At 44.9% G+C, this 133,217-nt stretch overlaps 10 protein-coding genes, 1 long non-coding RNA gene, 1 other non-coding gene and 2 pseudogenes across 15 annotated transcripts; 5 read left to right on the forward strand and 9 right to left on the reverse strand.

Annotated features, from left to right (window-relative positions):
- The first annotated feature begins 9,499 nt into the window (after window positions 1-9,499).
- On the forward strand, window positions 9,500-26,994 carry LOC100191812 (uncharacterized). The gene is made up of 13 exons (NM_001137236.1): window positions 9,500-9,858; window positions 11,350-11,400; window positions 17,100-17,133; window positions 17,836-17,922; window positions 18,051-18,102; window positions 19,668-19,842; window positions 20,031-20,126; window positions 23,955-24,015; window positions 24,356-24,420; window positions 25,138-25,212; window positions 25,287-25,362; window positions 26,393-26,556; window positions 26,694-26,994. Exons 1-13 carry the CDS (start codon window positions 9,730-9,732, stop codon window positions 26,715-26,717), a joined length of 1,089 nt encoding a protein of 362 aa, NP_001130708.1. The 5' UTR covers window positions 9,500-9,729; the 3' UTR covers window positions 26,718-26,994.
- Window positions 26,995-28,309: 1,315 nt separating this feature from the next.
- Window positions 28,310-30,405, reverse strand: LOC118476739 (uncharacterized). The gene is made up of 2 exons (XR_004857348.1): window positions 30,139-30,405; window positions 28,310-29,069 (listed from the first exon to the last, which is right to left on the reverse strand). It is a non-coding gene; the product is annotated as an uncharacterized lncRNA (long non-coding RNA).
- A 549-nt stretch (window positions 30,406-30,954) lies between these two features.
- On the reverse strand, window positions 30,955-36,048 carry LOC100384301 (homeobox-DDT domain protein RLT2 - long chain acyl-CoA synthetase pseudogene; annotated as a pseudogene). Of its 2 annotated transcripts, NR_159416.1 has the most exons (5): window positions 35,120-36,048; window positions 34,381-34,451; window positions 33,053-34,135; window positions 31,970-32,933; window positions 31,221-31,542 (listed from the first exon to the last, which is right to left on the reverse strand). The product of NR_159416.1 is annotated as a homeobox-DDT domain protein RLT2 - long chain acyl-CoA synthetase pseudogene, transcript variant 2 (transcript). The 2 variants fall into 2 exon arrangements; NR_159415.1 differs by lacking the exon at window positions 34,381-34,451 and having other exon boundaries at window positions 30,955-31,542; window positions 31,970-34,135; window positions 35,120-36,012.
- Window positions 36,049-53,808: 17,760 nt separating this feature from the next.
- Window positions 53,809-54,430, reverse strand: LOC100277974 (uncharacterized; annotated as a pseudogene). The gene has a single exon (NR_157115.1). The product of NR_157115.1 is annotated as an uncharacterized protein (transcript).
- Window positions 54,431-58,251: 3,821 nt separating this feature from the next.
- LOC100285171 (uncharacterized) lies at window positions 58,252-60,640 on the reverse strand. Its single transcript, NM_001291583.1, has 4 exons — window positions 60,112-60,640; window positions 59,602-59,860; window positions 58,770-59,526; window positions 58,252-58,469 (listed from the first exon to the last, which is right to left on the reverse strand). Exons 1-3 carry the CDS (start codon window positions 60,336-60,338, stop codon window positions 58,771-58,773), a joined length of 1,242 nt encoding a protein of 413 aa, NP_001278512.1. The 5' UTR covers window positions 60,339-60,640; the 3' UTR covers window positions 58,252-58,469; window position 58,770.
- Window positions 60,641-61,576: 936 nt separating this feature from the next.
- LOC103651213 (uncharacterized) lies at window positions 61,577-62,349 on the forward strand. Its single transcript, XM_008676833.3, has one exon. It carries the CDS (start codon window positions 61,749-61,751, stop codon window positions 62,142-62,144), a length of 396 nt encoding a protein of 131 aa, XP_008675055.1. The 5' UTR covers window positions 61,577-61,748; the 3' UTR covers window positions 62,145-62,349.
- A 163-nt stretch (window positions 62,350-62,512) lies between these two features.
- On the reverse strand, window positions 62,513-63,336 carry LOC111591197 (uncharacterized). The gene is made up of 2 exons (XM_023302138.1): window positions 63,008-63,336; window positions 62,513-62,755 (listed from the first exon to the last, which is right to left on the reverse strand). Exons 1-2 carry the CDS (start codon window positions 63,234-63,236, stop codon window positions 62,535-62,537), a joined length of 450 nt encoding a protein of 149 aa, XP_023157906.1. The 5' UTR covers window positions 63,237-63,336; the 3' UTR covers window positions 62,513-62,534.
- A 5,870-nt stretch (window positions 63,337-69,206) lies between these two features.
- Window positions 69,207-69,279, forward strand: TRNAR-ACG (transfer RNA arginine (anticodon ACG)). Its single transcript has one exon. It is a non-coding gene; the product is annotated as a tRNA-Arg (tRNA).
- Window positions 69,280-70,031: 752 nt separating this feature from the next.
- Window positions 70,032-72,972, reverse strand: LOC100276892 (uncharacterized). Its single transcript, NM_001150593.1, is given in 2 exon segments — window positions 70,032-71,186; window positions 72,508-72,972. Coding segments are annotated over 2 exon segments (1,248 nt in total). The 5' UTR covers window positions 72,753-72,972; the 3' UTR covers window positions 70,032-70,183.
- A 649-nt stretch (window positions 72,973-73,621) lies between these two features.
- LOC103652489 (uncharacterized) lies at window positions 73,622-75,111 on the forward strand. Its single transcript, XM_008678063.2, has 3 exons — window positions 73,622-74,192; window positions 74,412-74,820; window positions 75,021-75,111. Exons 1-3 carry the CDS (start codon window positions 73,622-73,624, stop codon window positions 75,109-75,111), a joined length of 1,071 nt encoding a protein of 356 aa, XP_008676285.2.
- Window positions 75,112-75,416: 305 nt separating this feature from the next.
- Window positions 75,417-77,864, reverse strand: LOC109945324 (uncharacterized). Its single transcript, XM_020551177.2, has 3 exons — window positions 77,050-77,864; window positions 76,381-76,807; window positions 75,417-76,295 (listed from the first exon to the last, which is right to left on the reverse strand). Exons 1-3 carry the CDS (start codon window positions 77,718-77,720, stop codon window positions 75,774-75,776), a joined length of 1,620 nt encoding a protein of 539 aa, XP_020406766.2. The 5' UTR covers window positions 77,721-77,864; the 3' UTR covers window positions 75,417-75,773.
- A 2,728-nt stretch (window positions 77,865-80,592) lies between these two features.
- Window positions 80,593-85,250, reverse strand: LOC100283920 (3-hydroxyisobutyryl-CoA hydrolase/ catalytic). Its single transcript, NM_001156818.1, has 15 exons — window positions 85,016-85,250; window positions 84,807-84,890; window positions 84,654-84,722; window positions 84,131-84,191; window positions 83,909-83,982; window positions 83,747-83,830; window positions 83,384-83,468; window positions 83,099-83,184; window positions 82,806-82,927; window positions 82,636-82,696; window positions 82,129-82,227; window positions 81,282-81,383; window positions 81,152-81,193; window positions 80,934-81,040; window positions 80,593-80,837 (listed from the first exon to the last, which is right to left on the reverse strand). Exons 1-15 carry the CDS (start codon window positions 85,043-85,045, stop codon window positions 80,789-80,791), a joined length of 1,155 nt encoding a protein of 384 aa, NP_001150290.1. The 5' UTR covers window positions 85,046-85,250; the 3' UTR covers window positions 80,593-80,788.
- A 1,911-nt stretch (window positions 85,251-87,161) lies between these two features.
- Window positions 87,162-88,310, forward strand: LOC100281172 (uncharacterized). Its single transcript, NM_001154091.2, has one exon. The coding sequence runs from the start codon at window positions 87,355-87,357 to the stop codon at window positions 88,042-88,044; it is 690 nt and encodes a 229-aa protein (NP_001147563.2). The 5' UTR covers window positions 87,162-87,354; the 3' UTR covers window positions 88,045-88,310.
- A 660-nt stretch (window positions 88,311-88,970) lies between these two features.
- LOC100272521 (putative lipid-A-disaccharide synthase mitochondrial) lies at window positions 88,971-97,569 on the reverse strand. The gene is made up of 8 exons (NM_001146990.1): window positions 97,301-97,569; window positions 95,985-96,084; window positions 95,793-95,898; window positions 95,494-95,714; window positions 94,905-94,983; window positions 93,555-93,793; window positions 91,693-91,919; window positions 88,971-89,492 (listed from the first exon to the last, which is right to left on the reverse strand). The coding sequence occupies exons 1-8, from the start codon at window positions 97,525-97,527 to the stop codon at window positions 89,162-89,164; spliced, it is 1,530 nt and encodes a 509-aa protein (NP_001140462.1). The 5' UTR covers window positions 97,528-97,569; the 3' UTR covers window positions 88,971-89,161.
- Between the last annotated feature and the right edge of the window lie 35,648 nt (window positions 97,570-133,217).

The raw sequence follows: 133,217 nt of genomic DNA on the forward strand, positions 1-133,217 counted from the left end.
ACCTCAGGAAGAAGTCATCGATCAAGGGGAGATGAAGTTGATCAAGAAAAGGAGGATGAACAAGAGATTCAAGATCAAAGACCACATCACCCAAGAGTCCACCAAGCAATTCAACGAAATCACCCTGTCAATTCCATATTTGGTGACATTCAAAAGGGGATAATCACTCAATCTTGAGTTGCTCATTTTTTGTGAACATTATTCTTTTGTGTCTTCTATTGAGCCATACACGATAGAGGATGCACTTAGAGATCCAGACCAGGTGGTGGCAATGCAAGAGGAGCTCAACAACTTCACATGGAATGAGATATGACATTTAGTTCCACGTCCTAACCAAAATGTTGTATGTAGCAAGTGGGTATTCCGCAACAAACAAGATGAGCATGGTGTGGTGACTAGGAACAAAGGTCGATTTGTTGCGAAAGGGTATTCACAAGTCGAAGGTTTGGATTTCGATGAAACGTACGCACCCGTAGCTAGGCTTGAGTCAATTCGAATATTACTTGCCATGGCTTTAAGTTATATCAAATGGATGTTCCTCAATGGCCCTATCAAGGAAGATGTGTATGTTGAGCAACCTTCTGGCTTTGAAGATAGTGAGTATCCTTCACATGTTTATAAGCTCTCAAATGTGCTTTATGGGCTCAAACAAGCCCAAGAGCATGGTATGACTGCCTAATAGACTTTCTTATCACTAATGGTTTAAATCGGAAAAGCTGACCCTACTCTCTTCACTAAAACAATTGACAAAGACTTTTTTATATGCCAAATTTATGTTGATGATATTATCTTTGAGTCAACTAACAAGTCATCTTGTGAAGAGTTTAGTAGAATTATGATACAGAAATTTGAGATGTCCACGATGGGGGAGTTGAAGCATTTTCTTAGATTCCAAATCAAGCAACTCTAAGAGGGCACCTTCATTTGCCAGACAAAGTACATTCAAGATATTCTCAAGAAGTTTGGAATGAAGAATGCCAAACCCATCAAGACTCCCATGGGAACAAATGGACATCTCGACCTCGACACAGGAAGTAAGTCTGTAGATCAAAAGGCATACCGATCGATGATAGGGCATCTACTCTATTTATGTGCTTCACGACCGGATATTATGCTTTCAGTATGCATGTGTGCAATGTTCTAGGCTGGCCCTAAGAAAATCCACCTAAGGGCCGTGAAAAGAATCATGAGATGTTTAGTTTACACTCCTAAATTTGGGCTATGGTACCCCAAGGGATCTACCTTTGATCTAATCGGATATTCTGATGTTGATTATGTCGGATGTAAGATTGATAAAAAGAGTACATCAGGGACTTGTCAGTTTCTGGGGAGATCCCTGGTGTCTTGGGCTTCAAAGAAACAAAATTCAGTAGCTCTATGCACCGCCGAAGCCGAGTATGTTGCTGCAGGACGCTGTTGTGCACAATTACTCTGGATGAGGCAAACTCTTAGGGACTATGGCGACAAATTGAGCAAAGTCCCTCTCCTATGTGACAATGAGAGTGATATCCGCATGGCGGACAATCCTGTTGAAGACAGCCGCACAAAGCACATAGACATCCGGTATCACTTCCTGAGAGATCACCAACAACGGGGAGATATCGAAATTGCTTATATTAGCACCCACAACCAGTTAGCCGATATCTTCACCAAGCCCCTAGATGAAAAGACTTTTAACAAGCTTAGGAATGAACTAAATGTCTTAGATTCTCGGAACTTTGATTGAAATCTTGCACATATTGCTCATTTTATACCTTTGATCATGGCATGCCTCTTTCATTTGGTACAAATGCATATTTCTTATCCTTCTTGTTCCAAAACTAAGACTAATGTGCTTCCAAGAGTATTTCTATACTTAGTCTTGAATTGAAAGGGAAATTGAGTTGTAGGCAAAGGCAAGGCTTTCGTTCCATATTCGTCAGTATCCTTTGCCCTACTCATGTATTTACTTTCATATCTTTCTTGATAAAGACCTATCAATTTCTCTATTTTGGCGCTTAATGCCAAAGGGTGAGAAATCAATAGGCCAAAGCAAAAGGACCGCACCACCACCCTGTTTTCTGAAAACTTTTTCCCAAAATTGCATTTGCAAAAACCCTCTTGACAGTTAAGGGGATAACTTTTTTAGGGGGAGCTTTTATTTAGCCAAAAGAAAATCATTTGAAAAAGGGGTAGAGTCTTTAAGAAATTAGAAATTATATTCTTATACCACTGGCTAATTGCAAAAAAAAATCAAAAGACTTTTCCAAAAGATTTGCAAAAAAATCTAAGTGGTGCAAATGTGGTCCAAAATGTTAACTATATCAAAACAGTCATATATACTTAGAACTGCTTTCATTTCAAAGTAACTTATGCACATCTGCAAAAATGCAAACTAGCTACGTTTCTATACTTTGTTTTTGCTTTGGTTTGTGTTGGCATCAATCACAAAAAAGGGGAGATTGAAAGGAAAATGGCCTCAACCATCTTCTATAATCGATTTTGGTGTTTGACGACCATCACAAAACTTATGGACTAACTAGTTTGCCTAGTTGATCTTTTCTCAGGTGCATAAAGTTCATATACATCTGTAAGTAAAATGGACCCCAAGGCATTTGGCTAAAGGGATTTTGGTGTTTGATGATCAACACGACCTGCAGACTAATGAGTGTGCTAGTGTTTATGTTTGTAGTTCACTGGATGCAAAGAGGATTAGACTAAGGCCATGAGGATGCAATAAAAAGAAGCATAGAAGTCCAAGACTCAAGAAGAATAGAAGCCCAAAAGAATCAGCGAATAAATCAAAGAAAAAGGGCAGTCAGCCAGCGCCTGGTGGCGCACCGGACTGTCTGGTGGGGCAACCGGACAGTCTACGCAAAGGGCCCCACAGATAGGCGCCCTCGGGCTGTAGCATCGGATTATCCAGTGTGCATCGGACAGTCTGGGTAATGGTTGACTGCCACAGACCCCAACGGTCGGCTGACGTGGCAGACACCGGACATTGAATAGTGCCTTGTCCGGTGCACCCATCGACAGAAAGTTGTTGCTTTCTGTCCAATGGCTAAAAATGGGGTTGGGGCTATAAATACAACCCCAACCACCTCCATTCAGTACATCCAAGCCTTCCACTCTCACACATTCAATATAAGAGCAAAGAATCAATTCCAAGACACATTCAAAGCTTCCAATCTCCTCAAGTGCCACAATTAAGACAAATGATCATTAGTGATTAGCGACTTGAGAGAGTGTGATTCGTGTTTCATTTGTTGCTATTGTTGCTTGGTTTTTTAATCGTGCTTTCTTCATCTCCTTCTAAACTCTTTAAGTGACTTGTAAAGCTAGCAAGAGACACCTAAGTGTGTGGTGATCCTTGCAGAGGTCTTAGTGATCCTTGAGATTAAGAAGAAGCATTAAACTGGTTTAAGTGATCGATTGAGAGAGAGAAATGGTTAAAAAAGACCCAGCCTCCGTGGCCTCCTCAACGGGGAGTAGGTTCATTGGAACCGAACCTCAGGAAACAAATTGTTGTGTTCATTTGTGTTGATCATCACCGCTCAATTTGATTCTTCCCCTACCCTTTCTCTAAGTTCTCTGGCTCACAATCTTTTGATTTAGCTCCCAAAGTCATCTGCATTGATTGAGCAACTCATAGCAAGAAGAACTCTCTTCCGCACTCCACAATCATTATAATTTGTTTCTAATCCTAACCTCGGGTAAAGTATGTGTTCAAATTTATAATTTACAGGTTTCGCCTATTCACCCCCCCTCTAGGCGAATTTCACTACCTACCGAGGCTCCTCAGTACCCATGTTACCATGTACGTGCCCTCCCTTAGCTATAAAACGTAGGGCACACACACTACTTAGGGATGGGCCCAGGGGACACAACACACACACTCCCCTGGGAGGACCAGAGTTGAGTCCATCTAGGGACTCAGGGATGGATAGACTCTTTTGAATCTCCTCGGAGGCATCTCCAACCGATCATAGGCTTTCTCAAGCTATCCGCAATACAACTAATAAGTGGAGTAGGGTATTACGCTACGGCGGCCCGAACCACTCTAAACCCTTGTGTGTTCTTGTGTTCATCCGTCTCAGCAGGCAAACCCTAAGCTCCTCCCTGTTCTTAGGATTAGGCAGGTGCATTCCACCACCTGGCTGGAGTTTACTCCTCGACAACTATGAATCTGGTGCTCTCTACCTAGCTAAGCCTTGGGCGTTGTGGCGCTGTGCTCCTCGGCTTTGACCTCCATGTGTTTGTCTCGTGTGTTCCTCTTCTTCGTCTCGACCGACCCTCCCCCATTTTATAGGCCAAGGATGGGGTCAGTTACCGATGGATTCTTGTGGAAGGAGTTACTGCACCGTGGTAAAATGAGGAGTTCTACCTTGATAAAATCGTGCTTGTCGATATATGCCTCGGTCGTCTGAGCTTCTCTAGACATGCTCTTTAAGACTGGCAGTGTGTGGGCGGCAAGGAGCTTTGCCGACATCATTACTCTCTCTGCGCCACACAGACCTCTGCCTTTCGTAGCCTGGGTCTCAGCGCAGCTTGTCCTGTTGTGGGTCCTGTAGATGGCCAGTGCACTTAGGCCTAAGTTTGATAGGTCATGAGTGGGTCGCAGGCCTAACGGCCCGTAGGTCATGAGTGGAAGGAGGATCGACTCCCCTGATGTGGCTCCGCACCAAGCGCAGTTAATGTGACCAATCATTTATGGTGGGTCAGTCCTAGGCCGGGTGCGAAATCCACTCGAGTGTCTTCCTTCGTTCGCCTGACCCCCCTTCTAGCTCCGCTTTGCTCAATCCCGGGCTCGGTGCCTCGATACTATTTGAGGGCGGACTCTTCCCTTGTCCTCCTGTTGACTTGTGGTCCCAGGAGTAGGGCTGGAAAATCAGCTCGTGGCTCGTGAGCCAGCTCGAGCTCGCAACGGCTCGGCTCGGCTCGCAATGGCTCGCGAGCTCAAAACGAGCCGAGCCGAGCCTGTTCTCCAGGCTCGCTTCTCTACCGAGCCGAGCCGAGCTAGCTCGCGAGCGGCTCACGAGCTGGGCAAAAACTCAGCTAACCCAATCTGGCGTCCGACTGCACTACAACCCAAGTGCTCTAGCGGCCAAGCCCAACTCGCGTCCTCTGGTGTCTGGTCCAAGTTTGAAGTCTCCTGTCTGGTCCAACTCGTCCAAGAGTCCAAGACTCCAAGTCCAACTCCAAGACGTCATTGTCTTACTGACACTAACACAGGAACACGAGGGCAGAGGCTTCGAGTCTCAACGAATCGACAACACCGGCCGCCGCCGGCGACTGCCAAACGCCACTGGAACTCTGGTGCCTTAGTCCCTTCGCCGGCGCCGACCTAGATCTGGACGCGGGCGACCGGGCGTGACGACCACCGGCTGTCTTCGCACCACGCGCGGTTGATCGGCCAGCTCCCAGCTTCTCCAATCTCTAGGCTCTGACGACAAGCACACCAGGTTAGTGCTTACTGCTCTCCTTCTTTCCTTGCCTTGACTGCTTGTCTCCTTTCCCTTCTGTTATTCTGTCTTTCATTGAATCAGTATGAAATCGAGCATCTGACCCAAAAATCATAACCCTAACTTAAGCAGTTAAGCTATTTAGTTATAGCTTCTGTCCTTCAATGAATATATCATTCATCCTTCAATGTTTAATGAACCAGATCTGATATAATTAAAAGTATTTGACACTAGGCAAACTGAAAAATAGTAGTGCACCCCTGTAGGCTGTACATTTCACTAAAATTCACTTGCACACATTCTATTATTCACAGGTACAATAAATTACAGTGTCTTGGTAATTTGGTATTGTTTGCAGATTGCTAAGTGATGGAACCTTTATCGGTTCATTCAGTTGTGGCAGCGAAACGGAGGAGCGAAATAGACGAGACTGATTCAGAGAGCAACTCCTTCGACAAGAATGATGACATGTCTAAGGATGAGATGACAGTGCTAGGTGGGAGAGGTGAGGATGTTGTTAGAGTTGATGAATGCAATGATGGCGGAGATGTGACTAAAGTCAAGAAAAGGCGTAGAGGAGTGACTAAACCAGTTAAGGTTGAGGGTGGCAGCAAAAGCAAATCCAAGGTTTGGGAGGTTTTTGATAAGGTGAATGTGCCAAATCCATCTGATAAGGAGAATCCATTATTAAAGGCAAAGTGCAAATATTGTAAAAAGCTTTATAGTTATGCACAAGGATCAACAACAACGACATTGTCAAGGCATATGAAGAACTGTGGAAAGTATCAAAAGTATATCGAAGAGAAGCTTGATCAGACTCTCTTGAACTTTGCTCCTTCAGCGACAGGTGAATCTGGTTCTGGTCTCCCTACTATCTCATCACCTAAAGATTATAATCATGAGCAAGTCAAAAAATTAGTTGCCAAAATGATTATAGTTCATGAGTATCCATTTCGAATGGTTGAGCACACATGGTTTAATATTCTCATGAAGTATATGAATTCGTTGTATGAATTTAATGGTAGGAAGACCATAAGAGTTGAATGTTTGAAGGTTTATGAGTTTGAAAAGGAATCATTAGCAAAGTTACTTAAGGGTGTGGATTTCATTTCCTTAACCACTGATCTATGGACATCTAATCAAACATTGTCCTATATGTGTTTGGTTGCGCACTACATTGATAAAGCTTGGGAAATGCAATATCGTGTGCTGATTTTTTTTAGTTAGACCCTCCACATAAAGGATATGTGATAGGACAAGCTGCTTATGAATGTGTTACTGCATGGAAAATAGAAGATAAGATTGTATCCTTCACTCTAGATAATGCTGCAAACAATGATAGTGTTATCCGTGGTTTGAGGGCTAGATTTGCAGCTAGACAAGGGAATGCTTTCATTGCAAAATACTTTCATGTCCGTTGTTGTGCACATATCATCAATTTGGTTGTCAATGATGGAACAACAACATTAGCTTCTTTGATAGAAAATCTAAGGTTAACAGTCAAGTACCTCAAGAAGTCTCCATCTCGCATGCATAAGTTTGTAGAGATATGTAGATCTCTTGCATTGCAAGTTGGAGAAGGGATGAGACTTGATGTGTCAACGAGGTGGGGTTCAACATACAAGATGTTGCGCACTGCTATAGCTTACAAAGAAGCTATTAAGACATATGCTGATTCAGATTTGAACTATAAATGGGAACCTACAACTGAAGAATGGGATTTGTTTGTTGCAATTGAGCCTATTTTAGCCTCTTTAGCTAAAGTAACCACTGCATTGTCAGCTTCTTCTTACCCCACTGCAAAACTATTTTATCCTCACATTGTGGATGTCAAAATTGCATTGAAAGCAGCAATGAGTTCTACTGATTTGAATATGAGAAAAATGGGTACTGCGACGACGGAGAAGTTCAATAAGTATTGGGAAGAAAAGAACAATGTTATGGTCATTGCTACTATCCTAGATCCAAGGTATAAGATGAGATATATTGCGTGGTGCTTTGGTAAGATTTTTGATGCATGCCAAGTTGACTTAGAGATAGAAGAAGTTAGAGGTGAATTGGAAAAGTTGTTTGAAGACTATGAGATGCAACATAGAGAGAGAAAAGCTGCTCAAAGTAAGACTAGTGCATCATCTTCCTTGACGGCTGATAGATCTTGTAGTTTGCCTTCTGCTTCATGTGAGTTTCAGTCATACTTATCATCCACTGAATCGAACCCATCAAAGAGTGAGTTGCTCATATATTTGGATGAAACAAATGTGAGTTTAGCTGACAAGGAGTTTGATTTGCTTAACTGGTGGAAGGTTAACTCACATAGATTTCCAGTGGTGTCGAGGATGGCAAAGAAGTTCTTAACTGTGCCCACTACCTCCGTGTCTTCAGAGTCTACTTTTAGCACTGAGGGTCGAACTCTAGATGATTACCGTAACTCTCTAAGCCCTTCTATGGTGGAGGCATTGGTATGCTCCTCTAGTTGGATTCGAGGTGCACATGATGGGAGTTTTACATATGTGGTATGTATTGTATTGTACTGTATTCTTGTTCTCTTTTATATTCTAGTATGTTCCTTTTTATCAATCTAATTACTCTATTTATTTTTAGGAACAAGATGAAGAGGATGATGTTGAAAACATTTCATTTCCAAAAAGTTTGGTGGAGAGCAACTAGATTATCCTTTGTAAGCTGCTGGTTGGTGGCACTTGGCAGAAGGCTGGACCGCTGGAGCCTGGAGACTTGTAGTCTGTACTTTTGCATGGTTTTCTGCTGTTCTGCACTTGACGTTGACGCCTTGCTTGCTGTAATGCTGTTGTTGGATGACTGCCATACTTATATATATTTAGCCTACTTCTGTTGGATGACTGCCAATCTGCCATACTTATATATTTATTTGGATGAACAAATGCAAGTATCAAGTTGAACTGAACTTGTTTCATGTTTATACTATGTTGATGAATCATCAATTGTTCTATAATGGATTATATTAGCTTTTTTCCCCTGCATCCTGAACTTCTGGGCATAAAACAGTTCCGGCTCGCGAGCCGGTTCGAGCCAGCTCGCGAGCCACAGTCGAGCCGAGCCTGAATTTCTAGCTCGCTGAACGAGCGAGCCGAGCCGAGCTCGACTCGTGTACTTAACGAGCCACACCGAGCCGAGCCGAGCTCGTCTCGGCTCGTTTCCAGCCCTACCCAGGAGCCTAGAGATCTTTTCTCCGATACTAGGCTTTATATCTAAAGTTTGGAAAGTGGTGGAATATGAAATTCCACCCTCATCCTATAAATTTGGGATAGACTTATATCTAATTTTTGGAAGGTGGTGAAATGTGAAATTACAAACCAAATAAACTACCCATTCGTCCCAAAATATAGTTTTTTCTAGACATTTTTTCCGTCCACATTCATTCAAATTATAATGAATATAGACATACATGGAAACTACAATCATACGTTACTTAATGAATATGTGATTAGTCTAAAATGAATTATATTTTGGAACAGAGGGAAAACTGTATTAAGAACATGTTTGTTTCTTAGGAGCTAAAGCAAAAATGACTAATAGAGACTAGGTTCACTCCACTCCCACTATGGAAAAGTTCAGTTTGTTACCGTTTGACTTTACGAGAGTGATTCTCGCTAGAAGCGGAGCTGTGGAAGCTCTGCTAAACGTCCCTTAAAGTTTAGTCACACTTAGGAGCTAAAGATTCAAACATAAATAACTAAAAGTGATTAAATTGGTATTTTTCATTATTTTAGTCATTTTAGCTCTTCCGATCTTTATCTATTTTAAGTGATTAAACTTTAGTCATTTTGTTTTAGCTAGTAGATTCAAACCGGTAAGATAAGTTTATCTTTTAGAAAACAATTGTATTTGGATCGATGACTCCTCTATCTATATTTGTAAAGTAATGGTAACAATATAATCCTGTTTGGTAATGTAGGGGATGTTTGGTTTCTAAGCACTAATTTTTAATCCTCCATTTTTTTTTCTGGCGTGACGGGATTGTGAGCGCCCGTGTACAGTACCCACTATACATCGATTCGTGATCTCGGTCTTTCCAAACCAACAGGTGTTGCCTGCCCAAGTGCCCAGCCTCGCTTCTCCAGTCAATTCTCAGCCTCGTCCTCCGCCTCCGCTCCCGCTCTCTCCTCTCCTTGGCCTCCGCTTCCGCTCCTGCCTGGAGGCTGCATCAAACCCTACCGCTCCGGACCTCCCGGCTGGCCGCGAGATGCGACGCCTGTCCGGCCCCTAATCCTTCTCCTCGATACTGCCCCTCGCCCGCCCGCCCGCCGGCATGGGCCGCTACGGGCCCTTCCCTGCCGCCGCCGGTGATGGCGGGGGCTGCCTGCCCCTGCCGATTGTAGCGGCTGAAGGCGCGCTGGCTGTCCTGGACGGCGCCATTGCGACCGCGGCCTTCGTGCAGGTGGGTTGGTTCGATCTGATGTCACGTGTTTTCGTTCCCCTTAATATTAATGACGGAGCTACGAAGTAGAGGAATGATGTGGATGTGGATGTGTTAGATGGCGAATTGGGATAAGGACTGATTAAGCATGTGGTATCTATGCCTGTTTCCTGATAATTTTGCTTGTTTCAGTACGACATGCTGGCTACGTTAGTTGCTGTTTCTCTCTTCATATAGATATTCTGAGATGATACTTGCCCACCAGAGTTTTGGTTTGGTGTTAGACTGGGATGCTGGGTCCAATGCACGCCGGTACTAACTGGTGACGTGGCGGCGCGGTTGGTCGGTAGAGACCGTGTCGGCCCTTAGACTGTCTCCAGCAACGTCCTCTATATACATCCTCTATATCTGTCCTTTACAGTCTTCTCTAAAAGATTCCATCTCCTATATCTACTTTCTCTCCAACAACGTCCTCTAAATCACGTCCTCTATATATAAATACCTATATTAAAGACATTTTTAATTTTTTAATTTTTGTACATACGTATTTGTCATACTCTCAAATGTATTGTACATATTTTAGTTTTATTAAACCGGTTGTTTAAAGTATTCAAATAGATAGAGAACCGTTTAGAGAAACTCTACATATAGAGGATTCAGCAGCGTTCTCTAAATTTAGAGGACCGTTTAGAGGACGTTGCTGGAGGGAGTAGAGGACGTCATCGTTCTCTAAATTTAGGGTACAGGACCCTTTAGAGCTCCTTGTTGGAGCTAGTATTATGCCGGTTGGTACCGCCCGGCCCCTATGCCGGTTGGTACCGACCCGGCCCCTATGCCGGTTGGTTCGACGGGCAGGTCGGTGGACCGACCTGCCAATTGGTCGCTTCGGTTGGTACCGACCCACGTGCTAGACGGTCTGGTCGGTACCGACTCGAACGGGTTGGTAACGACCATGTGTTCTGATTGGTCTACGCGTACATCACATCAGCTAGCTGTTTTGAACTATTTAAAGTCAACAAAATTTAAAAATTCAAAAAAATAAAATAAAAATCCTATATTACGGCTCATGAATTAGATTTATTTATGAATTTCATATTTTTATTTTTATGTTTAAGCTATCCAATTTTATTTATGAATTATGATTTAGTTTTATTTAAAGTATTTATATTTTAATTGTTTTTATGAATTATGTAAATTTTATTTGCTTAATTATGCAATCAGATTTTTTTATATTTTAATAAAACAACTTGTTTCATTCCAAATAAAAGTCTGTAAAAGGAAAGCAGACGTGAGACTGAGATGGCTTAGACTGACAGTAAAGACTGTGCACTGGAGCGTTGCGCCAGATAAGAGTTGACGATGGTCAATTGTGCGGTCAGTAGTTCGGTTGATAGCTGACATGGCGGTTGATTGCTATTTCTGCCCTGTTGCCTTGCACATGAACTTAAATTTTTTATTTAATATCTCCCTCTCAAACAAGTTGCTGATGATTACTGTGTTTGTAACATTCAGTTAGCAAGGATTCATAGGCACAACCAGCTACAAGGATGGACTCGGCAAAAGGTACCTAAAGTTTCTAAGTGCTAGGTGTGTCTCAGTGTTTGCATCTCAGGCAATGTGTAGCCTAGCCTGGTCTAGCCAAAACATGCATTTGGTATTGGTTGAATACTAGCTAGCCTACATCGGCAAGAAACGACTTGCTCTGCCAGGCAAGCCGAATTGGTTCTCCATCATCTACATGCGTGTGGTTATATGAAAGATCGTGTGCTTTGGTGCTGCAGCTCTGAGCAGCCAAAAAAGAATTATTGCTTTTGGAGGCTTTTCCAGTATGAGCTACTTTGACCTGGCCTAGCTAGGCAAGACGCGCCAATGCAGCGGCGGAGCTTTGACAACATTGTGGGGGGACATCCATGAATTAGGGGGCACTAATGATGCGTGAACCAAATTATCCATACATTATTGTATGTTCAAATAAGAAAATTTAAGAACCTAGGGGTGGCCATGGCCCAAGTTTTTTTAGAACGTCGTAGAAGGTCTGTGGGTCATTTCATTAAGAAGAGAGATAAAACAGAACGGGATGAGGGTGTTAAGGCCTTTCCTCAGCTCCTTTGAAACTGCTTTAACGGCTCTACTCCACCAGTATAGGAACTTGTCACTAGATTGGGGCGACAAAGTAGGAAGCCTCAGTTTGGTGAATAACAGAAACCAAACTTCTCTAGCAAAGACATAGGAGACCAAACAGTGTTGGATAGTCTCCTCAGCCTGGTCACACAAAGGACAAGCAGCAGGGTGAGGCAGATCAGCCCTCGTTTAGCGAGCCGGTCCGCCGTCCAACAACGATTTTTGACAGCCAACCAGACAAAGAATTTGCATTTTAATAGTCTTATCTATCCTCTGTCCCTGCGCCAATGATCCAAACATAACCACCATTCCCCTATAAGTCCACCTTTCTGGTATGTTGTTTTAGGCTGCAGTTGTACTGAATAATGTCTCTATCAACAATAGATTCTTATTTGTCCCCGTAACTTTGAATGTGGCTTAAGCGAATCATTTGATGTCATGAACTTTGAAATCAAATTCCCATTAGCCTCTTTTATCCCATAGCAAGAGGTTTAGTTTTGTTTTAAGTCAAAGTTTTATCTTTGTTATGGAGACAATAAATTTTGGAAATGTTAACCAAAAAGTATTTTTAGGGATGGTAACGGATAGGATTGGAGTCCCTACCAGGGAGGCGGCGTAGGTTATAGGGATGAGACGCTGTAGGGCGTGGCTGGGTATGGTTTGAAGATGCCGTGGCTGCCGGCGAGAGATAGAGCAAGAGATGGCGCTACAGTGCCGTGCTACAGTACCGCAGGAACTGTTCACGGGGTTAGGCTGCCAGCGAGAGGAGGAAGCGGTGGCGGCTAGGACTCCCAGCTCTCTAAGGGAAGCCGGCAACAAATATGTTTTTTTTTCGAAAACGCAGGAGAGCTGCATATCATTATATTAAGAGGAAAAAGGTGAGAATAGAAAACCTCATACAAAGCCAAACAAACCCACACACCCACACACACTCTAGGATAGCTAGAAGTACAATGATATTATGACCAACTGCACTCATGACCATGAAAAACCCACAACAGAAGGTCGCCGATTAGTGCGCTGGAGCGGAAAGGATGCGGCAACAAATATGTTGCTTCTGTTTAGTTTCCCTAGGTACAAACTAGGCCATTTATATACTAGATCAGGCGGCGCCCCTTCGGGCGCCCTATCCAACAAAGAGTAAAACAGGAGCGAGCAATTGTACATGTCATATTCAAATTCAGCAGAGGATTAGATAAATTATTTAGCACAATCCAGTAATCCACAACTGATTAGTGCGAGACAGGCAGAGCAATAAAGCAATGAGCAGACCAAACACATAGAGAGACTGAACATAATAATGCATATCAAATTGGAACTACAGAAAAAACCTTCATTTGCTATAGCAATTAGACCGCAAACAAAATGAAGTGCAATAAAAACATAACTCGGGGCACATATATACATGCACACTATAATAGAAGTGTAGCGCTTGTTTTACATAGCAACCCTTTATTAATCTGTGCATCCATATTGTACACATCCAAAAGCAGGATAGGACATATTGATCCAGGTTCCAGATGCTACCACCAAAGGCTCAGCTTATATGAGGCATCAATAGGATATTTTGGTTTCATAAGACAAGCATAATTATAGAGACTAAGCTACAGACAGATCAACATACATCCCTCGCATTGTCGCGATGAACACAAAAACACGGTGTTTCCTTATCCAGGACAAAACCTAGGAGGAGATAAACACATATGCACTACATAGTTCTTGCGAACACAAAAGCACAACATCCCCGGATTCGTGACAAAACGTCAGCTTCACCGGACCTGTTAGGGGAAAGAGTTTTTTTTATGTAAGATATAAAAACTAAATAAACAATAGTAATGGCTGATTTATGAAACTCCAGTACATAACAGTTCTTTGCAAACATGCTGCAGTGTTTTTTGGGTGAAAGTAATAATAGTTTTCTGTGCATATAGTCTAGATTCCTTGTTACTTAAGGTATCAATACAGTCTCTGATGCACCCCTTTTACCAAATTTCCAAAGAGACACAATGCTTCAGTAACCTGTAGAGAAAATGAGTTGCGTACATGATTTCTAAAAAACGATTTTGAAGATGTCAGGTTTTATCAAGAAACTTCTGGCATTAATTTATTGCAATGCTCTCCTTTTTCATTCAGCTAGAACAGTGTTTTAATCCGATTCCATTAATTAGAATAAACTATGAACTTTAAAAATGGGCTTGGACACTGCCATAAGCGCTGAAAATATAAGGAAAAACAATGTTACTCTAGAAAGTAACTACACCAACAATATTTGGAATGAAAAGCGGGGAGACAGTTTATAGGATAGTTTGGAAACTCTCCAACGTCTGCTGTTATTGATAGGTATTTCCTTAATTTATTTGGGTTGAGGGTATTTTCAGTCTGATCCTTGGTGAAGAAGATGGTAATGTTTGTCATCTTTACATGTCGCTGCAAAACTTGTCAGTAGTGTTTATTGACTATTTTATATTGCCTGGGAATTTGATTATCTTTGCCTGGATGAGCAGCAACTGATGATGCACAGAATATGATGGTAAGATGTTTTATATTCTTTATGCAATTCTTGGTGCTTGTTCCTAATTGATATATGATGCATGGTACACCACGCAACACTTCAGCTGAATTCAGTGGTTCCTATGCAACTCCACCACTGCTTACCGCAGGACGCTAGGACCGTGCGATCAGGTCTCTAGCAAGGAGTCGTATATGGGCGTATTGTTCAGTTTATTTCCTGAGCCATTTAATTGGGAATTAGCCTATCATAAATAAGACAACATGTAACTAAGAAAGGTCAGGTCGATAGCATAAACAAGCAGATGTAGTCGTAATCAAACTGAACAAAGGAAAAATAAACATCAATTTCACATTATGTGATTGAAGCTGTTGTAGAGGAGTCATCAAATATTTCTACACTGCTGTTGAAACTGAATTTATATGTTAGAAGATATTCCTTACGTTCAAATCGCTACTGCCTCAAATTATGATCAATACAAACTAAGCACTGGAAGGCCAAGACCAGAGGACAGAGTATTCTGGCTATATTTTTCTAACAATAATAGTTTTCTGACTGACCAAGTAATGTATGGTTTTCTGTACAAGTTGCACTGGCTGTAGGACTGACAAATACATGCTCAAGTTATTTCAGAATAATGTACATATAGTTTTTTTGAAGTCTCAAACTTAGATTACAGGACAGAGACCCTGGTGGTAAAAAGTGAGCATTACAATATGATAAGAAAACAGATAGTACAAACAAAAACTACTAACCTATTTTACTCAATGCAATGTATGTGCACTGATGGAAAAATGGGTAACACATGTTAATTTATTCTACAACATTTGAAAAAATGTGGAACTTTCTTCAATCAGTGGGATTTGGTGATTCCATCGACCAAAAACATTCCAATTCCCCCTAACCAGACCTAGAGAGCATGTGTCCACCAAATCGAAATCACCAGTTCGATTGCACCAGGATCTTCAGTATGAGAAGGATTATGGCGCCTCTCGATGAAATATGTAACCCTAAACCTATATACAGACCCAGAGTGCACCTGGCAAACTTTAATAACAACATTTGCACTTGTGTGCACCAGGCTGGAAGCATGTCAAAGACGTATACCTGCATGGACGGAGGTGGTCCCGCCAGATCGAGCTGTGAGAGAAACAAGATCGAGTCCGTCGCCGTTTAAGCTTTAGATCCGAGGCTATGGGTCGTAACGCGTGTACGAGGATGCTAGCAGCCCGTGCTCGGCTTGGAGCGTCGTGGAGTGGGTCCAACGACGATGTAGAGCGCGAGCCGGTCAACTCCTCCAGGAAGACGCTTGCGCTGAGTGACGCCGGTGGATCCGCCGCCTCCTGTCCTTCGTGGTGGACCGCAACCTCCCTCGGTGCTCCCCTCAACCCCGACGCTGTTTCACCACAGCCCACCGCAAGCCGGGAGGCAAGGTCAGAGAGGGGGAGAAGGTGGACCCTGGAGGCGAAGGGGTTGGAGGTGGGGTCGTAGACGACGGCAACGAGGAAGAAGGGAGCCAGCGGATGGCGCGGCGTTTCCCGCCTGGGAGGCGAAGGCCGAAGGCGCAACGTTTCCTGCCAGGGAGGGCGACAGTGCTGTGGTTCTTGTTGCCAGGGAGGGCGATGACGCGACGAGGAGAGAAAAACGGAGAGCGGGGAGGTGGAGGCAGAAACACGGACGCAAGTTGTTTCGTTCTGTCTAATCCAACAAAAATTGTCGGGTCCGAGAGCTGCTATCCACGCGTCGGCCCAACGGCAGCCCAAGTACGCGCGGAGTGCGGAGAGGGCCTCCAAAACCTTGCGTCTTTCAAGACTTTAGATGGCAACGACTAATATGCAATCAGGTACTAGGTGCAAGCGTGTAAGCAGACTTTTTAGCCCGTTAGATCTGTATCCAACGGTAAATAGAATTGTGGTTTGTTAGGTTTTTTTTATAAAGCTATACCAGGTGGTGGTGGAAGGGTTCAAGTGCTAAATATGACATACCGTTGGATCTTTATCTAACGGATCAAAATGTCTGCTTGCCTGCTTGCACCTAGTACCTGCTTGCATATTAGTCGTGCCCTTTATATATAGATGCCTTTCTTCTGCTAAGACCGGTTCATAACCGGATCTCCAATTTTTACTCCAATACTTATCCAATCTATCTCTAACTAGATCTCCTATTTCTTCTCCCTGATCTGCCTTATCTAATCCTATTTTTACTCCAACACTTATCCAATCTATCTCTAACTAGATCTCCTATTTCTTCTCCCTAATCTGATCTGCCTTATCTAATACTAAACTGATTCCTTATTGGGATCGGTTGGCTGGGCCCTGGCCTTTCCGATCATAACAGTAACATTGACCTATAAACATGTCACTGTTGAAGTATAATGATATGAATATTGCATTATCGCTTTATGCTATCATCTGGCAGTAACATTGTATCGTTCAAGTCTGCTTTGAAAGCCACAACCAAAAGTTTTCTTTCAATATGGCATGTTTACATCAATACTTGGGTTGTTGGGTTTTGGATTGGAGTTAAATTATTATGATATAAATCATGCTAATCAGTTCTTGGCATTTGTTTCCTTTTGACCTATGAGCTTAACTGGCATATCCTTAAATGATATATTCCTAATCTCTTGCAGATATTCCATTTTATGATTGGTCTATCAAACATAGGTGAGACACACATTAGTCCAACGAACTCTTTTGTTTCTCTCTTCTTTTGTACCTAAGGTTACTGTTTTCCTTGGTTGTACATTGGGAATCTGCATACTCATATTTAGTGATTGTCTTTGTTTGGTTAATTACTATTCAAGTTCTGGTTAATGCCGTTTAGTTACTAGGCTAGGTTATTAAGTTACAATAGAAGTACCCTTTTTAAATGGAATGTAACACTATTACAACATTCAGGAAATATGTGCATAAGAACATAACTTTGTATAACCTAGTTTTGGAACGTTTATGAAATGTACGCGAATTCCCACTTTTTTTGTCTTCCTCATGTATCTTGCAGCTTTTTTACACCTTTCTTTAGTTAGGTGTGGTACATGCAAAATAATCCGATTGTTGATGACTCTCAATCGACGTTGAATTGTATTTGAACTGACTTTTAACTTTTTAAACAAGCACAGTTTATTTTAGACATCCTATTAGTTTCAGTCTATCAGAGTATCCTTGAATATAGTTGTCGCAGTTTCTAGTTCCCACAGAGGGTTTTCAGTAACAAATTTTCAATATGAAGTACTCATAGTAGATCTAGAAATGAAGCAGAACAAATGCAAACTACTCCCCCCCTATTTAATGTCAGTCTTTCTAGCATATTTTCATGTGTTCCATCATTACTACTAACTTGAGTAATTTTCTGTTTTCCTGTGATAGTATTCCTAGTATATTTCGTGTCTACCATCATTGCTACTTGTCAGAGATGGATTTGCTGGGTACATGGATGTGGATTTGTTCTCATGGGTATGTTTTCCAGAGAGTATGGATTTACATTAACTATAGTTCTTTCATTGTTCTCTTCTGTCAATAGTCCTTTTCTCATCCATTATTTCCTGACCATATCTAAGAAATCATTTCTCATTATTGTGCAGCTAGTCCACAGATATTGCTTCTTGCTTCTTTCCTCTTGCTACTGTCATTCTGGTAATTTACTGAACAATTATTTTGGTGTCTAGTAGTCATGATTAATTGATATGCATGTAGCTTTGTTAAGACTTAAAATGCACATCATAAAGATGACTTTTGGGGTCCCAGTGCATGTGTAGTTGTGCTTTATGCTTGATGTTAGCGGAGAGTCATTGATGCCCCACGGCGACGCCTGTCGCCAGTCGTTTATGCGAAGCGTGGACAGAGGAACATGATCTCTATATTTGGGCCGATATACCTAGAACGTAGCTCTGGAACGAGGATCATGATCCTGAGATATTTGAGTTCATAGGCAAACCTTTTTATAGATATTAGATACAACAAAATAATTCATAAATCAATCACAGGTATAAGATGTGATAGTAATATGGTTGCTGTCTATATTGATAATCAGAATGGGGAATACATGCGCATATATATAGAGGAGCAGTCGCTGGATCTATTCTCGCTGCACCGTCTATATTCATAGGCAAACCTTTGCTATGTAACTTTAGATTGTATAGATATGATAAAAAGAACCTGGATCTATTCTCGCTGCACCGTCTGGGCTGCAGGCCCCTGGTCCATTTGACCAACGCACTAGGTCTCCAACAGTCCAACTCTCATCCTATGGACATACATCAGAGGCACAGTCGCACGCGCCACTGCCAGCCTCCAGCGCTCAGCTCTAGCGTCACGCACACCTCTGGTGCCTGGCCAGCCAGCCCAGCGCCGCACAGTGTCTCCAACACTTACAGGCACCATCTGAGCCTCCGAGGATGCAGTTGACGGTGGAAGATCACAGGATATCTCCCACATCCACAAAGCTAGATGCGGCAGTTTGACGATGGCAATGATGAAGCTCTTATGCTTCTCAATGATCCGGCAGTTTGACGATGGCAATGATGAAGCTCTTATGCTTCTCAATGATCCAACGGCCTTCGGGACGATGTCCCAAGCATCGACCCAGCTTGCGATCGGCTTCGTACCTAACCCTGATCTGGAACCGGGACAGGGAGCCACACTGCATACCACATTTCCTGCGACTGTGGTTGAAGTGTTAATACACCGAGCACTCTCTTGTAGATGTAGTTCTTTCATATGGCTGGCATGTAGCCAGACTCCCCCCCCCCCCAAAAGAAACTCGAACTAGATCCTTACTAGCATCAGTGGATAACTGATAATTGGATAACTCTGTCGTGCATTGGCACATGCCAATATAACTGTAACTATTATATTTTAGTGCCTCCAGAGATCACGCTGCTAGGTTTTGAAAGCAACAAGGTGAGCTGGGTACACCTTATCATCTAGGTGACACTTAGGCGAGGCTTAATTAGATATCCAAGGTGTGCCACATTCGCTTGGACACCTAGGTGACACCTTTAAAACAGAGGCTCTATGCTTGTAATATTGCTCAGAGCCTCAGACCCTTTTAGGTTTTCCTTGTTTTCTCTCAATGGTCAAACTTTGCTGTGATGGATTGGTGGTACATACCTGTCATTTTTTGGGGGTTCTCTTGAGTTGTGAATGCCTTTTTTATTTAGCTAATTAGCTTTATATTTCTCAAAATTATGATGTTACAGGGTTGACCTGTGTCATCAGACAAATGATGAAGACGAAGAAGATGGAAGGAGTCAGAGTCACCATGAAGCTTTACTAGACAGAACAAAAGCGAAACCTGGCATTCATCCTGTTAATATCCGTCAGAGGTGTTGCCCAGGAATACAGCTTGGAAGCCGGCAAAAATTTGTGATTTTGGCAAGTTTCCCCCATCATTATGAGTTACTGATTGCATAATCATGGTCTTTGCAGATATACCTTTTACTTGGATCTCTACTTATTTATGCATTACGCCTTAGTTCATGGAGCTTTTTTTGTCATCTTTAATCATTTGACGCTTCTAGATTTACCACAGCTAATACTTAGCTACACATTTTAACCTGCAGGTGCTTCTACTGTCATTTGTTGTTATGCTTGCCTTTGCCATCCTCATATGGGTTGGTAGAGGAGACAATCCTATCGATTCTTCTCTACTGAAAAGGGTACACAGAATTTAACCACATCACCGTGCTGGGTTTCTCTGTTGCATTATACCAGATATCTTTAGTCAATGTTCATATTGTTGTACTGAAAAAGGGAGAAAAACTACATATCTAAAAAGGCCAAAATATCTTGTACTCCATCCCAAAAAATAAGGCGTATATTTTTTCACGAATATTAATGCAGCTCTTCATAGTACTTATCTTTCCTCCGGTGCCCCTGGGTTTTTGCTTAACGGATCAGCAAGTGGTACTGCGCATGCTGCATGGAATGGAAGGCAATTATTTTTGGCCTTAATTGTGTTTCAGACATTACGCTCTATTGGGTGCATGCAAGGAGAAAAATCTTGTTTCCCCGTCTACTCGGCTGGGACAAATAATCACGCGTCACCTTGTCTCCAGCCATATAAAGAAACATGCATGCACTGGGTAGGAAAATGGAGAAGGGCACATGCGTCCACAGTAGGATTGTAGTAGTAGTATGCCTTGTTTTTTGGGACAAAATCTAAAACTTTATACACCCTATTTTTTTGGGATGGAGTAATTTGGAATGGGAGTATTTCTTGCCTATCTGCTCATGCTCATGCATTCACACACCTCTGTCCATGCCGTGTCTTGATTTTTTTGCTTTTTAGTCAACTCAAGAATTGTTAGAGTATGCATATTAGAAGAATTCTTAAACTTTTCTGTATAATTACAGCATGGGCAAATACCTATCGTAGAGCCTAAACTGCACCTATTTTTATGCTGTTTGTGTTGGAATGAAAACCCTAAAATGACCTTCTTGTGCACATCGCTGATAGACATGCTTAGGGTCTGTGTAGCGGGTAGGGGTTGAGGCTGGCGAGGGCACTGGGGAGGCGACCGACGGGGAGGGCAGGGTCGAAGGAGCCGAGGTCGAAGTCGGTGCCATCGGGGCTGCCGGGGAGGCACACTGGTCGACCGAGGGCAGCATGACAGCCCGGGGGTTTCAGGTGCATAGGGGCCATAGGGGGGGCACCGATGTTGCATACTTGCATGCAGGAGCAATATAGGTGAACCTGTAGGTGGAAAAAACAAAGGTGGCTGATCAGAGGGAGCCATGGGGTCAATCTCAAGAAGAAGAAAGTCCAAATAGGCGGTGGAATTGATGGTGGAGCTCGAGGGGGACAAGGAGAAGGGGAAGTATGTCTCGGCAAAAACAACGTGACGAGAGATTAAGAGAAGATGAGTGGTGAGGTTGAGGCACTGGTGCCCCTTGTGATCAAGGAAGTAACCAAGGAAGACATAGCGGGAGGAGTGGGAGGCAAGTTTACGGGGAGCGGTGGCAGAAAGGTTAGGATAACATGCACACCCAAATACACGAAGATGGTCGTAGGATGGAGGGGTGCCAAAGAGAGCAAAGCGGGGTGTGGGAGTGCTAATCACCTTGGTAGGAAGGCGATTAAGGAGGTAGGAGGTGGTGTGGAGGCTTTCAGCCCAGTAGCGAGCAGGAACGGAGGTGTGGAAGAGCATGGAGCCATGGAGCACATGATGTTGTTAGTAGTACGAATTAGATGCTCAGCCTTGCCATTATAGGAAGAAGTGTTAGGGAAGGACATCCGGAGTTGTACACTATGGGAGGAGAAAAACGACCAAGAATGGTCGAACTCTCGATCGTTGTCACACTGGATGGCCTTAGGGTCTGTTTGGTTTAGCTGTAGATTCCTGAAAATCTGACTCTAGCTATGAGATTGCGAGAAAGCTGCTGTGAGCTGACAAACATGAAAAAAATAAAATTTGTTTGGTTAAAACAACTGTCAACTATAGATTCTATAAAAGCATGACAACTTGTAACATGGATAACAAGAATATGGAAAATCTAGGGTAAGAGGTGATTCTAAATTGAACTAGAGGAATCTATTCTGCTGTTGTACCCGTTTGGTTGAGATTCCAGATTTTTGGCAGCGAATCTGGTTGAGGACGCTGAACCAAACACACCCTTAATGGTGCGACTAAATTGAGTGAAAACCCAAGCGAAGAAGTGTATCAGAATCGAAAACATATCAGACTTCAAACGGAAGTGAAAAGTCCACAAATATTGAGAGCAATCGTCAAGAACCACCAGATAATACTTATAACTTGAAACATTGAGAACAGAACAGGTACACAAATCACATTGTATGAGGAGTTGGGGAAAGAAAGTTGAACAAGATGACTTAGCTAACAGTCATGACATCAATGCTTAGAACTGCCCCTAGTACAAGAATAACTGAACTACTGCACAACTTAGACAACACATGAGGGCCAAAAAGACCAATCAACGATGCAAGTGCTAGATGTAGTGGTAGTAATTAGGGCGTGCGGTTGTGCCGAGGACGAGGTCGGTGGTGTAGCGGAAGTAGTGGGTGGAGTGGACATAGGCAGCCATAGGGCACTGGTGGAGCCAGCTCGGAATCAAAGCCCGTGCATCGTTATAAGCTTCTAAAGTTCAGTTAAAGACTTAAATCGAAGCCCAGAAACATGAACTAGGTATTGTTTTGTACTATTTTAGAATGGGATCAAGAATAAAAAATAAATTGCACACAAACATAGAGTGGAGAAGGGAGACTGCATCAACTCATCGAGCGTCAAGCGGCTAGGCCCTGACCGGTTGCGTGCGACTCAAGCGACCCGCGACCGCCGAATGACGGGGCGCAAAGGTCGGATGGCGGACAACACCCGATATTGGCCAGCTAGATGGCGATGTGCGCGTCTGGCGGTGAGGCTTGGCCGCGTGGATGTCGAGGCGAGGCGTGCGTCGTGCGTACTGCGGAGGTAGAGGCAAGCTGTGCGCCATGTGTACTACGGAGATAGAGGAGAGAACCGAGCAGATGGAGGCAGAGGCTAGGACTAGGATACGAAGCAACGGAGGCAACACGGCTATGGCCAGAGCCCTAGGGTTCGATCGTGGGCTGTCACAGTTACCTAGGCTAGTGGGCTGGCCCGCCGAAGCCCGGGCACATGCCCAGGCATGCCGGGCCTTGGCTCTGCCACTGCCACAGGGTGTATAGGGTGCAGAGCTATCACATCGGGGGAGGAGGCTTCGGGTGGCGAGAGTTATCTGTGGTAAATTGGCGAACAAATAAAGGATTCTGAATGATATGGGGGCAACAAGAACGTTGCAAAGATGAAAGGGCCCTGGAAGGACCGAATCGCCTATAGAGGTGACCGGGAGAATGTTTCCATTGGCCACAATGATAGAAGAAGGATGAGATGGTAGAAGTGGGTGGAAGAAAGAGAGTATATCAGTATACTAGCATCCAAAGTGGTGTGGTAGGTGTTGGAATCAGCAACCCAGTTGGTGATAACAGAAGGGGTTAGGGTTTTTTGTGCTAAACGAGCTAGCAAGAGACTAATGATCCCACCCACCAGGCCGCTAAACCAGCCGATTGTGGTGTCAGGGGAGGCCACCATGCCCTTCATCTAGCGGTAGTACTTGGTGACGGAGAGGTCCGCTGACGAAGGTCCTGAAGGCTGTAGTACATTTTATTTAATTAGACGGCAAAATTTCATTTTCCTTTTCAAACTAATGCATTGCTAAACCTATGCGATTCTAGGGAATGGGAGATTCTTCAGAATAAAACTGAGAAAACCAAAATGTTCTTTGTAATATCTATCATGCGTTCATGCTATGATTATGGGATCTCCATTCAAGGCTGTCAATCTTTTCTGGGAAATGAATGTTGACTAGTGTATCTTATCTTTGTCAAGTATACACAGTTTCGCTATGCGCTTGTTTATGACTTTACAATTCCAGCAATGAATTTTCATTAACTTATTCATTTGCAAATTTATTGCTTTACAGATGTTATCCAACATTTTATTTTGCAGGTTTATTTGGATGTATTTTCAGTAGTAGTTATTGTACTTGGTGGTGCTCTGGCATGTTACGGTAAGCATCAATATTATTAATGTGTATGGTGTGCCATTATTATGTCCTATATGCTAGTCAGGAATTTTAAATATTATACACCTGTTTGTATGCACTGCCTTGTTGTGAACCGAAGATTGCCTTCCACTTATTCATCTGTGTTAGCCTAGTAGATTTGAGTTTTACTCTAGTTGCAAATCCTTTTTTCCCATCTTATTCCTTGGCAAAATTGGGAAATCGTCTGTCCACCACTAGCTGTAGTTGCATTGCACTCATGGATATCATTAATTTGAGAGTGACGCTTCAGCATTATAACTTTTATTTTGCTCTGATTTTTCTTTTTGGTCCTACGGTCATGTAGGTGCAGTGTTATTCTCGAAGATGAGCAAAGTTCGTTCTGAAACTGTATCAACTGAGAAGTGGAAGGTATATCGTCCCAGAACCATTCTTATTGTGTCTTGCATTTTGTACTTCTGAATTTTGATAAAAATGCAGCATTTTGTTCCTTTGGGTCTCATTTTTGACATATGAGTATTGTTTAAAAATGTTTAAACTTAGAAGTTTCTTGTGAATGGTTGGATCTAGATTTTAGTTACTCTTTTGTGAATAATTATAACTTTAAAAGCATGCATTGCTGAAGGACTTCTATTCTGTATGATCTCTGCAGCAGGGAAAGCATTATGTTGATTGATTCTCTTGAAGAATAAACATATATGTGTGAAGCACCTTTGCTATTTATTGGCAGGATCTAATGAAAAACGTATAGATATAAAAAAAACTCGGCCGGGAGGGAAAGACCATCCTCCTGGTATTATATTAAGAAGAGACCAAAACATGGTTTTGGTCGAGAAAATTCTCGAACCCTGGTCCCATCACTAGCGGGCTGTCACCGCCCACTCTACAACGGCCCAACCAAAGGGTGGCGTATAGGACGTAACCCAAGAATGGGCAGCGCACACGAGGAGATTTTTTTAACCAAGCCCGAAATTCGCCCCCGAGGGGGATCGAACCCGGGAGCCGAGACCTGCTACTCGGAAGCCTTAACCTTTACGCTAGAGGTCCTTTCATAAAAAACGTATAGATATAATATTATGAAAATATGCATACTCATGCTCTATTCAAATTGACAATTCTTTCCTGCAGGTTGCCAGTTTAGCTGCTGTCTCGCTGATCTGTTTCTCGTCTTCTGCTATACTTGCACTTGTGACTAATGTTCCAGTAAGTTCATTGTTTAAATCCATTTGTTTTTAGTCCATTTTTAGGTGACTTACATTTTCCATTTTTTGTTGCAGGTGCTTTTGTATTGGTACTCAACAGATGTGGACATCATCAACAATGCTGTTATTTTGTTTATATATTACTTCATAGGTATCTTTATTTTTCTTTATGCCTAGCAACAACACACCTGTTGTTATGGTCGCTAGATCGGTGAGGGATTGGAGAGGGAATTCGATGGTCGGAGCTGCTGGTGGGGAGGTGGTTCGGTACTGTTCACAGGGCGCCGGCCGGGGGGCCTCTGCCCACGGCCGAGCAAGAGGGGAGTTTCCCTTCTAATTCTTGCTTATTTTATTTCTCATCCATTGATTACATAAATAGGCCGGCTGGCCGCTCCTATCTAGCTAGAGATCCTTATCTCCTTAAAACTCTCAACAAACTACTAACTGATAACTTTCCTAGATAATCTCAACTAATATCCTAAATAATCTCAACTAATCTTCTAATTTTATCTCTAACTATCCTTATCTAATCCCCCTTGGAGGGCCCATGGTTGCTGCTGCCGCAGCCCCTCCGTAGGCCTCCATTGGCCCTGACAACTGTTGTCTCATCTACAGTCCTCTTCACTAATGTAGTTTGTGTTTCCAATGCCGTTTATACTCAAAAGCGGATGTTCTTGTTATTAAGCACTGTTTTCTATGCATTTTGTTGTCATCACTCATCAGGTATATGTACTTACGCTTCTAGGCCAGATCCTTTTTTCCTTGCATCCATATCCCCAGTCCCACCTGCAAGCATTCATGTGATTTGGTGTTGGACTTGGCACTATTTTTCTGTAAGGGCATTACAATTCACTTTCCTTTGTGTGTTTGGGTTTATTTGAATCTCTATCCATGTCTTTGCAGCTTATTGCCAAGCTGTATTTTACGAAGCAAATGACATGCTGCTTGGTTTGTAGATGCAAATTATTGTTGTGAATATATCTTGAAAATTTGTACTTGGTGCACTTGCGCTGTGCATGTCGAAGTGCAATGTAGAATTATTTTAAATGAAAGGATGAAGGTAGAAACCATGGTGTATGTTAGCTTGTTTACACATTAAAAATCTAGACTAGACTACCTCTTGAGTTTTCTCTTTTCCAACTGTGCTTATTTACTGGATCATTGGTGTATATTTCTTGTAGGCTCGTCAGTGCCATCAGGATTTGTTCTATGGATCATGAGAGAGATGCCTCATCGGCAGGTAGTTGAAAGATCCGTAGAATCGAGGGTGGTTACTTTGTTCAGGGAAAGACCATCAACTACGCAGGATCCACAGTGGAGGACAGCTGTCACATCCTCAAACAAGGTACTCCAGATATTTCATCCTTAAAATGAAATTATTCAATTCTAGTGCTGAACATGATTCTAGTGCTGAACATGCTTCTCAAACACTGATGGCACTGCATTAGGATCTGCTAAATATATAAAAACCTCTCTATGTAGGCCCTCAAGTCAAGCCCAATTTAACCTGAAGACAAACCATCGACAGTGATACCTCACGTTCTGCTTAATGTGCTGGGACTAATACCAACACGTCAGGGTCACAACTGGCGTCTGCTGGCATTGCGCTAACTGATGCATTTAGAACTGAAGGTTGGGGCCATATTTGAAGAATTAACAAAATGTAAATAGCTTTGGCAGTTACTTTACCCTTTTAGATGTAACAAACTCATCCCGTTGGTTACATGTACCTTGTTTTATTTAGCGCTTCATCTAATTTACCGTAGAAGGCATGTGTTCAACCGATCTTTGGGCTGTTTGGTTCTTTTAGTCACTTCTAAATTTTAGGTACTAAACTTTAGTTCCTAGAAATTCTATTTAAAAACTCTATTTTAGTCATTTCGATTGGTATTTTACGGACTAAAAGTGACTAAACTTTATTCACTAAAGTTACTAAAGTTTAAGAGGTAACCAAAAGTCACCTTAATTACCCGCGGGTACTATGAATCATCGAGAAATTCTAACATACTTTTACTAGTTGTGAAATGTTTTAATGCTTGTCAAGATACTAGTTCATACCCTTTTATACTATTGTTAAAGAAAAAAAACAAAGTCCTAAATTATTTTAGGGGTCTTTCTACTCGAAACGATATTTAGAACTAGTTTATCTTTAACCTTGTTTTTCTCCTTTCAAAACCAAAATAAAATTCGAAATTAGGGGCATGAAAACTATAATTTGCCCAAACAATCTTTGTTATCGTGATCTAAATTTAATTTGTATTACTCATGATATTCTTGTATTGTCATTAATCATCAAAACAATTAAGGACCTAGATGCTTTCAATCTTTCTTTTTGGTAATTGATGTAAACACTTTAAAGGGAAACGAGTCTTAATATATTTCTATATGTGTTTTGGTGTTTGATGTCCATCAAAACCATATGGACTAACAAGTTTACTAAGTTTATGATTCGCTGGTTCATAAGATCAACATCTAAGACTCCAAACCCAAACCGCTCAAATCTAGCTAAATATGGGCAAACCTTGGAAAAGAGGAACTTGCAGTAGTTCTATACTTTGGATAAGTTCTAAACATGTCACTCGAATTTAAGGATAAATCCAGACACAAATCAAATGTGTGGTAGAATCAAGTCTCACACATATGAGACTCATGGTACATAAAGTAATGTCACATCTTAATTATATAGTAGAGGTTTTGTACAAAATAGCTAAATAAATATATCATATGACGACAACAATCCTCTACAACCATAGTTGATCGGGAGACAACGACCTAGACCTCTCACAAACTCATCGCTACATCCTTCATTCTCCTTAGCTTATGTTACATGTTCTTGATCTGGGGGTGAGTACAACAAGGGTGAGCTCACGTACGTTCATCGCTCAATAAGTTGTGGGGAATAATGTGTATGAGCTCACTTATGGTGGAGGCTCATGTAAAGTGTAAGGCTTACCAAAGAGAATGGTTAAGGCTCAACGTTGCTTTTAACAAGTTGGTCAAAATTTTATTAGCAGTTATTAAGTATAAGTAGATATCATCCCAATTAAATAAGAGATCACAATTAATAACAAATCCCATAGTACAATGCAAATGATAGATTAAGTTTAATGCATAAGTTAATCACGTGAGAGTCATGAGTCGCTCTTGACTATGAGCACGACTGATATACCAGTTTTACACTCTATAGAGGTTGCACATATTTACCCACAAGCCGTGATACCCACCTTCCACGGGGTCATGAATCCCATACACCTCTATAGAGGAGGCGATGTAGGGTAGCACTACGAGGCATTTCCAAAGTTCCACTAGTTCGAGAAAACCCGCTACGGTGTTAGAAAGAAGGAAGCATATGAATCCCTCGTCCAAAAAGCTGTACAGACAGTTCGACCCGAGGACCTCCGTATACTCTGCAGCGACGCACTCCCCGCTTGACCCTTTTGGGTAAGGTAATCTCTCCCTAGCTTTCCTAATTACTTGGTCAAGGGTGTCCCATTCCCCCCTTGTAGTAGCACTGCTATCTCAAGTTAAGCTCCATGTTCCAATTAATACCATAATCTTATCATGAACAATAAATAATCCAGTAACAATGATAAAAGCATGATCATATGTCATATATCATTACTTCCCAAAAACTAGGTAGATCATATCTAAACTACCCAATAGTTCATTTGTTTGCAACGTGTGGGGTAAACAAAACTAGGGTAACCTATTAGGTCCCATCCAATTAACCTGAGAATCTCACAGTGAATAACATGAACATTATTAGGTAAAAATAGTGACAAGGACACAACTTGCCTTAGACTTGTGATATCCAAGTGATTTACCAAGTTGGTCTTCTGATTTCTCGTCATCTCGCTTCTATGCGTAACAATACATACAATCAAACAAATAACGGGTATGGTAATATTACACCAAAGCATATAAACAAACAGCATAAGAATATTTTACGCGCCGCTACGAGATCATAGATTCAAGAACCACTAAAATCAGAGTTACGGTTAAAAATATATGATTTTCGAAAGATCTATGTTATTTTGGTTAATATAAATCTTGTGATAAAAGATATTACAAATAAATAACAAATCTAGGTTATAAGTAGGTTAGAGGTCATCTTTTAATTAAATTATAATTATAGTCAGATTATCCCTAATTAGAGAAGTTAATTTAATAGTTATAGGTTACACAATATCTAATTATACAGATGTGTGATATAGCACAAATGATGTTGCTATTGCATAGGAAATTTTATTACGAAACTAACGCAATTTGAACGGACTAAAATAGGGTTAAAGTAGAGAAGTTATTGATTTTCTAACTTTTGGATTTTATTTTATACTAAAAATCATTTTCAGATTTAATTTATAATTTCTTGGGCTTTATTGGAATGCAGGCACTATTTACATAAAAGCAAGGGTGTAATCATAAATTCTTGGACCTCTTTTTAATAACTTTTATCGTACAGGGGACAACAGGTTTATTTTTAAAATATATGAGGTCTCTTTTGCAAAAATGCTCGGGCGAAGGGTTATCGGTTAATATGAGCCGCTCAGATCTAGATCAATGGCCCTGATTTAACGCGTGAAGGGGTTTGCAGATATCTAACTCAATTAGACCGTTTCGATCTCGACGATCTAGGTTTAATGAAGACACAATCTAATCTTAGCCATCCGCAAATAGATCAACGGTCCAGACCTATCCCCGAACTGGTACTTGAATGATCTAATCTTGTGCGTTCAATAAGGATCCGATGGTCATAGTGCACCACCACACTCCTCTCACCTTTTTGCCGAGTCAGAGCGGTGTTGTGACCCATACCCGGCGACGCCATGGCCGGGGTAACCCATCCGTGGTACTGGTGCCCCGTTCCTTCCCCTCGAATCGCTCAATACATGTAGAAGAAGATCACAAACTCGAAGAGGCTACTTACCGGTGACGAATTACGATGGCTCGAGCTAGCCACGGTAGACGACGGCTTGGTGGCTCCGGTGAGAAATCATCGGTGACCTGGTGGTACTCCCCTCTCGTGAAGGCTACGGACACGTTACCGAAGACGTGGCAAAGCTTCCTGTCCTGGCCCTAAGAACTCGACGCCGGCGCACGCATGAATCAACGACGGAGACGGATTATCTCTCCTCGATCTCTCTCTGCCCACGCGCTCTCTTTCAGGACGGTTCCCAGCTCCTTTGCTCAAGACAGTGGAGGGGGAGAAGGCATGTGGCTTATATATATATATATATATATATATATATATATATATATATATATATATATATATATATATATATATATATATATATATATATATATATACTAGTACGATGCCCGTGCGTTGCGACGGTGCACAATTATATAATAATTATTGAATAAAATCGAACATATATCAATGAATGATATCCCAGTTTCGTTCTATAGAAGAGAGACATTGTAACATTTTTTATCTACCATAATAGTTATAAGTATACGTCTCTGTTGCTAATGGAATTTTCTTCTTTCCTTTGCCTTTCACGCATGAACCTCTCTTCATTACATCTCTCGTGATCATGTCTCTCCATTTCCCTCTACATTTGTTCTTCTTTCTGCAAAAATACGAAAAAGATTAGCAACACATCATGTAAGGTATGCACGAACTTTCTTAGTGTAACCAAAGAAGACCTTTCTATTTAGTAGACCTTGCTTCTCAACTCTCAAGCTCCTTTTTAATTCTCTTTTCATGAGCCTCAACCTCCCTAGCAATCTTAGCTTCCTCATTATGATGAAGTAATATTAGACAAATACAACATATATAAAAAATAATAATATAAAGGTAAAAAAGGATATGAATATAATAATACAAAAGAAGAAAAAAATAGTATATCCATAAATATAGTTCTTGTGTTTTTCTGTCCACGTGACATGTTCTTCATCATGATAACCCAATCTTTTAGGGGATGCGAGGGAGCTTTCAAATCTGACAACTTGAGGGATGCCAATTTTTGACCGTGGATTTGAGCCATGCTAGCAATAATATTTGGATTTGAGCCATGCTAGCAATAATATTTGACAAACAGCTAGAACCAGATGATTGACTGTGAAATGTATAGCTAGGTGCCTGCTCAACTACATGGGTAAAGTGTGATCCTATAGAAAACGAATCTACCCTTGAGTTTAACACTTCTGCTAGAGCATCATAGAAGCGCAACTGGCTTCCCCTCTCATATGCATCACTTGGCTGCTCAGGAAGAAACTGGTATTCAAGTACTGCATGTGAGCCAAGATGAGAAGAGCCAATGAAGGACTTCTGTTTCACCGTATTCTGAAGCAAAGGGACAGCGGTAGGCAAGAATGACGAAACCTACAAAGGGAAATATATTTTAAAGTTTAAACCAATCAATGACTGGATTATTTAAGAAAACAATAATCTCGTCCAGAATAAAAGGCTACCCTTTGTTTATAGAAAGTGCCAAAAGTACCACTAACTACAAACCATAACAAAGTACGAGCAAATGACACCTAGAAAAATATTTTCTTATTACCATATTTATATTGTTGCTAAAATTAGAGAAAAAACCACTTCTAGTAGACCAGGTGTAACAGTGGATCAAGCCAAAACTATACATTTCTAGAAAAATCAAAGCATGGATGAGTAAAAGATCAATGGATGCTAAACCATTTTCTTTGATACAAATCCGCTTCTAATAAGCATGGAGTTAGCTATAAACGTGTGGTGATCCAACACAGTAAAGAAAACAGTTGCTGATAGGTGAACAGGAAACACAAACCTTTGCTAAAGAGCACTTCTTTAACAGCCTCTTGCTTCTAGCACAAATTTGAGGAATTGTTGTTTTAACTCCTTGTTGGGAAGCCTAGCTTTACAGCTCAATTTGTGCAGCTGCCACAAGCGCAACACAGTAATTATGGAAAGGATCAGTATTGATTATAATGTTCTCCATATATGGGCTCACAATCATCATTTGTTTTAGCTTCATCCTTGAAATAGCCTTTAGTTACATTTGGACCCCCAATGACAACTTCTCCCCGAGACATTGGTAAATCAACAGTCAAGTATCCACCCTCATGCCAGTCAATCAACTAAAAATAAAGTGGCCGATGTTAGGAAGTCAAGAACCGTGGGAGGTCAACAATAAAACTAAATTCACTGTCATGAGAATAGATAAGATAACACCAGGATAAAAATAGCTTTGCTGCAAAAATCGTATCCACATCATTGGTACGTAGTTAAGAAATGTAGCATGCCTTAATATACGAACAAGGTAGTGGAGCACCAACATGACCAACATATGTCAATAATCAACAAGGTATACTAAACCAGAATAATGTGAAGGACATTACCTTTTTTCCTCACACCATGACTTCAAGAGAAACTCGTTTGCAAATATCCACACATTATTTTGGTTCCACTATGATTTTAGAACTAATTCAACAACTAAATGGAACCTAGATTAACCAAGCCCACAAATAAATACTGGAGAAAGATCAATCAAGCTAACAAGGAGAAAGATCAAAAATAAAAATTGCTTGCATACCTGAGGAACAATATGGTGGCGTGATAAATGGAGATGAGCATCTGACAGGGGTAGACAAAAGTGCAGGAGCAACATGAAGTGCTGGTGTAGAAGGAGGTATAGATGCAACAGAATGTGCGGGTGTAGACACAAGGTCGGCGGTCTTCAGTTCGCTATTAGTTGGACTTCCATCAGCGACATATCTAATCTAATCTAATCTCTAAAAATGAAATTTCATGTTAAGGGTATGCAGTCATGCAATTCTCAGATACATCTACACAAAGCATAATGCCAAACTCGACTTTGCAAGCAAAAGTCATTGTGCAGAAAGAACATTACCCGACTGAAATCAGCAACGGACAAATTGAGCAGAAAATGCCATCCTATAAGACAGCATGAAAAGGAAACAACAAAGTTGTTGAAACTGATGCATATTGTCTCCTTTCGGAGTTAAATAGCATAATGGATATGTACTAAAGATATGTACACAACCTGCAGGTGGTTATAATCACCCATTCCACCTCCACCCTTGGAGTTAAATAGCATAATTAGAGTATCTTTTAATGTTTCATATGTGGAGCAAAAGTAGAATGGAAGCTCAAATTAATCTTACAATACGGAGACGATAATTAAACAAAGATATACATGTGCAGATCTAACTGCTGCAGTCGATCCAAGAAGAGGAGCCTAAAGCACAAAAAGTCAAAAAATGAAGATATCATCAAGTTCCACTTCACAAGTGTATAGTAGTAACTTTGTACACTAACCATGAATGCTAAATATATTGTTAAAACTGCAGAGAAATGTTTTGCAGGCCAAACAGTCAGTCTCCATATAAGGCTCTAGAGAACAACTTGAAGCTAAACATTCAGCAGTGGCATGTCTCCATAATAAGGCTCTAGATGAAATGTATCCTATAATGAACTGCAATGCAATGATTTAAAGTGACATGATTTTTATACTGGAAGATGCAGATAAGCCATACTATCTTATAATAAGGCTAAATCTTATGATTTTTAAAGTGGCTTTTTTCATGTGTCTGACTATATATACTGGATCATTTACTCGCACATAGGCTAATGCATTTGTATATTGGATACCTTTGGAAAAGTGTGATTGTCTAACTCTGAATACTGAAACTGAAGGTTGTCCGGTTCTAAAATACTTTACCTCAAATTTCTCCTGTGTAAGTTATTTCAGTATACTGCATAATTAAGACAAATTAAACAAAACATAATGGAGAAACAAGGAACTGGGAAGTTTTACTCTATAAGGCAAACAACGCACTAAAATAACCGAGCAGGAAGGTAAAATCATTATATTACCCTTTCACCATTTTGAAGACTCTTTGTTTCTCTGAGAGATTTCCTCTTCAGGCTGACCAGGGCATTTCAGCCTTAAAAAGAGCAGGGTAGGGCCAACCTAAAATTTTGTAAAAAGAACATGGTAATTTTGATCTGTAAGCTATTTGTAGTTTGCATTCACATTTTCAGGTTTGAAAATGAAGAAACGAATTAAACAAAAAAATGACCACACCCTGCAGAGTATAAAGGTTGTGAAGACAAGCAAATTGAAATGTTAATAATCACATTCCATATCACATACTACTGCCTGGCCAAAAAACATGCACTATATGAAACTGTTAATAATCTATATTTTTAACGTACTTCAAATCACTCTGAGTAGCATAACCAAACACAGACACCGAGGCCCTCCCTGAGAATTGCCCGGCCACGAACTGAAACAGAAGTATAGCCAGAGACAACAAAACCACGTCAGGAGACGTCCAAATCAAGCCTAACGACCACGTAAGGCGACTGTGCTAGCGTTGCCCGAACAAACCAGCGCACAGCAAACATCAAGCAGAATCTAGCGAAGCAATTTAATGGAACAGTAGTACTAAGCCAAGGAAGGTAGGGCATCACGTCAGGACGCACAAGGCCGCAGCAGGACCGACGGCTGAAACGGGGGCAGCATGAACGCCCCAAAGTCAGATGAATTCAGAGAGGGTAGGAGGAACCCAATAAATCATGCCAAGACACTAAACTCTCTAAGTTTTGGTCTCGGAGAGCACGAAATTTGCAGCGAGGAGAAGGACGACACGGCCAGTTGCCAGACACCCGAATCCGCGGCAGAGCAGAAGTAAATTCGAATTTGTTTGGCCAAACGCAGAAACGGCTCCGCGAGGGCCAGGAATGGCGCCCAGCCAAACCCCTCGGGAACGGCACTTGCCGCGTGCATCGTGGTGTGCTAGACCAACCCACCGATTTGAAGTAGGTCCCGTGGGAGCAGACAGAGCTCCCGGAAACCACCCAGCCGCAGACGGGCCAACTCGGCGGCGGGTGGTGAGCAAGAGCAAGGCAAGCAAAGCGAGGAGAGCAAGACGGGCGCACCGCCGCACCGCACCTTCGGTGTTGGCCAGCACGAGCGCGACCGGGTGGAGCAGCCGCAGCAGCAGCGGCAGCAGGGCCCAGACCGCTGACCGGCGCCGCGCCTCCGCCGCAGCCATTGCCGCGCGACACCCACCTCCGCTAGATCCCTCGTCGGCCCGCCGCCATTCCAGCCGGATCAGGCCGTCCGCAGCGTCGCCCCGGCAGGCCGGGCGATCCGGCGAGGATTCGGTCCGGCGGGCGCAGGCTCCGCTTTCGCCACCACCTTGCCTTACTCCTTTTCCATCTCCGGCTCCACGGTGGAGACCATCGAGACCGTGTCCACCCGCCCAGGACCCATTGCGCAGGAAAGACCTAGCAAAGCGGCAGATCTAGTGAGACATGGTGTGGAGGCGTGCGCTGACTCACCATGCCGCGCCAAGGATGGAGATGCCGATGGCAGAGAAGGTGCTGGAGGCGGCGGAGGGGGCACAAGCCACGGATCGCCGCGTCACCGTCACCATCCCACGCGAGCATCGTCAGGAGGCGGTTGCAGTGTGCAGGGAGGGCCGAGGACGGAGGCGATGATGCCGATGGCGGAGAAGGTGTAGGAGGAGGCGATGGGGGTGGACGCGGGCGAGGAAAGGCACAGATCCGCCTACGGTGCCGGGGCCAAGGTGGACGGGGGCGGAGGCTGGGTGGTTCCATGCGCGAGTGCGGGGAGGGGCGGATTCAGCGAAGGCGAGGGCAAGCTAGCTGTGGACGCGAGGGAGGGGGCGTGCGCGGCGAGATTAGCGGCGAGCGGCGGGGGGAGGGCGGAACCAGGGTGAGGGTGGTGGACGCCCTCCTTATACTCTTAAGGAATTGTAGAGATATAGTGCGAAGCCAAGGCAGGGATTCCTTCAACCGAAGCGGTCTGGGCACCGCAGTGGTTACGCGATCGCGTTCTTAGGCGAACTTATCGCCAGGTCGCAATGAACGCGAGGTGGAAGAAGGGTTGAGGTCCACATGCCTGTGACACAGAAGCCCCTGGGCGAGCCTAGTGTGAGGCTGACACGTGGGCCCATGGACAGTGTGAGTGACTCCGCATGCGCATATAGCCCGGTGGGCAGACGGGAGGGGCCCGTTTGGCGACCGCAGCAAGCCAGCAACAACCCAATCGCGATGACTAGTTTGGCCGACATGCGAGGCCCCATGTCTACGCGTGAGGGAGCACATGGTGGTGCGGGAGTTGGGTCGACGAGGTGGTAAAGCGGTCCGGTAATAGGTTTGGCCTCCTTTTCTTTTCTATTTTAGTTTTTTTTTCTATTTCTATTTCCTTTATTCAAATTCAATATCAAGTTTGGTTTTGAAATGCAAACTATATCTGAATGCTCAAACAAAATCCACATGAGATGCATTTTTATTTTATTTTCTAGTCTTCATCTACTCACTAGGAACGTGCCCGTGCGATGCCACGGAACACAGATTGCGACCCTCCAATGGACTTAGGGCCCTGGCGACGGGCGGCGTGAGTATAATAGTGACGACAAATCAGAATGATATAAATATGTCTACCCAAATAGATTGAAATGGAATCGCACAAATAATTTCTAAAGAGTAAATATATAATGCTTAACCATAAGCAATTATGTTGACACCTTGTACCGCTGCCAGGGCCTCCAAGAATATATGTTTTGGGAATGGCGGCATTTGAAATAGAACAGTGTACGACTCCACAACAATTTATCTGGTGAGATACAATTCCATGGGACCACTTATATGTCGAAAATGATCACCTAAATTAATGTTGAACCCTACATTGTGCATCTTGTAAACATGTTCTTCGTTGACCAAACTATCGAAGTGTTTGGTTGTCTCATATAGTGCAGTTCGATAGTTTGACTGTCTCATGAAGCCTAAACCAACGGGCAGTGAAAACATTACAAATCCTTAACGCCAGTTAACTGATCAGGATTATAGTATTGTGGCCTTGCTTCACCCTGAGTAAAGCAGGAGGAAGAGAAGCCATAGATATGTATTTCGGTTAAACACATGTATAGCAACAAAGTATAATAATTAATCTCAAGAAGTAAGGTCTGTTTTCAGTAACAGCCTATCAACAGAATAGCAAGTGTTCCAATGCAAAAATTCAATTCTTCCTTCAAGATCATGTAACAGGTATTAAATAAAAGAAACCTGAAAGAATAGTAAAGAGATTACAGTGTGATGGCACCTAGAGATATCACTGAAGTAAGCACAGAATGATATAGTGCATTGACCATTTGTCCAAAATCTAAACACTTTTAGGCATGGAAATGAGTTTGCACCTACTCTGGCTTCTTTCTTACTATACACCAATCTTAGATACTTCTTCCCATTACCTTGAAGCATATGTATTGACTGTAAAGAGGTTAACACACCTAGTATTATTTATATATTAAAGTGCATACTACTCTTTAAGTTATTGACAATTCATCGCCTAAATGTTAAGGAAACTTGTTTTTTTATATATCTGGGATGAAATGTTGATCTGGCAAATAAATCTAGCAGACTATAATCCATATAGTGCATGTAATAACTCAACTCCTTTATTCGTAATGTTTACATAATTCTTCAATATATTTTTATACTCGTTCTACCTGTTTTTAGTCTATTTTTACTGTACTTCATAGAATTGTTCCTACAAAGATGATAACATCACCAAAATCTCCTTTTCCGTGGTCGTGCCTTGGCACGTGTTTTTACTTCAGTGAAATCTTAGATCCCCCATCTGTTTGCCAGTTAAGTATAAACACATGGTGTCGGTGTTTCGAGACCGGGGGTCCCTAAGCCGACGAGTGAATGTCGCCGCGTGCCCCAGCCCAGATGGGTCGACGCGAGGCCGAGCGCGAAGGGGGGAAGTGAGGTGGCCGGAGACAGGCGTGAGAGTGGTGGGAATCCCGCGGCCTTCGTGTTCGTCCCGCGCCCAGGTCGGGTGCGCTTGCAGTAGGGGATTACAAGCGTCCACGCAGGAGAGGGAGCGAGCGGCTTCAAGCGAGCGCCTGTCTCGTCCTCGTCCCCGCGCGGCCAACCCTCTCTAAGAGGGCCCTGGTCCTTCCTTTTATAGGCGTAAGGAGAGGATCCAGGTGTACAATGGGGGGTGTAGCAGAGTGCTACGTGTCTAGCGGAGGAGAGCTAGCGCCCTAAGTACATGTCGTTGTGGCAGCCGGAGAGGTTTTGGCACCCAGCTGGTGTGATGTTGTGGCCGTCGGAGGAGTGCCGGAGCCTGGCGGAGGGACAGCTGTCGGAGCTGTTGAGTCTTTGCTGACGTCCTCTTGCTTCCGTAAGGGGGCTGAGAGCCGCCGTCGTCACAGAGTATGCGGGGCGCCATCATTGCCTATCTGGCGGAGCGAGCCAGATGGGACGCCGGTCTTGTTCTCGTGGCCCGAGTCAGCTCGGGGTAGGGTGATGATGGCGCCTCCTGTTGACGTGGCTGGTCTGCGCCCTAGGTTGGGTGATGTGTAAGCTCCTCCGAAGTCGAGGTCGAGTCTGTCTTCCGTGACCGGGGTCGAGTCCGAGCCCCTGGGTCGGGCGAGGCGGAGACCGACGGCTGAGGCCGGGGCGGAGTCCGAGCCCCGGGGGTCGGGCGGAGCGGAGTTCGCCGTCTTCTGGGACTTAGCCCGAGTCCGAGCCCTGGGTCGGGCGGAGCGGAGTTCGCCGTCTTCCGGGGCTTAGCCCGAGTCCCAGCCCTGGGTCGGGCAGAGCGGAGTTCGCCGTCTTCCGGGGCTTAGCCCGAGTCCGAGCCCTGGGTCGGGCGGAGCGGAGTTCGCCGTCTTCCGGGGCTTAGCCCGAGTCTGAACCCTGGGTCGGGCGGAGCAGAGTTCGCCGTCTTCCGGGGCTTAGCCCGAGTCCGAGCCCTGGGTCGGGCGGAGCGGAGCTTCCTATGGTGCCTGCGGCCGGGCCTGACTGCCTGTCAGCCTCACTCTGTCAAGTGGCACCGCAGTCGGAGCGGCGCAAGCGGCGCTGTCTTTCTGTCAGACCGGTCAGTGGAGCGGCGAAGTGACGGCGGTCACTTCGGCTCTATCGGCTGAGGGGCGTGTGTCAGGATAAAGGTGTCAGGTCACCTTTGCATTAAATGCTCCTGCGATTTGGTCGGTCGGTGCGGCGATTTGGTCAGGGTTGCTTCTTGGCGAAGACAGGGCCTCGGGCGAGCCGGAAATATGTTCGCCGCTGGAGGGGGGCCATGGGCGAGACGGAGGTCCTTCGGGGTCGGCTGCCCTTGTCCGAGGCTAGGCTCGGGCGAGGCGTGATCGAGTCCCTCGAATGGACTGATCCCTGACTTAATCGCACCCATCAGGCCTTTGCAGCTTTATGCTGATGGGGGTTACCAGCTGAGAATTAGGAGCCTTGAGGGTACCCCTAATTATGGTCCCCGACAGTAGCCCCCGAGCCTCGAAGGGAGTGTTAGCACTCGCTTGGAGGCTTTCGTCGCACTTTTTTGCAAGGGGGACCAGCCTTTCTCGGTTGCGTTTTGTTCCGGTGGGTGCGCGCGAGCGCACCCGCCGGGTGTAGCCCCCGAGGCCTTGGAGGAGTGGTTTTGACTCCTCCGAGGTCTTAATGCCTCGCGTAATGCTTCGGCTGGTCTGGTCGTTCCCTCATGCGAGCTGGCCGTAGCCCAGGTGTACGGTCGGGTCCCAAGTTCTCGGGCTGGTATGTTGACGCTGTCAACGGTGTGGCCAGAGCCGGGTTTGCGAGAGCAGCCCCCGAGCCTCTGCATAGGGCGAGAGGGCGATCAGGGTCAGACTCGACTTTTTTACATACGCCCCTGCGTCGCCTTTCCGCAAGGAGGAGGGGGGAGAGCGCCATGTTGCCCTCGGTGGGCGCCGAACATGGTGTCCCCGGTGAGCTGCAGACGGGTAATCCGAGTGGACGTCCGTGCCCCGTTCGTTAGGGGTCGGCTAGAGGCCTAGAGGCGCGCCCAAAAGTACCTGCGGGTGATCTGCTGGACCCGGTCCCCTAGCGACGGGGTCCGAGGGCTCGATGCCTCCCTCTGATGGGATTCCGTTACAAGATCGTTCCCGCTGGTCTCGGAAATGTCCTAGGGTACCTCGGGAGCGCAGCCCGAGCCTTGGTTATGTATCGAACGTACCCATGGTCATCCCTCGCTCTGTGTCTGAGGCGGCTGTGAACCCTTCGGGGGCCAGCCTTCGAACCCCTGATCAGTAGTGGGCGCGGAGCCCGAGTAGCCTGAGGCGACCGTTGAACCCTTCCGAGGGGCCGGTCTTCGAACCTCTGACCAGTAGTGGGTGTGGAGCCCACGCGCTCTGAGGCGGCTGTTGAACCCTTCCGAGGGGCCAGCCTTCGAACCTCTGATCAGTAGGGAGGCTCGGAGCCAGGTTCCTTCACGGGGAAGGATCCTTTTCGGGGTATCCCCCTTTCCCGGTCCCTGTTGCAAGAGAGAGAAAGAGGAAAAAGGAAAAGGATGCGAAATCGAACGGCGCGGCGTACCTTTTCTGACGCGGTCATTATGGCGAAGGTGAAGCGTTGCCCGCTTCTCCTGCCAGGGGCGCCGCCTGTCCCGCCGCGGAGTTAATGCGATGGGGTGAGTGGTTCGCGAGGCGGCCGTTGCGCGTGCGCGAGCCGTTCGAGGAACGGAACACGGGCGCGTTGTCTTCACGCCGTGGGAGAGGGTTCTCTCGTCGCCCCTGGATGGGACGTAGGCTTGCCTGACGACGTGACCGCTGCTCCTGCCCGCCTGCCACCGCCATTACTACCGGCCCATTTTTGGCCGTATTGACCGTCGCGCCAGGCTGGCGCTGATGGGTCGTGCGCTGGGTCACCTCGAGTCGCGGTATTGGTTCCGCAGTCGAGGAGGCGCGGTGGTGGCGCAAGTGGCGGTGCAGCTGCATGCACGAAGCATTCGGCGCGCCGGTTGCATGACGCGTGGGCCTGGGCCTCCGTGCCGGGCGTGTTGGGAGTCGGAGAAGTGCGCCCGCTTGGCGCGGTTGCATGCCGCCTGCATGGCTGCCCGCCCTTTTGCCTGCTGGTCTGGGCAAAAGTGGAGGGCTGCTTGTAACCGCTGGGCGGTTGTACGCACCGCGCACGGCGGTTTGGCTTCTTCTGCTCTGAGCCGGCTTGCATGACGTGTGGGACCCAGCCCCCACGCCGTAGGGGAGATCCTTGGGGTGTGTTGGAGAAGACTCAGCCCACGACGACTGGGGACGCAAGTAGGGAGAGCCGCCTTTAAAAGGAGGGTGACCCCCTTGGAAGGCGACCATGTCTTTGCGCTCCCTTATGCATCGTGTCTTTCCACCTTCCAAGCCCCCGGATGGGGGTTACCCGCCGTCTTTCCGCCTCGTCGTCGGAGGAACGCAACTCCGCGGGAGTTGGTACCTTTCAGCCATCGTTCGGCTTCAAGGATTTTCATCATACAGCCCGGTTGCGCCCCTCCGCCGGTGGTCACCCAAAACGGTGACCTCCAGCCCCTGGATGGGGAGAGGCAAGCCGGGCTGTGATCTTGGTCCCGCCCTCAGCCTCAAGGATGTTCATCATTCTTGCTGGGGCGAGGAGCGAGGCGAGCCGGGGCTCTACCTCCCGCGCGGGCCGGCTGGCCACCTCTTCTTCCAGCTTCTGGTGGTGGCAACCATCCTCCAGCTCTGCGGAGGAGACGTCCTCCAGCCATGCCGGGGATGGCGAACTGTTGCTGCCCAGCTAGGATGCAACATTCCGCCCTCTTCCTCGCTTTCGTGGCGAGGACGGGAGCGAGGACCTGCCAGTGCGCTTTGGAGCGGCCCGCTCTTTGGCTTTAATAGCTGGTTCGCGTCCCTTGAGCGGGAACGCGAACGGGAGCCCTCCGGCGGCCGCGTCCGTCCTGGGACCATGGCTGCTGCTGCAGAGGTCGCTGGCGGGTCCCCCGGTGCTCGTCGCCCCGCAGGCTTCCCGGTGTGGAGGTGGAACCGGAGTTCCGTTTGTAGCGGCACTTCGAATGTCAGTGTTTTTGTTCATTGTGGCTGTCGGGGCCTGAACATGTATGTAATTTCGGCACGGGGCCGTGTTTCTTTCTCATTTTCGAGCACTAAGACTCGCATGTTGGTTGTCTGAACCGCTTCACCAAGCGTGAGTCGCCCCGTGTAAAGGTTACGAGTGAGGTATCTGTATCCCGGAGGCATAGGAGTCCCTCGGCTCGGTCAGCCTTGTTGCCCGAGGCTTCTCTTGCTCAGTTAAAGGAACCCCTCGGCCGCCCTTCGATGAGCCAAGGCCGGGGGTAGCGGTGTCAGCGCAAACAGAGGCGGAGTCGGCTCAAAAAGAAGACCTGGTCGGCCGGAGCCTGGCCGGGTCGTCCGTTAGCGGGTCCGACGCCGGGATTGACCTACCGAGGCCTCGGGCCGGGCTGATGTCCTTGAGGACAGCCGGCCGAGGCCCCGGGGTGACCGGCCGAGCCGCCTGCTCGGGCCGGATTCTCGGAGAAGACCCTGGCGGCGATGGCCCGGGCTTGGTGATGACGTTGTCCTTTAGAGTAGAGACCCTTGGACCGCGTTACCGTCCGAGGCTAGGTCGGGCCTCGCCGAAGGTGCTACCGACGCCGAGGGTGCTGCTGCTCCCTCTAGCCGTCAAGATCTGAGCCTGCAGGATCGGATTATCTTGTAGCGTGTGTTTTCTGCGGCCGCCGAGGCCTAAACACACCCTCGCCGTGTTGTAAAGTTGCGTCTCTTTTCCTCTTGTTTCGAGTATCTGGACTTTTTTGTCGGTAACAGAATTGTTTTGTGCAAGCGAGAGTTGCTTCTCACGGAAGGTGATGAGTGAGGTATCCGTATCCCGGAGGCGTAGGAGTCCCTCGGCTCAGTCGGCCTTGCCGCTTACGCGCACTCTTACCCGTCCATGGGGTTCTGTCACCGACGCAGTTGAGAAGGCTCGAAGAATCGCTCCGGCAGAAGAGCTTCTGAACATGAAGACTTGTTCGGTCCGCGGAATCACTTATCCGAACGCGAGTTACTTATCGCAGAAGGTGATGAGTGAGGTATCCGTATCTCGGAGGCGTAGGAGTCCCTCGGCTCGGTCAGCCTTGGCTGCTTACGTGTACTCCGTCGTTTTCAGGATCCTCTTTCGAAGTAGTCAAAAAGCACGAAAGACGTTCTGGCAGAAAGGATCTTTTTCGAGGAAAAAATTCGACGCAGAGGGGGTTCCCCCCTTTTAGCCCCCGAGGGAGGGTCGGGTTTTGCCGAGGCGAGGCCGACCCTTCCTTGAAGACTAAACTTTGCGTGGGAGCGAGGTATATGAACAACTTGAAAACATCTTAAGGGTAGAAGCGACGTAGCTGTTGGATGTTCCAAGCGTTGCTGTAGACCTCGCCTTGACTGTTGGCCAGCTTGTACGTTCCGGGCTTCAGAACTTTGGCGATGACGAACGGCCCCTCCCAGGGGGGCGTGAGCTTGTGCCGCCCTCGGGCGTCTTGTCGCAGCCGAAGCACCAGGTCGCCCGCCTGGAGGTCTCGGGACCGGACCCCTCGGGCGTGGTAGCGTCGCAGGGACTGCTGGTACCGCGCCGAGTGTAGTAAGGCCTTGTCCCGAGCCTCCTCCAGCTGGTCCAACGAGTCCTCTCGACTAGCTTGGTTGCTTTGGTCGGTGTAGGCCCTCGTCCTCGGGGAACCGTATTCTAAGTCTGTGGGCAAGATGGCCTCGGCCCCATAGACCAGAAAGAACGGCGTGAAGCCCGTGGCTCGGCTCGGCGTTGTCCTCAGGCTCCAGACCACCGAGGGGAGTTCCTTCATCCATCGCTTGCCGAACTTGTTGAGGTCGTTGTAGATCCGAGGCTTGAGTCCTTGCAGAATCATGCCGTTGGCATGCTCTACTTGCCCATTTGACATGGGGTGAGCCACGGCGGCCCAGTCCACTCGGATGTGGTGATCCTCGCAGAAGTCCAGGAACTTCCTGCCGGTGAACTGGGTGCCATTGTCGGTGATGATGGAGTTCGGGACCCCGAAGCGATGGATGATGTTGGTGAAGAACGCCACCGCCTGCTCGGACCTGATGCTGTTTAGGGGTCGGACCTCAATCCACTTGGAGAATTTGTCGATGGCGACCAACAGGTGCGTGTAGCCCCCGGGTGCCTTTTGCAAGGGGTCGACGAGGTCCAGACCCCACACAGCAAAAGGTCAGGTGATGGGTATCGTCTGCAGAGCCTGAGCGGGCAGGTGGGTCTGCCTTGCGTAGAACTGACACCCTTCGCAGGTGCGGACAATTCTAGTGGCGTCGGCCACCGCCGTCGGCCAGTAGAAACCTTGTCGGAAAGCGTTCCCGACAAGGGCTCGAGGCGCTGCGTGATGGCCACAAGCCCCCGAGTGTATTTCTCGCAGGAGTTCCTGACCTTCGGCGATGGAGATGCATCGCTGGAGGATGCCTGAAGGGCTGCGGTGGTAGAGCTCCTTCTCATCTCCCAGCAAGATGAACGACTTGGCGCGCTGCGCCACCCGCCGAGCTTCGGCTCGGTCGGAGGGTAGCTCTCCTTGGTGGAGATATTGCAGGTATGGGGTCTGCCAGTTTTGATCAGGCGCGACCCCACTTAGCTCCCCCCCGACGTGCAGCGTCTCGCCCTCGGGGGCCGAGGGTACCTCGGGCCGAACCGAGGGTGCCTCGAGCCGAGTCGAGGGTGTCTCGGACTGTGCCGAGGGTACTTCGGGCTGGTCCGAGGGTGCCTCGGATCGAGCCGAGGGCGCCTCGGACTGTGCCGAGGGTACCTCGGGCTGGGCCGAGGGTGCCTCAGGCTCGGGCGTGCCGTCGATCTTGACGGAGGGCTGATGCAGATCTTGGGAGAAGACGTCAGGGGGAACCGTTGTTCGCCCCGAGGCTATTTTAGCCAGCTCGTCCACAGTCTCGTTGTAGCGCCGAGCGATGTGGTTGAGCTCGAGCCCGTAGAACTTGTCTTCCAGGCGCCGAACCTCATCGCAGTAGGCCTCCATCTTCGGGTCACGGTAGTGGGAGTTCTTCATGACTTGGTCGATGACGAGCTGCGAGTCACCGCGAGCGTCGAGGCGTCGGACCCCTAGCTCGATGGCGATCCGCAATCCGTTGACCAGAGCCTCGTACTCAGCCACATTGTTGGATGCCGGGAAATGGAGACGTAGCACGTAGCGTTGGTGCTTCCCGAGGGGCGAGACGAAGAGTAGGCCTGCGCCGGCTCCTGTCTTCATCAGCGACCCGTCGAAGAACATGGTCTAGAGCTCCGGTTGGATCGGAGCTGTTGGAAGCTGGGTGTTGACCCATTCGGCCACGAAGTCCGCCAGGACCTGGGACTTGATGGCCTTCCGAGGGGCGAACGAGATTGTTTCGCCCATGATTTCCACCGCCCACCTTGCGATCCTACCCGAGGCCTCCTGGCACCGGATGATCTCCCCCAGGGGGAAGGATGACACCACAGTTACCGGATGGGACTCGAAGTAGTGTCGCAACTTCCGTCGTGTCAGGATCACCGCGTACAGCAGCTTCTGAACTTGTGGGTAGCAGATCTTGGTTTCGGACAGTACCTCGCTGACGAAGTAGACAGGCCTCTGAACGGGCAATGCATGCCCCTCTTCTTGCCTCTCGACCACAATCGCGGCGCTAACCACCTGAGTGGTCGCGGCGACGTAGACCAAGAGGGCTTCTCCGGCAGCTGGGGGCACCAAGATAGGCGCCTTTGTGAGGAGCGCCTTCAGGTTCCCGAGGGCTACCTCAGCCTCAGGGGTCCAAGCGAAGCACTCGGCCTTCCTTAAGAGGCGGTACAGAGGTAGACCTCTTTCGCCGAGGCGTGAGATGAAGCGGCTCAGAGACGCGAGACATCCCATGACCCTCTGTACGCCTTTCAAGTCCTTGATGGGCCCCATGCTGGTGATGGCTGCGATCTTCTCTGGGTTGGCTTCGATACCCCGCTCGGAGACGATGAACCCCAAGAGCATGCCTCGGGGCACCCCGAAGACACACTTCTCGGGATTGAGCTTGACGCCTTTCGCCTTGAGACATCGGAATGTCACTTCAAGGTCGGAAAGGAGGTCAGAGGCTTTTCTTGTCTTGACTACGATGTCATCGACGTAGGTCTCGACCGTGCGGTCAATGTGTTCGCCGAACACATGGTTCATGCACCGCTGGTACGTCGCGCCCGCGTTCCTCAAGCCGAACGGCATGGTGACATAGCAGTACATACCGAAGGGTGTGATGAAAGAAGTCGCGAGCTGGTCGGACTCTTTCATCCTAATTTGGTGATACCCTGAGTAGGCATCAAGGAAAGACAGGGTTTCGCACCCAGCAGTGGAATCCACGATTTGATCGATGCGAGGCAGAGGGTAGGGAACCTTCGAACATGCTTTGTTGAGACCAGTGTAGTCTACACACATCCGCCATTTCCCCCCTTTCTTTCTCACAAGCACAGGGTTGGCAAGCCATTCGGGATGGAATACCTCCTTGATGAACCCTGCCGCCATTAGCTTGTGGATCTCCTCGCCTATGGCTCTGCGCTTCTCCTCGTCGAATCGGCGCAGAGGCTGCTTGACGGGTCGGGCTCCGGCTCGGATGTCCAGCGAGTGCTCGGCGACATCCCTCGGTATGTCGGGCATGTCTGAGGGACTCCACGCGAAGACATCAGCGTTCGCGCGGAGAAAGTCGACGAGCACTGCTTCCTATTTGGGATCGAGCTGGGAGCCAATCCGGACTTGCTTGGAGGCGTCACTGCTGGGGTCGAGGGGGACGGACTTAACCGCCTCCGCTTGCTCGAAGTTGCCGGCATGACGCTTCACGTCTGGCACCTCCTTAGAGAGACTCTTCAGGTCGGCAATGAGGGCCTCGGACTCGGCGAGGGCCTCGGCGTACTCCACGTCGCATTCGAACGGGTGTTTGTACGTGGGGCCGACGGTGATGACCCTGTTGGTACCCGGCATCTTGAGCTTCAGGTAGGTGTAGTTGGGGACGGCCATGAACTTCGCGTAGCATGGCCTCCCCAGTACCGCGTGGTAGGTCCCTCAGAACCCGACCACCTCGAACGTCAGGGTCTCCCTTCGGAAGTTGGAGGGTGTTCCGAGCAGACGGGAAGGTCGAGCTGTCCGAGGGGCTGGACGCGCTTCCCGGGAATGATCCCATGGAAGGGCGCAGCGCCTACCTGGACGGAGGACAGATCGACACGCAGGAGTCTGAGGGTCTCGGCGTAGATGATGTTGAGGTTGCTGCCTCCGTCCATGAGGACCTTGGTGAGCCTGACGTCGCCGATGACGGGGTCGACGACGAGCGGGTATTTCCCCGGGCTCGGCACATGGTCGGGATGGTCGGCTTGGTCGAAGGTGATGGGCTTGTCGGACCAGTCTAGGTAGACTGGTGCCGCCACCTTCACCGAACAGACCTCCCGACGTTCTTGCTTGCGGTGCCGAGCCGAGGCATTCGCCGCTTGCCCACCGTAGATCATGAAGCAGTCGCGGACCTCGGGGAACTCTCCTGCCTGGTGATCTTCCTTCTTGTCGTCGTCGTGGGCCCTGCCACCCTCCGCGGGTGGCCCGGCCCTGTGGAAGTGGCGCCGAAGCATGACGCACTCCTCAAGGGTGTGCTTGACGGGCCCCTGGTGGTAGGGGCACGGCTCCTTGAGCATCTTGTCGAAGAGGTTGGCACCTCCGGGGGGTTTCCGAGGGTTCTTGTACTCGGCGGCGGCGACAAGGTCTGCGTCGGCGGCGTCGCGTTTCGCTTGCGACTTCTTCTTGCCCTTCTTCTTGGCGCCGCGCTGAGTTGACGCCTCGGGGGCATCTTCCGAAGGGCGGCCCCGGGGCTGCTTGTCCTTCCGGAAGATTGCCTCGACCGCCTCCTGGCTGGAGGCGAACTTGGTGGCGATGTCCATCAGCTCGCTCACCAGGTCGCGGCAAGTGGTGCAGGCGAGGAACGCGCCGATGACATCCGAGTCGGTGATGTTGGGCAGCTCGGTGCGCTGCTTCGAGAATCGCCGGATGTAGTCTCGGAGAGACTCTCCCGGCTGCTGTCGGTAGCTTCGAAGGTCCCAGGAATTCCCAGGGCGCACGTACGTGCCCTGGAAATTTCCGGCAAAAGCTTGGACCAGGTCGTCCCAGTTGGAGATCTGCCCCGGAGGCAGGTGCTCCAACCAGGCGCGAGCGGTGTCGGAGAGGAACAGGGGGAGGTTGCGGATGATGAGGTTGTCATCGTCCGTTCCACCCAGTTGGCAGGCCAGGCGGTAGTCCGCGAGCCACAGTTCCAGTCTCGTCTCCCCCGAGTACTTCGTGATAGTAGTCGGGGGTCGGAACCGGGTCGGGAACGGCGCCCGTCGTATGGCCCGGCTGAAGGCCTACGGACCGGGTGGTTCGGGCGAGGGACTTCGATCCTCCCCGCTGTCGTAGCGTCCCCCACGCCTGGGGTGGTAGCCTCGGCGCACCCTCTCGTCGAGGTGGGCTTGGCGGTCGCGGTGATGGTGCTCGTTGCCGAGGCGACCCGGGGCCGCAGGCGCGGTGTTGCGCGTGCGCCCGGTGTAGACCGAGGCTTCCCGCATGAATCGGGAAGTCGCGGCATGATGCTCCGAGGGGTACCCCTGCCTTCGGGAGGCGGAGCTCTCGGCGCGCCGGACCGCGGCGCCTTCCAGGAAATTCTTGAGCTCTCCCTGGATTCGCCGCCCCTCGGTGGTCGATGGCTCCGGCATCGCGCGGAGGAGCATTGCTGCTGCAGCCAGGTTCTGGCCGACCCCACTGGATGCGGGTGGCGGCCTGACCCTGACATCGTCGGCGATGCGGTGCTGGAAGCCCTGGGGTAGATGACATATTTCTCCGGCCGGAGGTTGGCCCGCCCATGCCTGCCCGACGTCCCGACGGATTGGCTCAAGCGCTCCTGCTCCCTCATCGAGCCTGGCCTGCACCCCGCGGATTTGCTCGAGCTGTGGGTCATGGCCCCCCGCCTGAACGGGGACCACAGCTAGCTCTCGTGGGATATCAACGCGAGGCACCGGCCTAGGGAGATCACTGTCCTCCGGCATGCCGAGATGGTTGCCTTCGGAGGGGCCCCCTAGATTGATGTGGAAACATTCGCGGCTTGGGTCGCAGTCCACGTCGCCGAGGCTACGGCTACCGTCGGAACAATCGGAAAGGCAGTAGTCACATGCGATCATGAAGTCCCGCATGGCACTGGGGTTGCCAAGTCCAGAGAAATCCCAACAGAAGCTGGGCTCGTCGTCTTCCTCGGACCCAGAGGGCCCGTAGGTCGATACGTCCGTCAGCCGGTCCCAAGGTGACCGCATATGAAACCCCAGAGGGTTTGGACTCGCCTCTATGAGAGCACCCGCCAAAGTGAAGCCGCTAGGCAGGTCGAGGCTGAATTCGAAAGACGTGGGATGGGAATCGGTCGGTACCTCTTGGTCGACGGGCGGCGATGAGGTCACGTCGGGGACTGACTGCACCGTCGTCTCAGGTACAAGGGTGACGTCCAGCAAGCCTTTCGCGAGCGCGCTGGCGTCGTCCGTTTGCCCGGAATCGGCGGATTGCGGGGAGACGGCGCTCGTCTTCGTCTCAAGCGCGAGGTCGATGCCCGGTGCGCCCCCCGTTGGGGTGCTGGCGCCGTTGACTCGCTTGACAGCCGACGAGGCGCTGCCTTCTGCTTGGCCTTGGTTGCCCCGCCTCCTCCTCCGTCGGCGGGGGAGAGGACGGGGTGAGCTCGAATATTGTTCTTCCACCACGCGGGGAAGACGTCATCGATTCCGCCACCGGCGGGCGGGCTATCGGCCGCCATTGTCGCTGTCGCACGGCGGTGGAAGGAGTATCATGTCGTAGCTGCCGTCGAGGGACACGAACTCAAGACTCCCGAAACGGAGCACCGTCCCGGGTTGGAGAGGTTGACGGGAAGTTGTTCGTCAACACGCAGCAGGCCCCTACCTGGCGCGCCAACTGTCGGTGTTTCGAGACCGGGGGGTCCCTAAGCCGACGAGTGAATGTCGTCGCGTGCCCCAGCCCAGATGGGTCGACGCGAGGCCGAGCGCGAAGGGGGGAAGTGAGGTGGCCGGAGACAGGCGTGAGAGTGGTGGGAATCCCGCGGCCTTCGTGTTCGTCCCGCGCCCAGGTCGGGTGCGCTTGCAGTAGGGGATTACAAGTGTCCACGCGGGAGAGGGAGCGAGCGGCTTCAAGCGAGCGCCTGTCTCGTCCTCGTCCCCGCGCGGCCAACCCTCTCTAAGAGGGCCCTGGTCCTTCCTTTTATAGGCGTAAGGAGAGGATCCAGGTGTACGATGGGGGGGTGTAGCAGAATGCTACGTGTCTAGCGGAGGAGAGCTAGCGCCCTAAGTACATGTCGTTGTGGCAGCCGGAGAGGTTTTGGCACCCAGCTGGTGTGATGTCGTGGCCGTCGGAGGAGTGTCGGAGCCTGGCGGAGGGACAGCTGTCGGAGCTGTTGAGTCTTTGCTGACGTCCTCTTGCTTCCGTAAGGGGGCTGAGAGCCGCCGTCGTCATAGAGTATGCGGGGCGTCATCATTGCCTATCTGGCGGAGCGAGCCAGATGGGACGCCGGTCTTGTTCCCGTGGCCCGAGTCAGCTCGGGGTAGGGTGATGATGGCGCCTCCTGTTGACGTGGCTGGTCTGCGCCCTAGGTTGGGTGATGTGTAAGCTCCTCCGAAGCCGAGGTCGAGTCTGTCTTCCGTGGCCGGGGTCGAGTCCGAGCCCCTGGGTCGGGCGAGGCGGAGACCGACGGCTGAGGCCGGGGCAGAGTCCGAGCCCCGGGGGTCGGGCGGAGCGGAGTTCGCCGTCTTCTGGGACTTAGCCCGAGTCCGAGCCCTGGGTCGGACGGAGCTGAGTTCGCCGTCTTCCGGGGCTTAGCCCGAGTCCGAGCCCTGGGTCGGGCGGAGCGGAGTTCGCCGTCTTCCGGGGCTTAGCCCGAGTCCGAGCCCTGGGTCGGGCGGAGCGGAGTTCGCCGTCTTCCGGGGCTTAGCCCGAGTCCGAGCCCTGGGTCGGGCGGAGCGGAGTTCGCCGTCTTCCGGGGCTTAGCCCGAGTCCGAGCCCTGACTGCCTGTCAGCCTCACTCTGTCAAGTGGCACCGCAGTCGGAGCGGCGCAGGTGGCGCTGTCTTTCTGTCAGACCGGTCAGTGGAGCGGCGAAGTGACGGCGGTCACTTCGGCTCTGTCGGCTGAGGGGCGCGTGTCAGGATAAAGGTGTCAGGTCACCTTTGCATTAAATGCTCCTGCGATTTGGTCGGTCGGTGTGGCGATTTGGTCAGGGTTGCTTCTTGGCGAAGACAGGGCCTCGGGCGAGCCGGAAATATGTTCGCCACTGGAGGGGGGCCTCGGGCGAGACGGAGGTCCTTCGGGGTCGGCTGCCCTTGTCCGAGGCTAGGCTCGGGCGAGGCGTGATCGAGTCCCTCGAATGGACTGATCCCTGACTTAATTGCACCCATCAAGCCTTTGCAGCTTTATGCTGATGGGGGTTACCAGCTGAGAATTAGGAGCCTTGAGGGTACCCCTAATTATGGTCCCCGACACATGGCATCTGAGGCTTCTTCCACTTTCCACTTTTAAGAAAAATTTGGTTGGCTATGAATGTATTTGACTTGCTTTGTGAGATTTCAGCAACTGAAATGGCCCATTACCATTATCCAGTGTAATGATTCAGTTTCCCTCCAGATGCAAGCAGAATAGGCTTCAGTCAAGAGATCCATGCTGAAAAGAGAATACCGAAGGCCACATATGTCTTTCATATTGCACTATATACTTTAAAGGAAATGTTTTGCAAAACTGGGATTTGAGATAACTCTAGTATATTTACATAATGGCAGCTCATTTGTTTGCTTTTATATCACTATTTGTCTTATGACTTTGCTAGCCTAGTCTTTTTTTAGTCACACTGTCCTAGTGACCTGCCTACTGCACTCAGATTAATGATGCTATGTTAAATCTGTATGAATTGATGATATGATGTTAACCGGTTGGACCATGTTATCAACGTGTGTTCCTTTTCATGCGAGATCTATGTGACCATATGGGACCACATATAATCTGACACTAAATGTTTCCTTCGAACTGCATTGAATCCTAAATTAAAATCAAGAAAAATGCAAGCATACAGAATTATAGATCAAGTTGAGAATATACCTATGAAGACAAGAATTCGAATTTAAATTGGAGTGGACAGATTATACCACAACAAAGTTTAGCTGATCGGCGAAGAATGTCCTTGCCTCAAACATGAGAAGAAGGAAATTTAGTCCTAAAACTTAGTTGCACCGTGTGAAGTTCCTCTAGCTACATGTTAATGTACTGTGATCGATCTTACTCCAAAGGGGGAAAACTACTATGGCTGAAATTCACTATACTGTTGGTGGGCTACATGTATTTGGCATGTAATGATAAATGGTAACATTTCCAACATTCTCTTGGACATGGACCACTGACACATATAAGAGTTTGATATCTTGAATTCTGATTCTTTGTTTGTACAAATACCTGTCGATCATCTGTTCTTTTTTTAGGTGTTCTCAGCTACATAATGCAGATTCTCTTTAGTAACTTAGTTGGCTATGTAAAGTTTAATTGTGGTTGTTTTATTATAGGAATACATATTTGAGATGCCTTCAGCTGGATTAAAATAGCTACCTGATCCAAGATGTAGCATCAAATCAGATTTGGTCCTTCCAACTAAGTGTCACCGTGAAGTGAGAAGTGAGATGCTACCTGAAACATACCGTAGATATGGTGGTGGTGCCATCAGCTCCTTGATAAACTAGTGGATAGAGTCTTCAGTTTCGTCCAAAACCCCTTGTCATCGACCTCACACTTGTAGGACAAGAGAGGGGCCTCCTGCATTTGTGGCAAGTCAGTTTCTCTGAAGATTCCACGATGACCATGTCTAGCTGACAATGCAATCCACTGCTGTAAACCTACCTACCATTCGATGTTCATCCCCGTGCTTGTCAGGCTTAACTAACGTCAGAAGATGTGCATCCTCGTGAGCACAGACAGCTGGCCCATCTTTTTTCGCTTGCTCGGTGCCCTGCGGCATGCTCCTCATCGCTGTCGGCTGGGCACTAAGTGCTTTTGGACTGCATTGATATCCAGAAGAAGTGGAACTTCCATATCAAGGCTTACACTTACATAATAATTATGGATATGCACTTGAAAGAGATGAACATACCTTCTGATACCTTCCTTTCATCACCACCTTGACCATCCTTTAGAATGAGTAATAATATAGCCTCAAACAACGCAGACATGGCCATCATGTGGAGTGGACCACTTGGGGTGCAGTAATAAGTAAGAAGATGAAAAGACGTAAGATTTCCTTGGTCGAAAACGCACTTGGGGTGCAGTAATAAGTAATTGCAACACAGCACAAGTAGAACCACATAAAAAAAGGGGGCAGGAGTAAAGGGAACAGAGCTTGGCTTTCTTCCAATGGTAGAAACATCCAAAGAGGAAGGGGGAATTCAGAGAATTCATCCATCCAGGTCATAAATCCAACCCCGAGGGCCCCAACGCTAGAAACAGAGAGAGAATTCAAAGGAACCGAGATACTACGTGGTTGGGCAGAGTGAGGGAAGGAAGAACTTTGGGCGTGCCACCACCTCAATCTAAGAAAACCCAACAGCAGCACAAGAAAAAAGACCAACTGATTCATCATCCCGCGTCCGTGTCGAAACTGAATTCGGAGCTCAGTCTCTCCATCCAAATTCAGAGAGAAGAAACAGCAGACTCTCTGCTAATCGGCTCGGGAATCGATGAACAGCGAGCGTGAGAAAGCAGAATTCAGAGTACTTTTTTTCCTTTCTTCTCATCGGGCGAACCTGATAGAAGAATTTTGTCTGATCATACAGCAACAACATGGAGTAGATTGTACTGAGAAAATGGGAGGGGAGGCGAGCTAATAATTATCGGAAGGTGGCGCTGTTCCTGGCAAGCATTGCGTCGAACAGGTCCCGCGCCTCGGTGAGCATCCTGCCACAGGCATACGCGCCCAACATTTTGTTCCAGGATACCAAGTTCCACTCAGGCATCACATAAAAGAAGTGCCTCGCCCGACCCAGGTCGCCGGAGATAGAGTGACAGATCTGAGATGTTCCACATCCGCACCGCCGTCCTTCTTCCGTAGCTCGTTCTCCATGATGGCGTCCACGTCGATGGGCGGGTCGGACGCAAATATCTCGTTCGGGCTATGGGGGAAGGCGATGAGCTCAGAGGCGGTCGGGGAGGTGGTGAGGGCGCCAAGCATGGAGATGGTAGAAGGGAGTGGGTGTGCGAGGGGAGAGGGGCAGGACAGCGGTGCGGGGGGTGTGTGGAAGGGGCACCGGGGGTGGGGGAAGAGGCGGGCGGAGGCATGGCCACGCTCCCGGATGAGGATGGCGAGCGTCATAGGGCCTGCATGCTGCTAGATCGCTAGAGCTTGCTCGCAGATGGAGCGGATGGGTTGTTTGTGCGAAAGGCTGGGTGAGGGGAACGAGGGCGGGCGCGAGCGGAGGGGAGGCGGGGGCATGGTAGTGCGTCTACGCTTGACTTAATAGATAGTAGAGATTTAATTATTTATTACCTTAAAAAATGTTCATAACTATGAAGGATAAGGAAATGATTCACACTAAATTTTATTGTTTACATAAAGGAACATATTTATTTAGTTTAGATATTTTAGGGAATATTTCTAATTATAAAATTCCACACACGATAACTTAGAATCTTTTTGGTTTAATATTTATTAGAAAACATATTCACTTTAGGGGATGCAACTTCAAAGGTAGGAAGATTCTTGTTAAAAGATATTTTGTTTCAAGATCTCTGTATTATCTTAGTAAGTACCCAAAATAAGATTTTGAGGTATTATAAAACACCTAGGAGCCTATTTGATATATCTAGAGAGGTTGGAAAGCTCAGTTTTGAAGTTTCACACTTTTGAAGCCAAGTTGAGCCAAAAACAGAATATGAGATAAAGAATTCAAAACAACTAAAATCCATGACTTAGACTAGTTGACTAGTCACTAGATATGTTTGTCTAAGTCATATGACCCCCTCATGTACAACCAAATCAACTTGACGAAGATATACCAAAATTTGTCAAAGATCAGCGGTACTGGGAGCACCAGACTATAGTCCGGTGAGCATCGGGCCGAGTTACCAGAATGGGTATGGAGAGGTACTCCAGCCTAGCACACCAGACCAGTTTACTAGAGAAGACTTCAAGAGCCCTTCAGACACCTGATTCAATGGACCATGGGTTTGTGTGCACCAGACCCCACCTGATTCAATGAACCATGGGTCTGTGTGCACCAGACTGTGAAGACTCAACAACTATCTTCTAGTTCTAACGGTCGGGATGACGTGGCGACCCGGTCTGGTGTGCCCTGACAAGACTGCTCTCCATTAGAACGGTCACCTACCACGACAGACTAATACGGGTCTCGTGTGCATCGGACCAACACATTTGGAGGTCCATTGTAACCGCAAACAGAGCATTTTTTGCTGCTTCACTCCAACGCCTATATGGGGTGGTTGGGGCTATAAATACCCAACCCACATTCAATATACACAAGAGCTACACCAAACATCCATACATTCATTGCATCAACTCTAAGTTATTCAAAGCCTCCTAAGTGCCACATTTAATAGAATTGAGCTAGAGAAACCCGAAGTACCTTGTGGAGAGTTTGCATTTGAGTTTGTTGCTACATTCTTGTGCTCTTGATTTTCTTTCTCAATCAATCTTATTTTCACTCTTGTAAAAGCTAGCGAGAGACTTCGAATTTGTGTGGAGATCCTTATGGTGACTCTGGTCGCTTGATTTGAGAAATGATACTCAAGCTCGATATAAGTGGTCGCTTGAGAGAGGGAAAAGGTTGAAAGAAACCAGTCCTAAGTGGACTCCTTATAGAAGACATAGGTTTACTTTGGAAACTGAACTCTAGTAAATAAATTGGTCGTGTTCTTCGTGTTGTGTTGATTGTGATTTATTCCTCACTTTCCTCATCTAAGTTCTCTTGCTTGTGATTGATCCTAAATTATTTTGAGTTGCTCCCAAATAATTCCGCAATTATAAGAGCAACTTTTGCAACTCGTTCACTCTGGTTGATTTGCTTCTCGTTCTAACGTCTAACCAAAGTTTGAGTTTTTGTATTAAGTGATAAATTTTAGGTTTGGCCTATTCACCCGTCTAGGCGGCTTTCAACACTATCTCAAGTATGTGAAAGAAGTGGGGTTATTAAAGGAACTTTATTTATACGAAGTTATGAACCTTTAGAGTTGTAACACATGATGTTAATGTAAGTCCTTATAATCAAAGTCTATAGTCATGTACAATGTATATTGATAATAAGCTCATATATACGACAAAGTAAGCTTGTTTGCAATGGATATAAAGTGAATAGTCATAAATAAGCATATGTGACATGTTATAAAATATGAAGTAAAAAACAAGACATGTCACCATATCTTACATATGCATACGCAACAACATAAAGAGTATCATACAGTGTATAAGTATACAAACAGACTCCATATCGTACATAGAGAGTATAGTAAGTTAAACTAATTGTATCTCATACTCTCCCTATCTCTCCCTTTCTCATGCCCCCTAACTCACATACTCACCACCTCTCCCTCTTTTTCATCAAGGACCAAAACTTAAGGGTCAAAACGTAAAGATCAGTGGGCAGGAAGGACATAGACAAGTCGGTAGTGGAAGTGCGTGAAGCGAGCTCAAACTATTGGACTTATCGAGTATCATCAAAATTTGTACTATGTGCAGCTGACTGAGTTTGTGTTTTGTGTGGAGGGAACCAAAGCTAGGTCACATGACTGAGTGGTGCTCTCAAGAGCTATTATAGTAGAGCGACTCAGAGTATGAGTAGCGAGTAATTTATTGACGATAGGGTCACCAATAAATCCGATTTTCGTGTTTACTAGTGAGCTCTGATATTTTTTATTTATTGATCGAAATTTTTAACCTTTTAGAATTGGCACATGGCAAATGTTCAAATTAGAAGTCGGTTGGTCTATATGTTTTCTCAGGCTCTCCTAGGACGCTAAAACCCCTAAAATGTTTCCTCAATACTCGATTGGCTGGTATGCGTTGTTTTCATTTGTTAAATGTCCAAATATAATCTACATGATATTAAAACAAACTGAGTCATTTTTTTCCAAATTTACACCGAAAAAATTTACCTTTTGTCAATAAAATTTGGATAAATCGGATAATCCTGTTTATAATCAAACTCCCATATTTTTTCCCTGTCAACAAAGTGAACATGTGACCACTACCATTAGCTCCACATTGGAGTAGACGTGACGAACACTATAGTCGTATGACTGACAGGAGGTGCCTAATGTGACGAGGAGACTAAAGACAAGAACATCTTTTGCTCGCAAGGTACATATATAGTGTTTGGTTTAATGAGTAAGCTAGTCTATCCATCTTCCTATTTCTCACTTTTTTATTTGATTTGTGGAATGAAATAAGTTAATCCACCGTCAACTCATTTCTTATAGTTAGTTAGTTACTACTAACATAATAAATATAGTCATCCTACTAAATTTGAGGAATGAACTAATGACGCACCAATTTATTATGAATGGAGTGATTTCTCAAACCAAACACTTCCATAGAAAACTTGTGTCGTGATGATATCGCTCAGATTTTAAAACAATAGAATAGAATGAGTTTTAGTACGCAGTTACATGACACAAGGAGGTTAATAAAGCACTTTTTTAAATAAAATGTCTCCAACAGTTTTTTTAACTCACTCTGTAAAGCATCATCGAAAGAGTATTTTCTATAACTTTTCACCCCGCAATAGTTTTTTCTATATCTTATGCAAACTCTAGAGTTATTCTCGTTATCTATGTTTGGCTAGCTAGAAATCCTAAATAGAAAATGGCTACGTTTGATAACCAATTAAATAAATTATTGGAGGGTAATTTTCACCAAAATCTATAATGGTAACGATCATTGAGTAGCAGAAAGGGTATGGAAGTTGCTCTAAGAGCAGTCCCAACCCATAGTTTCTATAAGCAGTTTCTTTATTAACACATCATCAAGACACCACTTATAGACTTAACCTTCCTCAATGCAAATAATTTATAGTAGTTTCTACGTACAGGACAAATTTAATGACTTCACACAACAAGCACAACAAGGCTTGGTCAGTTGTGACAAATAACTTTGTATCCTTTGTGCTGCTGGTGCAACAGCCTGAACACCACAATATACAATGACCAACAATTCAATAGCAACACATAGATTAAAATATATTAATCCATAGTAAAACAGTATCCATGTTGATAAATATAATGTAGTCCATAATACATAGTAATATATAATTATAGCAAACTTCTCTTAATATATAGATAGCAAAGATCTGAGATGGACAACAACTTTTGATCGACATGAACATTAGCACACCCAGGTTCGGTCTCCATGCACAGATCCAGCCTCTCCATGTGCATATAAAAACCTTCCGATCAAGCTCCTGTTGCAGGGGGGGAATGTTTTGTTAGTTGTAAAAAAATTGCTTTGAACGTTGACAATGCAAACAAAAACTTAAAAGAATTGCAGATACTATCCAACTACCAGGAAGTGTACTGGACAGTTTTCACACTAGTATAAACATAACCAATGCAGTTTTCACATTAGTTTTCACACTAGTTCTGTTCAGACTAGTTAAATGTATAAATAACTTGAGTACACACTTAAGATCATATAGCAGAAAATTAAGATCATATAGTAGCAATAACAGATCATATAGCAGCAAAAAGAAACAGTTTGGTACCTTAATTATCTGGAGCAAATAAAGACAATCTCATACACTCTAAAGCTTTTGATCTCTCAGCTAGAGCTTCTTCACTAAGACCAGCCGTGGAACCACACAATAAATCTTTATAAAGGTCTATCATTTTACACTTTGTTTGTTCTTGGGCTGCTTTGTGATTAATCTTGGCTACTTCTAACTTCTTGTCAGCCAAACATTGTTGCACTTGTGCCATCTTCTCAACCTTGCTGCTTGCTTCAATGAATTTTTCTAGTTTCTCTCCAATTGCAGAAATAGCTTCTGGTGCCTTTCGTTTTCCAAAGCGCTCTTCTTTGGCCTTTTTCTTCCCAGTAGGACGCTTTGTAGGTGAATCTTCTACATTCACAACAGGACTTGGTGTTGCACGGTTGTCCTTTGCATTAATAAGTTTGTCCACATATGCAGCCCACTTCCTTTCATGTCGTACTACTCTCCATATATGTTGCAGCAAGAAAGGCTTGCCATTATGTTCAGATGCATATAGCTGCAATGCATTATCTGTCCTTTGGTCATCACTCTGCCCACTTTGGAACACTCTAGTGGTCCTTACCCAACAGCCATGAAACTCACTTAAAGGTTTCTTAACACGGTCCCAACGAATTTTCAATTGGTTACGGTTTCTCCTACGGTTACTTGGCGTGGTGCTGTTGTACGTATTAGTAACATCTGTCCAGTAATAATCTGACTTCTTATCATTTCCATCGACCGGGTCTAGTGAATTTTGTAGCCAAGAACTAACCTACAATTACATAATCATGTTAATGAAGCACTGGTCTACATGTTGAATTACTAGCGTGGAGGATAGTAAACTTACCAATCTAACATCTTCTTCATGTGACCAATTCAATCGTTTGTCAGTTCTAGCAGGCTCTAGGGTGTCATCGGCGTCAATGTCAATTGAATCATGTACTTCTGCAATAGGAGTCCCTTTATCATTAGTTGGTGATGGAGTCCCTTTGTTGCTTGTACAACCAACAAAATGGGAGTTTTCTGGAAGTTGGCTGCCATTCGGATAGGTAGCATAAGGAAATGGCATCCTTAGAGAATTTACAAACCCGCCTGGTGGATATAGCCTGGACAAGTGAAACAAACACATGGCATATCAATTATATTCTAGCAAACAATTATATTTTAGGAAACATATACTAATTTCATAACTTTTAGTTTTGTTTTAAGTTTTAAGCACATCTTATCCTGTTTATACAAATTTCAGTATTTGTGTGCACATGTCTAATAATACGCATAGCAACTGAAATAAGAATTGAAGACTATTGCTTGAACAGAGAAGTAATTAAGGAACAAACGTATGGAACTGAACCCATACCATTCAGAGCTGGTGGGAGATGATTCAGACGCGAATGAGCCTCCAAGTGCCATCCCATCCCAAACCACAGAAAATGGATGAGAACTACTTCGACCACCCGTGCTTGGAGCTGCAACGCCTGCACTGCCTGCAGATGCCATGGCCGGAACAACAGTTGATTTTCTGGAGGTTGGAGAAGACTTCTTTGATTTCTTTTGTTGCGCACCACCCTTCCCTAACAAATCCATCTGAAACTCGATTTTCCTTAGAGATGAATTGGGGACTAAATTTTAGCGCTAGATCAGGGGATGGAAATGAGCCATTAAAAAGGAAAATGAAGCCTAGCTACTGGTGGAGCGTTCTCATCTGGCCGGAGCCTGGTCTGGAACGAAAGCCAGAGGCGTGCGCGGGAGAAGGAGATGCTGGCGGGAGATTTGGCGCGCATAAGCTCCGGGAGCGCGGGAGGGAGGCGTCGGGCGCGCGAGCGACGGAAAAATATGGGAGCTGCGGGAGGGAGGCGGCGGAGAGGAGCACCGGATCTGGAGGAGAGGGAGGAAAACGAGGATAGAAACGATCCATCGGCTCCAACCCAGTTTTCGTGATTTCTACGGTCATTGGAGCGAGTGCCGACTTGGTTTCGTTTCTGAGAAACCACTTCTCTCTCTTTCTTCATTAAAATCCTTGCCACATCATCAAATTGGTGACATGGCAGTATAATTAATTCTCTAGAAACTGGATGACCTGGTGCGTTGTGACTGCTCTAAGACTCTGATATGTTGGAATTTGGGCCCATTTAAGTGGTCCATTCTATTAAAATTCGAAAGCAAAGTGGTTGTTGGTTTTTGTCCCACATTTTTATTTTAAAGTGGTACAAACCAACTTTTATAGCTACGTTCATTCCCATGTTTGAATAGACAAAGTAATGGAAGAGAACATGGCTAGACTCACATAAGTCATACGGATAAAGATAGAATAAAAAATGCTAAGTCATATAAGATGAGCAACATTCCTCGTTCCTCATTATACTTCTATACAATATTGCTACGGCTATATTTCCTCTTTATACCTTCTCTCTTGAATTATCTCTTCGGAGAAGAGAGAACCAAAAAGAGAAAGTTAAAATCTTCTAACTTGTGTTGTTTTGTTTTTGATACAATGTAGTAATCAAAAGCAAGTGACCAACAAGAATATTACACAATTTTCCAACGAGATCAACACCAATAACTAAAGAGGTTATTAATTAGTCTTTTTCCTAATAATAAAAGGTTCTGTTCGAGCGCTAATTTTATCTTGTTTACAAACAAATCCAAAGTGCTAATAACTTACTAGGCTTGAACAAGCATTGCGAGCGCCAAGACTCTTCCCGTAGTCCATTTCCACCATATCCCTTTGCCGCTCTCCTTTCCGTCCGTCTCTCGCACTCGCGTGACCCCCTATTTTCTCATCTCAAAGGGCGAACCACGTCTTACCCTTTTGCATGCAAGTACTGTAACCACCGCAACACAATTCCACGTGGCCTCCTATAGCTCACATAAACATCTACTACCATTTCCTCGTCTCAATACCCACCACAATCCACGATTCTAGATCTCCAACATCCCATATAACCGCCGGCCAATATCGCCCTCCCTGTCTCCCTCGCGGCACTGCAGCAAGCCATGGGCATGAGCACCACCACTGACCTGTCCGCGCCACCCCACTCCGCCACCCTGCCCTGCCGCATGGCCTCCTCCTCGTCATCTTCCTCCGTCGCCCCGTGGCCGCGTCCAGACAAGCACCGCGGCGCGGGCGCCCTGGTCCGCCGCGCGCAGCTCGTCCTGTCGCGCGAGGTCGGGTGGTGCGGGCAGCGCGCGTGGCGGAAGCTGCTCAGGCGGCTGGCGCAGGAGACCAGGTGCGTGTGCAGCTCCCCGACGGCGGCGGCCACGGGTCGGCCCATCACGTTCGGCTACGACGCCGCCAGCTACGCCAAGAACTTCGACGACGGGCGCAGCCCCGCGCCGCGCCGCGTCGTCGTCGGCGCCAATGCGGGCGATAAACCGAGCGGCAACAACTGACCACCCCATCGACGTTCTTCTCTCTCTCCCTCGTCGATCCCCCTCCTTCCGATATTTTTTTTGTTTGTTTCTTTTTAACTATTTTTCCTCTATGCATGCTTTTATTTCCTTCTCATTCTAGCGCCTCCCCTGGTGATGGTGAATTGGTGATATTGGTGTTGCAATTGCCTCATCAATATCCCATATAAATCTAGTAATTTGTACATAGCTTTCGAGCGAGATAACACGAGTGGAGTTTGGTAATTAAGAGATTTCAATCAGAATGCAATGTGCTATGTCTGAATGACTGAATCTCTTCTCCTGCATTGGTAAGAGATTTCAATCAGAATTCAGATATTGCAGGGAGCCATTTTTTTTTCTGATTTCAAGATTACGGAAGAGATGCAGGCACTACCTAATCTGAAACGCGAGGCTGGATAGATAGTGGCATGTTAATTTCATCTCGATATTTGATCCACTGACAGCGCTAACTTGCCAAAGAAAGGAGATCCTTTTAAAGAAAAGGAAAGCGACCAACGGGCGGTGCATGCGGATCAAGCTACTCGTGGAATGGACCATGCAGTACCGGACAAAAGGGAAAAGTGGACGGGATTTATTGGTCTTGGTTTTAGGTAGGACCATACTATTATAAATTTAATTTCTCTCGATGTGCCTGTCACGGCAACAACGTTTACCAGATTCATCAGTGAAATGCTTCCCTGCAAATCAGGGCGTTTCTTTCTTTTTTCTTTTTTTTTTGCTTGATGAATATCGTCACAATTCATCATTACATTGTCTACACAATTGTAGGGTTCTTTCTTGATTCGTTGTGTCGCTAGCTTTGCCCCTGACTGAGTGACTACACGGCGGTTGCTTCCTGCAAGAGCAAGGCCACGCATTACGCAGGTTCATAGGTGCTGGTGCTACCAAAACTAAAGACTGGGCTCCATACCACAAAAGCGAGGCAAAGCTGAGCGATTTGAGGCCTTCCCGGTTGGGCGCGCGGTTGCCCTCTGCTGCAGCAAAAGGCAGCAGAAGCTTCCTTCTCGTCTCCGCAGAGGGAATTTTCAGGTGCAATGCAACTACCGGCCGGCACGCGCGCAGAGGCTGCATCGTTGACTCGCTTGGTTCATGGTTAGCTCGTCTCGACTCGAATCGGCTTGTTTGAAATTTTGCACGAGCTGAGCTGACATTTTAGCTCAGTTCGTTAACGAGCCAGCTCACGAGCTAAACGAGCTATCACATTCCAGCAAAACGAAACTATATGTATATCATCTACGAAATAATTGATGAACATGTTATAAGTATGTGGGGTGTCTATGACTTATGATTTAAACTAATGATTAATGAAATATGTTTATATGTTAAATTGGTCTATGCAAATATAATTGTGGGTTAAACTGATGAACATGCATGTATGTGAATTATGAATTGATGAGTGATAAATTATGTTAATTTGGTGTTACATTGACGTGGTTTGTGAAACTAGGAGTACAATTACTATTTTCTATTGTTAAATTAGTTTAAAATTAAGTAAAAATTAATTAGTATGTACATATTATTTTTTCCACTCTGAATCGCGAGCTAAACGAGTCAACTCGAGCTCGTAAGCAAGCCGAGTCGATCTGACTCGCCGAGTCGTGCTGGCTCGTTAGCTTAACGAGCCAGCTTAAACTCGAACGAGCCAAACCAAGCTGACTCAGGCTGCGTTTGGGACGGCTCCTTAACAGCTCCGGCTCCGGCTCGCGGGCGGAGCTCTCCCAAACGTCCTCACGGAAACGGCTTCTAACAGAGAGCAGGAGCCAAAAGTGCCCCAGGAGCCGGAGCCCCAAATTTCTGGCTTCGACCTGCTCCCACAGGCAGCGCCTTCCTCTGCGATCCGCCGCCCTCTTCCTCTCCCGCAGTCCTCTTCCTCTCCGATCCGCCGCCGCCCTTCCTCAACACCTCGCTGCTCCTTCTCCAACGCAGCTGCGTCGACGGCCATGGACCCCCGCGCTCGCTCCGACGCAGATCCACTCCCCCGCAGCCATGGATCCGTGGTGGCCGGGTCCGGATCTGGTGGGCACACGTCCATACGGGCGCCCCCCATCCACGGCGCGCTCGGGGCTGGCCGAGGCTATGCCGCCGGCCTGGCCGCCGCACACGGCGGCGTGCACGGGCTATCCTTCACCAACTCCACATTCCTGCCCACCGCCCCCTCCATGGCTGCGTTCTTCCACGGTGCGGCGCACGGGGGTGGACCAGGGCACGGCGCTGCTCTGGCCGCCGCCCAAGCTGCGGCGCTAGGCACACAGGTGGCTGGTGCAGGGCACGGCGCGGCCCTTGCTGCCGCCCAGGCTGCGGCACTAGGCACACCGATGGCTGTCGCAGGTCATGGCTCACCCATGGACAATGAATTGCCCGCGTGGTTTCAAGGTGAAGCAACATCGGCTTTTGGAGCAGATTGGATGTCCGAAGGCTCTAGCCATGTTGCAGCAACTCCATCGACCACAGTTGGCGAACAAAGGACATTTGAAGCTGCGTCAACTCGGCGCAAGGGTGGACGTGCTCCTCGTCCTCCACCAGTCGCAACCCGCTCGCTTGATGTCAACCTCACTGATAATAGGTAACAATCTACAAACCATTCACTGATAATAGCTTGTCATACAAATGATAGTGCCACAATGAATATAGTTTAATGGTAATGTCACATGATGGTTTTACTAAACAGTACTGCTGATTGGAGTGAGGAAACACTAAAATTGTCTGTGAATTTTTTGCCGATGAAGTTCAAGCGGGAAATCGTGACAGCACACATTTGAATAAATCTGGGTACAAAAATGTGATTGAAAGGTTTCATCAAAGAACCGGTATTTTGTATGACCGAAAAAAGTTCAAGAACAAGTGGGACAAGTTGAAAATAGATTATGGAATTTGGAAGCAACTATCAAACAGGGAAACTGGCATAGGATGGGATGCATCTCACACACATATTATCATGCCCGAGTCATGGTGGAAGAAGATGTCTAATGTAGGTCTCTCATTCATTTTCTTATTGTTCCATTAATTTGCAAATAATAGTCCTCACACATTATCATTGCCATACAATATATGCAGGTAGTGAAAGGTTCATCCAAGTTTAGGCATAGAGGCCTTTTAAATTTAGATAAACTAGAAATAATGTTTGAAGACATTCGCAACACTGGTGATGACCACTGGAATCCTTGTAGTGGTGTTGCACCTACCCAACATGAGCATACTCCAGTGTCATCGTCACAAATCAACATTGATGATGATGAGGAAGAAGTTAACTATAATGATGATAGTGAGCCAGAGGATGTGACACCCACAAGCTCTAGATCAGTGAGAGCAAGAGTGACCTCACAAGGCAAGGGGAAGAAGCGAAAAACCAGTGGTGGCCGATGGTTTCAGGATAAGATCGGAGAGCTTGTTGCTATGAATGAGAGGACCACTGCTTCTTGTGAATCAATGGCATTGGCTAGTAAGGAGCCAAAATCTGATTTTTCTATTAAAGAAGTCATGGCATTGGTGAAGGCATGTGGTGCCACCCCTGGGACAAATGAGCATTTCATTGCGACATGTCTCTTCACCAAGAAAGCTGATAGGGAGATGTTCATGACTTTAGACACTCCTGGAGAGAGGTTTGAATGGTTAAAAAGGAAGCATGAATGGATGTCTAGAAATGATGTGGCTAAGTAGAAGTTTCAGTTTCAGTTTCAGTTTCAGTTTAGAAAAACAGTTTCATTTTCAGTTTCAGTTTAGAAAATACAGTTTTAGTTTCAGTTTGGTTTCAGTTTTAGTTTCAGTTTGGTTTCAGTTTCAGTTTAGAAAAACAGTTTCAGTTTAGAAAAACAGTTTCAGTTTAGAAAATACAGTTTCAATTTGGTTTCAGTTTCAGTTTTAGTTTAGAAAAACAGTTTCAGTTTTAGTTTAGAAAAATAGTTTCAGTTTAGTAAAATGCAGTTTTAGTTTCAGTTTAGTAAAATGCAGTTTAGTTTAGTTTAGTAAAATTCAGAATTGTGGTTTTAGTTTCACAAGGCAAAATTCAGTGCTGCTGCCGCCCTATCCCCTGCCTTTTGTTTCTCCTGGAATGGGAATAGCTCCACTCAAAATTCAGAATTGTGAACCAGATGGTGCTGATGCAGTTTCACAGCTGATGCAGTTTCAGACAGATGGTGCTGCTAGCCTGCAGTGAGTCCATGGCCAGGATGATACTCCCCAACAAATTTTTATTTGATCCAACTGTCCTCATCTTACAGCTTTGTCATGTGGGCAGGTTGTTCTGTGACAGGGGACAAATTAGTGTGCCATAGAAGCTTGTCATATTAGAAAGTACGTTTTTTCTTTAGGTACAATGTCAGGAGCCTATAATTGCCGTATGTCTTGTAGATCTTATGGATTTTTTTGTTCTTCCTGAAGTGTCATTCATATCCACGGATTCTCAACAGCTTCTCTGCCAGGACATGCAGAAAAACTGTTCATATCAACAGAAACCCCATTATTTACATAGTCAGATAGTCCGCTCTTCTTCTACTGTCTTGACTGCTGATGATGTTGTGCTTGTTTCAGACAGTTTCATTCATCACAAAAAGCTTTGAACTTTCTTACACTAGTTTCAGTTTTAGTTTAGTAAAAGCATGTTTCAGTTTCAGTTTTAGTGGGACAAAGTAGCAAGTAGCAGATTGGTTTTAGCAACAATGTTGTTTTAGTATGAATGAAGTCTGAACATGAACTCTTATGTGAATTATTTTTTACTAATTTGTGTAATGCTATGTGAACTCTATTTATTATCTGGTGATGACAGTGGCTCTGATGATAGAAGTGGAACTGATGATGCGAGTGCATCTGATGATGAGAGTGGACCTGATGATGAGGAATGGACAAGGAAGGCTATTGGACTAGCGCGGTCTGTTCAGAAAAATACATTATGCACAACTCTTGTTCTTGGAAAATATTATTTCACTTATATTGACAAGAATGAGGCAAGGACCACAAGACAAAGTGGATATGCTTGGGTGAGGGAAACGTTGAGTAATCCAGGAGGAAGCCACAAGATGTTCTGGATGGATGCATCTCTTTTCTATAGTTTGCATGACTTGCTAGTGAGTAACTATGGGCTCAAATCTTCTCTTCATATCAATTCAATGGAGTCTCTTGCCATTTTCTTGGTTACATGTGGTCATGGTTGGTCTAATAGTGGTGCACAACATGTTTTTAAGCATTCTGGAGAGACCATTAGCCGAAAATTTGAGGAGGTATTGCATTGTGTGGTGGGTATGTGTGAGGAATATATAAGGCCAATTGATCCAAACTTTTGTACTACACACCCTAGAATTACCAAGGATCGTAGGATGATGCCTTTTTTTCAAAGATTGCATTGGTGCAATAGATGGCACTCACGTTGCAGCAGTACCACCCTCACATGACCAAATTAGATACATTGGTAGAAGTGGAAGGGCAACCCAAAATGTGCTTGCTGTTGTTGATTTTGACCTACGGTTCACATATTCATCTATTGGACAACTTGGATCAATGCATGACACAAGTGTATTGTTTAATGCATTGGAGCGTGATGCAGACTTGTTTCCACACCCTCCATCAGGTATTTTTTTTATTGTCATATATATAAATCAGTAGAATAAGAAGTATCGTCTTTCTTTGTGCTAAAAAGTATATACTTTTGGACATTGTTCTAGGAAAATATTATACTGTAGATGCGGGCTATCCCAATCGTCCTGGGTACTTAGCTCCATACAAGGGTGAACGGTACCATGTTCCTGATTGGAGAAGGGGACCTCCACCAAATGGTGAGCAAGAACATTTTAACCATTTGCATTCAAGTATTCGGAACGTCGTAGAACGCACATTTGGTGTGTGGAAAATGAAGTGGCGTATACTTCTTAAGATGCCAAGCTACTCCATGGAAAAGCAAAAGATGATTGTTGCAGCTACCATGTGCCTTCATAATTATATTCGTGAGAACCATCGAGAAGACAAAGATTTTCATAAGTGCGACCGGAATCTAGATTATGTGCCCACTATACCTTCTAGATATAGAAATACAACTGATTCATCATGTCCATACTCTAATGATCGTACGATGGATAGGTTTCGTGATGACATCGCAAGAGCGATCTTTCTTTCTAGGTAATCATCCAAGTGATATATGACTTGTGTATGAATTGTGATGTGCAAAAGCTTTTCGAATATTGATTTATGAATTGTGATGTGCAAATGCTTTTCGAATATTGATTTATTAATTGTGATGTGCAAATGCTTTTCGAATATTGATTTTCGAATATTCAAGTGATATATGAATTGTGATGTATAAATTCATTAACGTTGATGATGATGAGGACAACATATACAAGGAGCTGATTTCTACCAAACAATTTGCAAAAAGCACGGGCTCCTGCAGAGGAGCTACTCCTTCAGAGGAGCCAGAGCCGGAGCCATTTTCATAGGAGCCGGAGCCCTCCCAAACGGCCCCTCATTATCCACCCTAGCACTTTGCAGCCTCGCTGCCAACTTTTGATTCAAAATGCTCACCAACAACAACAAGCTAGTGGAGAAGAAATTAGAAAGGGAACGGCGGAGGAGTACATACGATAAAAAAACGGCATTTACAATTACGTTCTCTATTCGAAAACTAGTCGAGCTATACAGTGCCTCATTGTTAATAAAACGTCATGACCAGTAGAGTATGTGCTGATCTGAACAATGCTCGCCAACACCATGACCGAGTATGGATGAACGATGATCCTTTTTTGAAAATCTTTGGGATGTGATTTTCGGACAAGTTTTCTTTATTGAAATATATTCATAAAACATCTTCCTTCATCCTAAACTAAAATTCGTTTTAGTTAATTAATGGGTTCGTACCAACATTTGATGTATATGTTTATATATGTTTGTAGATTCATATTTATATATTTGAACACGGACATAAAAGTTAAGATCTAAACCTGCTACTATTTTGGTATGGGTGAGTATTAAAAGTAGATCCATTTGTGCAAGCATGAGTAATAAAATATATATATGGTTTATAGATATATAATACCTTGTAGCATACGCATCAACAATGACTCCGTGGCCCAATGGATAAGGCGCTGGTCTACGGAACCAGAGATTCTGGGTTCGATCCCCAGCGGAGTCGTTTTTTGTTTTGTTTTTTGGCTTTTTTAGGCGTGTCTTTTTTTGTTTTGTTTTTTTTTGGCTTTTCTAGGCGTGCCTTTTTTCGAATGTTGTTTTTTTCTCTCTCTCAGTTTTTATTTGATTGCGCTTTTTCCAAATGTTGCCTTCTTTTTTCTCACTTTTTGTTTGCTTTCTTGGATGTGTTGCATATTCAATGTTCTAGGTGTGTCTTTTTTTTGTTTTGTTTTGTTTTTTTGTTTGCTTTTCTAGGCGTGCCTTTTTTTTCGAATGTTGTCTTTTTTTCTCTCCCAGATTTATTTGATTGCGCTTTTTCCAATTGTTGCCTTCTTTTTTCTCTCAGTTTTTGTTTGCTTTCTTGGATGTGTTTATACAGTTGTGCATATCCAATGTTCTGCTAATTAACAGTCCGATCGACCTTAGAGTGTTGGTCGTATTTTTTTTCTTCCTAATTTTGTTTTCCTATTTTCCCTTTTTCTTGAAGTCGTTTGTGGGTTGTTTTTTATTTTTCTTTAGCTTTTCTGCGTGTCTTTATGCACTTATGCATGCCTAGTGTTCCGCTGAGTAACAATTCATTTGATTGTCGAGCGCCTCTAGAAGAAAAAAAACATATATATGAATGGTTAAGATACTGTGAAAACAATATTTTTTATTAAAGGAAAAATGTATCCCCTATATTACTTTTGTAATGACAGTGCAGGTCAGATAGAGCGAACTCTGACAGTGAGTGCGCCTATCCTACAACCAACATTTGAGTTGAAAAAATAATGTTGTCTTAGTTTTTCGAATTATTTGACTGTTTGCAGGAACCCCCTGGAGTTATAAAACATTCTCAGTTGATAATAAAGGAACACAGTGATTAGAAAGAGTATTTCTAATGACCCATGCAACAGCGGCTTAAGCCGTGTCTAGGACCTGGTAGAAGATGGTATTGCTGTTGCTGTGTAGATGGATTTCAGCTGCCTGTTTATGAGCTTGCTATCATAGAGAGCCAGCTGCAGCTCCATGCCATCTGACCACCATTGCTGTAGCCCATGCGCCTCAAGGAACTTCTGTGGGCCTTTTGATGTCACAAAGAGCTTTGCGACCACATCACTGGCAATCTCACTTGCCTTGCGTTGTTGCTGCTGTTCGTCGGAAGAACCATCTGTTGATGTGGACGGGCAAGAGGGAGCGTTGTAGTGGCAGCAGATGTAATCGCTGTTGTTGACATACAGATGTGGCACCCATTTATTCTCGGTGCGCAATCTCTTCTTGTCATTTGCCTCGGCCTTGGCAGTCTCAAGTGTTGTTGTCTCTTCCTTCAATGGCAGACTTCCTTTGACTTTCTTCCACAGGTAGCTGGCCTTCTCACTCATGCTCCTTACACCCATGGCCAGTGAAACAGAAGGTGGATTGAAAAGGTGGCACTCCACAAAAACCCCTTGTTTGGCAAGCTCTTTGCAGATTTGAAGTGCAAAGCCAGCTCCCAAGGAGTGCCCAGCAACACAAACATTGGCGCTGCCAAACTTCTCAACTGCTAACTGTAGTGCTGCTAAAGCACCAACAAATCTCACTGAACCTTTGAGGCTCTCCCATACCAAGAAACGAAGGTCATCCTGCAGGTCTCTCTTCATAGTTGGCTTCTGCAGGAGGGTTCCTCTGAGAGCTAACACAGCCCTCGGTGCCCCACTTGGTCTTATGAGGATAAAGTCAGATAAGGCAGAAGAGCGATCCCACTCCAGCATGGCGCCATAGATGGAACCATCTCTCTCATCCACCAATGTCTGTGTGACCTTGTATTTGAAGGGTTTCCACCATTTTGGAGCAAGGCCATCCTCTTCGCCTTTCTGGTCCTGCCTGTCCAGTTCAAGCAGGTAGACTGCTTGAATGAAGCAGGCCATTACCATCCTTTTGTAATTTGGACCCTTCCTGCAAATCAATTAAACCAAGATAAAATGTTAGGGGGAGGAGGGGGGGATATCATGGCCTATGGGATAGAATACAATGGCATAAAGTCAAGTACATATTTCAAATGGATTCTTTCGCATTGACATAAAGCTTGACCAGAAGCTGCCTTCCCCATGCAGCCGTGCCAAGATCTTATGTTAAATTAATATTTTAAAATAATCCTGATCAAATAAATTTTCAAAAGCAACCCATTTGGCCACCGAGGCCTATTGCATGGACAAAAAGGTTTGCCATGGAAACCATATCTGGAATTGCGCATAGCCTTGATGGTGAGGCAAGAGCAGAAAGAATTATGTAAATTGCCATGAAAACCATAGCTGAACAGTCTGTTATGCAACAAAAGCGTGTGCGCAGAAAACGTGTTTGGTAGCCCCATGGACCCACGCACAGAACACGTTGGTTTCAGGAAACTTGAACCGTTGTTCCTTGCTTTCTTGTTTTCTGATTTTCTCCAAGAAGGCTACAGCAAAACTTGTTTTCTGGTTTGCTGTTTTCCTCCAAGAGAAGGAAGGAGCAGTGACATTGTTTCTTCTTATCAACCATAGGTTAACCTTGCTTCCAGGAATGGTAAACAATTATGTTACTCCCAAAACTGCATAATAAGCACAAAATGGAAAAATTCCACAAAACTCAACTCTCAAAAATTTGTTTGCCAAACTGCGCGGTGGCAGAACATTTAGGCCTTGTTCGGTTTGAGGTGGTTTGAGAGGGATTGGGGGATTAAAATCCCTCCTATTTTGAATATTCTGCTCAATCCACTCCTAACCGAATAAGCCTTTACCGGTACCTGTAAAAAGGTGCAGTCATTTTTGGGATAGTTTCTATACTTGTTACCTAGAAACTATTAAATTCACAATGGACGGTTCCTTCAAAGTAAATGTTACTCAATCCCCTGTTTTATCTTTCCATCATCTACCATGCAACGGATACTGCAAAAATCACAATGTCGCTACATGAAAAGGTAGTCAGTTGGCAGCATGCCGATTGAAGAACCTTCTATTCTCATTCAACCGCGAGCAGGTAAGGGGAATCGCGCAATCGGTGCTAGCATTCGTTATCCCCTCCCGATCAAAACCAAGAAAATGCCCGAAAAACAAGGTGTCAGCTGCAAGCCTGCAACACCAAGCGACGCCCCCTGATCCCACTGAAACCTAGAGGCCCGCAGCTTGAACGAAACCACATACATACAAATAACCCGCCATCCGGAGCTGGCCATCCCATCATCATTCAGGAACGGAAAAATGTACATGATTTCAAAGACATGGGAAGCGCGATCGCTTACCAGCTCGACCTGATTATGTCCTTCCAGTTGGGCGGTGGCAGGTTGCGCGGCCCGGACACGTGGAAGTCGTAGGGGTGACCCTCCGCCTCCGCGTCCGCCACGGCCACCACCACGGCCCCTCCGCCGCACCCTTCTCCCTCCACCTCCACCACCATCTCCTCGTCCTCCTCAACCGCCTTCACCTCCTCCTCCGCCGGGGCTGGAGCGGGGAGTAAGTCGATCGGCATCGTCGCGGCGCAGGCCATACGCCCCCGCCCGGGAAAGTGCTCGCGGCTCGGGGTGGGGATCGCGAGATGGAGAGCGCGTGCGCGCGGGGAGATTGGCAACGGTCGAACCGGCGTGGGGGCGAGGAATTTGGAGTGCGCCAGCGCGAGGATTCTCGGGTGCCAGGTGAGGGAGCGCGGCGGTGGGGTATTTGGGATCTCAGGAAGGGGACAGCGGAACAGCGGCCCAACGGTCATGTTTGGAAGGGGGAGCGGCAACTGGGGGGTTCATTACGGCAGGGTCAGAGGCTGTGTGGCTTGAACGTGTTGTTAACGAGTATGCCTTCCTTGTTGTTAGAGCAACTCCAAGAAGGAGTCCTAAACTTGGGCCCTAAATAATGAAATAGGGCCTGATTGAAAGATAATTAGGACCCAACAAATTAGTTTACTCCAACCGTGACTCCTATTGTCTGGTGTTATCTGTGGTTTTTGGCGGGAGGTATTGGCGCCTACCCACCACGCGCGACTTCTTTTCTGCGCTGGATGCTACGATTCGGCCGGACACCAACTGACGGAGGGAACCCATCTTCGTTGTCCCTGCAAATGCAGCAGGGTCGTAGGGGTCAGGCCGACGAAAGAGCGATTTGTGCAGCATTCATCAAGTGGGTTCACAAGAGGCAGGCTGTCATCACCCTTGGTATGCTTTTCTCTTGTTTAACGCCTTTTGATGTAGCTCCTCCACACATTCACGTGCTACTCCGTTCCTCTAATTCAACTGATGCTCCGGTTAGTGGATAGATCTTGTAGTTTAGTGAATAGAAATGAAGCAGCATTTATAAATACTATTCATTTCTGTTGATACATTGTTCATTGATTTCTTATTCCAAATTCTATCGATAAATTACAGAAAGATGTCTGCAATTACTAGAGCTTTGATTCATCAGGAAGATGAAGATTTAGATGACGAACTTGACCATTTCATGCTTTTATTGATGAGTGAATATGAGAAGAGAAAGCATAAGCAGCGGAAAAAACATAGAGGTTCAGTTTTTGGACATAAAGTTTACAATCGAGGCAGAGAAGAATATGCTATAAAATTATATCTTGACTATTTTGCTGACAAACCAACATATCCTGAGAAGATTTTTCGACGACGTTTTCGTATGAGTTCCCGCTTGTTCAAACGGATAGCTGAAGCTGTTGAAAAAAATGACACATATTTTATTCAGAAAAATAATGCTGCTGGTCATTGTGGTCTCACCTGTTTGCAAAAGGTAACTGCAGCTTTCAGACAACTTGCATATGGTGTTCCAGCAGATTATGTTGATGAGTATGTGCGGATGGGTGAAAGCACTGCTATTGAGAGCTTGAGAAAATTTGTGAAATCAATTTGTGAAGTGTTTGGCAAAGAATACCTGAGAGCTCCAAATGAAGATGACACAACTAGATTGCTTAATATTGCTGAACATCGTGGATTTCCAAGTATGCTTGGCAGTATTGATTGTATGCATTGGAAGTGGAAAAATTGTCCTACAGCTTATCACGGTATGTATTGTGGCCATGTCAAAGAACCCACTATCATACTTGAGGCAGTTGCGTCTACGGATTTATGGATCTGGCATGCCTTTTTTGGTCTTCCGGGTTCGCACAATGATATTAATGTTCTACGCAGATCTCCTCTCTTTGATAGACTTGTGAAAGGTGAAGCCCCATCTGTTAACTATATTGTTAACATGCACAATTATGATATGGGTTACTATCTTGCTGATGGAATTTATCCTCCTTGGTCAACTTTTGTGAAAACAATCAAGGCCCCATCAAATTTAAAGGACAAAAATTTTGCTGCTGCTCAAGAGTCTCAGAGGAAAGATGTTGAGCGTGCATTTGGTGTGTTGCAGGCTCGCTTTGCCATCATTCGAAATCCGGCGCGATTCTGGGATGAAGAAACACTTCGAGACATTATGATGTCATGTATAATAATGCACAACATGATAATTGAAGACGAACGTAATGTTATTGGTCTTGATGTGCCATATGACAAGAGTGCTATTGAAACAGAAGGTGTGGTGTCACGTGCAGGGACATCAAATTTTTCGTCATTTGTTCAAGGGTGTGAAGTTGAAGATTCTCGCATCCATCGTCAACTTAAGGAAGATCTAGTTGAACACCTATGGGAGCGACAAGGGCATCAGAAAGAACAACATTAGGTGAGGCACACATTAGTTCAAATATGTATGTTCATTTATTTTGGCTGAAACATGTGTAGTCGGGTGTGATTATTTAAACATTTGAGGTATTTAAACATTGCAGGTTAGGGAGCGAGCAGCAGCAGGGCGCAGGACCAGCCAACAGCAGTAGCAATGTAGCACGGCAGCAGCAGCAAGTAGCCAGCGAGAACTAGGCAGCAGGGCGCAGGACTGCAAGCCACTTAAATTATAGTAGAATGTTTGGAGTCGTTTAGGAAATTTCTGTGTACTGAATTTTGAAGTAGCAGTTCTGATTCATATGTGCATTGAAGTTGGTCTGTGTATTGAACCACTTTGGTATTAGTCAGTTATTTTTCTATGAATTGCAATTCAGTTAGCTCATGCCCTGGTTATTCATGTATGTGAATTGCTAATACTACAAACGATAACAGAGGGCATGTTCTGAAGAACATTGTTGCTAGGAGAGTAAGGCATTGGCAAAGCGATCCTTGAAATAAAATTATAAAATAGATAACTACTGCGTCCGAGTATGTTATTGGTGCTGTTACAAACGAACAACGTTTTTTCTGGTTTATTGTTCTGAATAAAAAATAGTAGAACAACCTGAGAATCACTGAAAGTTATTATGACTGAACAACTGAAACCAAACCGACTAACTGAGAAGACCAGTTAATTATTACTGAAGAACTAAAACCAAACTGACTAACTGACAAGAGCAGCTAATGCTTACTGAAGAACTAAAACTAAACTGACTAACTGACAAGAGCAGCTAATTCTTACCGAAGAACTAAAACCAAATTGACTAACTAACAAGAGCAACTAAGTCCTAACTGATAAACTATAGGATTACTACTAACTAAGTACTCCCGAAACGACGAGTCAAAATCTCTTGTTTCATCAACTTAAAGTAATGTTTTGATTCGTCGTCCATTATGCTTGTATCTGTTTGCATTATTTCTTTGTCCTGCCGATCTCGCTCCAATTCAAGCTTACTCTTTTCCATCCCAAGCTTACTTTTTTCCATCTCAAGCTTACTGTTTTCCAACTCAAAGAACTTGTCATCACGGGTGTTTCGGTGTCTCTCTGTCTCTTCTCGTGCTTCTCGCATCTTTTTGACTTCTTCAAATAAATTATCACCATCAATATCACAGGCACCATTCTTTCTCACGCGTGCTTTTTCCTTCTCGGATTTTCTCCCCGGTGGTCTTTCAATATTGACAGGAGCATCACTATTACCATTGTTGGCGTCATGGTGGTCTTTGAGCTTTGATTCTCTGAATTTCCACTTCGGCTCATGCCTAAGAATCATCCACACATGGAAGACAGAAAATGCCTTCCCTTGTTGTTTTTCTCGAAATTCTGCTTTCGCCTCAGCAAGCTACAAAAAACAAAAGATCGACTCATGTGAGAATCTGCATGTTATGTGACAAAGTATAAACAATTGTTCCATATGTACGATTCACCTTGTCATCACTCGTCTTGCCACTTTGATTTTTCCTTTCTATGGCATCATAGTAACCTTGAAAAATATTCACTTCCTTCTGAATAGCAAGCCAACGATGTTTCAATGATGACCAATTACGATCGGACTCGAATGTCCTGTTCTTGTTAAAGTATTTCCATATTCTTTCCCAAAATGTGCCTTCTTTTTGATCTCTTCCCATAATAGGATCTTTGCTTACATTCAGATATGCCGAAACCAACATTAGGTCCTCCTCTTCACTAAAATTCTTGGATCTGCCCCTCTTAATCGGCTGTGAGTTCATTTCATTCGCCATCGGTAACTCTGCTAATGCATTGCCAACTTCCAAACAATCATCAGGGCCAAATCCATTTGCACCTTCATGGTTCAATAAAGAAGTGAAGTACCCATCTTGGGAGTCCATAGTGCTGAAAAATTATAAATACACAATAGCTTATCATGATCCTAGCATTCCATCCACATGAAACAAATTGCAAGTATTGTTCAAACAAGCAACAGCAACAAGTCTACCAAGCAAGAAAGTGCCACTACAAATAACTATCAGACAATAATCAGACATCACATAATCAGTACCTATTGTTTTTAATAGGACTACCAACCAAACAATGCATGAAACAAATCAGTAAACCGAAGTTCTAGGAATACAAACCTATGATCACACATCCAAGAAGGATCACTGATGCCAGACATTGGTGTGGGTCGAAGTTGTGATTGTGGGAGTTCAGCCATCATCAAAGAGGGATCGCTGCTGCCGACCATCGTCTGGGATCGAGATGGATGTTGTGGGCGTGCAGCAGCTCTAGCATCCATAGAACCTACAGAATCTCGACGAATCGCATCTATGGCAGAATTTAACGAAGACCTACGCCAGCTCTTTACCTGTGTCTGCTCTGGTTTCCTTCGATCCATCCACACGGACCACCACACAAAGGATTTGAGTGCGCAGGTGAGTACAACTGTTTGGCGGCGACGGCTGTGGACAACAGTTCGGCGGCGGCTGAGGACCGAGACACACCAGCGGTAGAGGAGCGGGGAACAGCGGCGCAGGGGAGCGGGCCAAGCCAGCGGTAGAGGAGCAGGCCACGCCGTCGCAGGGAGCGCGCCTCGTCGGTTGCGTGGAGAGCTGGTCACGCCGTCGGGGGTGTGTGTGCGGACTGAGGGGCACCGGCGGGTGGTGGCGAGGCTTGCCGTAGGGATCGGGCACAACGGCGTGTGGGACGAGATATCTGGGAAGTGGGGAGCGAGGTGGGTGTGGGATGCAGGCGCGAGATGAAGAAAGGTTGTTGGCGAGGGAGAATACGTCCGCTGTGGGAAGGACATATATTTACGTCCTGTGTGTTGCACTCCTATACGAATTTCATTTAAATTTATAAAATACTAACTCTCTTGGAAGCTATATTATAGCCTTAACTCCTATATTTAAAAATAGGACCTAGTTTAAGCTCTCTCTTGGAGTTGCTCTTAGTTCTCGCTTCTCATTTCCGCCGTAGATTAATAATTTTTTATTTTATTAAAAAGAATTACTTTCTCCTTTCTGAATTACAAGACATCTTTATTTTTTAGATACATTAGTGTTTGCTATATATCAAGACACAATGTATATGAAAAACTACATGCTTCATTATGGTCTATTGGTATGTTAAAAGTTCAAAGTTTTAGGCAATGTGGATTCGGGCACAACAACTTTTTGATTCGTTTTTTTTCTAAAGAGCTTTACTGAGAAGCTGACTACTAAGAATTTAGATGTTTGGTAACCTAGCTATGGAGAGAATCAGCTGGTCTAATGTTTGGTTGACCGTATTATCAAATTCTGGAGTATATACGATAATACGGCAAATTTTTGTACTGTTCATATGCATGTTCTTATCATACAAAATTTGGTAATTTTGCGTCCTAACTCACTGTATCATATTCTTTTACTTTTATTAACAAAAAATCATACTAACTTCTAATGTAGTTAACGCTTAATGATGTGTGGAACTGTGGACACACATTAACTTAATTTAATTAGAAATGCATTACACTGCAACACGTCCTATACAACAATTGATACAGCAGTGGAGAACACGTGCACTTTACTGAGTCTACAGCATATTGTACTTGTGACTATGAGTTTATGTCATATGTTGGATGTCTTAGTATTAGGCTGTCTTCGTGATACTGTTTGAGGAGTAAAGTTTAAAGATAGAGGATTTGAAGATGACATTAGGCTATCTCCAGCAGTTTTTTCATATCTCCTATTTCAAACCTCACTCTATAAACAATGTCATCTATAATGCAAAACAGTGTCATAGCCTTATTGCAGGTATTATCATCTGAATATGAAGAAACACATATGTTGACTGTTACGTTTCAAGACTTGAGGGCTCCATTATGAACAACAGGGGCGTCCATGGGCCTGCGCGGACTGTGTGACCGCACAGGGCCTCCCAAATTGAAGGGCCCTAAAGTTAATCTAAGGTATATGTATATATAGTTAATATTTCTATAGAGACAACAGCTTCTAGTCTTCTAGGTCATCACCTCAGCGTCATTCTAACTTTCAGTTCCACATTCGTCGGAGGAACTGCAGGAGCCGGAAGTGCACCAACACTTACAAGGAGATTTGAACAATATGATGGTTATTAGAAAATATTTGGTTTCTTATTTACTCCTGACGCATTGTGATTATTGGATAATGACAACTTGAAATCTTGTCGTCGTCATCTAGAGTCTGCACTTAGAAGAGAAGGGCAATCTGGTATTGATGCAAATGACCTTTATATGGAGTTGGGTTTTCTTCAAGATTTTATTCCACAAGAAAATATGGACCCCGTTGAAATTCTAGATTTCCTGAAGCAACACGACTATTTTCCTAATACAACTAGTGCATATAGAGTTCTATTGACTATTCATGTGACGGTTGCATCTAGGGGTGGGCATTTTTTTACCGTAAACCTAAAATCGAACCGAACCGTACCGAACCGAACCGAAATTTTCGGTTTTTTTGGTAATTCGGTTCGGTTTCGATTTTTAGATCTGAGAATTTCGGTATTCGGTATCGTAATCGGTTTTCACCGTATACCAAACCGAAATACCAAAAAACTGAATACCAAACTTTATGAATTCAAAATTTTGACTATTTGATTATGTAAACTAAATGTGTAATGCAATCAAATTGTTATTCACATATTTGTATGTGATGTATGATATATCTTGAAATGTTTATACATATATAATTTTTACTTTTTAAAATTATGTGTAATGTGTTGTCTTGTAGCCTTCTTAAGTATAAGTTTGGTGTTCGGTTTTTACCAAAAAACCGAAGTAAAAAACTGAAACCGAACTTATCGGTTTTCATTTTCTAGAAAACCGATCGGTTTCTAATATTTGGAAAACCGAAGTTTTTTAAAACCGAAAAACCGAACCGAAATTCCAAAAAAACCGAATGCCCATTCCAAAAAAAACCCGATCGGTTTCTAATACTTGCATCAGCTCGGAGCTTTTCTAAATTGAAGCTATTGAAATCCTATCTGCGTTATATAATGAAACAAGAAAGACTTAATGCATTGGCTATAATAGCACTTGAGTGTGACATGCTAGAGAAGATTGATTATGAATCTATCATTGAAGATTTTATTTCGAAGAACACTAAGAGAATGATGTTTTTTAAGTAAAGATTATGTAGCAGGTATAATACTTAGACTATACTACTATACTTTATAATATAGTTTATTGATATATGTTACTATTTTGTTATTTTGCTAAGTTAAGCTTGGCCTTATCTATTATTTAGCATAGGGCCTCTAATTTATTTGGGACGCGCCTGATGAACAAGAACCTGTTTTTCTGGTGAAGCTTTTTGAGAGCTGCCCTAACCTACAAAAAAATTTCGGTACCTAATACCAGCTTTACTATTGACATTAAAACACTATCATCTCAAGTTTCATCTTGTGGGTTATCAGTAACAGGTGGTGGCAGTGATTTGCCCCGTTTCACTGATCACATGGATAGGCTGGCAAGTAACTGAAGAAGGTGCGGGTGAAGTTTGATAAGAGAGAATTAGCTGCTGTGAAGCAGATTCTGTTAGTTAGGATAGCGCCGATTGAGAGGACATCTGCGAAGTACAAGAGAAACTACTATACTACATGGAGTTGGAGTACTCCTGATTTGCAAGGGTTTGAGCTTCTGATTGGCGATATAACATCCAAAGTGCAGAACTTTCCCATCTAATAGATGGTTTTGGTGTTGGATCAAACTTCATGTCATCGTGTAACCTTTGCAACAGTTCATACATTGGAACGTCGCGCTACACAAACACTCGAAATACACACGTGCCGCAAACTGAATATTCCGTAATGCAGTGGTTCGGATGAAAATAACAAAAGGCTGGGGGATCTTGTATACAGTCACTGGGAAGCTCTGCCATAGACCGTGTTCTCGTATTTGCCGCTCCACCTGCATTTTGTTGGTTTTGATGATGTCAAATGCGTTGGTTATATGTATGCAGGATCCATGAGTGATGTGTGAGATTCAAGGGGAGTCACAGCCCACCTGTTGGAATCATCAGATGGGACCTGAAGTTCCAGCTCCGGACTGAACGGCTGGAACAGACGGTCGATGTCCTCGTACTTCACCTCCTCAAGGGTAGTGGGATTCCACTGCGGCATCGTAGATAGAGAAGTTAAAGAAAAAGAGCACGGCAGGCGGCAGCGATATTCATATTATTGAGATACATAAAGAAAATGACTAAATGAGAAAGAGAGAGGAACCTTAGGGGCATTGTCTTTATCGATGCTAAGAGCTCTAATGCCCTGTCGTAAAATCAAACTGAAAATGTCAATCACCAAGTTGAAGAGTCATTTTTAAGGCAACAGCAGCTCATTGGTACGACATCCATACCTCATAAACATCCCCATTGACAACAGACCGCAGTATATTCATTGTAAGCCTAAATTCCTTAGTCAAACATTCAGGCAAACTCTGTTTTCGACCTTCTCTGATCTGAAAATTTTAAATCATCAAGGAAACTAGAGCTTAGCTTGTGGAACGAAACTCATACAAATCCACTGTGGTGCATAATTACATAAATCTAAAATAGTAGTTTTTTTCACAAGAATAAAGCAGGTGGTCATGGAGGGGGGAACTGCACTAGTCTTCACCTTAGGCCATGTTTGGTTTCAATTAGTCTTAGGACTAAACTTTAGTTCTAGTACTAAACTTTAGTCTCTATATGTTTGGTTCTAGGGACTAAATAGATTCTAATGTCATTAAATACACTGTTCAAAGACTCTAATACACTTGAAATACCCTGTCGCAACAGTAGCTGTCCGTCCAAATACTGAAATGTCTAGCATGCACTTCCAAGCGGTCAGGTTTTTCAAATGCAAAAGTCCGTCCAAACTGCAACAGTAGCTTTCGGGCGAAGGAACGTGCAGAGAAGATGGCACGGCTCAAACGGCGACGCTGGAAGGTTGGCGGCGGAATGGAGAGCGGACGTGAGGTAGGGAGCATAAGGCCAATGGAGGAAAAAATTTTGTTTAGTCCCTTTTAGCCACCCATTGAGGGACTAGGGACTAAATTGGTTTAGTCCCTCATTTAGTCCTTGTGTTTGGTAAATTAGAGACTAAAAGAGATTAAATTGAAGGGACTAAAAATTAGCCCATGTAACCAAACGGGGCCTTAGACAAGCAAAAACAAAGGCTGACAGGATGAATTCCATTAGGTTAACAATAATGTGAGACTGTACCGATCTCAGGGTGATCTTCAGTGCAGTTGGAGATGATCTTCTCAGACCCTTTAGGACTGGAGCTATCCATTGGTTTCCGTCTATGCTCGCTTCTGATTCCTACAGTGACGAAAATCAAGGTGTTTGATTAATGATACACATACGTAGCAAAATAGAGAATTTACTTGTTACAAGGACAGTGGTACAGGGATGGTTTGATGCTACAACAAAGGATGAATGCATCTTAGGTGCTGGAAAAAATCGGTACCTCATTGAACCAGGTTTTAGTTTCACTTCATTAATATATGGTAAGTCACTTTCAAATTATACCAGGTTTTCATTTGAAATCAGGATTAAGGTATGCAGCTCTTTTGCAGAAAAATGTCAACTTCTAGATCTAAGTAAACCATGGCACATTACAGAATGTAGAATAAACACTAGCTAACACTTCAGTTGTAACCAATAGTCTGAGAAACTGATGGAGATCTCACAGCATAAAGTGGGATGGCATGAGTGTTGAATCCTTACAAATGCTTTTATGATATCCTCAACAGTCTCTGCAGAGAAGCATTTGTTGATAGTTGAAAGCCTATCAAAGAAAGATTGAGATATCAGTGTCAGTTTATTTTCAGTATATGCAGGATAATTATCTTATATGTGTAACAAGTTCTATCTTAAATAATTATCAGATCCAGTACTTATTCAATATACTATCTTCATCAGTTTGAACATCTGTTGAAAATTCTTCAATAACAGCTCGGACTGCAGACTCAGCACCTGTGTCCAAATCCAGTAGACGTTTTTCAAGTTCTTCCAATTTCTGCATAAATATTACAAGTGCTTTGATTAGTAAAACTACAGGCAACCACTATCAACAAGCAGCCTGACAGTCTCTAATCCCAAGTATCTATTATTTGCACATGGAACCATGTGAAAATCAGTGCAGAAAAACAAATAGAATTAGAAATGCCAGCTGCTGAAAATGTCTTACTTCAGAACTGACAAAATGAGTAGCAAGACCAGCAGAAATCATTTCCTTCGCATTCAGTCTAGCACCAGTTAAAGCCAGATACTCGCCTGATAGTTCAAAAGGAGACAAATCGTCATGACTCATCAGATGCATCATAAATATGTCTCACATTCATATATTTGATTTTTTTTATTAAAAAACAGAACTCTACATTTGATTTGTAATTGCCACTTTTTTGTTATAATATTTCTGCAATCAAACTCATGCATAATTTTTATCTTTGAAAATTTATAATATAATACTCACCTAAATATCCAGGGAGCCGGGAATGGATGTAGGAAAAGCTACAATCTGTGTGCAATCCAACACTAGCCTCAGGAGTAGCAAAGATCTATCAAAAAGAAAAGGAGAAGAGCTGATCACTGTTAGATTCTCCAAAAGAATTCAGAACCACATTCAGAGGCAATCAAGTGGATAACCTTTCAACATTAAAAAACTTGAGAACATAATGCTCATATACTGTTTATATAACAAAAGATCATATGAACAGGTGCACAAGAGTACATGTTTTTATCATGAGCGATGCAATGAAGATAATTCATGTAGAAGAGTTAAGGTAAAATAGATTGTAAATAATATAGGCCTCAATGGTGTATTGTTGGCACATACTGTTTTCTCTGTGACAACTGCAAACTTTAGTGGCGCAACCATTGCAGCGCCACCACCCATGACAAGCCCATTAACAAGAGCAACCTGCATGAACATAGGATACTAGAGTTTCAGTACATTACTTTCTTCAGAAAGATGAATGGTTCTCTGACAATCATATACCATGGTTTTCTTGTACGTGTGAATGTGGTAGCAAAGCCAATACATTCTATACACAACCTCGAGGCAGGAATCATCTGCAAAGCAGTATTTGTAGCTCCAATCTTAAGTGACATGATTTATTGTATGCAAATGCACATCATGGTAACAGAAAATCAATGTAACTACTAAGAAATCGAAATGGTCTGATGGCAATGCCATGTAATTGTTCTGCAATGTCCATACTTGATTTCCCTTCATAAAACATCTTTAGGTCCCCACCAGCAGAAAATGCACGCCCAGCACCCTATTCAAAATGAAACATCAGTACATAGCATGGTAACATTTGTCTACATGGAACTTTCAGACAACTGCTGAATCTATCTTCTTTCACAGAAAGATCGATCACTCATGTCAACTCAATACGTTGATGCCCTTGCCAGCTTGCTGAACAGAAGATATGATGTGTCAGACGTTTTAAGCTACAAACTCTCTTCGCTGTAGCATAAAATGTTCAAGGCAGTTACAAACTTCAATATTCAGATGGTATAGAACAGACAACATTCTTGGCTCTCACAATTTTAACAATGCACACCTAAGGCTAAACTGACCTTGGTCCATACCGTCCTAGAGCAGTAGAGCAACCACAAGAGGACATAATGGCATATGCTGACAAATGGTGCTACCATATATGCTGTGTCAACAATTACTAGCGCCGAACGTTGGCAAAATACCATTTCATTTTACAATGGAAGGTAAAGGTACGGACCTTAAAGATGACGAATTTGGCGTTCTCATCCTTCTCCCATTTCTCCAGAAACTGTGCGAGGAGGTACACCTACAAGCAGAAACCACGCGCGCACAATTGAACCACAAAGAAGCTTCTAGTTCAAGAACCAGGAAACGGGGCAAGGAGCCACACCACTCTGTCGGAGATGCCGTTGAGCTGGCGCGGGCGGTTGAGAGTGGCCACCCTCGCGGCCCCGACCTCCTGCCCGAGGACCACCTGCATCAGCAGAGCACGGGGCCTTGCTCCCCTTAGGTTAGCTGATCAAGCCCAATTGGGATGCGGCGGCAGGAAAGGCAAGAGATTTGGTGTGCAGTCAGTCAGGCTGTATCGATCGCTGGTACCTCTTCAGGATTTGTTTGCTGCTGAGCCATGGACGACTGAAGCTTGAGGTTCCCTCCTACGTGCGTCTTGGTGTTGTGACGCGAGGTGCGAAGCTGTGAAGAGTTCCCGTTTGTTGTTGGTGGAGGTGAATGGTGGCCTTGGTGCACGGGCTGTTTGGTGTGAGCTCAGAGTGGAGGAGTAGGTAGGGTGTGGAAGGTGAGCTCGCGAGTCGCAAATGGAGCAAGGCTTGCAGAATGGGGCGGGGGTAGGTGCGACCTCGAAGTCGTTGGCAGTGGCTCCTGCCCCCTTTGTTTTCCGAGAGAGAGAGAGAGAGAGAGAGAGAGAGAGAGAGAGATCTTTTCTTAAAGACGAGAGTGGTTTGACTAATCCCATTTGAAAACACAGGGGTTCAGAGGTGAAACGGAGCAAATTTTAGGTGTACGGTTGCGGACTTGTGGTAACAGTGGGTATGGTTTTTGAGATGGATACAAACTTTCAAACCATCCCATTTCTTCATCGCCACAAACCACAATGCCTTCCAGGTATCCATATCGAGTACCTCTCCTCCGGTAAGAACTGTTCTTTCTGTTATAATATAATATACGTGAATTATCTATTTACTATTATTAGTTTAAGTTTTTGATTGAATTAGTTAATACATGCAATTTAAGCCTGTTTACTCGACTTTAATCTGTAACGACTTTTACTACTTCTGCAGTGTTTTGTCTCTATAGATAGCAGTTGCTGCAGTATAAACAACCGACTTTAATCTGAAGTAACAACCACTGTGATATCAAAGTTAGAGATCTTGAGTTCGAATCCTAGTTAGCACAATTAAATAAAATAATTGTTGTTCGCTCATATATTCCACGTTAGAAATCCAAAAGAGGCTCGATATAAAAAGAGTGTTAGAATATAATATAAGTGAATTGTTCATCTCATTCTATTAGCATAAGTTTTTGGGTTGAATTAGTTGGTGCATGAAATTTTATACTTTCATTCTTTTGGATCCATTCATTTTGGAGGAATTGAAAATTACTTAATAAATTAACCTATTTAGCTTGGATTTAACATTCCACCACTTTTCAAAGTTCATATATAATAAGCATATCTTAAATTCATGGAGTGGAGGATAAAAAATGATTTTATGTATCGGTAGAATTTGTTTCTACTCTACAACTTATAGTACACTTTTCGGCTCACTCATCTATAGTAAAAATGTAGCACATAAATATCTCCATCATCTTGCTAATAATAATATACAAATATATTTTGTATAAAACTGAATTAGCTTAATTGATATATGTCTATATTACTATTATTAGAATGGAATTTAATTCTAAGAGGATCCAAACACGGCGTTTTTGGAAGTTAATATATTTTTTCTGAGAATATGTTGGAAAAATGGAGTTCCAAGACTAGCTCTAAATGATTATTCAGCGGTTAATCAATTCTCGCCAATTGAAAGCGTAATAAAGAGTCTAAGGCTGGCCGCAGTCACGGACTGGATGTCCGACGCTACTCGACGTAGAGTTTACTCGATGCAAGAATGTGCTGCAGCGGGCTACTGGATGTCCGACGCTACTTTGCCGTGCACGCTTGGGAACGCTAGAAATACCGTTTGTACAGCTGAAGCGCTATGCACTGTTTGGACACTAAATATCTACGGCAATGAAAAATATACTGTGAAAAAATGATAAAATATATGGTTGTTGATATATGGTTGAGATATAGAGTAAATATGATTGCAGATGGTTGTGGTATAGAGTAAAGAATTTTGCTGACGAAGATAGAATATTCCTTTTAGAGTAGAAATTTAGAGTAGTATGAGGGCGGATAGCCTAATCACATAATATGGGTGAGGACCGAGGAAGGACTAGTGAGGGCTGAGGAGAGGAGACGTGGCCAAACTAGCCACAGCTCTGCGAGACAGCGACTGCAACTACTTTGGTCAGAGCTATCTTCCGTTACGATGTTTTCGGTCTGCCTCCTGCTTTGCCTTTCCCCCCAAGAATCGAGACGCCTATGGCGCACCAGTGTCCACGTTCCGTCAATGTGCCACGAGAAAATTTAAGTAAAAACTGAACGACTACACGTATGAGCCGACTGGTCGAACCAGCATTTAACCCCCAACAAGTTGAAAAGAGTGTTTAGCCACGCACCAACAATCGGAGGACGCAAGCGCACGAGAGATGTTGCCAATTCACATTCTGCGTGCATCACATGGAATTCCTCCAGTTGCACCAACTCAAATAGCGCAGCCAATCTTCCTCCTCCCAAACAAAGGCTCTCTCCTCCTCTCCACCACGGGCCAACAAGCGTATCGTCTCTGAGTCTCTCGTCTCATGCCCTGGCCAACATGAGCACGTACATATCTCTCTCCTTAGAGCGCAGCAGCAGCGTGGTCCGCGACGCCGCCAAGTCCGCGCCTCCGGGCAGTGGTGTCAGTGCCCCGTATCCACGCGCGGGCGCGGGCGCGGGCACGTCGCTTTCCCTGTCCGGCGCAGCGGCGGCGCACGGGCACGGCCAGTACCTCCCCCTCAACGAGGACGACTCCCTGGACATGGTCCTCTTCGACGTGCTCCGCGAGGCATCCGGCTCCGCACCCGGCGCCACCTACCAGCCGCCCTCGTCGTCGTTGCCTACGCTGAAGGCGCTCGCTTCCGGCGCCTCGCGCAAGGGCGGTGGCAACAACGGCAACGGCAGTAGGGCCGCGCACGCACCCAAGGCGGCCACGGGGCGGCACTACCGCGGGGTGAGGCGGCGGCCGTGGGGCAAGTACGCCGCAGAGATCCGTGACCCGGCGCGGCACGGGGCGCGGCTCTGGCTCGGCACCTTCGCCACGGCCGAGGAGGCCGCCGCGGCGTACGACCGCGCCGCGTTCGGCATGCGGGGCGCCAAGGCGCTGCTCAACTTCCCGCCGCCGGCCGCGGGCTGCGGGAACGCCGCAACCGCCACGGCGAAGCAGGCTGCTGGAAGCCAAGTGAACAACGGCGAATGCGATCTCCTCGAAGAAAATGGGTCATCGCATGATAGTGAATGTTTCTAAGCATTGTCCAGTCCGTTGATTGACCAGAGTGGTATGTGGTAGCGATCCCTCTTCTCGTTGTAAGGACATGCCGTGAGCTGTGATGGGTTCAAATTGGGGGGATGATGATAGCCATAAAACTCCAATGTTTCTTTTTTGTGCGTGTGTGTGTTTCCTTCAAAATCTGGTTTGGGAGCGAACGTGCACGATCCTATTTGGATGCTTGTTTAATCATGAATATATACAAAAAAAAAGGTCAAGATGAAAACATGATTTTGTTCGCTGCAGCTTCTCTAGCTTTGACTACAGGACTTGGCATGAATAGGAACTTAGTAAAGATTTCTCAGTATAGACATTAAACAAATGCCGAGTACAGAATGAGAATCCATCAAACAAATGCGAAACGGTTGCCTTCCTTACGAAGATTCCAAGAATGGGATTCCAATTGGGGTGGGGAACAACAGAGATGTTACCCGAGCCCACTGCCCCTGTAGCTCTTCCAACTTTTAAACCAAAATAAGAATTCAAAATACATTCGACGCCACATGGCCCACCACCTGCGTGACCTCAGGAGTGACGTCATCGTACCACTGGCGACGTGGGAATCCATGTTTCATCCACTTGATTTTCTTTTTGAAAAATCCTTTGACAGGAAACTGCAGTCCTACCAGTTTCCACCTTACCATTGCCCAATGTCAGGTCGACCACAAAATTATACTGCCCACACAATAACAAAGGCTTGCAGACTAGTAAGTACATCAGGATTCGTTACCAAACTTCGTGGGGGTATTTGGAGGATTTACCTCTCCATCCGTCAGGACAACAGAAATCTCGATATGCGCTTCATTATAACGACATCTCTCATATCCCCCCTTGCTAAAAAGCAGGAGCAGACGACTGCTAGCGTACAGTCTGCCTAGCCACTGCAGAATCTGAAAGAAATCAGAAACACAGAAGAAAAAAATCTTGTAGTTCATTATTACTTTCGAAGCCCCACTGTACCATCTAGTCACACTCCCCGAGTCCTGTTCCATCTAGGAAATTCTAACCGTAGAAGAGTCTGCACCAACAGGATGACCAAATCTGTTTGCGATACCATGATGCTGACCGACCCTGATACCACTTCAGAAGTGGAAGCTTAAACATAACCAGTTGCTTGTTGCCTTGTTACTCCAGTTGTGCATGAACAACATGCATGGAACCCTGACCACGTTGGTAGAACAAGAGATTTCTTAGCTTCTGATTCTACCACCAAATTCCGGCATGCAGTGTTTTGATGCTTATCCATATAAAGCACTGTTAAAGCTGCGATCATGCTAGGAGATAGGAAATTTGATGACAAGCCTGAGTAGTCGATCTCTTCCCTTAATAAAGTATCCCGTTTCTTGATGGGTTCATAGAGAACCCTGAATACTTGGCCAGCTGATTCAATTTGCATCTGGCGGATTTGATCATTTGAAATAACCTCACTGGTCCAACCAAATGCGATAGATACCATGAGGTCCAATTCACATCGTAAAATGAAAATACACTATTGCTAAAAAAATGGAAACACAATGTGACAAACACAGAAGAGGCAATTGTAGTAACAAGCAATAAAGGCAAGGAACTGAGCCACCTGAATGACAGTGAATGTATGACAGGCCTATAGGCTATGGATGCCAATATTAGGTTGTCTCCAGCAACGAACCCTAAATGGTCCTGTACTCTAAATTTAGAGGATGAGACGTCCGCTATCGGCTCCAGCAGCAACCTGTAAATAAAACTGTAAAATAGCGGACGACTTTGACGAGCGCTAAAGCTTTCATCCGCTATCCTGCTCTCACATGCAGTCCAGCCTCTTCCTCTCTCTACTTTTTCTCCTGCGCTTGTCAGATGCCGTGCAGATGCCATGCAAATTTGTCTGCTATCGCTTGGTTGTAGTCGGTTTTAAAAATTAATTAGTCTCTAATTAATTCTTGGATCACATGAATGATTTTTTGTTTCCGTGCGTATGATAGGAAATACATAATACATTTTTTTGTAAATAATATGATCGATGAGTAATTTGTATATAAAATGAAAATGTATTGTAAGAAGTATTTTTATTTTGCAACATAAGTTAATTAATTTTTTATAAGTGACATGTAAAAATAATGTGTATTATAAATTCCGGTACACTATAGATATAGAGGACCGAATTTAGGGGACGTTGTTGGAGATGAAAAAGATATAGAGAATAGAATCTTTTAGAGCGTGCTGTATAGGACAGAGAATATTCCTTTAGGGGATAGAATTTAGGGGACGTTGCTGGAGATAGTCTTATCCTTGAAATTTAGGGCCTGTTTGGTTCGTGGCTAACTGTGCCACACTTTGCCTAAGGTTAGTCGTTCGAATTGAAGAACTAATCTTAGACAGAAAAGTTAGGCAAAATGGGGCAAGTTAGGCATCAATCCAAACAGGCCCTTATTGTTCGGGAAAATTGGTTTTATAGCACGATAGGACATCATTTTCAGAAAACACCACTAAAAAGATTTCCATCACGGCAAATATCACCCAATAAAAATACTAATCGGGAACTCTTTCCATGTTATTTTCTAAAAATAATGTTCTTTAGATGCTACAAAACCATTTCCCCTTATTGATATATACCCATTTATACATATAACCTGATCAACTATCAAAATTGGTGCTCTGCCATTTCTAATGGTTAACACTGACATTACAAGCGGTAGAGAGCAAAATCTGTTTGTTCTATGACATGACTTATAAAAAAAGATGATTTAAGGAAAATAGTGCTGACTTAAATAAAAAAAGGGAAATCCCAGTACCAGAGGCTCCCACATGGGTGAGGGTCTAGGAGGGATAAACCGAGGCAAGCCTTCACCTTGCAAATGCGAGGAGGCTGCTTTGAACCCATAAACTGGTGACTCAGTGAGACATCTCTTACCACTACCCCAGGCCTGCCCTTCTTCTGACATAAAAAATGGAAACTATAACCACTCCAATAAGGAAGATTAACAAAACTTAGCCGGGGAGGGAAAGACCGCCCTCCCGGTATCGTATTAAGAATATACCGAAACATGGCACCGGCCAAGAAAACCACCGAACCCTGGCCTCCCATCACTAACGGGTCGATCAACTGCCCCACTCTGCAACGGTCCACCCGGAGGGTAGCGCGCAGGATTCCGGTCCCCGAGAGCGGGCAGGGGATAGCGATGGGATTTTTTTAACCAAGCCCGAAAATTCACCCCGAGGGGGATCGAACCCGGGACCTAGAGGTGCTACTCGAAAGCATTAACCATTACGCTAGAGGCCCTTTTATTTTCATAAACGTACATACCAATTGTTATTTATTTTCATAAGCGTTTGGATCATAACTAATGTCAAATCCCACATTAACTTCGTAGCAAAGAACAAGAAAAAAATTATGATTCCTATCCCACATTTATATCCTTCTATAATAGGTGGTACTCTAAGTTAGACCATGGGTGCAGAAAAGAAGGCAAAACAACCCTCAAACTCAATCTCTAAATATTGTTTATCCCAATTCACTAGAGGAAGTGCATAATCAATAGATTCGGCAACTTTGATGAGCAATTCAGTGAAGGCCCTTGATTGTGATTATTTTGGATAGTAAGATGTCCTCTTGTACCTCTAGAAAAAAGGTCTAGGTTAGAAACATGTTACCTTAATTTTGCAGCTAAATTCTTAGCTGTACAAGCCCCAAAAAGGATCTCAGGCACAACGAGAGAATTCAAGAGAATGTTGGGCAGAGAAATAAAGTTTATCTTTTTCCTCAAGTGGATAAAGCATTCTGTAATGAAATGAGCTTGGTACGCTACCACACAGGGCAGTCTTGCTAACATTAGTTCCATAACAGCTGTACCTGAAGTACATAATGCTGCTCTACTAGCCTGCAAAAGGAAGCATTACCTTCTTAGTTCACTCAAGGGACGCTGAAAGTGCAATCAAATTTGCAGTAGCATCTAGCAATTAACTCAACAACGAAGTTATGTGATGACAATTTGCACAGGCAGACCTGGCTGCTTAAGTTACAGACACTAAAGGTTAAACCACGAAACAGGAATTTCTCAATAACTATTTGTTAATATACTTGACTGGGTAGAGATGGTACAGATGCTAATGAGGATTAGCTAACCTAAAATAGTAAAATCATACCAACATGTGTACTCCACACATCTCAAGTAGGTCCGAACAAATCTGGCTGGTTGGGTTCCAACTTCCAGGAGCTATTACTTAATAGCAGCATGCATATCTTTGAATATGTTGCAATTAACAAACCAATGATCTAACTGGTAGTGTGTTATGGACTCTTTCTATGGACGCCAATACCAGAGAAGGCACAACCAGGCAGGATGGCCAAACCGAGAAGGAAATAGCAACAGAAGTGGCTAAGATTTGTCAATCGAATAAGTTCAGAAACAGAGATATCCTCAAATTGTTTGTTTAGGACTCGGTCTATTGTGAGTCAGTTTGTTCTTTCTTAGTTTGTTTAGATTGGTTAGTTGGCTTTCCAATTGAGCCAGGGACACATAACTCTATATAAGCATCGTAGGATGTAATAGGGAGAACACAGAAGAAATAAGAATCTCCTAGAGAGGAGATTCCTTCATCATCCTGACAGTGTTTCACACCGGAACGACCGACAAAGGGATCCGACCCTTTGTTCGTCCATCGTATCCTCTACATTCTCTCCCATAATCCTCTTTGTTGCTCTATTCTCCCATGCACACACCTTCCAAAAAGGCCAGAACACATCATTGTGGTAGAAAACAGAAAACACACATCTACTTAATTGACAAATTCAGGATAACATGCTGAGCCTTATGTCCATATTGACAGAAGTAACCGCTATCCATGACATGTCAACAACAAACTGTTCTCAGAGAGCCACTGATAATAACCAGCTCTACAACTATAATAACTTGCTGACATAAATCGATAAAAGATGTGGATTTCATTTTTGAATGGCAACAGCACATCTTCCCCTACTAAAAAAATAAAGGCTTTGTTTAGAGGAATGGCAATCTGGCAAGAATACCAGGTGGAGCCCTCTCCACAATCAGCGCTCAAGAGCCCCATTGAAACTGCATACCATCACAGTGACAACACAAGGGTTGCCTTTTATATAGAAAGAGGTTGACATGTACATGCTTTCTGTCCATTATGTTGTTATACTTTCTTGTGATCCAGTGTCAAAATGTAGCATCTGACCTTAATAACAGAATTATTTCATAAATCACCTAAGACAAAATGGACAGAAGCATGCACAATCCACTATCTGCACTAAACAACAGCTGTCTAAATTTCTCTTTATTTTTATTCTTTTATTCCTGTGCAGCCAATAGAAATCAAACATGAAGTTTTTTTTCTGGAAAATGACTATGCTAATCCAGAATTCAACTCTTAGGAAGATATGGTTATTTGAAAGATATTCACGTCAAATGAAAAATAAAGGATAAGAATATGTGAAGTATATCCTCAGAATGAATCAGTGCTTGAGAATTAGGCTTCAGACATGAACTCACACTGAATGCATTGTATCTTTCCTTAAGCGACCCCCCGGGTATCAACACCACTGGAAAAGGTTCTGACTGAACAACATTTTCAATATAGGTCCTCACATCTCGATGTGGAGCAACTGGGATGACTAATGATAGTTCATCAAATGTATGCCTTAAGTTCTGCACAGTATGCAAAAAGATCGGAAGCATTCGAACTACCTCCTGCATCCTACTTCCAGGTAACATGGTTATGATTGTGGCACCTAACAAGGGTGTATTTTTCATTAGAAAGCGGACATGTATTGACCACACAATCAACAACTGCACATTAATACTAAAAAACATTGACATAACTCCATAGAGGTGAACACAGAACGTCTTGATATGAACCATTATTAATGCATAATTGGATGGTTTTTTGCGTCACTTAAAATAATAATGTATCTAGCATGTTTCCATGTAGAACACATAGCCGACTATCATCACCTTTGAACCCACAGTACACAGAAGCATCAATTGAAATAAATGGAGCCTTCATGATAGGATCGTTGACCCTTAGGAAGTTGTGGCGGGCTTAGTGGTGAGCAATCGGCAGCCAGGGCATGAACCCCCGGCGGCGAGAGGGCACCATGACGGCACACACGAACGAGCGAGAGAAAAAGACTGAAAAGAAGCCCAGCAACAGAATCGTTGCTTTGTTATTATCTTCATTACTGTTTGGGGATATTTATCCTTCGTAGTCAACCAATCTGAGATCCTAATTTTGTGGAACTAAACAAATCAAGGAGATAATTGGGCACATTGCCCCCTAACGGCCGATGGCCTCCTAGCCACTGGCGTGTTTGCGGCTGCTATATTGGACACTGGTCATAACACTTCATGATGGAATATGTACTTTATTTTTGAGATTTAATTATATGTTCCACAATTGAGATTAAAAATTAATATAAATGCGACCTTCAAAAGTAGTACCAAACAAGTTATTTGGAACTGGCTCCAAAAATAGAACAATTCAAAATGATTGCTCCAACGGAACAAATTTACATAGAAACTTTATCAACACGGTAGCCTTCAATTTTAGTGGAATTGATCAAGCTGCAATAGCAACAGAATGGATTTTCATAGCTAAACAGCACTAACTGTAGAAAGTAGGTGTGCATGCAATTACTGGCAGTTAGAAATTAGCTACTGGATCTAATTCCTTCCAAGGTAGTAAGGTTTAATTCCAAAAGGCACTTCATAAAGCACATATATGGTGCACTAATCTGATAAATATGATAGAGAAACAAAAGGCAGAAGGTAGCAATTGGCACTTACAATCTATTATCTCGTGCATGTCAAAAGTAGTCGTAAACAAATCAAGTGCATGATTACCTGGGGACAGCCCATGTTCCAGTCGGAAAGCTTCACAACTTCTTTGATACTTAGACTTGTCAGAACACAATTCTGTCCCCTATAAGTTTTTCCAGATGAGGTGTTAAATTGCAAGTCAAGAAAAACAGTGGTCTCAGTAGAGCTACAATGGATTGATCTTGAGTCTTGACAATTGAATTACATGATATAAACATTTCCACTTTACGAGATCAAAATGTTGTATTTGCAATGGAATAATTTGGTCGCTTGCAAATGACAAGAATACAATGTTGAGTAGTTACTGCATATCAACTGTACATTATATGAGCACTAATACACTACACACAGGCTCTGCACCCTCTCATCTTTAAAGCTATATTTTACCCTCCATACACTGTAAGCCGTATGACTGCATGTGACTTTCTCGGTTCAATACAAGGTCTTTATGCAAGAAAATTTTAACTGGCCACATGGAGAGAGAGATAAGGTATGGAAAGTGTTTGGGAGAAGATGAAAGAAAGATTTGGATAAAAAATCATTGAATTAGATAATTCTTTATGTTAATGGCATTGATGGCTTGATGCTGAGCCAAAGTTACACAGGTCCTTACCATGTTTAGGCCAATCGCATCATCCAGTAAGGGGTGGCCCACATAAGTAGCAGGCAACCCGTTTAATCTGCATATTTCTTCCTCAAATGGAAGAATGCACAACATGTGGTCCACAAAATTATGCAACTTAGAGAGCCTGCTTTCACCACCTTTCCAGGCCCAGAATGACGGCGAAACATAATGGATATGCAGAGGACTTTGAACCTTCTGATTGCTTCTGCCTAGACAACAGAAAGTTTCATTCCATATTTGCTGATGAATGAATATATCAAGAGAAATGCTTCCATTAACACCCTTACATTTCAGTTGCTTCAACAGTCGAAAAGAAAAACCCTTTGAATCAATTGTAACCACAGCATGAGGTTGAAATAGCATAGCCGCATTTGCACTATCCTCAATTTTCCTCTGCAGAATTGAAGTGAGTACAATTAATGTCAAGTGCATCATACAAAGAGAAAGCAAGGGATGAGGCACACACACACATGTAGTACCTTGATACTGTATATGTGCGGCAGCAGCTCCCACATGCCCATAATGGCAATTTCTTCCATGGGAAAAAGTGATTGCAAACCTTCCTTGCACATTAGTTCACTACATTGACAAAAGAGTACGTATAATGGGGAAATAAATTAAAGACCAGATTTGAACAAGAACAAAAGATAGGATCCACGTCCCAACTTGAGGCTGGGATTGGATCAAATTGCAGATGGAGAAGCTACACAATGCAATTATGTTGAAGAGATCATTTCGTGGGTATAGGGAGCACATGATAATTTCACACTTCTCCTTCAAATATGACCCTATGAAATTTGATCAGGAAGTATGTGCGTATATAAATGACATCAGAAATCGAAGAATGATGAAAACTCAAAAATAAATATTTCTTATGATGGAGAAAAGGAAAAGAAACACAAGTCCATATGTATGATGTTGCCTTTGATTTACTCGTCTTCTAATCTTCTTCGTTCTCCTCTTCTAGAGAGAAGAAAATGAATAAACGTTCACTTTTACTGAAGAAAGAGTCAGACAAGTAAAAAAAACAAAGAAGTATTGGCCCAATAGAATCAGAAAGAATGGTGAACACATCCCAGTATCCTTAATGTGCTGAGCCTCAAAGAAGTATTGTCTCAACGAGTACCACATGTCAATATAACGCTTAACAAGAATAAACTAAAATTCAACATACTTATCCCTGCCTGAAAAATAATTAAAATGTTGCACACTTCTTATCCTGACGGTTTCCATTCACCTCTGCAAAGTTTCTATGTTTCAAATGGGATGGATGCAATCAAAGTATAGGCTATCTAAAAACTAAGTGTTGGTTTGAGGAATGGGCTAATCCATCATGTTTTCCTTGCTCCTTTTTTTTTTGGTTTGTGGAATGAAATTGGTTGATGCATCATCACCTCACTCCCCACGAGCTAATAATTGGTGTATTAGTGTGAAGAATGGAGACATCCACCAAACCTGAGGAATGGACTCACGATGCACCACCTCATATAGTTCGATTACTCAAACCAAACACTCTATAAAATGTCGTTTCTACAGTTCTACCTTCGTTCTACTCAATAACTTGGATTGTATAGCATTTATTCGACCACAGAAAATAGCCACAATTGTTAGATGATCCCCAACGGTGCATAGGTGTGCAATGCACCAATGTGCATTGGCATGAGAAACCAAATGTGATATGTGAACCTCATTAAAACTTCAGGAGTAGAGTATCTAAGTAAACTCGACTTTGACGTCCTAAATCTTTGACAGTGCGAGGTATTGAACCAAAAGACGGACGAGGGAGAACACGTACCCGCCAACGCCAGCGAAACGGACCGGCACAGGGGACAGCGCCCTGAGAGCCGCCATGAGTCGCGAAGCGAGCGAGTCGCCGGATACCTCGCCCGCGACCACGAACACCCTGAGCTCCCCATCGCGAGCGGCAGCGTCCACAACCCTACCGTACGAGAGAGAGCGCGCGAGGGGCCTAGACGGCCGCGCTCGCCGACGCCCCTCAGCTGCGATCCATCGCAGTAGCATCGCTGCATCGGGCGCGTCAGAAGAAAGGGGCGCCGGACAGAGTGGAGATTGGAGAATGGAGAGCCGAAGGCTTCGAAGCCTAGGTGAGCCGAGATTATTGCCATTATAAAACACGGCACGTTGGGCTTCGACGAAACGAAGACATTGACGGAGGATTCGACTATATGAAAATAAACAGCACATGTAGACTTATAATCAATTTTTAGCGCTGAGCCGAGGCATTTACCACGTAGAGGTGACGTTGTGACCTTGCCGTGACTCCTTCTCCATCCTTTCTCTCTGCGACACTCCTTCTCCATCCTTTCTCTGCGAAACCCTAGTCGTCGCCTGCAATGGAGTCGTTTCCTCCGGTAGTTGTTGTGGCTGAAGCATATGACGACGCGCGAGCAGCTGCTGTAGCTGCAGCAGAAGCTCATTCGCGCGGCCATCATTGTGGAGAAGGAAGCAATCGTTGTTGTGCAGTATGCAGGCATTGCTCGCGAAAAAGTTTGAAGGAGTCGTCGATTCGGTGAAGAACTCAAACTTTGTTTATGCTAATGTCAGTGATCAGGCATTGGTAATATTTCTCGATTCCGTTTATTTTCTTGAGATCAATCTTAGGTAGCCAGTGTTTCTGTAACGGTTTAGTTCTTTCCAGGCCGATAAACAAAGTTGTTTCGACCCTTAGCATGTTCCCGTGCTTGTTTAAATCGTGTGGCAGGCACCGTTTTTTTTTTGCTTGTTTACATGATATTGTTGATTTCTGTACAGGACAATTGATTTTAAGTATCATGTTAGCATCAAGAATTCTCTGTGATACGTGATTCAAGAGATAAGGAGACAATCAACGTTGTTGCAACTGCATGCATTAAGCCTTTCTGAGCGTCCGAACATATAGCGAGTACTGAAAGATCTCCAACGACCTTCTTCAACTGTGTCATGAACCAGGTCCAGCTCTCAACAGTCTCAGACGGGAAAAAGCCAGAAGCTAAATGAAACATCCAATTATGCCCATCAACACCAGTTGCTGAAGCAAGCTGCCCATTCCATCTACCGTTAAGTACAGTCAAGTCAACACTTAGGTAAGGTCTACAACCATCCCGAAAACCTAAGATGCATGGTCCAAGGGCACAAAAAACGGTTGAAAGAGTACTTACCATTCTATAAAACAACTTCAATCTCGATAATTCTATCGGGCGCCTTAGCAAGTACTGCCTCCCTCCAAGAAAACAGTAGCTTGAAACTCTCCTCTCAACTACCAAACAACTCTTTCAATGCCTTCTCCTTCCCCTTCCAGACAGTGTCGTAACCAATGGTGACATTATGAAATCATTGTAGTGTTTCTTGCAACTCCTTAGCACTCATTTGGGGTTTCTTCATAGGTAGTGGAATAGCGTGAAATGCTACCCATCCACTACCTGGTGTTGTCGTCTTCCTCCTGCCACTAGATGTGCAAGTATGCACGTCATGCAAGACAACAACCCACAAAGTGTCGGTTCACGATTTATTAAACAACTGAAAGGGAATTAGGCTTACACCTAGTCCCTAATTAATTTTGGTGGTTGAATTGCCCAACACAAATATTTGGACTAACTAGTTTGCTCTAGTGTATAAGTTATACAGGTGCAAAAGGTTCACACTTAGCCAATAAAAGGACCAAGTATTGGGTTCAAACAAAGGAGCAAGGGTCAACCGAAGGCACCTCTGGTCTGGCGCACCGGACATGTCCGGTGCACCAGAGGACTCAAACTTCAAACTCGTCACCTTCGGGAAATTCCAGAGGCGACTCCGCTATAATTCACCGGACTGTCCGGTGTACACCGAACATGTCCGGTGCTCCAAGGAAGAGCGGCCTCCGGAACTCGCCAGCTTCGGGAATTCATCTCAGCTGCTCCGCTATAATTCACCGGACTGTCCGGTGTAACAGCGGGGCAACGACTACTTCAGCGCCAACGGCTACCTGCGACGCATTAAATGCGCGCGCTACGCGCGTAGAGGTCAGGCACGCCCATGCTGGCGCACCGGATAATCTACAGTGCATGTCCGGTGCGCCACCGGACATCAAGGCGGGCCCAGAAGTCAGAACTCCAACGGTCGGAACCCAACGGCTTTGGTGACGTGGCTGTCGCACCGGACATGTCTGGTGTGCACCGGACTGTCTGGTGCGCCATCGAACAGACAGCCTCACCAAACGGCTAGTTTGGTGGTTGGGGCTATAAATACCCCCAACCACCCACCATTCATGGCATCCAAGTTTTTCAGCTTCCAACCACTATACAAGAGCTAGCATTCATTACAAAGCACACCAAAAGAGATCAAATCCTCTCCCAACTCCACACAAAGCCTTAGTGACTAGAGAGAGTGATTTGTAGTGTTCATTTGAGCTCTTGCGCTTGGATCGCTTCTTTTTCTTTGGCATTCTTTCTTGTGATCAAACACTCACTTGTAATTGAGGCAAGAGACACCAATCGTGTGGTGGTCCTTGCGGGAAGTTATGATTCCCAAGTGATTTGAGAAAGAGAAGCTCACTCGGTCCGAGGGACCGTTTGAGAGAGGGAAGGGTTGAAAGAGACCCGGCCTTTGTGGCCTCCTCAACGGGGAGTAGGTTTGCGAGAACCGAACCTCGGTAAAACAAATCCGCGTGTCACACTCCTTATTCTCTTGCGATTTGTTTTGCGCCCTCTCTCGCGAACTCGATTATATTTCTAACGCTAACCCAGCTTGTAGTTGTGATTATTTTTGAGAATTTCAGTTTCGCCCTATTCACCCCCCCCTTCTAGGCGACTTTCAATTGGTATCAAAGCCCGGTGCTTCATTAGAGCCTAACCGCTCGAAGTGATGTCGGGAGATCACACCAAGAGGGAGATGGAGACCGGCGACAAGCCCACTACAAGCCAAGGGAGCACTTCATCGAAAGAGTCCCGCACCAAGAGGAAGGAGAAGAAGAAGGACTCCTCCAAACGGAAGGAGAAAAGATTTTCTTCTTCTCACCACAAAGAGAAGAAGGAAAAATCTTCTTCCCACAAATCGCATCGGAAAGGCGATAAGCACAAGAGAATGAGGAAGGTGGTCTACTACGAGACCGACACTTCATCAACATCGACCTCCGACTTCGATGCGTCGTCCGTAACTTCTAAGCGCCAAGAGCGCAAGAAGTTTAGTAAGATCCCCTTACACTATCCTCGTACATCTAGACCTACTCCATTACTTTCCGTTCCATTAGGCAAACCGCCAACCTTTGATGGCGAAGATTATGCTAGGTAGAGTGATTTAATGAAATTTCATCTAACCTCACTCCACAAAAGTATATGGAATGTTGTTGAGTTTGGAGCACAGGTACCATCCGTAGGGGATGAAGACTATGATACGGACGAAGTGGCCCAAATCGAGCACTTCAACTCTCAAGCTACAACCATACTCCTCGCCTCTCTAAGCAAGGAGGAATACAACAAGGTGCAAGGGTTGAAGAATGCAAAGGAGATTTGGGACCTTCTCAAGACCGCGCACGAGGGTGATGAACTCACCAAGATCACCAAGCGGGAAACGATCGAGGGGGAGCTCGGTCGTTTTCGTCTTCGCCAAGGGGAGGAGCCACAAGATATGTACAACCGGCTCAAAACCTTGGTAAACCAAGTGCGCAACCTCGGGAGCAAGAAATGGGATGACCACGAGGTGGTTAAGGTTATTCTAAGATCTCTCATTTTCCTTAACCCCACTCAAGTTCAATTAATTCATGGTAATCCTAGATACACACTAATGACCCCCGAGGAAGTTATCGGGAATTTTGTGAGCTTTGAATGTATGATCAAGGGCTCAAAGAAGATCAACGAGCTTGACGAACCCTCCACGTCCGAAGCACAACCGGTGGCATTTAAGGCGACGGAGGAGAAGAAGGAGGAGTCTACACCGAGTAGACAACCAATTGACGCATCCAAGCTCGACAATGAGGAGATGGCTTTAATCATCAAAAGCTTTCGCCAAATCCTCAAGCAACGGAAGGGGAAGGATTACAAATCCCGTTCCAAGAAGGTTTGCTACAAGTGTGGTAAGCCCGGTCACTTTATTGCTAAATGTCCTTTATCAAGTGACAGTGACAGGGATAACGACAAGAAGGGCAAGAGGAGAGAAAAGAAGAGGTACTACAAGAAGAAGGGCGGCGATGCCCATGTTTGCCGGGAGTGGGACTCGGACGAGAGCTCCACCGACTCCTCCTCCGACGAGGACGCCGCCAACATCGCCGTCACCAAGGGACACCTCTTCCCCAACGTCGGCCACAAGTGCCTCATGGCAAGGGATGGCAAACGGAAGAAGGTTAAATCTAAATCCTCCACTAGATATGAGTCCTCTAGATAGATGATGATGCTAGTGATGAGGAAAATAATTTGCGTACCCTTTTTGCCGACTTAAACATGCAACAAAAAGGAAAACTAAATGAATTAATTAGTGCCATCCATGAGAAGGATGATCTCTTGGACTCTCAAGAGGACTTCCTTATTAAGGAAAACAAAAAGCATGTTAAGGTCAAAAATGCTTATGCTCTACAAGTTGAAAAATGTGAAAAAATGTCTAGTGAGCTAAGCACCTGCCATGAGACTATTGACAACCTTAGAAATGAAAATGCTAGATTAATTGCTAAGGTTGATTCTCATGTTTGTGATGCTTCAATTCCCAATCTTAGAAATGATAATGATGATTTGCTTGCTAAGATTAAGGAATTGAATGATTCTCTTGCTAGCCTTAGAATAGAAAATGAAAATTTGATTGCTAAGGCTAAGGATATTGATGTTTGCAATACTACTATTTCCAACCTTAAAACTAAGAATGATATGTTGCATGCTAAGGTTGTAGAACTAAAATCTTGCAAACCCTCTACATCTAATGTTGAGCATGTTTCTATTTGTACTAGATGTAGAGATGTTGATATCAATGCTATTCATGATCACATGGTATTAATTAAACAACAAAATGATCATATAGCAAAATTAGATGCTAAAATTGCCGAGCATAATTTAGAAAATGAAAAGTTTAAATTTGCTAGAAGTATGCTCTATAATGGGAGACGCCCTGACATCAAGCATGGCATTGGCTTCCAAAGGGGAGACAATGTCAAACTTAATGCTCCTCCTAAAAATTTGTCTAACTTTGTTAAGGGCAAGGCTCCCATGCCTCAGGATAACGAGGGTTACATTTTGTACCCTGCCGGTTATCCCGAGAGCAAAATTAGGAGAACTCATTCTAGGAAGTCTCACTCTGGCCCTAACCATGCTTTTATGTATAAGGGTGAGACATCTAGCTCTAGGCAACCAACCCGTGCCAAGTTGCCTAGAAAGAAAACTCCTATTGCATCAAATGATCATAGCATTTCATTTAAGACAAATGATCATAGCATTTCATTTAAGACTTTTGATGCATCTTATGTTTTGACTAACAAATCCGGCAAGATAGTTGCCAAGTTTGTTGGGGGCAAACACAAGGGCTCCAAGACTTGTGTTTGGGTACCCAAAGTTCTTGTTTCTAATGCCAAAGGACCCAAAACCGTTTGGGTACCTAAAGTCAAGAACTAAAATTGTTTTGTAGGTTTATGCATCCGGGAGCTCAAGTTGGATAATCGACAGCGGGTGCACAAACCACATGACAGGGGAGAAGAAGATGTTCTCCTCATATGAGAAAAACCAAGATCCCCAACGAGCTATCACTTTCGGGGATGGAAATCAAGGTTTGGTCAAAGGATTGGGTAAAATTGCTATATCACCTGACCATACTATTTCCAATGTTTTCTTGTAGATTCTTTAGATTACAATTTGCTTTCCGTATCCCAATTATGTCAAATGGGCTACAACTGTCTATTTACTGATGTAGGTGTTACTGTCTTTAGAAGAAGTGATGATTCAATAGCATTCAAGGGAGTGTTAGAGGGTCAGCTATACTTGGTAGATTTTGATAGAGCTGAACTCGACACTTGCTTGGTTGCTAAGACTAACTTGGGTTGGCTCTGGCACCGCCGACTAGCCCATGTTGGAATGAAGAATCTTCATAAGCTTGTAAAGGGAGAACACATTTTAGGACTAACAAATGTTCATTTTGAGAAAGACAGGATTTGTAGCGCATGCCAAGCCGGGAAGCAAGTTGGGACTCATCATCCACACAAGAACATCATGACTAGTGACAGGCCACTGGAGCTCCTACACATGGACCTATTCGGCCCGATCGCTTACATAAGCATCGGCGGGAGTAAGTACTGTCTAGTTATTGTGGATGATTATTCTCGCTTCACTTGGGTATTCTTTTTGCAGGAAAAATCTCATACCCAAGAGACCTTAAAGGGATTCTTGAGACGTGCTCAAAATGAGTTCGGCTTAAGGATCAAGAAAATTAGAAGCGACAACGGAACGGAGTTCAAGAACTCTCAAATTGAAGGCTTTCTTGAGGAAGAGGGCATCAAGCATGAGTTCTCTTCTCCCTACACCCCACAACAAAATGGTGTAGTGGAGAGGAAGAATCGAACTCTATTGGACATGGCAAGAACCATGCTTGATGAGTACAAGACACCGGATCAGTTTTGGGCCGAGGCGGTCAACACAGCCTGCTACGCCATCAACCGGTTATATCTTCACCGAATCCTCAAGAAGACATCCTATGAACTCCTAACCGGTAAAAAGCCCAATATTTCATATTTTAGAGTTTTTGGTAGCAAATGCTTTATTCTTGTTAAAAGAGGTAGAAAATCTAAATTTGCTCCTAAAACTGTAGAAGGCTTTTTACTAGGATATGACTCAAACACAAGGGCATATAGAGTCTTTAACAAGTCCTCAGGATTTGTTGAAGTTTCTTGTGACGTTGTGTTTGATGAGACTAACGGCTCTCAAGTAGAGCAAGTTGATCTTGATGAGATAGGTGAAGAACAGGCTCCGTACATCGCGCTAAGGAACATGTCCATTGGGGATGTGTGCCCTAAAGAATCCGAAGAGCCTCCGAATGCACAAGATCAACCATCCTCCTCCACGCAAGCATCTCCGCCAACCCAAAATGAGGACGAGGCTCAAGTTGATGAAGGAGAAGATCAAAGAGATGAGCCTCCTCAAGATGACGGCAACGATCAAGGGGGAGATGCAAATGATCAAGACAAGGAGGATGAACAACCAAGGCCGCCACACCCAAGAGTCCACCAAGCAATACAACGAGATCACCCCGTCGACACCATCCTCGGCGACATTCATAAGGGGGTAACCACTCGATCTCGGGTTGCACATTTTTGTGAGCATTACTCCTTTGTTTCCTCTATTGAGCCACACAGGGTAGAGGAAGCACTTCAAAATTCGGATTGGGTGATGGCATTGCAAGAGGAGCTCAACAACTTCACTAGGAACGAGGTATGGCATTTAGTTCCACGTCCTAACCAAAATGTTGTAGGAACCAAGTGGGTCTTCCGCAACAAGCAAGATGAGCATGGTGTGGTGACAAGGAACAAAGCTCGACTCGTGGCCAAGGGGTATTCACAAGTCGAAGGTTTGGATTTTGGTGAAACCTATGCACCCGTAGCTAGGCTTGAGTCAATTCGTATATTATTAGCCTATGCTACTTACCATGGCTTCAAGCTTTACCAAATGGACGTAAAGAGTGCCTTCCTCAACGGACCAATCAAAGAGGAGGTCTACGTTGAGCAACCTCCCGGCTTTGAAGATAGTGAGTATCCTAACCATGTCTATAGGCTCTCTAAGGCGCTTTATGGGCTAAAGCAAGCCCCAAGAGCATGGTATGAATGCCTTAGAGATTTCCTTATTGCTAATGGATTCAAAGTCGGCAAGGCCGATCCTACTTTATTCACTAAGACTCTTGACAATGATTTGTTTGTATGCCAAATTTATGTTGATGATATCATATTTGGGTCTACTAACGAATCTACATGTGAAGAATTTAGTAGGATCATGACACAAAAATTCGAGATGTCGATGATGGGGGAGTTGAAGTATTTTCTAGGATTCCAAGTCTAGCAACTCCAAGAGGGCACCTTCATTTGTCAAACAAAGTATACTCAAGACATTCTAACCAAGTTTGGAATGAAGGATGCCAAGCCCATCAAGACACCCATGGGAACCAATGGGCATCTCGACCTCGACACGGGAGGTAAGTCCGTGGATCAAAAGGTATACCGGTCGATGATTGGTTCATTGCTTTATTTATGTGCATCTCGACCGGACATTATGCTTTCCGTTTGCATGTGTGCAAGATTCCAAGTCGACCCTAAGGAATCACACCTTACGGCCGTAAAACGAATCTTGAGATATTTGGCTTATACTCCTAAGTTTGGGCTTTGGTACCCTCGGGGATCCACATTTGATTTGATTGGTTATTCGGATGACGATTGGGCGGGGTGTAAGATTAATAGGAAGAGCACATCGGGGACTTGCCAGTTCTTGGGAAGATCCTTGGTGTCTTGGGCTTCAAAGAAGCAAAATTCGGTTGCTCTTTCTACCGCTGAAGCCGAGTATATTGCCGCAGGCCATTGTTGCGCGCAATTGCTTTGGATGAGGCAAACCCTGCGGGACTATAGTTACAAATTGACCAAAGTTCCTCTTCTATGTGATAATGAGAGTGCAATCCGCATGGCGGATAATCCCGTTGAGCATAGCCGCACTAAACACATAGCCATTCGGTATAATTTTCTTAGGGATCACCAACAAAAGGAGGATATCGAGATTTCATACATTAACACTAAAGATCAATTAGCTGATATCTTTACCAAGCCTCTTGATGAACAAACTTTTACCAAACTTAGGCATGAGCTCAATATTCTTGATTCCAGGAATTTCTTTTGCTAATTTGCACACATAGCACACAAGTATACCTTTGATCATGTCTCTTTTATGTATGTTATGACTAATGTGTTTTCAAGTGTATTTCAAACCAAGTCATAGGTATATTGAAAGGGAATTGGAGTCTTCGGCGAAGACAAAGGCTTCCACTCCACTCTACTACTCATCCTTCGTCGTCACTCCGAGCATCTCTCCAACTTTGGTATAATCTTCACTCATTTATTTTATGACCAAAGGAGGAGAAAGTACTTCGTTGGGCTCTAATGATTCCGTTTTTGGCGATTCATGCCAAAGGGGGAGAGAAAATATGAGCCCAAAGCAAAAGGACCGCACCACCACCTAATTTTTAAAATTTGGAGATTTTCAATTGGTCAATTTCAAATTGGTATCTTATTATGTTCTAAAGGGGGAGGAAGTAGTATTTCAAAAATGATAAATCAAAACCCTCTTGAACACTAAGAGGAGGATCTCATTTAGGGGGAGTTTTGTTTAGTCAAAGGAAAAGTATTTGAAACAAGGGGAGAAAATTTTTAAACTTGAAAATGCTTTGCAAAAATCTTATTCATCTACCTTTGACTATGTTGCAAAAGGACTTTGAAAAGGATTTACAAAAAAGAATTTGCAAAAACAAAACATGTGGTGCAAGCGTGGTCCAAAATGTTAAAATAAAGAAACAATCCATGCACATCTAGTAAGTAACATTTATTGGCTCAATTCCAAGCAACCTTTGCACTTACATTATGCAAACTAGTTCAATTATGCACTTTTATATTTGCTTTGGTTTGTGTTGGCATCAATCACCAAAAAGGGGGAGATTGAAAGGGAATTAGGCTTACACCTAGTCCCTAATTAATTTTGGTGGTTGAATTGCCCAACACAAATATTTGGACTAACTAGTTTGCTCTAGTGTATAAGTTATACAGGTGCAAAAGGTTCACACTTAGCCAATAAAAGGACCAAGTATTGGGTTCAAACAAAGGAGCAAGGGTCAACCGAAGGCACCTCTGGTCTGGCACACCGGACATGTCCGGTGCACCAGAGGACTCAAACTTCAAACTCGTCACCTTCGGGAAATTCCAGAGGCGACTCCGCTATAATTCACCGGACTGTCCGGTGCTCCAAGGAAGAGCGTCCTCCGAAACTCGCCAGCTTCGGGAATTCATCTCAGCTGCTCCGCTATAATTCACCGGACTGTCCAGTGTACACCGGACTGTCCGATGTAACAGCGGGGCAACGACTACTTCAGCGCCAACGGCTACCTGCGACGCATTAAATGCGCGCGCTGCGCGCGCAGAGGTCAGGCACGCCCATGCTGGCGCACCGGACAATCTACAGTGCATGTCCGGTGCGCCACCGGACATCAAGGCGGGCCCAGAAGTCAGAACTCCAACGGTCGGAACCCAACGGCTTTGGTGACGTGGCTGTCGCACCGGACATGTCCGGTGTGCACCGGACTGTCCGGTGCGCCATCGAACAGACAGCCTCACCAAACGGCTAGTTTGGTGGTTGGGGCTATAAATACCCCCAACCACCCACCATTCATGGCATCCAAGTTTTTCAGCTTCCAACCACTATACAAGAGCTAACATTCATTACAAAGCACACCAAAAGAGATCAAATCCTCTCCCAACTCCACACAAAGCCTTAGTGACTAGAGAGAGTGATTTGTAGTGTTCATTTGAGCTCTTGCGCTTGGATCGCTTCTTTTTCTTTGGCATTCTTTCTTGTGATCAAACACTCACTTGTAATTGAGGCAAGAGACACCAATCGTGTGGTGGTCCTTGCGGGAAGTTTGATTCCCAAGTGATTTGAGAAAGAGAAGCTCACTCGGTCCGAGAGACCGTTTGAGAGAGGGAAGGGTTGAAAGAGACCCGACCTTTGTGGCCTCCTCAACGGGGAGTAGGTTTGCGAGAACCGAACCTCGGTAAAACAAATCCGCGTGTCACACTCCTTATTCTCTTGCGATTTGTTTTGCGCTCTCTCTCGCGAACTCGATTATATTTCTAACGCTAACCCGACTTGTAGTTGTGATTATTTTTGAGAATTTCAGTTTCGCCCTATTCACCCCCCCCCCTCTAGGCGACTTTCAACAACAATAAATGCAAAATGATTGCTAGCAAATAAAGGAAATAACATATCACAATGGTCGGTAATCATTTTCTTTTCCTCACGTGCATAGATCCTCCAAGGGCAATCACCACTGTCGGAGAGGAAATTCTCCGGCCGGGTGGCGGAACGCACCCGCCCTAAATCCTAAGATGAGGAGGGGCCTAAGCGTTTTGCCTGTCTGCTAAGCGAAGAACGAACACAAGAACACACAAGGGTTTAGAGTGGTTCGGGCCACCGGAGCGTAATACCCTACTCCACTGTGTGATGTATTGAGCTTGAGAGCTCGTATGAACTTGTGAGCCTGAGCTGGGTTTGAGTGAGCTTAAGTGAGCTTGTGTTGTAACGTTGCGTGCCTCCCCTTTTATAGCTGAAGGGGGCACGTACAAGGATGCTGAGCCCCGATATGCGGGCCCAGGGACATAACAGATGTAATACTTGGAGCAACTAATTCTCGTCGTCAGGGCAATCTGAAAGTAGCCTAGAGGGGGGGTGAATAGGCTAATCTGAAAATTTTCACAACAAACTTCAAAAGATTGTTAGATACACAGTTCGACCGGTGCAGGTCGGTTCAACAGCTACGTGCGCAAGTTGAACCACTCTGAACCAATCCAACTGTTTTATAAATTTTAGACTAAAATCTACTCGTAAAGTATTTCGCAAGTTCTTGAGAGAAGTAAGATATAGCTAAGTGAGGATGAAAAGATGAATATGTAAAGGCTATTTTACTTCTAGATAAACTCTACGGAGAAATCTTTATGTCAATCTTGCAAGTAAAAATATCTCAAGTTGAAACAAGCAAGAACACAAGACACAAGATTTAATCCGAGGTTCGGCCACACCACAAAGGTGTCCTACTCCCCGTTGAGGAGCCCACAAAGGGCCGGGTCTTTTTCAACCCTAATCCTCCAAAAGCCGACCACAAAGGTCAAGGCAATCTCTTCTTATCTTAGCTCAAAGAGCGGGTGATACAAACTTCTTAGGGTCGTCCACAAATTTGGAGACTCCCAAGCAACCTCAAAGATCTTGAAACCTAGGGTTTCAAGAACACCAAGAACGCACAAGAGGGGTTTGCACAAGCTCAAGTCTTTGAAAAAGAGATGGGAGAGGAAAACCAAATCGTGAGCACAAGCACAAACCTCACACCCAAGAGCTCCTCCAACAAGGTTGAATCTTGAGGAAGATTTAAGTGTGAGAGAGATGGAGAGATGAGTGCTTTGTCTCAAGTTAGGTGAGCAATAAATGAGTGAGTGTTCAGCCGTATTGAAGAAGAGAGAGAGGGGGGTCTATTTATAGTCACGGCTCAAAAACTAGCCGTTTGACCAAAAACCCCGTTGAAAACCGGTTGAACCGCCCCCTGACAGGTCAGCAGACTGTCTGCCAGTCTGACTGGCAGACTGACTGGCAGACTGACCTGCAGGCGGGTCAGACAGGCCAGGACCGGTTGAACCGCCCCCTAGGGCGGTTGAACCGCCCCCTGACACCCCTGGCGACCTGACTGTCAGTCTGACTGGCAGACTGCAGATCAGAGGTCAGAGGGTCAGAGACCAGTTGAGCTGCCCCCCAGGACCAGTTCAGCTGGTCTAGACCAGAGAGTTTTGGAGAGAAAACCCCAGCTCAGCTGCCCTGGGGCAAGTTCAGCTGGGTATGGTTAGAGAGGTCCATAGCTGAAGTTGAAGTTCAGCTGGAGTTGAAAGTTCAACTCAGCTGAAGTCCAGCTCAGCTGAAAAGCTCAGCTGCAGCTGAAGAAGCTCATCACAGCTGAAGTTAAGTTCAGCTGGAAAGCTCAGCTGCAGTTGAAGAAGTTCAGCTGCTTTTCAGCAAGAACACTCTAGGTTTCTCAACCCAAACCATGGTCAGCCAAATAAAGTTAAAGTGATTTTTGATTTTCAAAAATAGCTTTTGAATTAGAGGACTTGAGCTATAGCAAACACCTATACCTGTGCGGAAAAGAACAAGGAAGAATTACATCATGCAACACAAGATTTTACATAAATTTTATACGTCCGTTGCATGAAGTCCTTGGTGCTTCCTTAAGTTCCTGTTTCCTTCTAATCAAATACTGAGAACAAAAACTATTAGTACTCTTATTTGTTTTGTCATTAAATCACCAAAACCTTCACTTGGGGTTGATTGCACTTACAATCTCCCCCTTTTTGGTGATTGATGCCAAAACAATTAAGGTCAAAAGATATATATTTGCAATAGAAAATTTCTTTTGAATGATTGTATGTAGATGGCTCCCCCTAAATGTGTGCACGATTGTGAATCCAACGTCTTGACATAATATGTCATGTGAGCAACACATTTAGAGATAGTGACAACAACCATACTAAATACAATCATCCGAGGGGTGCAAAAGTGTCATAACAGGAGTTGTGATGCACATGACTATAAACACATTATTTTTACTTCATAGCAGAGTAGTCATTACAAACTGATAGGACAAATGATGATGGCCAGAAGACCATCATATTACTTTGAATAACAATCCAACAGTTTTATTTCATACAATGGTAAAAAGGGTACAAGCCACAACAGTGGCCAAAAACACAAAAAAAATAATCCAAAAGAGAAAACGAAAGAACCACAAACTAGAAGTTGGATTTTCTCCCCCTTTTTGGCAACAAGTACCAAAAACGGAGAGAGAGACAAAGATACAAGAATCAATATCCTCCAGGAGGAGGATATGACGGAGGATATGATGGAGGATATGAAGTGTAGTCAGGGAAAAAAGTCCTCATCGCGTCCTCCTCAAAAGTGGAGTCCCGAGGTGGCTCATCAGCCGCAGAAAAAACAGATGCCGAAGATGTACGATGATACGGAGGAGGTGGAGGGTGGTGGTGGTAACCAGAGCCGGATGGCCTAGGGTCACCAGGAATGGGTCCCGGACCCGGGTAAGGAGGCAGAGGGTGGGAGGATGATTGACCCGGATCCCCATGGTAGGGAGGCGGGGCAAACTCCTCGTGATCATCAACATAGACTTCTTCATCTTCATCGTCTGCAGACATAAAAGGCACCTCGTAGGCCTGCTGGTGCCACTCATTGATCTCCGGGGGAGGAGGATGGAGAGGCACATCAGGCGAACGAGGGACAAAAGGCATGCCCATGGAGGAAGCTTGACGACGAAGATTGTCGTCAGTCTCCCGCTGACGCCGTGCCACCTCATGGACATCAGCAGAAATGTTGCGGCACATGGAGAAAAATGCCGCAAACCCATGGACCAAGCGAGCACCCATCCCGCGGCCACGACCTCGACCACGACCACGAGCACGTGGCATGGGAGATCCGCGGCCAGGAGAGGGACGCGAGGCAGCAGCGGGGGGAGAGGAGGATGGATGATGGGGAGGCTGGCGAGGTGGCTCAGTGGAGGAGGCAGGGCCTCCAGACCGTGAGGGAGCCCGCTTCGTACGAGCAGCTGGGTTGGAGGAATCAACCCAGTAGGGTACGTAGCGGGAGTGTTTGACGGGTTTTTCGAAGTGGGTCTGGGTGACCACTTCGATCATCTTCATGATAAAGGGTGCATGAAGACACCCTCTGAGAGGAGACCAGGAAGCACGGACGATCTCTTCCCAGATCATATCAAACACATTGATGCGGGCGAGATTGTTTGGAGCAAGGAGGAGGAGGAAGACTCGACTCTCCCCAAGGACGTTCATTTGATTACCGCCCTTCGGGAGAATGGTCATCCGGGACAAAGAATTAAGGTACCTGTAGTACCTATGCATGTTAGCGGTTGTCCAGAACTCCCGCTCAGTAGAGACATGAAAGAATTCCGTCTCTTCCCGCATGGGCAGCCGAATGTCATGCACTCGCATGTTGCTGCCCTGAATATCTGCATCAGAGAAGCCCAGAATGTGGGCAAAACGACGATAACTGACTTTGTGCCAGTTACCCTGGATGAAGAAATACATGACTGGGTAATCATACCCATCGGCTTCCTCATCTACTTTCTTTATCCAGAGGGTGGCATAGAACTGAGCTACCACCTCATCGTTCTAGGGGTATTCCATGGTCATAATGTTCCGTAACCCCTTTCTCTCTAAGTTTACGAGAGCTGACGACATGTCAGCATCTCCCATATTCTCACAACCCTCCCAGTCAATAAATCTATGTCGGACGACTGGGTGTTTCTTGGAAAGAATGACAGAATTGTAGAAGTCAGCCTGGAAAAGATTCCAGAACCGAGGGTCCTGGACACCAGGATGACGAGGAGTGAGAGTAGGGTTGGTAAACCTCAGACGCTGAAGGGTGTCTATTCCCTTCAGAGTGAAGTCGACGGGAGGTTCATGCGGACCGCGGCTGACGTTCGCCGGATGCATGTGCAGTCCGGTGACGTAGAGAGCATCAGGCGCCGGAAGGTCGACGGAGTCGTCGAAAGCCCCATCCTCCTCCTGGCAGGGAGCATACCCAGAGGAAGACGTGCTACGACGAGGACGAGAGGCGCCAACCTTTTGGCGTCTCCCGCGAGTCGGCTGCGAGGGCATGGAAGAGCCCTCGCCATCCATCCGACCAGAGCCACGTCCTCTCTTAGAGAGGGAGCGACGAGGTTGTGGCGGAACCGCCTGAATTATTCCAGCTTAAGTGCCCAAGTCGTACCCTTAAAGGCATCAACACACTTAAATCGGAATAACCCGTTAGTCCCTCGGATCTAGTCCGATAAAGCCACTTATCCAGGATCGAATACCACTAGCTCACTCGAAGGTGAGGCACAGAGAAATACAATAAAGCATAATACCACAAATTTAATAAGTATCATTAGTAATTACATTATCGGAGTTTCAGAAATAGTAACAATAGTTTTTAATGCAGCGGAAATAACTAACGGAGAAGAACCGAGTAACATGGCGAAGCCTGGCCACACTACTGCTCCTGGTCCTCTCCTGCGGAAACAACAACCCACTCGATCGTCTATCCCGGTGGCGGGGATGGAGGCCAAGTCACACCATCAACCAAATCAAGGAGGTACCTGCAAAAATTATGCCACAAGCAAGGCTGAGTATACTAATACTCAGCTAGACTTACCCGGTGTGAGGAGTCTACTCCTCTACCTCTAGACATGCAGCTGTTTGGCTGAGGGGTTTGGTTTGCCAAAAGCACTAGCTGAGTCTAAAATCAAGTTTTAGCTTTTCAAGTTCTAGAATAATAATTTTAGACTAGATGAGAACCTATCTATTCATACATGGTATCAAGCATTATATCAATCAACATCTTTTTCCAGTCATCTCATTTCCACTTATTACTCAATGCAGTACAATGGATCAAGCAGTCTCATTAGCTGCGAGAAGCAGACGATTCGAATCGAGTTTTAACCTTGCAAGGTAAACCTAAACACACGACATGTCAGGGCACTCCGTCCCCACACATGTCAACCGTCCCCATCGATTCCCCGTTCGCGTCCAGGCCTCACCGCCTTGGCATACAATGCTCCACTGACCCCGGCCGCCGTCGTGCAGTGGCCGCACTTGTACCCACCATATCTAGAATGGGAGACCCAGTCTCAGGTCGCGTGAGGGATAAAGTCCGCGCCCGGCTTCACTCAGATACTAGGTTTACCGGTTACCATTTTTTCCGACATGTGCTTAGTACGTTCAAAAGCTTGACACAGGTATCCGCACGTTAATCCTTATTCCAATTTCGTCTCATAGACAACGCATCCCCATGGATCCGTGTCCACAGACCATCATCATTCTGTTATCAAAAATGGATACAACCAATTCCTGACCTCGCGCGAGTGCTAGAAAAATCACTCGACTTCTACCGAGATCCTGATTTAGCATAGCAGCTACTCGACCTAGCATACTAGTATCCATCTCAAAAGGAATCCTGAGTTCATGCAACTAGGGTTTCAGGCAACTCCTACACTTAAGTGCACGGTACAAGCCTACAAACATTAAGTGTAGTAAAATAGCATATATATAAACGGTTATGCATCAAATCGGGGCTTGCCTTTAATTTAACACTTAGATAGTGTTTGCTGGGGGGGGGGGTACTCGCTTGGCGAGCATCCACTGGTTAAGTCCATCCTTTCTTGGGTCGTCCACCTACTGCACCTTGTGGTTGGCACCACATCACTTGCACGATCATCCTCTCTCGGTCCTAAATGAGATGCAAGATGCATATGTATGAATATGATGAAAAATACCACAAGATATACAAAGACATAGTAGCGAACTAACATTAATTTAGAAGACACCGTAAACCACCACGCGTTAGCATTAGTTATCTACACGTCATCGGGCATACGTAGTCGCTACCACTGGAAAGATGACGACGCTTACTTTACTTAACCAATACAAACATGATCACACAAGCATGAGCACAAGTGTTTACCATGTTCACTTAATCGTCCATTAGTTACCTAACATTAAATTAGTTAAGTACGCAAGTTCGCTACAACTTATATATAGATAGACTTAGTTGAAAAGGAACTAGACACTTAATTGGGCTTTAAAATTATTCACTAGGCAAACACTTATTAGACTCTCACTAATTTGGTTCACTAACTTAGTGAGACGTATACTAGTTACCTATATACTTAGGCTCAATTATATTAGTTATCTTATCATTACTGCGTGTTCAACCAAAGTCAAAACGAGGAAACAGTCGACTCAAGAAATACACCACAGAGTAGAGCAATCCACCAAATATAATAAAATTAGGACAGCAGCACAGCAGTTACTTGTTTCAGTCATAACTCTTCAAATATTTATCCAAAAATAGTGAACAAATACTTTTTGGAAAGCTTAGGAAACGCTCTACAACTTTGGTATTATCGTCTCAATATGACTAGACTCTTAGCAAAGTTGAACTGTGCAAAAATAACAGGTCTGTCTAGGTTGGACAGATTCAGACTTGCGACTTCAAAAATTCATAACTACATGTTCAGACATCCAAACAAATTGATCCTAGACTTTCTGGAAAGGTAATAAAATTTTCTACATATCATTTATAAACATCTCAAGGTGATTCAATATTTAACTAAGGACAAAAGACACTAGAAGGCTTTGCTGTCCAGAATTGGACAGATTCAGTCTTCAGATTATAAACATCCATAACTTAATCTTCAGATCACCAAAAAGAGTGATCCAAGACTTTTTGGAAAGCTTGGCAAAAGCACTACATATTTTTATAATCACCAAGAAGTGATTCCAGGTTTAATCAAATCAAACATTACAGTTTTCAAAATATGTTCTAACAGTGGACAGAACACAACAACCAGTTTGTGAAATTCATAACTCTTAAACTGTTAGGCCTATGGTTGTGAAATTTTAACACAAGCAAGATAAGAAAAGCATCTACAACTTTCTTATAACGACCATGAACAGATTGTAACATTAATATAGACAAACAATGCAGTTTCTGAAATCTGTATAGAATTTGGGCAGATTCAGTTACTGAATTTGTGAACAGCATAACTCCTAAACGATCAGACTTATGGCTGTCAGATTTTAACACAAGCAAGATAATAAAGTTATCTACCACTTTTCTATAGCACATATCTACAGAAAATACAATTTAGTTCATCAAACATACAGCACAGGGAAATCACTGCGTGCAGTCCAAAACAACAATTAATAAATTTCAGCTCCTATACAATTCAAGAATTGCCGCGTTCTAGATACTTAAATTATTCTAACACCTTGACAATTGTTAGAGTTAAAATGACCAAGTGATAACTAACAAGTAGACTTACTAATTTTTATACAAGTTATTTCGTGCGCTAGAATTTCCGTACACAATCAACAACACATTCACCACAATAATCAAACCCGGTATAAATGTGTATATCGATTGCGCCCTTCACACACTAATTTGTATTTTTACTTAGACGTCACATGAACATTACTACTTTTCATCCGCGACCATAACCATACGCATTTAGACTACAATAAGCAAATCATCGTGATTACGAGCTTAACCAAAGCCATCTAACAGTCGGCTAACTAGAACAACGACCTAGACCGCTAAATAACATACACGTTGGCTTGCCTATTATTATCACAATCCGAGACTCAACATACACTGCCACATTTTTATAAACACACATACTCATAAGTACTTTCGCACATCGACCAATCTATACAAATTGTAAACCACTGATCTCCACATCGCAATCACCACGCATTTACTTCCCAAATCATGAACACATAACGCGTATTGACCCGACTCAAGATATAGAAGAAGCGATGACTACTTTGGCATGTCACCACATCTCTATATAAGCCAAAATAATTTCTACTATCGACTAAGAGTTCTAAGTATTTAACACATTATTACTTTTCACGCGCAAATAAACCTCAACTTAACATTAACGCCAGTGGATTTTTACAAAACTCAACATGCGCATAACCTCGTCTCGCATACAACCATATGGGGGCATGCACTCGAGACACTTCGATCGTCGTAGCGTAACCACTAATATATGAACTTCGACACTCATCCTCCACGCAAACTAGTATTTTCTAAACTACTCGTCACATTAATAAATATACTCCCGATATAATCACGAATCCCATCACATTGCATAAAACAATTATACTTTTCACATAAACACATATCGATGCATTTCTCAAAATATAGCCCGCATTTTGTAACTTAGTTTTTCGCATCAAACAACGCATTGCATATTTTCCTATCAAATATAAAAATATCCGAGTTCTTTTCTACTTTAGTTTCTTCTCTACACGCGTCCATTCATACAATTATACTTTCACACACATATAACCACATGCACATCATCGACCAAATATGTAAATAAAACAAATCGTGAATCACTCAATGCGAACAACCTGACCGACTCATGTCGCGCATGTCTGCATGTTGTCCACGGCTTGGGGTTTTCGTCGAGCATGGAATGCGCGAGGCGTGACGACAAGGGCTGCGAGCACAGCATAGTTTATTATACGATTTATTGGTGCGGCCATTTAATCGAACACGCGGGGTCTCACCATGGGTTGACGGCATCGCGACAGGGACTGCGCAGATCGACGGCGGGTGGCCCGACCTGGCGAGCGCGACGCAGCGGAGGGCGTCGCTGCTGCTGCTTGCTGTGACCTTACGTCGAGCACGCCGAGGGCGCGACGCAGAGGGAATCCATGGCCGTTGCTGCAGACCGGCACCGGTGGAGGAGCTCGCTGCTGCGATAAACTGAGACATGCAGCTACTGTGCATATCATCGAACAGGTGGCGCGCGACGTTGGAGGAACCCCGCTGCAGTAAGGAAATCGACGACGGCACGGCTACCGTGCACTGGCGAGTGTCGGGGGCAGGTTCTCGCTGCTAGGCGAGGCCGACGGCCAGGCCGTTGCACAGGCTGGTGGCGAGGATGAGAGCCAGGGAGTGAGCGTCGTGCAGGGTTGAAGCAGGGAGCACCGGCGACCGGCTTGGAACTGCAGCAGGTACACCAAGGGGGCAGCAGCGCCATGGGATGGTGCCTGCGCCAGCATTCCACCATGGAGGAGCTTGGGGGAAGAAGAAGAGATGGTGGGGGCTCGACGTGGGAGAGCACTCGCGCGCAGTCAAGGGGGGGGCAGCAGGGGTGCGCGGTGGCTGATGCCAAGGAGGTGCTGTGGAGGTTGAAGGCGAGCTCAAGGGACTAGGCGCCATGGGGAAAATCTGGACACCTGCTGCGATTGGGAAAACAGCCATGGAGCTGAGATCTGCAGCCTCCTTGATGGGCGCCAAGCAGGACCAAGCGCCGCCTGTTGCAGAGAGGAGGCCGAGGAGAAGATGCAGCAGGGTGTGGGCGCAACGCGGAGGAGCCATGGACGGCCATGGAGCTGATGCGTCGCGCCGTGGGGAGGAGATAGCAGGGGGAGACGCCGGTCGGGCCTAGGCGTCCATGGTCGGAGTGGAGCAGGTCGACGGCGCACTGCTCGCCTGGGCGCGCTAGGGAACAGAGATGGCAGCAGAGAGCTTGCGGCTTGTCTTGGGCGCCTGCACTTGGGTGCTCAGCCATGGAGGAGAGGGGTCGCTGGACCTGGGGCAGAGGAGGCTGGCGTTGAGGGAGTTGATGAGAGCGGATGCCAGGGAGGTAGCCATGGGAGCTCCCTTGCTCCTGCGCAAATCAGAGGGGGGGAGGAGCGGCTGCTCGGTTGATTTAACGAGGTATCGCTGGAATTCCATTGGCTGGGATTGGACGGCAATTCCCACTGGCAGGCTGCAGCCATTGGCGCAGAGAGCACGGGGCCGAGCGCCAGGACCAGGTGGTGGCGTGTGTGCAGGGAGAAGGGTGGTGTGCGTGTGTTTTCTTTTTTTCACAACCCCTAACAGCAATTCAAGAGAATAATTAATTAAAGAAACTAGGTTTTAAACTCTCCACTTAAATTAATTGTCGATGGGTTTCGAACTATATAAGATCACGACAAACGAACGCTGCGGCAGATCAGACAGGGGTTCGAGTCGACGTTGCTTGGAAAAAATATTGTGTCTTATTATCCTTTTTTTTAAAATGCTTTGACTCAATGTGATCGTGCTCTTGAATTAGAACCTCATAGCTCGGATTAAAAATAAATAACACAAATTGTTCCCTTTTTTTAAGAATTAGTGTCGCTTTTGCTCGTGCCAAAACTTAAAATTACGCCCCATTTTTATTCGCGGCTCTCTCTCAAAAATACGGTTGTCATGAATTTAGGTTTACCATTTTGTGTGAGTCTTTATTCTATGTTTTCGAATTTGGATCGGCTACGAGTATTAACAAGTTAGGTCGGGTAAGATTTATTTTGAAGCTGACACATTAGAGATTCCGCTTAAGAATACGAACCCGGATAGAATATTTGGACATGGATCGCTAGTCGAGAAATCGGGGTTGGATATAGATCGAACATCGAGAAATTGGATTCGGATACAGCTCGACTAGCAACTGTCGAGCGCTTGATTAAATGAGTTTTGGTCGAGATTTATAAATAGAGAATGATTTTCGAGTTTGCATTTGCGTCGAGAATAAAAGTTTTTAACAGGCTCCAAATTCGGCCTTCTGGAGATCGAGTAAAATCAGAAATCGGTGAAACCTTCACAAGTAACTTGATAAATGGAGATAAACGTGATCGAGAAATAGAAAATTTCACTGAGCGTCCGAGATTAGGACAAATCTCCCGTCATAACACGAAACTGACACCTGGGGTGTCACAGCCTTCCCCCCTTAAAAGAATCTCGTCCCGAGATTCGAATGAGGATCTTTAAGGGTATAGAGGCATGTAACTCCCAAATTGAAGATAGATGCAAATTCATGAGATGTCATCTGACAAGATACTGAAGATAGATTTGGATAGAATATCGCGACATATTGAGACAAAATGCCATGACCACTTTGAGAGAATGTTCCAAAACACAGCACATCGGTGTAGTTTCATAATGGATCACTATTGACCGCGATACCTGCGCGTGCCGAACAGCTCAACCATGTGTGCACCATAGTAGGCTCTCGGTTTCGTCGCGACACCATCAGTCGTTAGTCATGACACCATTACCAAACGCAGCCAATAAGAAATTCACATAGCTCCGATAGTTGGAGCCCATGAGAGTATGGCTCAGAAAATAAGAATGTGATCGGAGTTGAAGCAGAGATTGCTGGCAAAAGAGCATCACATGAGAATTTTCTTCAACTTAGAGAATTATTTTATGATTGACACGGAGATTATCAGGTCAGAGATTTATACGAGAGTGGATATGAGGGGAACCAACCATGAGATCAAGATTGGCAACTTGCTGAGACATGAGAGGACTAAAGTCAACAGCATAATCCATTGAACCAAATGGATACACTGCTTAGAGATACAATCGATAAAACAGCGTCATGATCCTCAGAGAAGAGTATGAGAACGATCATAATGAGATATTAGACTGATCCACATTTGATACATGAGAACAGGTTATAGCAGATAACCAGATATCAGGGCAGAATCATTAAGGGATCCGGAGATTCGGATGATAAGCCACAACATGATTCACAAAGGTAAAGGTTTACTAGATCCAGGTGAAAAGAGAGGTCATCAAACTAGATGGCTTCTAGGTTGAGCAGAGGAGAATTTAATGAGGATTTTGGGACAAGGTTTCCAAAAAAAGAATGTGAGGCTAGACATGGTTTGCGCGAATAGACAATAAACTTTTTTTACATAAACAAGTGCACAAGGAAGCTTTAGTTGGTCTAGTGAAGCTAAAGAGATCTACAAGCTGTGTAGGTGTAACTTCAAGCGTAGAACACACAAGGGTTCGAAAAACACTAACACAAGCATGTGATAAATTTTTTTTGAAGATTTTACTTGCTGAACTTGAGGTTGTTTGGAGGGGGGGTCTTTTTTTGGCAAAACTGGCAACAATTTTTATTAGCAAAAAGGGTTGAACAATTACAATACTACCTAGATGGCAAGGCAAGAGAGACACATAGCACGACCTAACAAGACTTATCATTCTGACACGAGGTAAGGTATTTCTAACATAGCAGTACATCACATTATTCACCAGTTATTATTATTGGAATAAAGGTGAGAGAAGCATGTTGGTGTACAAGAGACAATGATAATGCGACAATCATGATGCATGCTCATTCTAGTCGTCTTCTCAGACCTAACTAATTTTTCGGGTGCTTCTACAGCATCCTTATTAATAGTATTAGTAGCCTTTATGGCCTATATAAATAGCCACCTAGCTACCCATCTATTTCCTAAGGTTTCACGTCCTAGGTCTATCCTTATCGTCCTGATATCTATCCAACTTTGGTTTCTAAGCAAGTTTTACTTTAGAAAAGGTTGGTAATCATGACTTATTGACTTCTCTATACGGGTATTCGCTCCGATACCAGCTGTGGCGGAACCGCCTGAATTATTCCAGCTTAAGTGCCCAAGTCGTACCCTTAAAGGCATCAGCACACTTAAATCGGAATAGCCCGTTAGTCCCTCGGATCTAGTCCGATAAAGCCACTTATCCAGGATCGAATACCACTAGCTCACTCGAAGGTGAGGCACAGAGAAATACAATAAAGCATAATACCACAAATTTAATAAGTATCATTAGTAATTACATTATCGGAGTTTCAGAAATAGTAACAATAGTTTTTAATGCAGCGGAAATAACTAACGGAGAAGAACCGAGTAACATGGCGAAGCCTGGCCACACTACTGCTCCTGGTCCTCTCCTGCGGAAACAGCAACCCACTCGACCGTCTATCCCGGTGGCGGGGATGGAGGCCAAGTCACACCATCAACCAAATCAAGGAGGTACCTGCAAAAATTATGCCACAAGCAAGGCTGAGTATACTAATACTCAGCTAGACTTACCCGGTGTGAGGAGTCTACTCCTCTACCTCTAGACATGCAGCTGTTTGGCTGAGGGGTTTGGTTTGCCAAAAGCACTAGCTGAGTCTAAAATCAAGTTTTAGCTTTTCAAGTTCTAGAATAATAATTTTAGACTAGATGAGAACCTATCTATTCATACATGGTATCAAGCATTATATCAATCAACATCTTTTTCCAATCATCTCATTTCCACTTATTACTCAATGCAGTACAATGGATCAAGCAGTCTCATTAGCTGCGAGAAGCAGACGATTTGAATCGAGTTTTAACCTTGCAAGGTAAACCTAAACACACGACATGTCAGGGCACTCCGTCCCCACACATGTCAACCGTCCCCATCGATTCCCCGTTCGCGTCCAGGCCTCACCGCCTTGGCATACAATGCTCCACTGACCCCGGTCGCCGCCGTGCAGTGGCCGCACTTGTACCCACCATATCTAGAATGGGAGACCCAGTCTCAGGTCGCGTGAGGGATAAAGTCCGCGCCCGGCTTCACTCAGGTACTAGGTTTACCGGTTACCATTTTTCCCGACATGTGCTTAGTACGTTCAAAAGCTTGACACAGGTATCCACACGTTAATCCTTATTCCAATTTCGTCTCATAGACAACGCATCCCCATGGATCCGTGTCCACAGACCATCATCATTCTGTTATCAAAAATGGATACAACCAATTCCTGACCTCGCGCGAGTGCTAGAAAAATCACTCGACTTCTACCGAGATCCTGATTTAGCATAACAGCTACTCGACCTAGCATACTAGTATCCATCTCAAAAGGAATCCTGAGTTCATGCAACTAGGGTTTCAGGCAACTCCTACACTTAAGTGCACGGTACAAGCCTACAAACATTAAGTGTAGTAAAATAGCATATATATAAACGGTTATGCATAAAACCGGGGCTTGCCTTTAATTTAACACTTAGATAGTGTTTGCTGGGGGGGTACTCGCTTGGCGAGCATCCACTGGTTAAGTCCATCCTTTCTTGGGTCGTCCACCTACTGCACCTTGTGGTTGGCACCACATCACTTGCACGATCATCCTCTCTCGGTCCTAAATGAGATGCAAGATGCATATGTATGAATATGATGAAAAATACCACAAGATATACAAAGACATAGTAGCGAACTAACATTAATTTAGAAGACACCGTAAACCACCACGCGTTAGCATTAGTTATCTACACGTCATCGGGCATACGTAGTCGCTACCACTGGAAAGATGACGACGCTTACTTTACTTAACCAATACAAACATGATCACACAAGCATGCGCACAAGTGTTTACCATGTTCACTTAATCGTCCATTAGTTACCTAACATTAAATTAGTTAAGTACGCAAGTTCGCTACAACTTATATATAGATAGACTTAGTTGAAAAGGAACTAGACACTTAATTGGGCTTTAAAATTATTCACTAGGCAAACACTTATTAGACTCTCACTAATTTGGTTCACTAACTTAGTGAGACGTATACTAGTTACCTATATACTTAGGCTCAATTATATTAGTTATCTTATCATTACTGCGTGTTCAACCAAAGTCAAAACGAGGAAACAGTCGACTCAAGAAATACACCACAGAGTAGAGCAATCCACCAAACATAATAAAATTAGGACAGCAGCACAGCAGTTACTTGTTTCAGTCATAACTCTTCAAATATTTATCCAAAAATAGTGAACAAATACTTTTTGGAAAGCTTAGGAAACGCTCTACAACTTTGGTATTATCGTCTCAATATGACTAGACTCTTAGCAAAGTTGAACTGTGCAAAAATAACAGGTCTGTTCAGGTTGGACAGATTCAGACTTGTGACTTCAAAAATTCATAACTACATGTTCAGACATCCAAACAAATTGATCCTAGACTTTCTGGAAAGGTAATAAAATTTTCTACATATCATTTATAAACATCTCAAGGTGATTCAATATTTAACTAAGGACAAAAGACACTAGAAGGCTTTGCTGTCCAGAATTGGACAGATTCAGTCTTCAGATTATAAACATCCATAACTTAATCTTCAGATCACCAAAAAGAGTGATCCAAGACTTTTTGGAAAGCTTGGCAAAAGCACTACATATTTTTATAATCACCAAGAAGTGATTCCAGGTTTAATCAAATCAAACATTACAGTTTTCAAAATATGTTCTAACAGTGGACAGAACACAACAACCAGTTTGTGAAATTCATAACTCTTAAACTATTAGGCCTATGGTTGTGAAATTTTAACACAAGCAAGATAAGAAAAGCATCTACAACTTTCTTATAACGACCATGAACAGATTGTAACATTAAATTAGACAAACAATGCAGTTTCTGAAATCTGTATAGAATTTGGGCAGATTCAGTTACTGAATTTGTGAACAGCATAACTCCTAAACGATCAGACTTATGGCTGTCAGATTTTAACACAAGCAAGATAATAAAGTTATCTACCACTTTTATATAGCACATATCTACAGAAAATACAATTTAGTTCATCAAACATACAGCACAGGGAAATCACTGCGTGCAGTCCAAAACAACAATTAATAAATTTCAGCTCCTATACAATTCAAGAATTGCCGCGTTCTAGATACTTAAATTATTCTAACACCTTGACAATTGTTAGAGTTAAAATGACCAAGTGATAACTAACAAGTAGACTTACTAATTTTTATACAAGTTATTTCGTGCGCTAGAATTTCCGTACACAATCAACAACACATTCACCACAATAATCAAACCCGGTATAAATGTGTATATCGATTGCGCCCTTCACACACTAATTTGTATTTTTACTTAGACATCACATGAACATTACTACTTTTCATCCGCGACCATAACCATACGCATTTAGACTACAATAAGCAAATCATCGTGATTACGAGCTTAACCAAAGCCATCTAACAGTCGGCTAACTAGAACAACGACCTAGACCGCTAAATAACATACACGTTGGCTTGCCTATTATTATCACAATCCGAGACTCAACATACACTGCCACATTTTTATAAACACACATACTCATAAGTACTTTCGCACATCGACCAATCTATACAAATCGTAAACCACTGATCTCCACATCGCAATCACCACGCATTTACTTCCCAAATCATGAACACATAACGCGTATTGACCCGACTCAAGATATAGAAGAAGCGATGACTACTTTGGCATGTCACCACATCTCTATATAAGCCAAAATAATTTCTACTATCGACTAAGAGTTCTAAGTATTTAACACATTATTACTTTTCACGCGCAAATAAACCTCAACTTAACATTAACGCCAGTGGATTTTTACAAAACTCAACATGCGCATAACCTCGTCTCGCATACAACCATATGGGGGCATGCACTCGAGACACTTCGATCGTCGTAGCGTAACCACTAATATATGAACTCCGACACTCATCCTCCACGCAAACTAGTATTTTCTAAACTACTCGTCACATTAATAAATATACTCCCGATATAATCACGAATCCCATTACATTGCATAAAACAATTATACTTTTCACATAAACACATATCGATGCATTTCTCAAAATATAGCCCGCATTTTGTAACTTAGTTTTTCGCATCAAACAACGCATTGCATATTTTCCTATCAAATATAAAAATATCCGAGTTCTTTTCTACTTTAGTTTCTTCTCTACACGCGTCCATTCATACAATTATACTTTCACACACATATAACCACATGCACATCATCGACCAAATATGTAAATAAAACAAATCGTGAATCACTCAATGCGAACAACCTGGCCGACTCATGTCGCGCATGTCTGCATGCTGTCCACGGCTTGGGGTTTTCGTCGAGCATGGAATGCGCGAGGCGTGACGACAAGGGCTGCGAGCACAGCATAGTTTATTATACGATTTATTGGTGCGGCCATTTAATCGAACACGCGGGGTCTCACCATGGGTTGACGGCATCGCGACAGGGACTGCGCAAATCGACGGCGGGTGGCCCGACCTGGCGAGCGCGACGCAGCGGAGGGCGTCGCTGCTGCTTGCTGTGACCTTACGTCGAGCACGCCGAGGGCGCGACGCAGAGGGAATCCATGGCCGTTGCTGCAGACCGGCACCGGTGGAGGAGCTCGCTGCTGCGATAAACTGAGACATGCAGCTACTGTGCATATCATCGAACAGGTGGCGCGCGACGTTGGAGGAACCCCGCTGCAGTAAGAAAATCGACGACGGCACGACTACCGTGCACTGGCGAGTGTCGGGGGCAGGTTCTCGCTGCTAGGCGAGGCCGACGGCCAGGCCGTTGCACAGGCTGGTGGCGAGGATGAGAGCCAGGGAGTGAGCGTCGTGCAGGGTTGAAGCAGGGAGCACTGGCGACCGGCTTGGAACTGCAGCAGGTACACCAAGGGGGCAGCAGCGCCATGGGATGGTGCCTGCGCCAGCATTCCACCATGGAGGAGCTTGGGGGAAGAAGAAGAGATGGTGGGGGCTCGACGTGGGAGAGCACTCGCGCACAGTCAAGGGGGGCAGCAGGGGTGCGCGGTGGCTGATGCCGAGGAGGTGCTGTGGAGGTTGAAGGCGAGCTCAAGGGACTAGGCGCCATGGGGAAAATCTGGACACCTGCTGCGATTGGGAAAACAGCCATGGAGCTGAGATCTGCAGCCTCCTTGATGGGCGCCAAGCAGGACCAAGCGCCGCCTGTTGCAGAGAGGAGGCCGAGGAGAAGATGCAGCAGGGTGTGGGCGCAACGCGGAGGAGCCATGGACGGCCATGGAGCTGATGCGTCTGAAAGGGAATTAGGCTTACACCTAGTTCCCAAATAATTTTGGTGGTTAAATTGCCAACACAAATAATCGAACTAACTAGTTTGCCCCAGTGTATAGAGTATACAGGTGTAAAGGTTCACATTCAGTCATTAAAAAGACCAAGTGTTGGATTCAACAAAGGAGCAATGAGGCAACCGAGGGCATCTCTGGCTGGAGGCACCGGACTGTCCGGTGTGCACCGGACGCGCCCAGAGGACACCAACTCAAACTCTTCGCCCTCGGGAATTCTCGGAAGCCGGCGCGCTATAATTCACCGGACTGTCCGGTGCTCCAAGGAAGCGCGGTCTCCGGAACTCGCCAGCCTCGGGTTCGCGCGGCAGCCGCTCCGCTAAAATTCACCGGACTGTCCGGTGTGCACCGGACTGTCCGGTGTGCCAGCGGAGCAACGGCTCCCTGCGGCGCCAACGGCTCCCTGCGGTGCATTTAATGCGCGCGCAGCGCGCGCAGACGTCAGGCACGCCCATACCGGTGCACCGGACATCAAACAGTACGTGTCCGGTGTGCACCGGACACCCAGGCGGGCCCACAAGTCAGAAGCTCCAACGGCTAGAATCCAACGGCAGTGATGACGTGGCAGGGGGCACCGGACTGTCCGGTGTGCACCGGACTGTCCGGTGCGCCATCGAACAGACAGGTTCCCAACGGCCACATTTGGTGGTTGGGGCTATAAATACCCCAACCACCCCTCCATTCATGGCATCCAAGTCTTCCACTTCTCAACCACTTACAAGAGCTAGGCATTCAATTCTAGACATACCCAAAGAGATCAAATCCTCTCCAATTCCACACAAACCCTAAGTGACTAGTGAGAGTGATTTGTCGTGTTCATTTGAGCTCTTGCGCTTGGATCGCTTTCTTTCTTTCTCACTTGCTCGTGTGATCAACACTCAATTGTAATCAAGGCAAGAGGCACCAATTGTGTGGTGGCCCTTGCGGGAAGTTTTGTTCCCGGCTTTTGATTTGAGAAGAGAAAGCTCACTCGATCCGCGGGATCATTTGAGAGAGGGAAGGGTTGAAAGAGACCCGGCCTTTGTGGCCTCCTCAACGGGGAGTAGGTTTGAGAGAACCGAACCTCGGTAAAACAAATCCGTGTGTCACACTTCATTATTTGCTCGCGATTTGTTTTGCGCCCTCTCTCGCGGACTCGTTTATATTTCTAACGCTAACCCGTCTTGTAGTTGTGTTTATATTTGTAAATTTCAGTTTCGCCCTATTCACCCCCCCTCTAGGCGACTATCAATTGGTATCAAAGCCCGGTGCTTCATTAGAGCCTAACCGCTCGAAGTGATGTCGGGAGATCACGCCAAGAAGGAGATGGAGACCGGCGAAAAGCCCACTACAAGCCACGGGAGCACTTCATCGGAAGAGTCCCGCACCAAAAGGAGGGAGAAGAAGAAGAGCTCTTCCAACAAAGGGAAGGAGAAGAAATCTTCTTCTCACCACAAAGAGAAGAAGGAAAAATCTTCTTCCCACAAGCCACATCGGAAAGGCGACAAGCACAAGAGGATGAGGAAGGTGGTCTACTACGAGACCGACACTTCATCAACATCGACCTCCGACTCCGATGCGCCCTCTGTCACTTCTAAGCGCCAAGAGCGCAAGAAGTATAGTAAGATCCCCCTACGCTACCCTCGCATTTCCAAACATACACCTTTACTTTCCGTCCCATTAGGCAAACCACCAACTTTTGATGGTGAAGATTACGCTAGGTGGAGCGATTTAATGCGATTTCATCTAACCTCGCTCCACAAAAGTATATGGGATGTTGTTGAGTTTGGTGCACAGGTACCGGCGGTAGGGGATGAGGACTATGATGAGGATGAGGTGGCCCAAATCGAGCACTTCAACTCTCAAGCAACAACAATACTCCTCGCCTCTCTAAGTAGAGAGGAGTATAACAAAGTACAAGGGTTGAAGAGCGCCAAGGAGATTTGGGATTTACTCAAGACCGCGCATGAAGGTGATGAGCTCACCAAGATCACCAAGCGGGAAACGATTGAGGGGGAGCTCGGTCGGTTCCGGCTTCGAAAAGGGGAGGAGCCACAACACATGTACAATCGGCTCAAGACCTTGGTGAACCAAGCGCGCAACCTCGGGAGCGTAAAGTGGGATGACCACGAGGTGGTTAAGGTTATTCTAAGATCACTTATTTTCCTTAACCCTACTCAAGTTCAATTAATCCGTGGTAATCCTAGATATACTAAAATGACCCCCGAGGAAGTTATCGGGAATTTTGTAAGTTTTGAGTGCATGATCGAAGGCTCGAGGAAGATCAACGAGCTTGATGATGCCACCACATCCGAAGCTCAACCCGTTGCATTCAAGGCAACGGAGGAGAAGAAGGAGGAGTCTACACCAAGTCGACAACCAATAGACGCCTCCAAGCTCGACAATGAGGAAATGGCGCTCGTCATCAAGAGCTTCCGCCAAATCCTCAAGCAAAGGAGGGGGAAGGATCACAAGTCCCGCTCCAAGAAGGTTTGCTACAAGTGTGGTAAGCCCGGTCATTTTATTGCTAAATGTCCTATATCTAGTGACAGTGACCGAGGCGACGACAAGAAGGGGAGAAGAAAGGAGAAGAAGAAGTACTACAAGAAGAAGGGCGGCGATGCCCATGTTTGTCGCGAGTGGGACTCCGACGAGAGCTCAAGCGACTCCTCCGACGACGAGGACGCCGCCAACATCGCCGTCACCAAGGGACTCCTCTTCCCCAACGTCGGCCACAAGTGCCTCATGGCAAAGGACGGCAAAAAGAAGGTTAAATCTAAATCCTCCACTAAATATGAATCCTCTAGTGATGACAATGCTAGTGATGAGGAAGATAATTTGTGTTCCCTTTTTGCCAACCTTAACATAGCTCAAAAAGAAAAATTAAATGAATTGGTTAGTGCTATTCATGAAAAGGATGACCTTTTGGATTCCCAAGAGGATTGTCTAATTAAAGAAAACAAAAAACATGTTAAGGTTAAAAAGGCTTATGCTCTAGAAGTAGAAAAATGCGAAAAATTATCTAGTGAGCTAAGCACTTGCCGTGAGATGATTGACAACCTTAGGAATGAAAATGCTATTTTAAATGCTAAGGTTGATTCACATGTTTGTAATGTTTCAATTCCCAATCTTAGAAATGATAATGTTGATTTGCTTGCTAAGATTGATGAATTGAGTGTATCTCTTGCTAGCCTTAGAGTAGAAAATGAAAAGTTGATTACTAAGGCTAAAGAACTAGATGTTTGCAATGGTACAATTTCTGACCTTAGAACTAAAAATGATATGTTGCATGCTAAGGTTGTAGAATTAAAATCTTGCAAACCCTCTACATCTATTGTTGAGCATGTATCTATTTGTACTAGATGTAGAAATGTTGATATTGATGCTATTCATGATCATATGGCTTTGATTAAACAACAAAATGATCATATAGCAAAACTAGATGCTAAAATTGCCGAGCACAACTTAGAAAATGAGAAATTTAAATTTGCTCGTAGCATGCTTTATAATGGGAGACGCCCGGGCATTAAGGATGGCATTGGCTTCCAAAGGGGAGACAATGTCAAAATTAGTGCCCCTCCTAAGAGATTGTCCAACTTTGTTAAGGGCAAAGCTCCCATGCCTCAGGATAACGAGGGTTACATTTTATACCCTGCCGGTTATCCCGAGGACAAAATTAGGAAAATTCATTCTAGGAAGTCTCACTCTAGCCCTAATCATGCTTTTATGTATAAGGGTGAGACATCTAGCTCTAGGCAACCAACCCGTGCCAAGTTGCCTAAGAAGAAGATTCCCAATGCATCAAATGAACATAGCATTTCATTTAAGACTTTTGATGCATCATATGTTTTGACTAACAAATCCGGCAAGGTCGTTGCCAAGTTTGTTGGGGGCAAACACAAGGGCTCCAAGACTTGTGTTTGGGTACCCAAAGTTCTTGTTTCTAATGCCAAAGGACCCAAAACAGTTTGGGTACCTAAAGTCAAGAACTAAATTTGTTTTGTAGGTTTATGCATCCGGGGGCTCAAGTTGGATACTCGACAGCGGGTGCACAAACCACATGACCGGGGAGAAAAGGATGTTCTCCTCATATGAGAAAAACAAAGATCCCCAACGAGCTATCACATTCGGGGATGGAAATCAAGGTTTGGTCAAAGGACTTGGTAAAATTGCTATATCTCCTGACCATTCTATTTCCAATGTTTTTCTTGTAGATTCTTTAGACTACAACTTGCTTTCTGTTTCCCAATTATGTCAAATGGGCTACAACTGTCTTTTTACTGATGTAGGTGTCACTGTCTTTAGAAGAAGTGATGATTCAATAGCATTTAAGGGTGTGTTAAAGGGTCAGCTATACTTAGTAGATTTTGATAGAGCTGAACTCGACACTTGCTTAATTGCTAAGACTAACATGGGTTGGCTCTGGCACCGCCGACTAGCCCATGTTGGGATGAAGAATCTTCATAAGCTTCTAAAGGGAGAACACATTTTGGGATTAACAAATGTTCATTTTGAGAAAGACAGGATTTGTAGCGCCTGCCAGGCAGGGAAGCAAGTTGGAGTCCATCATCCACACAAGAACATCATGACGACCGACAGGCCGCTTGAGCTACTCCACATGGATCTATTCGGCCCGATTGCTTACATAAGCATCGGCGGGAGTAAGTATTGTCTTGTAATAGTGGATGATTATACTCGCTTCACTTGGGTATTCTTTTTACAGGAAAAATCTCAAACCCAAGAGACCTTAAAGGGATTCTTGAGACGGGCTCAAAATGAGTTCGGATTAAGGATCAAGAAAATAAGAAGCGACAACGGGACGGAGTTCAAGAACTCTCAAATTGAAGGCTTCCTTGAGGAGGAGGGCATCAAGCATGAGTTCTCCTCTCCCTACACGCCACAACAAAATGGTGTAGTGGAAAGGAAGAATCGAACTCTTTTGGACATGGCAAGAACCATGCTTGATGAGTACAAGACACCGGACCGGTTTTGGGCCGAAGCGGTCAACACCGCCTGCTACGCCATCAATCGGTTATATCTTCACCGAATCCTCAAAAAGACATCATATGAACTCCTAACCGGTAAAAAGCCCAACATTTCATACTTTAGAGTTTTTGGTAGCAAATGCTTTATTCTTGTTAAAAGAGGTAGAAAATCTAAATTTGCACCTAAAACTGTAGAAGGCTTTTTACTAGGATATGACTCAAACACAAGGGCATATAGAGTCTTTAACAAGTCCACTGGACTAGTTGAAGTCTCATGTGACGTTGTGTTTGATGAAACTAACGGCTCTCAAGTAGAGCAAGTTGATCTTGATGAGATAGGAAATGAAGAGGCTCCATGCATCGCGCTAAGGAACATGTCCATTGGGGATGTGTGTCCTAAGGAATCCGAAGAGCCTCCAAATGCACAAGATCAACCATCCTCCTCCACGCAAGCATCTCCACCGACTCAAAATGAGGATGAAGCTCAAGTTGATGAAATAGAAGATCAAGCAAATGAGCCACCTCAAGATGACGGCAATGATCAAGGGGGAGATGAAAATAATCAAGAAAAGGAGGATGAGGAAGAACCAAGACCGCCACACCCAAGAGTCCACCAAGCAATCCAACGAGATCACCCCGTCGACACTATCCTCGGAGACATTCATAAGGGGGTAACTACTAGATCTCGGGTTGCTCATTTTTGTGAACATTACTCTTTTGTTTCCTCTATTGAGCCACACAGGGTAGAGGAAGCTCTCCAAGATTCGGATTGGGTGGTGGCGATGCAAGAGGAGCTCAACAATTTCACGAGGAATGAGGTATGGCATTTAGTTCCACGTCCTAACCAAAATGTTGTAGGAACCAAATGGGTCTTCCGCAACAAGCAAGATGAGCATGGTGTGGTGACAAGGAACAAAGCTCGACTCGTGGCCAAAGGGTATTCACAAGTCGAAGGTTTGGATTTCGGTGAAACCTATGCACCCGTAGCTAGGCTTGAGTCAATTCGCATATTATTGGCCTATGCTACTTACCATGGCTTTAAGCTCTATCAAATGGACGTGAAAAGTGCCTTCCTCAATGGACCAATCAAGGAAGAGGTCTATGTTGAGCAACCTCCCGGCTTTGAAGACAGTGAGTACCCTAACCATGTCTATAGGCTCTCTAAGGCGCTTTATGGGCTCAAGCAAGCCCCAAGAGCATGGTATGAATGCCTAAGAGATTTCCTTATTACTAATGGCTTCAAAGTCGGCAAGGCCGATCCTACTTTATTCACTAAAACTCTTGACAATGATTTGTTTGTATGCCAAATTTATGTTGATGATATTATATTTGGGTCTACTAACGAATCTACATGTGAAGAATTTAGTAGGATCATGACAAAGAAATTCGAGATGTCTATGATGGGGGAGTTGAAGTATTTTCTAGGATTTCAAGTAAAGCAACTCCAAGAGGGCACCTTCATCAGCCAAACGAAGTACACTCAAGACATCCTAAGCAAGTTTGGAATGAAGGATGCCAAGCCCATCAAAACACCCATGGGAACAAATGGGCATCTCGACCTCGACACGGGAGGTAAGTCCGTGGATCAAAAGGTATACCGGTCGATGATTGGTTCATTGCTTTATTTATGTGCATCTCGACCGGACATTATGCTTTCCGTTTGCATGTGTGCAAGATTCCAATCCGACCCTAAGGAATCTCACCTTACGGCCGTAAAACGAATCTTGAGATATTTGGCTTATAC

The sequence above is a fragment of the Zea mays genome, chromosome 3, assembly GCF_902167145.1.
Source record: "Zea mays cultivar B73 chromosome 3, Zm-B73-REFERENCE-NAM-5.0, whole genome shotgun sequence".
NCBI classification, from domain to species: Eukaryota; Viridiplantae; Streptophyta; class Magnoliopsida; order Poales; family Poaceae; genus Zea; species Zea mays.

Bases quoted from the DNA above. Each gene is read 5' to 3' on its own strand.
- LOC100191812 (NM_001137236.1), top strand. From the start codon at position 9,730: ATGGGCCGCTACGGGCCCTTCCCTGCCGCCGCCGGTGATGGCGGGGGC. The intron at 11,401-17,099 runs GTACCTAAAGTT...AATCTCTTGCAG, and splicing joins AAGGATGGACTCGGCAAAAG to ATATTCCATTTTATGATTGG. The intron at 18,103-19,667 runs GTAATTTACTGA...ATGATGTTACAG, and splicing joins CTCTTGCTACTGTCATTCTG to GGTTGACCTGTGTCATCAGA.
- LOC100285171 (NM_001291583.1), bottom strand. From the start codon at position 60,338: ATGGATTTGTTAGGGAAGGGTGGTGCGCAACAAAAGAAATCAAAGAAG. The intron at 59,861-60,111 runs GTATGGGTTCAG...TCACTTGTCCAG, and splicing joins TCTCCCACCAGCTCTGAATG to GCTATATCCACCAGGCGGGT. The intron at 59,527-59,601 runs GTAAGTTTACTA...ATGTAATTGTAG, and splicing joins ATGAAGAAGATGTTAGATTG to GTTAGTTCTTGGCTACAAAA.
- LOC103651213 (XM_008676833.3), top strand. From the start codon at position 61,749: ATGGGCATGAGCACCACCACTGACCTGTCCGCGCCACCCCACTCCGCC.
- LOC111591197 (XM_023302138.1), bottom strand. From the start codon at position 63,236: ATGCAGCCTCTGCGCGCGTGCCGGCCGGTAGTTGCATTGCACCTGAAA. The intron at 62,756-63,007 runs CTTGCAGGAAGC...GTATGGTCCTAC, and splicing joins GCGTAATGCGTGGCCTTGCT to CTAAAACCAAGACCAATAAA.
- LOC103652489 (XM_008678063.2), top strand. From the start codon at position 73,622: ATGTCTGCAATTACTAGAGCTTTGATTCATCAGGAAGATGAAGATTTA. The intron at 74,193-74,411 runs GTATGCTTGGCA...GACTTGTGAAAG, and splicing joins TGAACATCGTGGATTTCCAA to GTGAAGCCCCATCTGTTAAC. The intron at 74,821-75,020 runs GTGTGAAGTTGA...TAAACATTGCAG, and splicing joins TTTTCGTCATTTGTTCAAGG to GTTAGGGAGCGAGCAGCAGC.
- LOC109945324 (XM_020551177.2), bottom strand. From the start codon at position 77,720: ATGTCCTTCCCACAGCGGACGTATTCTCCCTCGCCAACAACCTTTCTT. The intron at 76,808-77,049 runs GTTTGTATTCCT...ATAATTTTTCAG, and splicing joins TCTTGGATGTGTGATCATAG to CACTATGGACTCCCAAGATG. The intron at 76,296-76,380 runs GTGAATCGTACA...TGTTTTTTGTAG, and splicing joins GCAAGACGAGTGATGACAAG to CTTGCTGAGGCGAAAGCAGA.
- LOC100283920 (NM_001156818.1), bottom strand. From the start codon at position 85,045: ATGGCTCAGCAGCAAACAAATCCTGAAGAG. The intron at 84,192-84,653 runs GTCCGTACCTTT...CATTTTGAATAG, and splicing joins CCAAATTCGTCATCTTTAAG to GGTGCTGGGCGTGCATTTTC. The intron at 80,838-80,933 runs GTGGGCTGTGAC...AACAAAATGCAG, and splicing joins CCATCTGATGATTCCAACAG to GTGGAGCGGCAAATACGAGA.
- LOC100281172 (NM_001154091.2), top strand. From the start codon at position 87,355: ATGAGCACGTACATATCTCTCTCCTTAGAGCGCAGCAGCAGCGTGGTC.
- LOC100272521 (NM_001146990.1), bottom strand. From the start codon at position 97,527: ATGCTACTGCGATGGATCGCAGCTGAGGGGCGTCGGCGAGCGCGGCCG. The intron at 95,715-95,792 runs GTAAGGGTGTTA...TCTGTTGTCTAG, and splicing joins ACTGTTGAAGCAACTGAAAT to GCAGAAGCAATCAGAAGGTT. The intron at 89,493-91,692 runs GTAACATGTTTC...TGGTTGGACCAG, and splicing joins AATTTAGCTGCAAAATTAAG to TGAGGTTATTTCAAATGATC.